Here is a 103,274-nt window from a genome sequence, read left to right as displayed (position 1 = left end):
AATGTGATGAGAAGAGGCCTCATGAAGGACAGGAGATACTTGTGGCGTGGGGAGCTTGATTTCTGACCATCAGAAATCCTGCCTTTTGGGGGGGAAAGACTGAATTTGAGCTGGGGGGGAGAGAAGCAGTTTGCCAAGTTTAAGAGGAGAAAATAACATTACTTTGTGTGGAAATAGCATTTGTCTCTCAGATCTGATGAAGGGAGCTCTGACCCTCAAAAATGACGTCCCAAAAATCTCTAAGATGCTCTAGCTGAGGGGTGTCAAATATAAGCTCCGCGGGCCGGATCCGGCCCCTCGTGAGCTCTTATCCGGCCCGCAAGCCAGCCAGCCCCACATCTCTTTTTTAAAAAACATTTTTCTTTTTCAATAACATTTTTACATATTTTTACACATAAAATTCATACATTACTTACTTTATGACTTCTGTTCTAATATACCTTCTTTAAATTATGATATTTGCATATCTGACAATACGCTTCTTACTTAAATTCTTACATTCTATTATTTTTATTAGTCAATAGCTATATAATTAAGAAATACTTTCCATTTTTCATTAAAAAAATCAGAAGTTGATCTATTCTTCACTAAAGTTGTTAACTTAGCCATAGCTGCATATTCTGCCACTTTATCTGTCCATTCAGTTACATCTGGCCAACCCACCCCCCTTGAGGGTCACCCCTGTTGAACTTTTTGCAAGAGCAGACTTCTGTAGAATGCTCAACAGATGCTCATCCCATATTTTTCTTCTGAAAAGATCAGAAAATATAAGGCAAGAGCATCTTAGGGTGATTGATTCCACCGTTCAGGCATTTCTACAGCTAGGTAGCATTTCCTGGCTTCTGTTCTTAGTTGGTTTTGCTTCAGCTCAGATCTAGCGCTACCGCTTCTGTCTTCTGCAGCAGCAGTAAACAGCCATATTCCCTCTTCGACAGAATAAACATAGATATTTGAAATTGCTAGTGCATCCCGCCCCCAGTTAGATTTGTCTAAGCAAAACGTAGCCATTTCTTTAAGACTTTCCCCGTATGTCTTTTATTTCCAATTTCCCTTTTAATATACTGATATTAGTCATAAAACTCGGTGACCAGTGCTTGCTAAAATTATTCCAGTTGAGGCAAAAGTATTGGGTAAGGTCAGTACTGTTGTCTCTCATAGCCTGCTCACAGCAGATCAACCCGAAATTGCAGTGTAGGTTTTTTTAATTCTGCAACGGCTGACATGCATTTAGGCTACAATCCACTACAACCCTTGGGTTCTTAGCAGCGTAGCTGTTATCTCCCATTCTGTGTACTTATTTAGTTTCCTTTCTCAGAGGGTAATCGCCGAATTGTATTTTATTTCTTAAAGCCAGATAAAGAGTGATTTCCCCCTTAATATTTTTAAATCTGCTGTGCGTGTTCAATGCATCATAGCCTAACCAGGGCCTTTAGATTCAGGCTCACTAGATAATGTTTTACTTAATTGGTGCCTCTATATCTTTAGCTACTTAACAGTCATAGAATCATAGAGATGGAAGGGACCACCAGGGTCATCTAATCCAGCTCCCTGCACAATACAGGAAATTCCAACCTACCACCCACAGTGACCCATACTCCATGCTCAGAAGATGGCCAAGGTGCCCTCCCTCTTATCATCTGCCTAAGGTCATAGAATCAGCATCGCTGACATAGAATCAGTCAACCATCACTAGATAAGTAAAACATTAATTGGCCCCTCTATACCTTTAGCTACTTAACAATCGTTGTCTTTTGAAACGATGCTGTAACGAAGCAATATAATTTTTTTTTAATGACTAGCCATTTTTAAATACGGGATGTTTGTATAAATTGGTGCTTCTTTGCAGCGAAGAGTCATCATGGGAATGCCGCTGGCTCAGCTGGCTTCTGGCCTCAAGGGTGAACTGTGGATTGTGTGTCATATGGCTGCACCTGTTAGCATATGCTTTTAGTACCATTTTTCGCAAATGACCTTGGCAGAAGAGCTGCACCTGTGGATTCACATTTCTCCCTCCCCTCTTTTTTTGATGGCACTGGGGTATCTATTAATAACTTAAGTTGTTATAGAGTGGGTGACTCGTTAAGATTAATTTTCTTCACATATTTCAATTGAGAATTTCTTTTAGCCGTTAGATCTCATAAAAGGTGCATAGCCAGTTATGGTTTTGAAAGAATTTCACAGGCTTCCTGTGTTTCCTGAGGTGTTTTTTTTTTTATGGCTGGAGATTTCTTGATGTATTGTCTAAAACTATAGTGGCTAGCCATTCTGGCAAAGATGGCTTCCTAGAGGCACCTGGTTGGCCACTGTGTGAACAGACTGCTGGACTTGATGGGCCTTGGTCTGATCCAGCAGGGTGACCTTGGGCCAGTCACAGCTCTCTCAGTCCCACCTACCTCACAGGGTGTCTGTTGTGGGGCGGGGAAGGGAAGGTGATTTCTTATGTTCTTATGCCAGCTGACTGAAATATAAGGAACTTTATTACAGTATATATGCAACAATCCTCAGCGTGCACAAACACATTCCCTTTCTTCAAAGGCTTGGAGTAATTTTGACTCTAGGCCAGGGGTTCCCAACATAATGCCCATGGGCGCCATGGCATCCACCAACTACTTTCCTAGTGCCCACCAAGTGCTTTTAGAAAGTGGGTAGTGCTACATGGAGCTTTTGCCCAGTAAGGCTTCTGGTTAGCTGTGTGTCCTGTCAAACAGAAGAAGAGTTGGTTTTTATATGCTGACTTTCTCTACCACTTAAGGGAGACTCAAACCAGCTGAAAATCACCTTCCCTTCCCCGCCCCACAACAGACACCCTGTGAGGTAGGTGGGACTGAGAGAGCTGTGACTGGCCCAAGGTCACCCAGCTGGCTTCGTGTGTAGGAGGTGGGGAAACAAATCCAGTTCACCAGATTAGCCTCCACCGCCCATGTGGAGGAGTGGAAAATCAAACCCGGTTCTCCAGATCAGACTCCACTGCTCCAAACCACTGCTCTTAACCACCACACCACGCTGGCTCTTGAACTGAGCCACAGCCCACCCCCTATACACACACACACTCACTCATTATGACAATACGCTTGGAAGGATGCTAAAATGGGCTAATGTATAGACTGGTATGAATATACCAGTCTGTACATTAGCCCATTTTAGCATCCTCCCAAGCATGTTGTCAGCATGCCAGGTGAATAGCTCACTCCTTTCCTAAATATTCTGGCTCACAGCCCCAGCCAGTGTAGACAAGGTGTACTTATAGGTCAGCCTCGTAATTATCAACTTTTGTAGAACAGTACAGTATCCACAGAAGCATAAAAGAAATAAGGATATAAGACCAAGTGTGACCCTGCCCCATTCACGCCCCAAGACTGGCCCATAATGAGGAACCAAACGAAACTACAGCAGTCTGTTGTTGGCCTCTAAACACTCCCATCTACACATACCATTTGGAAACAATGTTCGGCACCGAGCGCCCAAGATGCTGCCACTGCACCAGCATAATAAAGCACAGATTTTAATTAACAATTGGCACATCTACGAAGTTAAGAAGAGCCAGCTCGCAAGCTCTGGACGCCTTCCACAACTGAACAATCACACGCTACGAGCACAGAAGCATGACGGGGTTTTGACTAACAGCTACTGTACATCTAATTGCTGGCCAAGTCAAGAAGGTAACCAGAGCACAAACCACCCTCCTGGCATCTCAAATAGGTATTTCAGCATGAATGAGAGCTGGCGATGTGTACTGATAGCTCAGGTTGTCATAGAAAGCTCAGTTCCTAGTCCAAAAGCCCCCTCAACCATGAATTCACCGATGGCCACACTTACTCAACCACAGTCCATAATATGCCCATAAGATGGGGAGGGGCTGTGGCTCAGTGGTACAGCATCTGCTTGGCGTGCAGAAGGTCCCAGGTTCAATCCCCGGCATCTCCAGTTAAAGGGACCAGGCAAGTAAGTGATGGGAAAGACCTCTGCCTGAGACCCTGGAAAGCCGCTGCCGGTCTGAGTAGATACTGACTTTGATGGACCAAGAGTCTGATTCAGTATAAGGCAGCTTCATGTGTTCATGTATGCTATCTAGGGATATTAATACCTAACTTATTAGGGGAAGAAGTACTGTGGTAACGCATTTGAAGCAGTTTGAATTTTCATAAAGTCTTGTTTTTTCAAATACTAACAGAGCAATCCAAAAAGGGCGGGTGAAAGTACACAGGAGGCGGTGTGACCCTGGCGCCGGTGTAAATGCCACTTGCGCTGATGTAAGGGAAATTTATGGAGGCACCAAGGGACCTACGCCAGCGACAGAGAGCAGTGCAGCAATACAACACATGGGCGCCAGCACAGCCATTGCAATGGCGTATCTCTGGCACAGGAGCTCGCACCAGCACAAAAGGGGGTGTTCCTGGGGGTGAGGCAGACAGTTCCCTGAGCCCTTTGGGGCCAGGAACGCCCACTTTTTCTGGCATAAAGAGGGGAAAACGACGGGGCCTGGTTGAATGGGGAGGGGGAAGCCGAGGCCAGGAACACATGACCGCCACAACTGGGCCAAACCCAGTTCTCCAGATTAGAGTCCAGCACTCCAAACCACCGCTCTTAACCACTACACCTTGCTGGGACAGGACTGCTGCAGGATGGCCGGGAGCCGGGCAAGCCAGACCCCACGGGGGCTGGGCCAGAGGCAGCAGTGCCGCTGACCCGGCTCTCAAAGCAGCCATGCCAGACCGCAGAATGCACCGTCACCCAACACAGGCGTTCAGCAGGTAGCCCTCAGGCTGCAGCTGACACCTCATGTGCTGTTGCTGCTTTCCCCAACAGATGGCACGCCCACTGCTGTTTGAAAAGCCGAGCAAACGGGCCTGCCACGGACGCCTCCAGCACGCAAGGGAGGTGCCGTGGTCGGTGCCAGATGAGCCTGCAGCCGCTGCTCGACAGGCACCATGCCGAGCATCCGTTGAACGGAGCTAGGCTGGTCACCAGCCAAGATGAGGCAGTGGTTTGGAGACAGGCGCCCGATCGATAAAGTTTCCTTGCCCCCAACTACCATGTCCTTGTGTCTCTGTTAGGGAAAGAGAGAGAGGCTGGAGGGATGGTGGTATTGGAGGGGAGAACAGCAAAGGTCATGGCATGTGGCATGCCGCTCTATGGGGCATGCAGCACCCACTCCACAGTTCACAGAATCATAGAGTTGGAAGGGACCACCAGGGTCATCTAGTCCAACCCCCTGCACAATGCAGAAAATTCACAACTACCTCCCCCCCACACCCCCAGTGACCCCCCTCCTCCTAGTTTCTGCAACTATGAGAATATCATAATATAGGACTGCTTAGAATAGAAAGCAGAAGTAATTCAAATTATTGTTAGGTTGCTGTGAAAAGGCTCATTGTAAATAAAAAACCATGGAGAGTTCCAGAGTTAGTTGGCGGTGATACGAATATATCCACTGGGAGCGTAGTAGACTGTTTTGATTTGTACTTGAATCCAAATGCTGCTTTTGGCTAAAATCCAAATTCCTTACACGAGCTTAAGTCCTTTATGGAATCACTTTAAGCATAGAATCATAGAGTTGGAAGGGACCACCAGGGTCATCTAGTCCAACCCCCTGCACAATGAAGGAAATTAACAACTACTTCCCCCACACACACACCCAGTGACCCCCTACTCCATGCCCAGAAGGTGGCCAAGATGCCCTCCCTCTCATGACCTGCCTAAGGTCATAGAATCAGCATTGCTGACAGATGCCCATCTAGCCTCTGCTTAAAACTTCCAGGGAAGGAGAGCTCACCACCTCCTGAGGAAGCCTGTCCCACTGAGGGACCGCTCTGTTAGAATGTTCTTCCTACTGTCTAGACGGATTCTTCATTAAGCGGTAGAGAAAGTCGGCATATAAAAACTAACTCTTCTTCAGTCTCAAGTGCAGAGTTTCTTAACAAGCCTTTCCCGCCAAAAGATGAACCATGTCTTCCAAACCCTTCAAGAACCATTTTTAGAAGCCACAAGGAAATGTCGATTTAGAGGGCTGCATTGGCTTTTATCAATGGTAGTATGTCTCCAGCAAATTAGCAAGCTAACATAGTAGGGTCAGATGCGGCTTTCATACAGTAGATAGCCAAGCTGAGATGACCATCATCTCTCATGCTGCAGTTTCAGGAGGACACTTTCTGGTAGAGGAATTGGATACAACCCACCCCCTCCCCACTAGGTTTTGCTGTGCAAGGAAAAAGTCAGGGGCATGGACCCCCAACAACTGGAAAGTCCCTTTCTGATAGGGAGGGGAATCTGCAGTCAGAAATCAAGGGCCATGGTCCAACCCATGGGGGTTGGGAAGGTGGCAGCTGGGCAGAGGGGAGCCAGAGAGGGCCAGGGCACCCTCCTGCCAGCAGGGGGTCTCGAAGAGATTACAGTTCCTCACCGGGCTGCCAGCAGGGCAAATAAGATGGCTTCCTCAACCCCTGGGCAGCTGGACAAGATGGGTAGGTAGGCAGGGGCATGTCCCCACATCAGGACTGGCCCATGAGTGAGCCAACTATGCGCCCCCACCCAGGAGGCATCACTGCCCCCATAGTGTCTTACCCTCATGGATGTGTCCCATTCTAGCAGGACGAAACAGTTGTGTGTTTGTAGCCCACCTGGTGAAGAGTACAGAGCCATGAACTGTAAATGGCTACCCAACTTGGAAGGCTTTAAGAGGGGACTGGACATGTTCATGGAGGAGAGGGCTATTCATGGCTACTAGTCAAAATGGATACCAGTCATGATGCATGCCTGTTCTCTCCAGAACCAGAGGAGCAGGCCTATTATATTAGGTGCTTTGGAACACAGGCAGGACAATGCTGCTGCAGTCGGCTTGTTTGTGGGCTTCCTAGAGGCACCTGGTTGGGCCCCTGTGTGAACAGACTGCTGGACTTGATGGGCCTTGGTCTGATCCAGCAGGGCTTTTCTTATGTTCGTATGGAGGATGGGACTATCCATGGCTACTAATCCAAATGGATACTAGTCATGATGCATACCCATTCTCTCCAGTGTCAGAGGAACATGCCTATTATATTATGTGCTGTGGAATACAGACAGGATAATGCTGCTGCAGTCATCTTGTTTGGGCTTCCTAGAGGCACCTGGTTGGCCACTGTGTGAACAGACTGCTGGACTTGGCGGACCTTAGCCTGATCCAGCAGGGACTTTCTTATGTTCTTATGGATACAAGTTTGCCTGTAAATTACATGGAGTTATATGATACATTTGGGACAGGGGATTTTACCCTGAACTGGACGAAGGCACAGAATGCTTATTCATTGTGAATAGACACATAGGCATTAAATAATTCAGCTGAAGTACATTATAGCCCATGGCAGAGACAACATAAGACAAAGCAGGTCCCTTATTTAAGGGTATTTTGGGATCTACCCTTACCACTCTGATTCCCAGTCCTCCATACTTAATTCTCATAGTCCTATTTATAATTCAACTGCTTCGGCCCAGTGGTTCACATCCTCCTTTAACTCCCTAACTCATGAACTTAACATCACCCAAAAATGTAAATGACACACAGAACAAGGACAGTTAGCCTTATTAGGGCCCAAGTATATCAAATGAAAAGGGTAGATGAAGGTCACAGCCTCAAAGAGAAGGGGCTCTAGGGAACCAAAAAGTGCCCAAGTTTAAATTTCAAGGGTTATTCCAATTACCTGATAATCACCACAAAGAGTAAAGCACAATATTTTCTGCCTTGGACTCAAGGAGAAGATCCAAACTTCCTGCCCCCCAAGGGATACCCACCTCTCAAATCAAGAAAGGCATAGAGTCTGTTATGCTAGAATTTATTATTGGGTTCAAGAGACATAATGCTCCCCAAGGATATTAAATCCAAGCTATAGCCTAACAAGTATCATAAAGGTGCATTGGTCCACCTGCTTTAGCTGTCTCAGATTTCTATGTGAGTTCTCATTGGCTGCCTTGGCACAGAAAGAGATCCATAAACAAATTTAAAAGGTGCATAAAACACTAGATTCGATATAATTACTGTTGGCTCTACCAAAAATGTATTGTCTATAATTGCTTTAAGTGACTCCATAAAGGACTTAAGCTCGTTTATGGAATCTGGATTTTAGCCAAAAGCAGCATTTGGGTTCAAGTACAAATCAAAACAGTCTACTACGCTCCCAGTGGATATATTCGTATCACCGTCGACTAACTTTGGAACTCTCTATGGTTTTTTATTTACAATAAGCCTTTTTACAGCAACCTAACAATAATTTGAATTACTTCTGCTTTCTATTCTATTCTATTCTGTTCTATCTATATTATGATATTCTCATAGTTGCAGAAACCAGCGAGGCCCAATGGGACGGTGGTATCCTTCTCATGGCCGGTAACCTTGCAGCATTTTGTAAAAATGTTTTTTTTTATAAAGAATCTGACTTTCTAACACAAATACTGACAACAGTGATGAAGAATCAGATTTTTTCTATTCTATTTGAATTACTCAACTTTAAGGTTGACAATGAGGAAATTGAAATTGTTCAAGACTTTCTATTCCTTGGCTCCATCATCAACCAAAAGGGAGGCTGCAGCCAAGAAATCAGAAGGAGGTTGAGACTGGGAAGGGAAGCCGTGAAGGAGCTAGGAAAGATTCTTAATTGTAAGGATGTGTCACTGGCAACCATGATCAAGTTAATTCACGCCACAGTATTCCCTATTACTATGTATGGGTGTGAAAGCTGGACAATGAAGAAAACTGTTAGGAAGAAAGTAGATTCCTTTGAAATGTGGTGTTTGAAGAGAGTGTTACGGATACCCAAGACTGCCAGAAAAACAAATCAGTGGGTTACAGATCAAATCAGGCCTGAACTGACCCTAGAAACTAAAATGACCAAACTGAGGCTATCGTATTTTGGTCACATTATGAAAAGACAGGAGTCACTGGAAAAGACAATCATGCTAGGAAAAGTGGAAGGCAGCAGGAAAAGAGGAAGACCCAACAAGAGATGGATTGACTCTATAAAGGAAGCCGCGACCCTCAATTTGCAAGACCTGAGCAAGGCTGTTAAAGAGAGGACGTTTTGGAGGACATTGATTCATAGGGTCGCCATGAGTCTGAAGTGACTTGACGGCACTTAACACACATTTGAATACTGTTATAAAGAAGCAAGTTGTTTTTCTTTTCCTTTAAGGGATACCATCCACCCCTCCAATTGTAAAGATGATGAAGTCTGCCAGAGGTCCTTCCACAAAGCTGATGCCACAATACCTTCTAGGAATCTTGTCCTGTTCTGCACCTCTTTGAGGCCACTGGATATCAAGCATCCAAAACCCCAAGTTACAGGGACTCAACTTCCCCATGGCATGACCAAGAAACCAACTTTTCGATTCCCAAGTGCTGACTTCATTAAGGGCAAACAGGAACTAAACTGGTAAGTTTGGAGGTTACAGGATAGATTTAAACACCTTCTCTACCCTACAAATCATAAGACAAAAACTGTAGTATAACCAGAAACCCTGGATGTGTGTAACTGATATCTAGCTATTAAAACAGTTCTTCATAAAAAAAAATGAAAACATACAGAAACCACCAACCAAAATACATGTCCTCGGTAGGATGCGACTTTTAACTTCGAATGCAGCCTAAAGGCATCTAGGCAGAAACAAATTCCAAAATAGAATAACATGAATTACAGAGAGACCCACACTTACAAAGAATGGTTTTAAACAGCTTTAACCAAAAAAAAGTCCTCTAAGAGGAACTACGTTTTGAGGAGAGAGTTCCCCACACAAAAGTGGTAATCAAAAAGCTTAAGATATTTCACCAACAAAGCCAAACAAATGTCAGTCCTTTAAAAGAAATTATCTACAGATACATCACCCCCCCCTCCTTGGGGCAATGGAGGGGGGACAATACTAATGAATCTAGTCTGCTAAATTCCTAGGGGTGGAGGAGCTACACAGTTAGACACAAAAGGTCTTTTAAAAAAAAATCTTGCGGAATGAGGTTAATACCATATAACGGCAGAGTACGTGCAAGCAAACCAGAACAGAAACCACACTGAAAAAGAAAAGAAGTAAAAGAAAACAAAAAAGTGGTGTTTAGGACATTATGGAATATTTCGAGCAAACACACAAATCAGTCCAGAAAAGAAAATGAGGCTGGTTCTTCTTCCTGTATCTAGTCCATTGGAATTCTAGACACACAGATTCTGCCTGTTCCCTCCACAAACGCTAAATAAAAGATCGGTATAAAATACCAGCTCTAGCGCCTCTCCATCTCTCATCATTTGGGATCACAAGCCTCGCCCTACAAAGAAATTCCAGCCCCCCCCCCCGCCACACGCACACCTGTCTTCCCCCACACCAAACACCGCTTGCACATGAATCCCAAAGGGCTGTTTGAGCCCCCTCCCCTCTCCAAACGCACGCACGCCTGCGCGGATACCTCCGAGCTACACCTATTTTCTGGCAACTCAGTCCTGTTGATTTCAAAGAAATTCATTTTTCCAAGTCCTGGTCCTCCGGATCACCACATCCATCCCGATCTCAATCCATCTTCCACTCAGACAGGGTTCAGCGCAACCAGCCAGCCAGGCGTACTGGAGTCACATGCACAAAAAGCCACCGAGACCCCCTCCTCTTCCTCTCTCTCTCACTACCCACCCTTCCTCTGGGGGGGGAATCCTTCTCCCCCCCCACCCTTCTTACCCAGGATTAGAGGGTGTGGGTTAGCGCCAAGGGGGACGCAGCTCTCCATCCCTGTGGACTCTTCTCAATCAGCCCCCACGGCAGCGGCAAAGGGGAGGGGGATGCTCACTGCATCAAGGGAGAAAAGACCCCCCCACACACCGCCTTACAAAGAAGAACTTCCGGGTAATGGTTAACCTCGTCTGCTGAGCAGGTGAAGAGAAACCCTCTTCCTTCTACCTTCTGCCTGGGCTGTGCTAGTATCAGGAACACCCCCCTCCCTCCTCCCCCCCCCCACTGGAGGAGGAGGAGATGGTGATGGCAGAGGTAGCCCTTGTATAGCTCCACGCGCCAACAAAATCTCAATGGAGCGAACTCCATCGGGGTAAACCATCTATCCTGCATGGGGGGGTGGGAGGAGACACACACCACAGACAAACAGATTGAAGGGGCACAAAGGCATCTCACCCGGATGTCAGAGGAACAGATCATTGTTTCGCATCCTCACCAGTAGAGACATCCACTTCTCTGGAGTGAAAAGGAGGGACGTCAAAATCATCGGGTATCCCACTTGTGCAGACACGTGCTGTTTCCTTTAGGCTGCACAAAGATTGGACAGGCTGCTCCGAGCCCACAGAACCAGGGATGCACACAGCCGCACGCACACACGGGTTCCAAGTACCTCTAGATGCAAACAACGTGGAATTCAAAATGCACCAAGCCTAACAAGAAACAAAACATGTTTGCAACATGACTCTCCACTCCACCTCCCTAGCACACAAATCAAAACCCCATTTCCACAAGTATTAAATTTCCAACGTATATATACCTCATTTCAACAACCTCTACCAGAGCCAAGAACATGCAGATCAAATTTGCTTCCAGCAACTCAATGTAAATACTATACTTTATTGTCCAGATTAATAGAGCAGCAATATGCTGGTCTTAAAATGATTATTCAGGATCTTAAGGTAACAGTTCAAGTAACTGAGTAACAGTTGACAAAGTTTAAAGGAACATTAAGATAATGTACACATGCTTTCTTCTTAATTTTTGTATCATTTAAAAAAAATTCAGCATATGTAGTTAATACACATCTTTCCTACTTCTGACAATATACACAATAGTGATTCAAATCAATTTCTCCTTTGTATTTCAGCAAATTGTAATGAGCAAAGCACAAGAATACACCACCAAGCACCCCAAACGTTTTGTATCACTCCTCATCTTTTCCAAACCATCTCATCTATCAACTGGTCTTTTTTTGAAGAGGAAGTTATACAATAATGAAAAAGCTGGTATGGTTTAGTAGTTAGAGTCAGCGTGGTGTAGTAGTTAAGAGCAGTGGACTCTAATCTGGTGAACCGGGTTTGATTCCCCACTCCTCCCCATGAGTGGCAGATGCTAATTTGGTGAACCGGGTTGGTTTCACCACTCCTCCACAAGAAGCCTGCTGGGTGACCTTGGTCTAGTCACAGTTCTCTCCAAACTTTCTCAGCCCCACCTACCTCAACAGATGTGTCAGGCAAGGCAGAAGATGTTCTGCACAAGTACCTGAGCTAGATGAGGGCCTATAACTGAAGCATATTACAGATAAGACCAAAGAGCTGTTGGATGCTAATACAGTCAACTAGCGACTGAGGAGTCAGTCTGGCCTGGATGGAGTTGCATCCCCCCAAGAGTGGCATGTAGCATCTTTAACTAGCTTTCAAAGGTTCACCAGCTACGGCAATTCCTTGAGAAGCTCGATGTGGCCACTGCTATCCTTGCTCCGATCACATTAGATAGATTACTGTGAAGCACTTTTTTGTGGGGCTACCCTGGAAGACCAGTTTGGAAAGTTCAAACTGGAGCAGCAAGGTTGTTTGGGGGCATAAGGTACAGGGGTCACATCTAGCCAGTTATGAAAGCCCAATCCTAACTGCTGATTTGCTTCCAGTCATAATTCCAAGTTCTAGAGGCATTATTCACAAAGCCCCACACAGCCTGGAACCAGAGCATTCAAAGGTTGCCTTGTTCCCACTTGAGTTTGCCCAACAGCTTAGCTTGGCCTCAGAGATCTGCTCTCTGTGTCTTTCATTTCAGAAGTATTTATTTTATTTACGTCATTTATACCCAACGTTTTTTTGCAATGGGGACCCAAGGTGGCTTACATATTTCTCCTCTCACATGAACACATGAAGCTGCCTTTCACTGAATCAGACCCTCGGTCCATCAAAGTCAGTATTGTCTACTCAGACTGGCAGCGGCTCTTGAGGGCCTTTCACATCACCTACTTGCCTGGTCCCTTTAACTGGAGATGCCGGGGATTGAACCTGGGACCTTCTGCCTGCCAAGCAGAGGCTCTACCACTGAGCCACGGCCCCTCCCCATTTTATCCTTACAACAACCACCCCGTGAAGCAGGCTGAGTGTGTGTGACCGACCCAAGGTCACCCAGAAAGCTTCCATGGCTGAGTAGGGGTTTGAACCTGGTTCTTCCAGATCCTACTCTAACACTCTAGCCCTTAAACCACACTGGCTCTCAAGTGAGAGCATCAGAGTCAGAGCTTTTTGTGGCACCGACTATGGAACTCCTTCCCTACAGAAATGTACCTCGCACCAAGCCTGTTGAGTTTTTGATGCCATGTAAAAATGTTTTACTACCAAGCTTTTTTTTTTTGGTTGTTGTTGCTGATTTCTGTTGATTTGTCGCTTTTAAGGGGGAGTAATGCTCCTCCCTTCGTTGCCCTTTATTGTAAACTCCAGATTTATTTTTAGCAGAACATTGCTGGTTTAAGATTCTTGTAAGAAGGAAAAAAAAGAGAAGAGTTGGCCTTTTATATGCCGACTTTCTCTACCACTTAAGGGAGAATCAAACCGGCTTACAATCGCCTTTCCCTTCCCCTCCCCACAGCAGACACCCTGTGAGGTAGGTGAGGCTGAGAGAGCTGTAAGAGAGCTGTGACTGGCCCAAGGTATCCCAACAGGCTTCATGTTCAGGAATGGGGAAACAAATCCAGTTCACCAGATTAGCCTCCGCCACTCAGGTGTAGGAGTGGGGGATCGAACCCAGTTCTCCAGATCAGAATCCACCGCTCCAAACCACCGCTCTTAACCACCACACCACGCTGGCTCTCCAACGTCTTACATTTGTTTTTAATTTAAAAAATATTCCAGGTCACTGATTTTCATGAGACCTTGTAAATTTTTATGCAATTCTGACTGATTTTATGAAAGTTTGCTAATTGGTAGCCTCCCCAAAATCAACATCAGCTCAAAAATCTCTGTGCAATATATCCATGTCTGTGCAATACATCAAAATAAATACTTAGGGCTAATAAGCAATATCAGTGGTCTATCATGACTTATGAAGTGGAACTAATAACCAATACACAGAAATCTGATTAATAGGGCTACCCTAAGAATATTTTTCTAGAAGTAACTTCCATGGAACAGACTGGAGTAGGATTCTGAGTAGACTTGCTTACGATTGCTCCATAAGCCCCCTTTCAGTACTCTGTTGACAGTTAAATTTGGCCCCTACTAAAATGTTTTTAAAAAGACACATGCCTTGTAAAGTTGCCTACCTTTACAGAGAATGAAGTTCCTACATATTCTATAAAGGAGAATTTTACCCTATACAATTTCCCATCACCATAGCTTCCTGATGGGGAAAAAGCTGCATATGATGAAATTACTTCTAAAGAATGACTGTAAACATGGGGTCTTATCTGGACATCGCAATTATAACCTTCACTACAGATGACCCAACTGCATGCTTCTTAGGGGGGTTCAGTAGCATCCACAGTGTGCAAGACATACCCCCGCCCTTGAATCTTACAGCCAGCAATACTGAATCAAGTAAACCAAATGGGCAGTGATACCTTGGCTTTCTGTGTCCATCATTTTTTTTAAATGAAAAGCTGAATGCCATTAAAGCACAGACAATCAGATCTCCAAAGAATATATCATTGATCACAAGTGTCAAACACATTCATAACTTTCATTAAGTTTTTAACAACAAACCTAAAAGAAACAGAGGACCATTTTTAAAAAGTTAGTTGCCTTTAGGCAAGCTCAATGAAGGGTGCATCGTGGTACAAGAAATATATGGCAAATAAAGGTTTCTTTGTAATAGGAAGGTGGGAGAGCAATCATCTGGGACAGGGAGTCCTTTAGCAATGGGTCAGTGGGCATGTCTCAGTTACTCTGTGAAAGGAAAGTGGCACTGGGGTCTTCCTTCCCCAGTTTAGCCCATACCTCCCACCTTCATCCCAACCAAACCAATGGTTTCACCAGAATTACAACAGAAATCTGAGAAATAAGAACATAAGAAAGAACATAAGAAAGGCCCTGCTGGATCAGACTGAGGCCCATCAAGTTCAGCAGTCTGTTCACACAGCAGCCAACCAGGTGCCTCTAGGAATCCCTCAAACAAGAGGACTGAAGCAGCATTGTCCTGCCTGTGTTCCACAGCACCTAATATATTAGGCATCCTCCTCTGATCTTGGAGAGAACAGGTATGCCTCATGACTAGTATCCATTTGGACTAGTAGCCATGAATACCCTTCTCCTCCATGAACATGTCCGCTCCCCTGTTAAAGCCATCCAAGTTGGCAGCCATCACCGCATCCTGGGGCAGGGAGTTCCACAACTGAACTATGCATTGTGTGAAGAAATACTTCCTTTTATCTGTTTTAAATCTCTCACCCTCCAGCTTCGGCAGAAGACCCCCTGGGTTCTGGAAATATTTCCAGTGTGGGGGGAGGGGGGATTCTGCTGGGGGAGACAAACAAACAAGCCAGGCCAGGAGGGAGAAGCTGCTGCTGGGCTTGGGGGTGGGGAAGAGATGCCTTGTGCAACTTTAAAGGAGTCCAAAGGCGCCTACCAAGGACAGCCTCCCTTTGCTATCAGCCCCCAACCCAAAGGATGCCTCAGGCAGCTGAGAATGGCTCAAGACACCCCAGAGGCAGGGATGGGAACAGGGTCTACCTGGCTGAGAAGGTATGGTTGCCAGGTCCCTCTTCCCCACTGGCGGGAGGGGGCGGAGCCTGAGGTGGGCAGGTTTTGGGGAGGGGAGGGACTTCAATGCCATAGCATCCAATTGCCAATCGGCCATTTACTCCAGATGAACTGATTTCTATCGACTGGAGATCAGTTGTAATAGCGGGAGATCTCCAGCTAGTACCTGGAGGTTAAAGCAATTGGGCAGCACCACAGCTCATAGAATACAAATAAGAGAATTCAGTAGAAATCACACATTTCATTAGGCATAAGCAAAATATATTCAAGCAGCCTACTATAAAACACCAATCATTAAGAAACAAAATACAATAGCAAATAAACAGGTTGCTTCACCATATAATCCTAAGTATAATTGTAAATCAACTGGTTACTTCACCATGTAGTCCTGATCAATAATGTGCGGTAAGCAATCAAAATAGTCCCAAAATAATATATATAATCCAAAAATCCTCAAGCGGTTACTCCACCGTTGTTAAAAGTTCATGTACAAGCTTCAAGAAAATTATGTACGGGCTTCAAAAAGAACTTAAGCAAGGAGCTTCAACGAAATGAAACTCTTTGTTTGCAGCCTTCTCTTGGAACGGATCATCCTCCATTTCGTTGAAGCTCCTTGCTTAAGTTCTTTTTGAAGCCCGTACATAATTTTCTTGAAGCTTGTACATGAACTTTTAACAACGGTGGAGTAACCGCTTGAGGATTATCGGCTTATATATATTATTTTGGGACTATTTTGATTGCTTACCGCACATTATTGATCAGGACTACATGGTGAAGTAACCAGTTGGTTTACAATTATACTTAGGATTATACGGTGAAGCAACCTGTTTATTTGCTATTGTATTTTGTTTCTTAATGATTGGTGTTTTATAGTAGGCTGCTTGAATATATTTTGCTTATGCCTAATGAAATGTGTGATTTCTATTGAATTCTCTTATTTGTATTCTATGAGCTGTGGTGCTGCCCAATTGCTTTAACTAACGTTACTCGGCACAAGTACTTGGAGGTTGGCAGCCCTACGTATAATGCCATAGACAGGGTTGTCAGCTCCAGGTTGGAAAATACCTGAAAATGTTTGGGGCGGAGCCTGAGGAGGGCGAGGTTTGGAGAGGGGAGGGACTTCGATGCCACAGAGTCCAATGGCCAGAGCAGCCATTTACTCCAGGTGATCTCTTTCGGCTGGAGATCAGTCGTAATAGCAGGAGATCTCCAGCTAGGACCTGGAGGTTGGCAACCCTACGTATAATGCCATAGACTTAGGGTTGCCAGCTCCAGGTTGGAAAATACCTGGAGATTTTGGGGGGCGGAGCCTGAGGAGGGCGGGGTTTGGGGAGGGACTTCGCTGCCATAGAGTCCAATGGCCAAAGCGGCCCTTTTCTTCAGGGGAAACTGATCTCTGTCACCTGGAGATCAGTCGTAATAGCGGGAGATCTCCAGCTAGGGCCTGGAGGTTGGCAACCCGCCGTTTGAGTAGGGGTGGGGGCCAGGGGGGGCTGCCCCAGAGAGAGAGAGAAAGCTGAAAGGCGGTGCCCGAAGAAGGGGGACCGGCCTGGGGAGGGGTCCCCCCCCCACAATGAAGCCCCCAGCCCAGCAGCAGGCTTTAATGAGTGGGTGAGGGGGCCAGCGAGCCTAGGAAACATTCCCCGGCAGGGAGGAGCTGGATTCTGCAAGGCTACACTGCAGGGAGGCAAGGAGGGGCTCAACCCCCCCCCCCTCATCCGGGTACCTTTTCCCTCAGGGGCGGCCCCGGCCCTGCCCGCGCTCCGCCGCCATCCCTTCAGCCCGGCGCCAGCTGACTGGGGGGCAAAACAGAAGGCGCCACGCGGAGCACGTGCGCCCGGCATTCAATCTCGCCCCGCCGGCCAATGAGGCGCCGGCCTCGGCCGCCGGCCCTCTCCCATTGGGCGCGTTGCGCGCGGGGGCTCTTGGGACTTGTAGTGCCCTCGGCCCTTCCGTCGGCGGGAGCGGAGAGGCGCTTCGGGTCCGCCATTTTGCTGGCCTCCTTTGCACAGCCACACAGTCCATACCAGTCACCTTGGGTGAACTACAACTCACTTCTTCATTTAAGAAGTGAGCTGTGGCTCGCGAAAGCTCACACCCTGCCAGAAATATTGTTAGTCTTCAAGGTGCTACTGGACTCTTGCTCTGTTCTACTAACTTATTCCAGTATATTACTTCTTCTGAAGAAGTGAGCTGTGGCTCCCGAAAGCTCCCACCCTGCCAGAAATATTGCTAGTCTTTAAGGTGCTACTGGACTCTTTCCTCCAACTTATTTCAGTATATCACTGCTTATTTCAGTATATTACTGCTTCTGAAGAAGAGAGCTGTGGCTCACGAAAGCTCACACCCTGCCAGAAATATTGTTAGTCTTCAAGGTGCTACTGGACTCTTGCTCTATTCTACTAACTTATTTCAGTATATTACTGCTTCTGAAGAAGTGAGCTGTGGCTCACGAAAGCTTCTACCCTGCCAAAAATATTGTTAGTCTTTAAGGTGCTACTGGACTCTTTCCTACTAACTTATTTCAGTACATTACTGCTTATTTCAGTATATTACTGCTTCTGAAGAAGTGAGCTGTGGCTCGTGAAAGCTCACACCCTGCCAGAAATATTGTTAGTCTTCAAGGTGCTACTGGACTCTTGCTCTATTCTACCAATTTATTTCAGTATATTACTGCTTATTCCAGTATATTACTGCATCTGAAGAAGTGAGCTGTGGCTCGCGAAAGCTCACACCCTGCCAGAAATATTGTTAGTCTTCAAAATGCTACTGGACTCTTGCTCTATTCTACTAATTTATTTCAGTATATTACTGCTTATTCCAGTATATTACTGCTTATTTCAGTATATTACTGCTTCTGAAGCTGTGGCTTGCGAAAGCTCCTCCCCTGCTATAAATTTTATTAGTCTTTAAGGTGCTTACTGGACTCTTGCTCTTTTCTACTGCTAGTGACAGACTAACACGGCTACCCACTGTAAACAATCAAAGCCAACTACAAGTCATGAACCATAGAGGTGGAAGGGGAACCACCAGGGTCATCTAGTCCAACCCCCTGCACAATGCAGGAAATTCACAACTTTGGGGAGGGGCCGTGGCTCAGTGACAGAGCATCTGCTTGGCATGCAGAAGGTCCCAGGTTCAATCCCCGGCATCTCCAGTCAAAGGGGCTAGGCAAGTAGGTGATGGGAAAGACCTCTGCCTGTGACCCTGGAGAGCCGTTGCCGGTCTGAGTAGATGATACTGACCTTGGTGGACCAAGGGCCTGATTCAGTGTAAGGCAGCTTCACATGTTCATGTGTTCAACTACCTCCCCACACACATCCCCAATGACCACCACACGCCCAGAAGACGGCGAAAACGAAGTCACAACCTCTATCTTGATGGATTTCCATTCTGAACGGCTAGATGTGGTGCCTTCCATGGAGATAGATCGTGATGGGTAGCCGTGTTAGTCTGTCAACTAGCTGTAGAAAAGAGCAAAAGTCCAGTAGCCCCTTAAAGACTAACAAAATTTCTGGCAGGGTGTGAGCTTTTGTGAGCCATGGCTCACTTCTTCGAGTCGTGGCTCATGGAAGCTCACACCCTGCCAGAAATTTTGTTAGTTTTTAAGGGGCTACTGGACTCTTGCTCTTTTCTACCTATATCTTTGTCAGTCTCAAGTGTTCCCCCACCCCTACTCAGACAAATGCATATGCGTTTTTCCCGGCCCCTGTGTGGTCCCCATTTGGGTAGTTGAGGCCAGTAGTCTGAGCTGGCACAGGTCTCGTTTGGGGGTCCGGGGAGGCTCCCCCTTGATAAGATGCCCTCGGAGCCGGGGAACTCAGGGTCAGATAAGTGGCACCAGCCTGCGGACCACCTAGCAGCCCAAAGAATTGGGTTGCCAGGTTCCTCTTCACCACCGGTGGGAGGTTTTTGGGGTGGAGCCTGAGGAGGGCAGGGTTTGGGGAGGGACGTCAATGCCATAGAGTCCAATGGCCAACGCGGCCATTTACTCCAGGGGAACTGATCTCTATTGGCTGGTGATCAGTTGTAATAGCGGGAGATCTCCAGCTATTATCTGGAGGTTAGTATAGGAGCGAAACATACAACGTTGTGCAAACATACAAACTTTATATGCTACAAAAATTACAAGAATGACGACGTGTCTATACAGATAATACACCAACAATAAAGACAAATGTAGTGGCTATGTACAAAATATGAAGTCCAAATGCATACAATGAAGTTACTTTTATGCATTTGGACTTCATATTTTGTACATAGCCACTACGTTTGTCTTTATTGTTGGTGTATTATCTGTATAGACACGTCGTCATTCTTGTAATTTTTGTAGCATATAAAGTTTGTATGTTTGCACAACGTTGTATGTTTCGCTCCGGTACTAAGTTCCTTATCTATTGATATTGGTGCAGTGGTGCCTTTTTCCCCCTCCATTATCTGGAGGTTGGCAACCCTAGATAAGCCATAGACTTAGGGTTGCCAGCTCCAGGTGGGAAAATACCTGGAGATTTTGTGGGCAGAGCCTGAGGAGAGCGGGGTTTGGGAGGGGGACTTCTATGCCATAGAGTCCAGTTGCCACAGTGGCCCTTTCCTCCAGGGGAACTGATCTCTATCGGCTGGAGATCAGTTGTAATAGCAGGAGATCTCCAGCTAGTACCTGGAGGTTGGCCACCCTACCAAAGAAGTTTCATTGTTTTTGCTTTTAAAAAGGACAACAACGACCCCGCGGTGTAGGGAACCCTATTAGCAAGAGTATTCTGCGTAAAAACCACCTTTTAAACTGCCCCCCCTTTTTTTGGAGTAACCGCCTAAGAAATGGAGAGTCTTTGCATATTGGGATAAGCTGGCAAAAATGAATTTTATTGATATAGTGAACAAGTTGTAGATACAATTTGGTAATATAAATTATTGTTAAAATAATCTATTAATAAACTGTTTAGACACTTCTCCGGAAGTTCAACACGGTGGTGGGAGGGATTAAGGGTACACTGGTGGAGGGAGGTGGGAACAAAATGGGTAAGATGATTGTAAGAAGAATGTAATGATTGTATTTTGAATATCTTTTTTAAAAAACTTTTTTATAGATATATCATTCTTATTACGTAGTTCTCTATATTGTTATACTTTTTTCTTTTGTATTTGTTGTTTGTATTGTGTTTTTTTTTCTTTTCGTTTAAAAATTTAATAAAAATTTATATTAAAAAAAATGGAGAGTCTTTGGGTTTAACGAGAGTTCATCGAGTTCAACGGCGTCGGCTCTGCACCACAATGGGACCCTCCTGCCAAAGCGCCGTGGCGGGACTCGAACCCGCGAAAACCTGGAGCCGAACGGCGGCCATCCGTCACTCGGCGCGCGCCTATCCCCTGCGACGGGCGCGCTTCCGATCGACGACTCGGCGATCGACTTCCCGGCTGTCTGCCGCCTGCGATGGCGGCGCCGAGGCAGGAGGAAGCGGCACGTGGCCTGTTCGGCCAGGGGGTGAAGGCTGTGCTGGCCCACTGGCCCGCCTTGCAGGTACGATTTTATGCAGCCCGTGCTCGGCAGGAAGGCCGGTTTGCGATGATCAAGAACCTTTGCAAGCAGCTTTGCAACCTTTGCTTTCTCGGAAGAAAGTCTCGTGTGGACGCGCCGAACGCTCCCATCAGTCCAAAGCAGTATCCGTGTTCGTCTGTGTCGATGCAGTGGGAAAGAGCAAGAGTCCAGTAGCTCCTTAAAGACTAGCAATATTTCTGACAGGGTGGGAGCTTTCGTGAGCCACAGCTCACTTCTTCAGAAGCGGTAATATACTGAAATAAGCAGTGATATACTGAAATAAGTTAGTAGGAAAGAGTCCAGTAGCTCCTTAAAGACTAACAAAATTTCTGGCAGGGTAGGAGCTTTCGTGAGCCACAGCTCACTTCTTCAGAAGCAGTAATATACTGAAATAAGCAGTGATATACTGAAATAAGTAAGTAGGAAAGAGTCCAGTAGCACCTTAAAGACTAGCAATATTTCTGACAGGGTGGGAGCTTTCGTGAGCCACAGCTCACTTCTTCAGAAGCAGTAATATACTGAAATAAGCAGTGATATACTGAAATAAGTTAGTAGGAAAGAGTCCAGTAGCACCTTGAAGACTAACAAGATTTCTGGCAGGGTAGGAGCTTTCGTGAGCCACAGCTCACTTCTTCAGAAGCAGTAATATACTGAAATAAGCAGTAATATACTGAAATAAGTTAGTAGGAAAGAGCAAGAGTCCAGTAGCACCTTAAAGACTAGCAATATTTCTGGCAGGGTAGGAGCTTTCGTGAGCCACAGCTCACTTCTTCAGAAGCAGTAATATACTGAAATAAGTTAGTAGGAAAGAGTCCAGTAGCACCTTAAAGACTAACAATATTTCTGGCAGGGTAGGAGCTTTCGTGAGCCACAGCTCACTTCTTCAGAAGCAGTAATATACTGAAATAAGCAGTAATATACTGAAATAAGTTAGTAGGAAAGAGCAAGAGTCCAGTAGCACCTTAAAGACTAGCAATATTTCTGGCAGGGTAGGAGCTTTCGTGAGCCACAGCTCACTTCTTCAGAAGCAATAATATACTGAAATAAGTTAGTAGGAAAGAGTCCAGTAGCACCTTAAAGACTAACAATATTTCTGGCAGGGTAGGAGCTTTTGTGAGCCACAGCTCTCTTCTTCAGAAGCAGTAATATACTGAAATAAGCAGTAATGTACTGAAATAAGTTAGTAGGAAAGAGTCCAGTAGCACCTTAAAGACTAACAATATTTTGGCAGGGTAGGAGCTTTTGTGAGCCACAGCTCTCTTCTTCAGAAGCAGTAATATACTGAAATAAGCAGTAATATACTGAAACAAGTTAGTAGGAAAGAGCAAGAGTCCAGTAGCACCTTAAAGACTAGCAATATTTCTGGCAGGGTAGGAGCTTTTGTGAGCCACAGCTCACTTCTTCAGAAGCAGTAATATACTGAAATAAGCAGTGATATACTGAAATAAGTTAGTAGGAAAGAGTCCAGTAGCACCTTAAAGACTAGCAATATTTCTGGCAGGGTAGGAGCTTTCGTGAGCCACAGCTCACTTCTTCAGAAGCAGTAATATACTGAAATAAGCAGTGATATACTGAAATAAGTTAGTAGGAAAGAGTCCAGTAGCACCTTGAAGACTAGCAATATTTCTGGCAGGGTAGGAGCTTTCGTGAGCCACAGCTCACTTCTTCAGAAGCAGTAATATACTGAAATAAGCAGTGATATACTGAAATAAGTTAGTAGGAAAGAGTCCAGTAGCACCTTAAAGACTAGCAATATTTCTGGCAGGGTAGGAGCTTTCGTGAGCCACAGCTCACTTCTTCAAAAGCAGTAATATACTGAAATAAGCAGTGATATACTGAAATAAGTTAGTAGGAAAGAGTCCAGTAGCACCTTAAAGACTAACAATATTTCTGGCAGGGTGTGAGCTTTCGCGAGCCACAGCTCACTTCTTCAAAAGCAGTAACATACTGAAATAAGTTAGTAGGAAAGAGTCCAGTAGCACCTTAAAGACTAACAATATTTCTGGCAGGGAAGGAGCTTTCGTGAGCCACAGCTCACTTCTTCAAAAGCAGTAATATACTGAAATAAGCAGTGATATACTGAAATAAGTTAGGAAAGAGTCCAGTAGCACCTTAAAGACTAACAATATTTCTGGCAGGGTGTGAGCTTTCGTGAGCCACAGCTCACTTCTTCAAAAGCAGTAATATACTGAAATAAGCAGTGATATACTGAAATAAGTAGGAAAGAGTCCAATAGCACCTTAAAGACTAACAATATTTCTGGCAGTGTAGGAGCTTTCGTGAGCCACAGCTCACTTCTTCAGATACCCGGTAAAAATCTTTGTAAGCAGCCTGCTTTATCGGAATAAAGTCTTGTGTGGACACACCGATCTCTCCATCAGTCCAGAGAAGTATCCGTGTTTATCTGTATAGATGCAGTGGAAAAGAGCAAAAGTCCAATATCACCTTGAAAACGAACAAAAATTTTGGCAGGGTAGGAGCTTTCAGGAGCCACAGCTCACTTCTTTAGAAGTAGTAATATACTGAAATAAGTTAGTAGAAAAGAGCAAGAGTCCAGTAGCACCTTAAAGACTAACAAAACTTCTGGCAGGGTAGGAGCTTTTGTGAGCCACAGCTCACTTCTTCAGCTACCTGGAAAAAATCTTTGCAGGTAGCCTGCTTTATCAAAATAAAGTCTTGTGTGGACTCGCCGATCTCTCCATCAGTCCAGAGCAGTATCTGTGTTTGTCTGTATAGAGCATGGGTTCTCAACAAGGGGGGAATTCCCCCCCTTGGGGGGGATTTTAGGGTTCCAGGGGGTGAATTGGGACCACTATTCAGCAAAGCGTGATGTCCTGTAGATTATGTACAACCTGTAAAATTGTAGTTTGTTTTTAATTTAATCTGCGACATTCAGTAAAGTTTATGACTATTTTGGGAAGGGGGAATTTTATTCTGAACAATGCTGAAAGGGGGAATGGAGCAAAAAAAAGTTGAGTACCATTGGTATAGATGCAGTGGAAAAGAGCAAGAGTCCAGTAGCACCTTGAAAACTAACAAAACTTTTGGCAGTGTAGGAGCTTTCGGGAGCCACAGCTCACTTCTTTAGAAGTAGTAATATGCAGAAATAAGTTAGTAGGAAAGAGCAAGAGTCCAGTAGCACCTTAATGACTAACAACATTTCTGGTAGGGTAGGAGCTTTCGTGAGCCACAGCTCACTTCTTCAGATAGCCTGCTTTATCGGAATAAAGTCTTGTGTGGACACACCGATCTCTCCATAAGTCCTGAGCAATATGTGTGAATCTGTGAGAACGTTTGTCCCATTTTTCAGGTGAGGAAGACAGACGCACAGCCCAGTATCAGTCTATGCATGTCCAGTTCTTAAGCAGAAACAACAGTTAAGTCATAACAAAGACTGCTAAATATATGCAGAGTGCTTTTCTCTTACTGTACTCGACGCTCCCCCACGCACAATATTTACGGTATTGGCATTTAGAAAGTAAACACTGATCCCACTACTAAACCAAAACTAGAGAACATGCTTTTGTTCCAGCGTGGTGTCATGGTTAAGAGCGGTAGACTAATCTGGAGAACCAGCTTTGTTTCCCCACTCTTTCACATGAACAGTGGACTCTAATCTGGTGAACCAGGTTTGATTCCCCACTCCTCCATATGAACCCTGCTGGGTGATCTTGGGCTAGTCTCAGTTTTCTTCAAGCTCTCTCAGCCTCACCTACCTCACAAGTTGTCTGTTGTGGGGAGGGGAAGGGAAGGAGATTGTAAGCCGGTTTGATTCTTCCTTAAAAGGTAGAGAAAGTCGGCATACAAAAACAAACTCTTCTTCCTTTCTAAGGATAATCGATTCCTCATTTTCGCTCGTGTCTCCACGTCACAAAAGCAGTTTCCTTTTAAAATACTGTCCCTCACATCTACTTGTAAGTTTTCCTTCCCTTAAGTAGGGCCTAGCCCAAGTATCTTATTTCAGCAGGGGAGGGGCCGTGGCTCAGGGGTAGAGCATCTACTTGACATGCAGAAGGTCCCAGGTTCAATCCCCGGCATCTCCAGTTAAAGGGACCAGGCGAGTAGGTGATGTGAAAGACCCCTGCCGGAGACCCTGGAGAGCCGCTGCCGGTCTGAGTAGACAGTACTGACTTTGATGGACCGAGGGTCCGGTTCAGTATAAGGCAGCTTCATGTGTTCATGTGTACTGCTGGATCTAGGAAGAAAAGGTGTGTTTACAAAGTTAAAGAAACCTCTTTCCTTATCGAAGCTCATATTCTCCAATATTTAATGAAAATGCCACTATAGCCCTTATTTGGTTGCCACAATCTGAATCAGTTGGAGAAGAAATTTACCAACCTTAAAGGCTTCTTGTTGGCATTTAACACTACAGCTGTTGAGAGGAAAGTTGAGAGGTGAAAAGAATCAGGAAATACATTTAAAATAATATATTTTCTGCCAGTTTCTTTGTGATACCTTAGTAACAGGTACCATCAGGAGCCAGCATAGTGTAGTGGTTTGGAGAGGTGGAGTCTGATCTGGAGAACCGGGTTTGATTCCCCACTCCTCCACATGAGCAGCGGACGCTAATCTGGTAAACTGGATTTGTATCCCCATTCCTCCACCTGAGGCCAGCTGGGTGACCTTGGGCTAGTCACAGTTCTCTTACAGCTCTCTCATCCCCCCCTACCTCACAGGGGGTCTATTGTGGGGCAGAGAAGGTGATTGTAAGCCAGTTTGATTCTTCCTTAAGTGGAGAGAAAGTCGGCATATAAAAGCCAACTCCTTCTTCTTCATCATCATCATCATCCTTCCTGCTTCAATTGCAGGGGCTTATATAGTACTTGAAGAAGCTGCTGTGTAAAATCTCATGTCACGACCACCTGCATAATGCAAACAGAAATAAAAGGGAACTGTTGCTTTAAAACAGAGATGTTTGGAAGGTGTAGTTTCCCCCAGGAAAGGGAAAGCAGAATTGGGACTGTTGAAGGGTAAAACGCTATCCAGGCTGACTACCAGTTCTCATGAGAATTAACACATCATCAAGTTCCCTTTTCATTCCGTTATTCCCCATGGTGAGACGCTGACGTTATTTCCACATGGTGCGTTACAAGATATAAGAGCTGTTAGAGCAGTTGAAAACAGTGAGCACGGTCCTATTTAGTTTAGAAGTTATTTATTTATTCGCCTAAGCACTTTGCATACCGTGAAGTCTGCCAGATGTTGGCATTTGAGGCAGCTGAGGATTTTACAAAGTAGTTAAAATGGGTAATCGAGATCTTTAAACATAAGTGTTAAAAACTTCTCTAAAAAAAATTCAGCACCGTTTAAAACAGTTAAACGCTAAGCAGATATACTCAGAAGTAAGTCTTATCAAATGGGGAAGAGTAAAAAAGGTTTAAAAGGAGATGACTGAAAAAACTGAAGCTACTGTCAATAGGGACTGGAGAGGCGGGAAGGTGGATCCCAGCAAAGTCAACCAACTAACCATCCAATCAGCAGAATGTCTGGGAAACCAGTTTTAACCTGGTAATGAAAGCTTAGAAAGCTTAGGGCAGGGGTGTCAAACTCAATTGTTACGAGGGCCTGATATGACATAAATGTCACTTGGCCGGGCCATGCCTCGCCAGCCCAGATTGGGACGGGGTGTGTGTGTGGCTGCCTCAGCTGGCTGTGGGCTGGAGAAGAAGAAGGAGAAGAAGAAGAGTTGGCTTTTATATGCCGAATTTATCTACCACTTAAAGAAGAATCAGACCAGCTTACCATCACCTTCCCTTCCCTCAACAGACTCCCTGTGAGGTAGGTGAGGCTAAAAGAGTTCGGAGAGAACAGTGACTAGCTCAAGGTCACCCAGCTGGCTTCATGTGTAGGAGTGGGGAATCAAACCCGGTTCACCAGATTAGGGTCCGCCGCTCATGTGGAGGAGGGGAATCAAACCCGGTTCTCCAGATCAGAGTCCACCACTCCAAACCACCGCTGTTAACCACTACACCATGCTGGCTCCCACCAGGGGCCAGATCCAGCCTACGGACCTTATGTTTGACACCTGGCTTAGTGGATGTGGGGTGGAGTTTCCATAATTAAGCTGCCACAAAAACCCTGCCTTTGGTAGCCACTTCCAACAGATGATGGAGGTACAATCAGTTAGACTTCGAAAGGCAAGCATACAACTGAAAAGTTGCCCAGAAAATTTCACAGTTACATTCTTAAAAATCACTTCAACAGAGAGAGATAAGAAAAGTGGGATCTCTTGACAATGCTTGGAAATTATGTAAAACCCCAGTGGGTGAAGCCCAGAGAGAACGCCTATCACAGGTTAGGAAAACTACCCTCAGTCCCAAGAGAATGCCAGCGTGGCGAACAGCCAACGTGCGGGAAGCCCTACAAGGCAAGTTGGCTTCCCCCTTGGTGAAAATATTGCCCAAATAAGAATAAGGACCACAACTGCTAGAGATACAAATGCAAGTTAACAGTAAGAAAGGAAAAGAATATGTGCAGCAGATTGCCCAAAAAATATTAAGACAACACCCAGAGAGTAAAAAAATAGTTGAAAGATGATGTGTGTGTGTTAAGTGGCGTCAAGTTGCTTCCGACTCACGGTGGCCATATGAATCAATATCCTCCAGAGCATCCTATCCTTAACAGCCTTGCTCAGATCTTGCAAACTGAGCCCGTGGCTTCCTTTATAGGGTCCAACCATCTCTTGTTGGGTCTTCCTCTTTTCTTGCTGCCTTCGACTTTTCCTAGCATGATTGTCTTTTCCAGTGACTCTTGTCTTCTCATAATGTGACCAAAGTACGATAGCCTCAGTTTAAGTCATTTGAGCTTCTAGAGTCAGTTCAGGCTTGATTTGATCTAGAACCCACTGATTTGTTTTTTTGGCAGTCCACGGTGTTCGTAACACTCTCCTCCAACACCACATTTCAAAGGAATCTAATTTCTTCCTATCAGCTTTGTTCATTGTCCTGCTTTCACACCCCATACATAGTAACAGGGAATACGATGGCGTGAATTAACTTGATCTTGATTGCCAGTGACACATCCTTACACTTAAGAATCTTTTCTAGCTCCTTCATGGCTGCCCTTCTCCAGTCTCAATCTTTAGTGTTCTTTAGTGTTATTTAAATGGGATATGCTGGGGATTGAACCCAGGAACTTCCGTATGCCAAGCATATGCTCTACCACTGAGCCACGGCTGCTCCCCAAAATACTAGCAAAGAGCACTGAAGCACATGTGACATTCAACTGGGCTGGCATGTATGATTGAGTAGCATGCTATGCTCTTGAGTACAAATTTATTCTATTGCCATGTGCAAGTGATACATATCATGGGAAAGCAACAGTACTGCCAGAGATCCTGGAGAGCCATGAAGAGGGTCGTGGCTCAGTGGCAGAGCATCCGCTTGGCATGCAGAAGGTCCCAGGTTCAATCCCCGGCATCTCCAGTTAAAGGGACTAGGCAAGCAGGTGATGTGAAAGACCTCTGCCTGAGACCCGGGAGAGCCGCTGCCGGTCTGAGTAGACAAGACTGACTTTGATGGACCAAGGGTCTGGTTCAGTATAAAGCTGCTTCATGTGTTCATGTGACTCTTCATATGTAAGCAGGAGTTTTGGAGTAATCAAAAGTGAAGACAGACGTAGCATCTCTTTGACCCGTTGAAGCCTTGTGTCTTCTTGCGGTGTGAAAACAGCTGTGCATACAGGTGTATATAAAAGCAAGTCAGAGGATGGATTAGCCCGTGAGCTGTGCCATCGATCTCGACTCCACAAACAGGCAGGCTGAGAAGTGTTTTTTAGAAAGGTGCATACATGTTTCAGCATATTTTAATTCTCCCCCCGCCCCCGCACATTCAGGTGGTTACTTTTCAGCATACCTTCTATGTATTTTTGGATGTGTTTGTGACAATATGTATGAATGTATATATGACCACTGAGGAAGGCCGTCCAGGCCGAAACTCGTCTGGTTTTATATTGGTCATTTGCATTTATTACAGATCATCAACACTGTTGGATATTCAGTCATTTTAATTTGAAGCCTATATGTTTTGGGGCCTAATGTTTTTAATGTGTGTACACTCTATAATAAATAATAATAACATTATGTATAATATTTAGCTCAACTTTGAATTCTTTGTTTCCTTTTTTAAATTCTTAACACAGGTTTTGTTATGGGGGGGGGAAGAAACCTTTGAAAGTTGGGTGGTAGCGTTATCACTGATGCAAACCAATGAAAATCGTCCGTCATAGCTTTAAAACAATCAGCAGGGGAGGAGAAATGGGCTCTTCCCAAAAAGCAAAAAAATAAAATAAAAATGAAGAACAGTTTCTTCTTTTCTCCCAGAACTCAAATGCTGAAAAAGCATTTGTGTGTGCCGAAGGGCAGTGGAGGAACGATCAGATTCCCTCTGCCCCTCTTAAAAATATTACATCTGTCTTAACCCTGAGCAATAGGCCACGCATTTGTACTATACCAAGATATCTTTCCCTCGGGAAATTGCTTGTTGCAGACCTGCCCGGCTCTTATAAATGACTGTGGCCTTATCTTCCTGTGATGCAGATTGCAGTGGAAAACGGCTTCGGCGGGGCGTTCAGCCAAGAGAAAGCCGAATGGATGGCGGGGGCCGTGGAGCAGTATTTCCAAAGCAACGGTGAGGGACCCAAATGAGAGAACCTCCTATTGAGGCAGGCTGCAGACTCCTCAGGATTTGGACGGTTTCCCCTTCACGGACCACATTATATCCAGAACGATGCCAGTGGTCAGAGACGGGGAGGGTATACAGCAGGGGTGTCAAGCATACGGCCCCGGGGCGCAGATCCGACCCCTTGAGAGCTCTTATCCAGCCCGGCGAGACAGCCTAGGCAGCCACCACCACCCCCAGCCCCGATCTGGGCTGGCAAGGCATGGCCTGGCTTGACCAAATGCCATTTATGTTATACCCGGCCCTTGTAACAAATTGAGTTTGACAACCCTGGTGTACAGAGCAAAGGGTATGGATCATTCGTCTAAACCACAGTTTCTTAAACTTTTTCCATTTGCGACCCCTTTTCGTCCGAGAATTTTTTACCCGATCCTGGGTATATAAAACAGGTATACAAATCAAACCTTTACTGATCATAAATCATAAAGAAATTTATTTTAAAACAATTCTTTGGTATACGTATAATTTTACCATTTTTACCTTTTACTGTTGCCATATTTTTCGTGACCCCCACATTCAGTTACTAATTTTTTTCTGGACCTTCACATTTCTAGTTTAGACCATAGCTTCTTAAACTGTGGGTCGTGACCCAGAGTTTAAGAAGCTTTGGTCTAAACTAGAAATGTGAAGGTCCAGAAAAAAAATTAGCAGGAAAAAGGCTTCTTTGGGGGACTTAATTTTCCCCCATTTTTGGAATGAACGAAATGCCTTTTTAAGGCAATGTTTTTATTCTTCCAAAATGTCTAGTATGAGGATTTTTTACGTGAGACGTTCTACCACTTTTTTTTGCCATCAAGTCACAGCTGATCTATGGCAACCCTGATGGGGTTTTCAAGGCAAGAGAAAAACAGAGGTGGCTTGCCCGTTGCTGGCCTCTGCGTAGCAACCCTGGACTTCTTTGGGGGTCTCCCATCCAAGTACTAACCAGGGCCGACCCCGCTTAGCTTCCGAGATCTGACGAGACCAGGCTAGCAAATGATATTTTCTATATAAACGATAGACACACACAATATTTTCAAGGTTGTATTAGGGACTCACTGAAATGTCTAAGGAATTTGTGCGGGAGGAGAAATCATCCCCCCTCCCCAGCATTTCCTCTCCACACTGAGATCTCTCAGTGTTTCATTTTCGAGTACGTCACATGCTTCTACAGCTTCAGATGGATTTTAACCTCCTCTATTTTTTATGATTGGTTTTATTTTTTTTCTAATTCCAAATAGCTTCATTGTGTGGATTTTTTAAAATTTGTACACTGCGGACAATTTAGGAATTAGAGATAGGAAGCTGTCAAAGCAGTAAAAATAAGGTCAATGTAGCATATATTTTAATTTTTCCTCCCAAGTGTCAATTTTTTGAGGAGGCAGAAACAGTGTTTTCCCCCCTGAATTCTTCCAACGTTTCTGGAAATTTTCCATTCCTAGTCAGAATCCCAACCTTGGCTGGGAACTGTCCTATGTGGCGTGACATGCGGGGCCTGTATTTTCTTTTTGTGTCCTGGTCCCACTGGATTGATTCAATGCACCAAGATCTCAATTCCTTGGTGAGCTTCCCTAGAAACAGAAACTTCTAACTATCATGAAGCATAACCGAGGCAAACTGGACACAGGAGTGTAATTTATATTACACTTTTGAAAATCTGAAGAATGTAAACGGAGACACTGTCCTTCAGTGTTACTCCTCTGAAGATGCCGGCCACAGCTGCTGGCGAAATGTCAGGAAAGAAAATACCAAGACCACGGTTACACAGCCCGGATAACCTACAAGAACCAATGTAAACGGACCTGTCATCTAGTAATCTGAGCATTAAAGCTATGGATCCTTGCAGAAACATTGGTTTAACCAGGTCAAGGACTCATGTTTTACGTTCCCAGTTCTACCAGGGGAGTAAGGTTCAGTGACTGCAGCAGGGATGTTGGGAGTCAGGATATGGCTTGTGTCTAAGGTTGCCAACCTCCAGTGGTAGTAAGCAATACAAAGAGAATCCGTAGGCTGTATAGTAAAATACTCAACAAAACAGCACACAGGCTCATATTTAAATACAAAAATTATATAAAGTATACATGAGAAAACAGAGTGTAAGCAGCATAAAGAAATAACAATAAGTGAAGCATCACAATGGAACAATACAAAAGAACAATGACGGACATCAGAAGTGCCCTAGGAGACTCCCAAGCTGTCCCACGAATCCAAGAACGCTCCTAAAGTAGTAGCACGGTTCAAAGTGAACCCATGCGATGTGATGCTTCACTTATTGTTGTTTCCTTATGCTGCTTACACTGTATTTTCTCTTCTATACTTTATATAATTTTTGTATTTGAATTTGAGCCTGCATGCTGTTTTGTTATTTGAGAACCTCCAGGTGGGCGGCTGGAGATCTGCTATTACAACTGATCTCCAGGCAAAAGAGATCAATTCATAATGGCCGTTTTGGAAGGTGGACTCTATGGCATTATACCCCCTTGAATTATACCCCTATGGCATTGTACCCCCTCTATGGCATTATACTCCCCAAACCCTTCCCTCCCTCAGGCTCCACACCCAAAATCTCCAGGCATTTCTCAACCTGGAGCTGACAACCAGATTTGTGTCATTAATTCAAGGAGTGTAGTTGGGATTTTAGTCGGCAGGGATAGGCTGTTGACATAATAGAAATCTAGGTTTACAGAATTTGTCCCTTGGTCCAACCTCTCTGCAGCTGACCTGGAGCCAGACGAGGTGGACGATTTCCTCGCAGAGGTGATGAACAATGAATTCGATACGATGATAGAAGATGGCAGCCTGAGCCAGGTATCTTCTACGCAAGACCATACAGAGAGAATTAATTGATACCTTATTTCTTTTGGTTTCTTGGGGATAATTGCTGCTGAGAGGGAGGAATGTGGTGATGTTACCCGTGTAGGTTATTATTATCATGGGATGTTTCCTGGACCAATCTCTTTGACAACAGGCCATGTTTCCCAGAGTTTATTTTTTACAGACGATTCAGGAGGCGGCTATCTTGTCACTCTGCTATATATTGCTTTAGCCTGCAGGTGTGGCTAACGTGACTAAATGGTCATCCGTTTTTGAAAACATTCCCTGCACCTAGAAGACTAAGACATTTAGATATAACTATTCTCCCTGATATCTCACCCCCCCCCCCAATTTTCTCTTGTCTCAGGTGAGAGTTGTCATTATGGGATCTTACTTGTCTAGAATGTATGGTTATGTTATTGTGATGATACTGCTGATACAGTCACTCTTGAGCGACCTAATGTAGGACAAAAGCCTTAGTCTGTTTTTAATATGGCATACGGGCTCTGTCTTTGTCTTTCTTAATGACCTCTGGGAATCTTAAAACTACTGGGCTAGAAGAGAGCAGAAAGTTAGCAACCCACCCATCCTGAAAAGGCAGATACTCCCCAGTGTGGTGCAGTGGTTAAGAGCGGTGGTTTGGAGAGGTGAACTCTGATCTAGAGAACCGGGCTGGATTCCACGCTCCTCCGCATGAGTGGCGGAGGCTAATCTGGTGAACTGGCTTTGTTTCCCCACTCCTACACACGAAGCCAGCTGGGTGACCTTGGGCTAGTCTCAGCTCTCTCAGCCCCACCTACCTCACAGGGTGTCTGTTGTGGGGAGGGGAAGGGAAGGTGATTGTAAGCCAGTTTGTTTCTTCCTTAAGTGGTGGAGAAAGTCAGCATATAAAAACCAACTCTTCTTCTTCTTCTACTGTAAGCAAATCATAAAGAAAGCCCCATTAATCTACTGTATAATATGGACAACCATAGAGGTCTTTGAGGGGGGACATGATTGCTCTCTTTAAGTATTTGAAATGCTGTCACTTAGAGGAGGCTAAGGAGTTCCTGTTGGCAGCAGAGGATAGGACTTGCATTGATGGGTTTAAATTATAGGCGGAAAGGTAACGGCTGGATATTAGGAATTTTTCTTTACAGTGAGAGTGGTTCAGCTGTATAATTGGCTGCCTAGGGATGTGGTCAGAGCATAAATTCATTGGGAACAAGAATTCCTGCCTGTGGACCGAGCTGTAGCCTAATGGGAAGGAAAGGAAGGTTGTCCTTCTAACCAGCTCCAAAGCGGGCATCACTGCAGTTCTTTTTAACCTTGCGCTGGTTGCTGAAGAGCTTTGTCCCTCTTCCCACGCTGTAGGTAAGCCAGCAGCTGTGCCAGTTCTTCCGCCAGTGCCAGCAGGGAAACGGAGCAGCGGTGCAGGAAGCCCTTGCGCGCCTGGCCCAGAAGCAGCAAGCGGCCAAGAGGGTCGCCGCGGAAGCTCAGGCCGCCGAAGAAAGCAGCAGCGAGGAGGAACAGGAAGCAGAGGAAGAGGTATTGTTCTGCGAGGAAGCCCGGCACTGGAAAGCTGATTAGCTTAGAAAGAAGGCGGTTAAGCAGCGCATACCTTGCCCTCCCCAGCCGCCCCCAACTTCGGAAGTGGTGGGGGAGATCGAAGCGCTGGGTTTGAGTCCCCCCGCCGTCCGATCCTGGCGAGTAGTGTGGATTGGAAGACTCCTGCAGCCCAAATTCAGGAGTGGGGGGGGGGGGGCTGCCGCGGCTCACAGGCCAGATGACAGCTCTCAAAGGGCCGGATCCAGCCCCCGGCCCTTATCTTTGACACCCTGATTTAAAATCTGTGGTGAGACCCACACTTGGAATACTGTGTACCGTTCTGGTCACCACGCCTACAAAAGGATATTGCAGAGCTTGAGAAGGCGCAGAAAAGAGCAACCAAAATTATCAGGGGGCTAGAGAAACTGCCCTATGAGGAGTGGTTGAAACGCTTAGGGCTGTTTAGCTTGGAAAGAAGGCGGTTAAGGGGAGACATGATAGAGGTCTATAAAATTACGCATGGTGTAGAGTGGACAGTGAGAAGCGTTTCTCCCTCTCTCAGATGAACGTGGGGTCATCTGCTGAAGCTGGAGGGTGAGAGATTCAAAACAGATAAAAGGAAGTATTTCTTCATACAACGCATAGTTAAATTGTGGAACTCCCTGCCCCAGGATGTGGCGATGGCTGCCAACTTGGAAGGCTTTAAGAAGAGAGTGGACATGTTGATGGAGGAGAGGGGTATTTATGGCTATTAGTCAAAATGGATACTAGTCATGATGCATACCTGTTCTCTCCAGGATCAGAGGAGCAGGCCTATTATATTAGGTGCATTGGAACATAGGCAGGATAATGCTGATGCAGTCGTCTTGTTTGTGGGCTTCCTAGAGGCACCTGGTTGGGCCTCTGTGAACAGACTGCTGGACTTGATGGGACTTGGTCTGCTCCAGCAGGGCTTTTCCTATTTTCTTAAGTTCTTATGTAGAAGGGGTCTGTATTTTGGACCTTTCCATATACAGGTTGAGAATCCCTTATCTGGATATCGGATATCCGGACTGACCCCAAAACCAGTTTTTTTGAGCCAGCATGCAGGCATTATTCACAGGCCCTCAGCAGCACACCAATTTGTTTCTGATGGTTCAATGTACACAAAATTATTAAAAATATTGTTTAAAATTACATTGAAATATGTGTATAAAGCGTATATAAAACATATATACAACATAAATGAATTTCATATGTAGGCTTGGGTCCCATCTCCAAGATGTCTCTTTTATATATATACAAATATTCTAAAATACAGAAAGATCCAAAATATGGACCACTTCTGGTCCCAAGCAGTCCAGATAAGGGATACTCAACCTGTCTTGAATATTTTGGAATTTTTGCATATACATAGTTGTGAATTTCCTGCATTGTGCAGGGGGTTGGACTTGATGGCCCTGGTGGTCCCTTCCAACTCTATTATTCTGTAATGAGATATCTTGGGGATGGGACCCAAATTCATTTATGTTTTATATATACTTTATACACATAGCCCAAATGTAATTTTAAGTGATATTTTCAATAATTTTATATACATTGAACCATCAGAAAGCAAGGTGTTAACTATTTCACCCGAATACCTGTATCAGCTGTTAAACAAGAGCAACAACAAACTAACAATGGCAGGCTTTCAGTCTCCACCTATGTTGCAGCGTACACTGTATTTTATATTTTTAGGGCAGAGGAAACATTGAAAGCATGCAAAATGGATCTGCCTGCATGCCGGCTCGACGGGTCCGGTTTTCGGATCAGTCCGGATATGGGATGTCCAGATAAGGGAATACTCTACCTGTAGCCAGTGTGGTGTGGTTAAGAGCAGTGGTGGACTCTGATCTGGAAAACCGGGTTTGATTCCCCACTCCTCCACATGAGCGGCAGAGGTTAATCTGGTGGACCGGATTTGTTTCCCCACTCCTCCACATGAAGCCAGCTGGGTGACCTTGGGCTAGTCACACTCTCTCAGCCCCACCTGCTTCACAGGGTGTCTGTTATGGGGAGGGGAAGGGAAGGTGATTGTAAGCTAGTTTGATTCTCCCTTAAGTGGTAGAGAAAGTCGGCATATAAAAACCAACTCTTCTATGCTTGTCAGATGGCAGGAGCTTGAAAAGAGCATTGCTAGGTTAGTTGTTTGTTAAAATTGAAGCAGTATTGGGCAGCAGAAGATACATGAACACATGAAGCTGCCTTATACGGAATCAGACCCTTGGTCCATCAAAGTCAGTATTGTCTACTCAGACGGGCAGCGGCTCTCCAGGGTCTCAGGCAGGGGTCTTTCCCATCACCTACCTGCCTAGTCCCTTTAACTGGAGATGCTGGGGATTGAACTGGGGACCTTCTGCACGCCAAGCAGATGCTCTATCACTGAGCCATGGCCCCTCCCCTAAGATAGAAAGGCAAGGGGCAGTAGCAGCTTTTCAGGCTTGCTCAGGAGGTTCCTGCCCAGCCCATCTTTTAGGGTAGATCCTGACTAAGCCAGGACCAGCGAGTTTTAACATTCTCGGCTTCTCCTCAGGCCATGGAGTGCAGCTCAAACGGACTGCAGCCCAGCCCGCCTCCTCCCTCCTCGGGCCCCGATCAAGAAGACGGTTGGACTTTGGTAAGGAAGAAAAAGAAATGAGAGAGAGAGGGACGCAACAACGGCAGGATTCTTGCTCGGACAACGGCGAGCCCGGTCCTATCCCTCGTGTCTGAGTCGTGAACAGAACTGAAATGAACGGTATCGGGGCAGGGTTGAATCGGGCCGTGCTGCATTGCTGCCCCCACGCTCCTTTGCCCTGCAGGGAGTAGCTAGGAAACACACGGAGTCAGGGCCACACGGAGCATGGCTAGGGCGTTGCCTCTCTCCTCGGTTCAACGAGTTTTTCACCGATGCACTTTGCAGACTGCAATGTAAAGAGTGGCCTGTCAAGGGCTAGTAACCACATCCAAGGACTCTTCTGATGCTTATTTCAACTGTTGGCCGTCGTCGACCCTTCAACGCCCAGTGACAATGAGTTTGACGGCCTCGGATCATGAATTCATTTGGCTCGTCTTAAGCCTGCTGCTTACCTGTTTCGCTCACTCACCGTAAGTCCCGTCTGGAAGGAGAGAAATAAAGTCTCCCCCGTTTTCACTCTCCCAACTCGGTTCATTGTTTCAGGCATCTCTACTGTTACTCTGACCATACTGCCTTTCCTGGAGCGCCAGCGTGGTGTACTGGTTAAGAGCGGTGGACTCTGATCTGGAGAACCGGGTTTGATTCCCCTCTCCCCCACACGAGTGGCGGAGGCTAATCTGGTGAACCGGGTTGGTTTCCCCCCTCCTCCACATGATGCCAGCTGGGTGACCTGGGGCTAGTCACAGCTCTCTAAGAGCTCTCTCAGCCCCACCGACCTCACAGGGTGTCTGTTGTGGGGAGGGGAAGGGAATTGTATGCTAGTTTGATTGATTTCTCCTTAAGTGGTGGAGAAAGTTGGCATATAAAAACCAACTCTTCTCCTCTATGTTCAGATGTGGCACAAGAACCATGTGGGGGAGAGAGGCGGGGTTCTGCAGATGTAGAGCACAAGGGGCTCATTTTCAGGAACGACAAACCAGCCCTTGTGCCAGGCCTTCCCTCCTTTCTCCATGTAGCGCAAGAAGCTGCACATCACACAGTGGCTAAATTTGTTGTTGCCTTAAAATGCTGTTTCGGTGGATCTGCCTTCCAAAAATATCTAAAGAAGGGCTTCTTCACCACCCTTCAAGCCAGCGTTCCTCACAATTATAGAATTGAATCATAGAGTTGGTAGGGATCAACCTGGGTCATCTAGTCCAACCCCCTGTACAATGCAGGAAATTCACAACTACCTCCCCTCCCCACACCCCGTGACCCCTACTCCATGCCCAGAAGATGGCCAAGGTGTCCTCCCTCTCATGAACTGCCTCTCATGACCTTCTCTCTCTGCCTCCCCCAACCTCCGTGTTCTCGCCCTTTTTGAAACAAAGAGACAAACATAACCAAAACGAAAAATCAGAATCCTGTATTTAAAAAAAAAAAAAAGGACACTGGAAATAAAAAATACAACAATGGAACTAAAAAGTAAAATGGACAATACACAAATCTCGGTTGCGGGAAAGGGCGCTTCTGTCAATAGAAGCTCCCTCAGCCTCACCTCTGTAGTGGCCAGCCACTAGAACAACAATAAAATATTATTTTGGTAAGAAAGATTTTGTATATCCCTTAATACTGAGTCCTTTTTAATATAAAAGTTACATGCACTAGCTCTACACCATGGTGGGGGGGGGGATGGCTCTCCAGGCACCACCAGGAAGCCTACCTCTCCAAGAAGCCAAAAGATCAGTTTGGAAAAGGGGGGGTGCCCCACCCCAACCTGGACACTGAAGCAGTACAAGCATGGGGGAAATAGTGTCTGAGATGGTGCAGAAAACTCGATGGTCGTCCAGAGAATTTGAAGATGAGCAGCTCTTAAAAACGCATTGTATCGAGGAGGGGAGGCAAATTGCATTCGGGAAAAGAAACGGGCATCAGGTTTTATCTATCTGCCTTTGGAATACCTGTCTCCCCTGCCCAAGCAGTCTAGGGTTGCCAACCGCCAGGTACTAGCTGGAGATCTGCTATTACAACTGATTTCCAGCCGATCGAGATCAGTTCACCTGGAGGAAACGGCCGCTTTGGCAATTGGACTCTATGGCATTGAAGTCCCTCCCCAAACCTTGCCCTACTAGGGCTCCGCCCCAAAAATGTCCCTACCGTTAGCCAAGGTAAGTGAAACAAACTCAATGCTCAGGGGCAGACTCACTTTAGCAGATGCCGCGATCAAAGATCGGGGGCGCCAGTCTTCAGATTTATTTATTTTATCACCTGTGAGATGCCACCAGTATTTGAACGGGGGTTGTCGGAACTAATGTTTGTCCTGACCTAGCAAGATGATTCCTAGGCTCACTCTGAAACGAAGGGGGCTCGCATCGTTCAGGAACTCAGGTAAGGCCCCCCCGACTGTATTCACAATCACGATCCTGGCCTCATGCTGGTAGCCATCTGTGCTCGATTCTTCCCCCGCATCACCAGGAGGTGATCACGGAAAAGTGCTGTGTGTGGATCGGCCCACTCAAGCGGCATCCACACAGAGTCACTTTCTTTTTTATAGCGGGTGTTTTAACTGGAGTTGAACCTTTGCTTCGTTTTTGCATCACGGAAGCATTTCGGAACGTCGCTTGCAGATAAGGTTGCCAACTCCAGGTACTAGCTGGAGATCTCCTGCTATTACAACTGATCTCCAGCCGATAGAGATCCATTCCCCTGGAGAAAAGCCACTTGGGCCATTGGACTCTATGGCATTGAAGTCCCTCCCCAAACCCCGCCCAAAATCTCCAGGTATTTCCCAATCCAGAGGTGGCAACCCTAGCCTAGCAGCTTGAACCTATGAGTAGGGTTGCCAGCTCCGGGTTGGGAAATACCTGGAGATTTCGGAAGTGGAGCCTAGGAAGGGCAGGGTTTGGGGAGGGGAGGGGCTTCCAGTAGTGTTGAACTCCCTCCCCTCCCCAAACCCCGCTCTCCTCAGGCTCTGCCCCAAAAATCTCCAGGAATTTCCTAACCCAGAGCTGACAGCCCTATTTGCAAATCAGAGTATCTCAATCATCAGCTGGCAGAACTGCGCAGTCCCATTCTCTTTAGTGAGGCTTTGCACAAGGCACATTTTGGCTGGGGTGTGCCCTTGGTGCTACAGCCCAGAAACAATGCTATAGAGGTGACCAGTGAACGATGGCAGGTGGCGATTTAGCAAAGTGGCCCCTGTTCAGGGAAAGAAGGGAGAGTCTCTCTACCGGGTCGGCCAGGCTTGGCATAACATAGGGATCCCCAATATGGTGCCGTGGCTCCCTCTGACAACTTTCCTGGCGCCCACCAAGTGTTTTTATAAAGAGGGGGGCTTGTGGGGCTGTTGGCCATCGGTAGGGTTGCCAGCCTCCAGGTACTACAAACAATAGTGCTGTATAACTAAGAGCATACACGCTAAGAAAAACAGCACAGGCTCTGTATAAAGAACTACAATGATGTATTCAAAAGGTATGTAAACACACCGAAAAAATTTTTTTTCTATTAAACTGTACACAGGGCACAATGAGAGTGAAACTAACAGTTCGTAGAACTAAATATAAACATGAAAACGATCTATTAACGGCTGTACACGAAAAGAACGGGAGACCGCAATGAAAAGTCAACTCCAACAATCGGGTAAGTTGGTCCTGCGCAGTAGAGAGATGAAGATGAATCCAACGAATGGAGTAACAGTAGACATGCGCAGTAAAGATGTAGAAGGTAATTCCAAGGTCTGGCAAAAAACGGTCATGCGCAATACAAAAAAGGACGTATAAGCTGGAATCAGGCTATCATGCATCCAAAAAAATAGCTGTATTGATGTTATGATAGTATATGGCCGTAGTACAGGTTGAAGGATCACAAGAACGCGATTTCTAGATAATATCACGTTTCGCTTGACTGCTTCTTCAGCCAATAATCATTCAATATCATACAGACAATGCTGTCTTCTGAGTGACCGACAGGTTCAAGTGATAATCATGAGATCTCATGATTCATCTTCACATCTCTACTGCGCATGACCAACTTACCTGATCGTCGGAGTTGACTTTTCATTGCGGTCTTCCATTCTTTTTGTGTAAAGCCGTTAATAAATCGTTTTCATGTTTATATTTAGTTCTATGAACTGCTTGTTTCACTGTTATTGAGCCATGTGTACAGTTTAATAGAAATTTTTTTTTTCAGTGTGTTTACATACCTTTTGAATGCATTGTATTTCTTTATACAGAGCCTGTGCTGTTTTTCTTAGCTTGCATAACCTCCAGGTACTAGCTGGAGATCTGCTATTACAACTGATCTCCAGCCGATAGAGATCAGTTCCCCTGGAGAAAATGGCCCCTTTGGCCATTGGACTCTATGGCATTGAAGTCCCTCCCCAAACCCCGCCCTCCTCAGGCTCCACCCCAAAAACCTCCCGCCGGTGGCAAAGCGTAACCTGGCGATGCTAGCTGTTGGAGATTTAATTGGCTGTGCTGTGCAGATTTTTTAAAAAAGATTGCTTTGGCTGTAGCACCATCACCACACAAGGACTGATGGTATGACTGACGGTAAGTGGCAGCAGCCTATTTTGGGTCTGTGCCCACTGTGCCATGTCAGAATTTTCAAGGTGCCCCCAGGCTCAGAAAGGTCGAGGACCTCAGGTGTGGCGAGATGAAGACCACCGATCCTTTAACGTCACGCTAGCCCTTATCTCCCAGCCAGCAGGGGCTTCAAGCCGCTTCTGGTTCCAGGAGGGTTTCAAGTCATAACAAAGGAAAGCCCACGGGGTTAAATCTGACGCAGAACGAGATGAGCCTTTAGTGGGGAGAAGGATCGCATCAGGAAAAAAATTCCACGCGCGGTATGGGGCCTCCCACACTCTCCCAAGTCCACGGGAAGAACCGTTGCCACGTAGATCTTTAAAAGCTTCTTTCCCCCTCTCAAAATACTGCGGAGAACAGACGACCAGTAAGTGCTAAATAAGCAGTACTGATTGGAAGAACAGATCTTGGTCCATGCTCTAAAAGGCAGGGAGGGGAGGAAGAACACAGAGAGGAGAAGCGGTAGGGAAGCACAGAAAATGACCCTCTTCTGTCTGTTTTTCCCTGGGGAGGGAGACGCTGCTTCCACACGGAGGTTTTTCTCCACCTTGACTCAAACTGGAGCACTTTTTTTGGGGGGGGGGGAGCTTCCGTATGATGTCATCCTGCAATTGTCCTGATTCCTGGTTTTCCCCATCCTTAGTTCACTCCTTTCTGCTTTAATCCTGTGTGTGTGTGTGGGGGGGTTTCTGCAAAGAATGCAGTTCAAGTGTGTTAGCATGCTGTGTGGAAGAAATGCCGTGCATTTTCCTGTCTGCAAAGGCCCTGCCTGCATCAGCACCATTTCACCAGCATTCCCACCCCCCGGCCATGCCACCAGAGGGCATTAAAAAAAAAAATCTGTAGTTGCTATAGTGCTCACCAGAAGGCCTTTAAAAATCCATTACTTGCTATAGCATTATAAGCACCACCAGAGGGCTTCCTGAGGACTTTTAAAAATCAGCAACTGCTATAGCACCAACAGAGGGCTTTTCCTATAGTGCTATAACGGTCTATTGCAATGGTTCCCAAAGTGGGCAGTGCCACCCCCTGGGGGGGGACTACCTAGGGGGGCACTAAGAGGCAAGGGGGCAGCAGAGGGGCACTAGAGGTCGGCCCCTTCAACTGTGTTGTTCACTAATTTATAACAGATCAAGCTATGGCACCATGCTGGCAAATTTGGTGGAAACTATCAGATTCCCCCCCCCCCCACCCCCAGACCTTGAAGAGCTGGTACCATCAGTTTTGTTGAATAAATTTCAACGAAAAAATTTTAATTTGATTTTGAATAGATGTGCAATTAATTGTTACTGTTTTGAAACGTTATTGGTATTACCTTCTTTAGTGCGTCATGCAAACCCCTATTTTGAATAATGCTTTTTATAGGGTGGGGGGCGCTGGGGTTGAGTTTGTGGAACCGAGGGGGTGGTGGCCTGAAAAGTTTGGGAACCACTGTTCTATTGTCGCCAATCTATTTCCATCTGAAGTTTTATTAGAGTCATTATAGCACTATAGTGCACGCATGGGGAGAGGGAAGAAGAACAAGAAAAGGACCCAATGCAGAGTTGCTGCAGAGCATGCGTGGAAGGGAACAGAAACTGAGAAATGCAGAGAAGACTCCTGTTTACAGAAGCTCTGTCACTAACGCATATGCCTCTGCATTGGTTGTGGCGGCGATAGTAGGGTGGAGCACCCTTCCATGTGGAAGCAGCCAGAGGGTGGTTTTGCTTACCTACCCCCCTGCTGCAGCTGGGAATCAGAAGCACCCTCGACCAACCTCAGTGCAGGTACACGGCTTCTGCAGCTGTTGGCAGCAGGGAAGATCTCGGCTAAGTACAGATCCTTATAGGAAAGAGGCAGGAGGACAGATTGTTAACGCCGACAAAGGAGAGAAAGTGCCGGAGAGAGAAAAGCGTTCAAGTATCCTGGTCAGAGAACAGGGAGCAAGTCCCCGGCCGGTCAGAGTCAGTCCTTCCTCATCCCCCAGCCTCCACTGTTAGGTTGCCTCCGCCTCCGTATCTTCGTCCGCCTCTAGGATGGAAGGCGGCCCCTTGCCTTCTTCTCCGCGGCCCGCTCGGCTCAGCACCTCCATCCACCTCTGTCTTAGCTCCTCGGTCTCGGGGCTGAAATACCAGCACAGGTGGCTCTGGCTGATCCGGAAGGCGTGGCGGCGATCCACCCGCTCCCCGGGTTCGGGGAGGTTCACCTCGAAGCCGATCAGCGGCATCGAACGCTGGGCCTTCACATCCTGGGGGGGCGACAGACAGTCATACTGAGCAGTCAGAAGCAGAGGGAGCGAACAAGACTAAAGATGTCATGATGGCTTAGATCCATTATCAGGGATGCTCTAGGCTGATCCTGCATTAAGCGGGTTGGACGAGATGGCCTGTATGGCCCCTTCCAACTCCATGATTCTATGATTCATTGCCCCATCCAAGTCCGCAGGGATTCGGCAGTCACCTGTTTCATGATATCTTCTTCAAGACTCTCTATTATATAATATATGGCTAGTCACATACTGGATCCCTGTAGACTTGGATTTGCTGGCTATCTAAATCACTGTATGATTATGAGAAGTATATTCCAGCAAGGCTCCTTTTGAGCACGTCTTGCTGACCATAAGGTTGATCTCGTCAGCATCTGGACTTTGGAATTATTTCTTCCCCATACCACGCCAGCATCCATATATCATTCTACAGGATTTATGGACTAAGGGTTTTTTCCTATTTTGCTAGCAGGATTGTCCAATTTTGTATGTCTTTCGTATTGTATGTGAAGCATGCTAGAATATATCGCACTGTTTGCATTTATACTTAGGGTGAAAACGCATGGGAGGTTTTGCCTTGGATTCGCCGCTCTCTAGATGCACATTTCCCCCATCTAAATTCTCAAAACTCTGCATGGGGGTTTATTTTTGAGTTTTGAGAATTTGGCTGGGGAAAATGTGCATTTAGAAAGCGGCAAATCCAGGGCAAAACCTCCCATGCGTTTTCACCCTTAGTTTCTTATACTCTTTTTGAATGGTCATAGTTGCTGTGACTTCTAATTGGTCCTCTTGTACAGCACAAATTTGTTTTTTGTTTTTTTATTGTCCTCTAAGTTAAGCTGTGGGGCAAAAGCCATGTGGGGGGGGGAGGGGCAGGGCATAGCCATACCTGTGGAGCTCCGTAGATGTAGAGCACCAGGGGCTCGTTTTCGGGGATGACAAACCAACCCTTGTGCCAGGCCTTCCCTCCTTTCTCCATGTAGTGCAAGAAGCTGCAGATGACGCTGTTCTCTGCCACCACGGAAGCCTGCTTCTGCAGAAGGAGGGAGAAGAAGAGAGGCTTGGTCAGACCCACAGCAAGTCAGAGGCAGGCAGGCAGCCAGCCTGTCGACACATACATAAAATACCACTAATCAACCGAATGCAATTGGATTATATGATTTCAAAAACGTGGTTTACAACTCCACATACGGATTCAGAATATTCATAATAGGGGAGGGGCTGTGGCTCAGTGGCAGAGCCTCTGCATGGCATGCAGAAGGTCCCAGGTTCAATCCCCGGCATCTCCAGTTAAAGGGACTAGGAAAGCAGGTGATGTGAAAGACCTCTTGAGACCCTGGAGAGCCGCTGCCGGTCTTAAGACAATACTGACTTTGATGGACCAAGGGTCTGAGTCAGTATAAGGCAGCTTCATGTGTTCATGTGTTCAATATTCAAATTATTTATACAATACTTAAACCAAGCAATTTAAGCTATGCATCGAAAGCTATACAAAGTTTTTTAAGCACTTTATTAAATTTATTGTTAACAAAATTACAATAAGCAAAATAAAGGAAAAGGAAAAACAAACACAGAGACAAAAAGATAACTTCCATTTTCGTTTGTATCAAATATAAATCTAATTAAGAAATTACAACCTGTTCTCTAGCTTCATATGGAAAATTATTTTTTTAATTATTCTTACAACTAAGAAAACCAAACATTTCTCTATCATACCTACATTCTTATTCTTCTACTCTTCAAACCCACAAATCATCAATTCATTCTTTTCTGTGTTACGAAAAATGTCCATAAATGGTTTCCAATTTTCTACAAACGTAGATACGTTATTTTCTCTAATTGAAGCAGTCAGTTTGGCCATTTCTGCTAATTCCAACATGTTGACAAGCTATTCTTCTATTGTACGTATATACGGATGTTTCCATTTAGCACATATAATATTCTTGCTGCTGAAATCATATATAATAGCAAACATCCATATTTTTTTTCCAACTGGCTATCCATAAAACCCAAAAAATATACTTCTGGTTTCATAAGAACATAAGAAAAGCCCTGCTGGATCAGACCAAGGCCCATCAAGTCCAGCAGTCTGTTCACACAGGCGCCAACCAGGTGCCTTTAGGAAGCCCACAAGCAAGACGGCGGCGACAGCATTATCCTCCCTGTGGTCCACCGCACCTAATATAATAGGCATGCTCCACTGAGACTGGAGAGAATAGGGATGCATCATGACTAGTGTCCATTTTTACTAGTAGCCATGGATAGCTCTCTCCTCCATAAGAACATAAGAAAAGCCCTGCCAAGGCCCATCGAGCCCAGCCGTCTGTTCACACAGTGGCCAATCAGATGCCTCTAGGAAGCCCACAAACAGGTTCACTGCAGCAGCATTATCCTGCCTGTGCTCCACAGCACCTAATATACGTAATAGGCATGTTCTTCTGAGACTGGAGAGAATAGCTATGCATCATGACTAGTATTCATTTTGACTTGTAGCCATGGATAGCCCCATCCTCCATAAGAACATAAGAAAGGCCCTGCTGGATCAGACCAAGGCCCATCAAGTCCAGCAGTCTGCTCCCACAGTGGTTAACTGGGTGCCCCTTGGAAGCCCACAAACAAGACGACTGCAGCAGCAGCATCCTGCCTGTGTTCCACAGCACCCAATATATCGGGCATCCTCCTCTGATCCTGTATATTAATCGAGAAACCTTGTTAACTTTGTATAGAATATACAAAACAATCTATACAAAGTTAACAAGGTTTCGCAGTTTTATCCATGTTTCGCTAAGTTGCATCAGCTTCATCCGGATTTGTTTAATACTAATAAGAAAGAGTTTAAACAAAGGATTGCATGGGGGATGGATTTTTCTCCAGTCAGTCATGAAATTAAAAAGTGGTCTTGAAATATCGGTCGTTAATTAGTTACATTCCAGGGTGTAAAGAACCGCCTATCGTGGGTTTTAGAAAGACTAAAAGATTGATGGATCACTTAGTATGTTCTGACATCCAGCAGGCACATAGGTAGGCCTCCCCGCCAGCCTCACCTCCAGAATGGATCTCCGGCGCTGAGGCGTATTGGGGTGCGGGGCGGGGCTGGCAGGGGAGCCCTGGAGTGTCGTGTAGCAGTCAGTGCAGACGCGGTTGGGGCGGTTGTTGTCGTAGATCAGGCGAGCCCGGAACTCGGAACATTTTCCGCAGACCACCTGTAAGGAGCGGGTAACAAGAAGATGAGTTGTGGTGACCTGACAATAACTAACAGCCACTTTATACTATGCACAGAGTCAACTGATAAAGCAACGAAAGGAAAGAAGAGGAAGACAAAGAGGAAGACGAAGAAGAGGAGGAGGAGGAGGAAGAGGAATTGGTTTTTATATGCCGACTTTCTCTACCACTTAAGGAAGAATCAAACCAGCTTACAATCACCTTCCCACAACTGACACCCTGTGAGGTGAGTGGGGCTCACCACTCCTCCACCTCTCTTAGAGGTGACTAGCCCAAGGTCCCTCAGCTGGCTTCATGTGTAGAAATGGGGAAACAAATCTAGTTCACCAGATTAGCCTCCGCCGCTCATGTGGAGGAGTGGGGAATCAAACCTGGTTCTCTAGATTAGAGTCCACGGCTCCAAACCACCACTCTTAACCACTACACCAACTGGGTTGGTTTCCCCACTCCTCCACCTGAAGCCTGCTGGGTGACCTTGGGCTAGTCACAATTCTCTCCGAACTGCACACAGAGGTAGCTGAAGTGCAGAGAGGTAATTTAAAAAATACATTGAGAAAGAAGAAGATGAGTTGCGGTGACCTGACAATAACTAACAGCCACTTTATACTATGCACAGAATCAACTGATAAAGCCACGAAAGGAAAGAAGAGGAAGACAAAGAGGAAGAAGAAGAAGAGGAGGAGGAGGAAGAGGAGTTGGTTTTTATATGCCGACTTTCTCTACCACTTAAGGAAGAATCAAACCAGCTTACAATCACCTTCACCTCCCCACAACAGACACCCTGTGAGGTAGGTGGGGCTGAGAGTGTGTGACTAACCCAAGGTCACCCAGCTGGCTTCATGTGGAGGAGTGGGGAACCCCAACCCGGTTCTCCAGATTAGCCTCCGCCACTCATGTGGAGGAGTGGGGAATCAAACCCGATTCTCCAGACCAGAGTCCACCGCTCCAAACCACTGCTCTTAACCACTACGCCACGCTGGCTCTCAGAAAAAGGGATGGGGGGAGAATAAAGCCAACATCGTTGCGGCAGCTGCTGTTAGAACTTTGTTTTGATAGGCCTATGTTGACTTTCTGCCGAGGAGGCCTCTCTGGTGAATACGGAATGGGACGGGAGTCGCAGAGCGGCGTGGTGGACACTAAATCCTCAGCCCAGCCCACTGGGGCCCACACTCACGTGGCCGCACGCCCGGCAATGGTGCCTCCGCTTGGTGAGAGCGTTGAAGGGCTCCTTGCACTGCATGCACATGGTCACCTCCTTCTCCCGGATCGGCGTGGGTGCCCGCCGTCCCAGCTCACACCCCTGCAGGCACGGCAGAGAGCCGAGAAGGTTAATATGCGCACGCCAAAAAAGCACCAGGAGGTTGTCTTTACATTTCTGGGAGCGCAGAACAATTGGCACGGGATTCCAAGCGCTCTGAGAAACCCCCAAGCTCAGCCAAGCCAAATTAAACTTCTTATGCCAGCAAGAGCTCGCTCTCTCCCTAAGGGCACAGATCCACGCGCGTGCACAGCAGTGACTCACGGGCGAATTGGGTGGCGTTTCATCCTCGCTGATCAGCTGCTTGAACGTCTCCAGCGTCTGCTCATGCTTCTGAATCGTCGCCTGGATTGCCTGATGGTTTAAACAATGGTGCATTTATAGAATCATAGAGTTGGAAGGGACCACCAGGGTCATCTAGTCCAACCCCCTGCACAATGCAGGAAATTCACAACTACCTCCCCCACCACACCCCCAGTGACCCCTACTCCATGCCCAGAAGATGGCCAAGATGCCCTCCCTCTCATGATCTTCCTAAGGTCAGAGAATCAGCATTGCTGACAGATGGTCATCTAGCCTCTGCTTCTCCAGGGAAGAAGAGCTCACTGCCTCCTGAGGAAGCCGGTTCCACCGAGGAACCGCTCTGACTGTTAGAATTTTTTTCCTAATGTCTAGACGGAAACTCTTTTGATTTAATTTCCACCCTTTGGTTCTGGTCCGACCTTCTAGGGGAACAGAAAACAACTTGGCGCCATCCTCTATATGACAGCCCTTCAAGTACTTGAAGATGGTTATCATATCACCCGTCCATCTTCTCCTCTCCAGGCTAATCATACCCAGTTCACACATGACACACATACTGAATCAGACCCTGGGTCCAGCAAAGGCAGTATTGTCTACTCAGACCGGCAGCGGCTCTCCAGGGTCTCAGGCAGGGGTCTTTCACATCACCTACTTGCCTAGTCCCTTTAACTGGAGAGGCTAGGGATTGACCCTGGGACCCTCTGCATGCCAAGCAGATGCTCTGAGCCATGGCTTCTCCCCAAATAATGGAGATGCTGGGGATTGAACCCAGGACCTCATATATGCAAAGCATGCACTCTACCACTGAGTTCCTTCATCCTTTCCTCATAGGACTTGGTCTCCACACCTCTTGCCATCATTTGTTGCCACAAGACAAACAAATCTCTGGGAAGTCGAGCCCCGGTCTCCTTCAGCGGGGAGAGGCCAAGGAGGAAAGGGCGAGGATCCTTAGGGAATCTTTGTGCCCACACTTCCCTCCAACCCTGGTTTCTGTTCAGAACACACGGGGGGCAAAAGGCCGGCTCTTATGACCCCTCCCTAAACTCTCACTTATCTTCCCATGACTTTCAGCCTCTTCCTAAGAATGCTTTCCTGGGAATAAACCCCATTGAGTAGACTTTAGTAAGATTCTGAGAAGGATTTCACTGTTCCTGCTTAGGATTTCACTGTTCCTCTTCCTATCATTCAGGAGGTGCTCATGTAAATCCACAGGTGTGGTGAGTCACCTGCTGTATACCTCCTATGGGTAACCGACCTGCACGATCCACCCGATGTCATATAGCTACCGCCTCATAAGATGCATACCTATTGCTCCCACTAGTAAGATATGCTTGGCCAGTGGGTGTGGTAGTTTTGTGAGATCAAAAGCTATACAGTTCAGAGCTGACATGGCACCAGATCATGCCAAACTGCATCATTCCTGATGAAAGACAGACAGCCTGTCCCCGGTACCCTCCATTCTCAATTGGACTGGCAGAAACTATCTATGCGGGCGTAGTCTAGGAATCCCACATAGTGCATTACTAGCTAAAGAATGGGAAAGTTCACAGGAACTGCCAGGGACAAAGGTAGGTCAAAGACTGCATTATGGGGCGAGGCCCATATTCTGACAGACTTTGTCCATGTAATACAAAGAAAACTGATGGAATGCCCCCTCTTTAAACACCACCGAGACAAATGGATCACCTCCATATTGGCGAGAATTCCTGCCCCCATAGCAAGAGACAAAATAGTCCCCTTTTTGCTGATGGATAGAGATCCAAATATATCTCTTGGCCCAAATATATCTCTCGGCCATGGCCAGATATCTCTCCATCATATTTTCTTCTAAGAAATAACTGCTCAGGACCTATGGGTCATAGGAGCAAAGAAGGAAAGTAAAATTATGGGGCGGGTGAGAAAGATTGGCAGTTACCTGGATCCAATCTCGCTTCTCCTCTTCAGTCCTAAAGAATGACAAGTAATTCACCAATGTTTTAGTGCAAGTACCCAGATATTTACAAACAGGCATGAATACAATCTCTACACACAGTTTCAGAGAGTAGCTTTGTTGGTCTACAGTAGGACAGTTAGATTCGAGTCCAGTAGCACCTTAGAGACAAGCAAGGATTTTGGGGTATGAGCCTTCGAGAGTCAAAACTCCTTTTGTCAGGTACTTTACGATAACCAGACAAAGGAAGCTTTGACGCTCAAAAGCTCACACCCTGAAAATCCTGTTGGTCTCTAAGGCGCTACTCGATTCAAATCTAGCTGTAGAAGCCCTATAGATTTCGTGGTGTCGTACATAATAGGAAAAGATTGTCAAGGTTGACACATTCAATACAAAATATGTGCACTGGTATGAAAGTCTGCAAGTTACACTCCTACGTCAATCCTTAAAGGTAAAGGTCCCCTGTGCAAGCACTGGGTCATTCCTGACCCATGGGGTGACATCACATCCCGACGTTTTCTAGGCAGACTTTGTTTATGGGGTGGTTTGCCAGTGCCTTCCCCAGTCATCTCCCCTTTACCCCCAGCAAGCTGGGTACTCATTTCACCGACCTCAGAAGGATGGAAGGCTGAGTCAACCTTGAGCCGGCTACCTGAAACCAATTTCCGTCAGGATCGAACTCAGGTCGTGAGCAGAGCTTGGACTGCAGTACTGCAACTTACCACTCTGCGCCACGGGGCTCTACGTCAGTCCTTACTTGTCCAGAAATAATTGAGAGAGGAGATGACCGCCATTGAAAATTTTCGTTTAAATAAAACTAATCCCCCCTAAAAAGGAGCCATCAACTTCTAATATCGCTTACTAAGATCTCACCACAGGGAAGGAAAAACAAAATGCATGAAAGCTGAGGAACAAGGTTTAAAGGAACAACTGAGAAGATATTTAGGATAAGATACAGCAATTATATGTTACCATATTATGTATTAAAATGCTTTTCTATGGAGAAGGGGGCTACCCCTTAAGGGGCCCATAAAAGTGGACCCCCTGACCCAAACTTTACCAAACTTCAGAGTTCATGCAAAGACAGTCCCTTGCAGCTACCCTGAAAATTTCAAAACTCAACCTCTACAAATGCCCCTAACAAAAATTCCCATAGGGAAAAGCCTTGGGAAAGCCGAAGGCTGAATAGGTATGCAGCGATCGGCTATCCGGCTTAGGCGTTATTCTGTATTTCAATATTCGGCCTTTTTCAGGTTTATATATAAGAGGCCAGATTTTCTTACACCTCAATACATCAGTCATCTAATAGGCTCTCTTAACATGTTATGAAAATCTTTGTAACTCTTTTGCTTTCCCTTGGAAAAAGTGCCTTGACAAAACCACATGATTTATACCATTTCTTCTGTCTCCCGAAACAAATCAGCACATGATAATTTTATCAGGCACGATATCCTTGATGCAATTGTTTCTATGAATGTATTGTTAGGTGTGCTAATTGGGATCTCTAGGCGCAAGCTCAAAATAAAGAAGTTTTAAAAAGAGATTGACCAAAGTTGTTACACTGCATGCTACTACGGCATTCGCAGTAGACTCTGGAAGGAATATGCCAGTTAGCCTGATCTGGGGTCACTACTGAGGTGAGCCAATGGAAGACAAGAAAAGCAGACAAGAATTATTAGGAAAACAAATCCTTGCCGCTGAATCAGGGCCAACAGAGGCATTTTGGATCGCTGATCATTAGGGTTGCCAACCTCCAGGTAGTTAATCAAGAAAGGCTACAAGTGCTTAAACAGGAGGTTGGAATTCAAACAAAACGGCACAAGAACAAAGAGCCAACCTATGGCACATAAATACCAAAACTGGAAATTGCTAATAGAAGTGTATTATCAAAGCAAGGTACACTCCTTATGAAGGTACACTCCTTTGCTTCATAAATGGACTCTCAAGCATACGGAAGACTTGGAAGCTTGAAAAAAACGTTATGAAATGGGAATTTACTGGAAGCCCATTGCATCTTTATCACTCCGTTGCTTTTGAACTTTCAAACGCCTTGCGTTTCATGTACACTGTGATACTTGACCTGTTGATCTTGCCCCTCCCCAAACCCCACCCTCCACAGGCTCTGCCCTAAAAATCTCCAGGTATTTCCCAACCCTGTACCTGGCCTGGAGCTCTAGGGATCGCTGCTTCCCCGATACGAGGAACGTCCGGGGCACATTGAGGCTGCTGGTCTCTTTCAACTGCAGAGGAAGAGAGATGGAGACACAGAGTCAATTCACACATGCATTCAGTCAACTGCAGCTCCAAAAGAACTAGCCCATGTGAATCAATCACTGACGATCATTGGAATTTTCTGTGTCTCTTGAGATAACACACATTTCTGTGGCATGCGTTCACACATCATCAAGCACTGAGTCACCAAATTATGGACATGTGTCAGCCAGCCCACAGACTCACCTTGTGTCACCTACACTCACCATCTGGCCCAAAGGGGAGGGGCTGTGGCTCAGTGGTAGAGCATCTGCTTGGGATGCAGAAGGTCACAGGTTCAAACCCCGGCATCTCCAGTTAAAGGGACCAGGCAAGTAGGTGATGTGAAAGACCTCGGCCTGAGACCCTGGAGAGCCATTGGGAGGGGGTGTGGCTCAGTGGTAGAGCATCTGCTTGGCATGCAGAAGGTCCCAGGTTCAATCCCCGGCATCTCAAGTTAAAGGGACCAGGCAAGTAGGTGATGTGAAAGACCTCCGCCTGAGACCCTGGAGAGCCGCTGCCGGTCTGAGTAGATAAGACTGACTTTGATGGATCAAGGGTCTGATTCAGTATCAGGCAGTTTCATGTGTTCATATGTTCATGTTCCCTCGCCCTTTCCTCACCCAGAAGATGAGACAGGAATCCTTCCCTTCCCTCCAAATTCTAAATAATACGTTCCCTGTTTCACTTTAGGGGTTCTCCCAGGAGGTGATATTCTATAAACCCCCCCTTCACTTACCTCCATCCCCTCCATGTCTATGCGAGCGCGGACCCCAAACTTCTGTCCAATGAGACGCAGTTTTGGCACACAGTACAGCAAACGGTCGTTGAACTGGCCAAAAAAAGGAAAGTTGACATTGAAATTATATATAAAGCAGGAGGATTCCTTCCATGCCCTTCCTGAGTTAGCAAAGGTTTTGAAAGGGGGGGGGACTTACACCCCCGTCTCTCACCAAGATCAGGTAGCGGTCCTGCGTAGTACCGTTCTTAGCAGAAAGCTTCAGGATGTGGCCTTCTTTGATAAGCTCGTTGGTGGGGTTCACGATGTCTTCCTCCCCTCCCAGCAGCTCGTAAACCTTCAGCAACGAGTGCATTCTCTCCTAAAGAGAGATACAGTTAAGAAGAAGAAGAAGAACATAAGAACATAAGAAAGGCCCTGCTGGATCAGACCAAGGCCCATCAAGTCCAGCAGTCAGTTCACACAGTGGCCAACCAGGTGCCTCCAGGAAGACACAAACAAGACGACTGCAGCAGCACCATCCTGCCTGTATTCCACAGCACCTAATATAATAGGCATGCTCCTCTGATACTAATGAGAATAGGTATGCAGCATGACTAGTATCCATTTTAACTAACAGAAGAAGAAGGAGGAGAAGAAGAAGGAAAAGGAGAAGGAGGAGGAGAAGAAGGAGGAGAGTTGGTTTTTATATGGAGACTTTCTCTACCACTTAAGGGAGACTCAAACCAGCTTACAATCACCTTTCCTTCCCCTCCCCTCAACAGACACCCTGTGAGGTAGGTGGAACTGAGTGTGTTCACCAGATCAGAGTCCGCCGCTCATGTGGAGGAGTGAGGAATCGAACCCGGTTCACCAGATCAGAGTCCACTGCTCATGTGGATAAGTTGGGAATTGAACCCGGTTCTCCAGAGTAGAGTCCATTGCTCTTAACCTCTACACCACACTGTGTAGAGAACCTAGGCAACCCCACCGCCAATATCAAGGATTCCTTCAGGTCTTACCATTTTGCAGATGGCGGCGTTTGAGTGCTCGGCTGCCGTTGCGATAAGTTCGAGGGATTCTGAGCATGAGAAGGAGAGGAAGTGAGGTTAATTCAACAGGCTTGGCTCCATTGTGCTCCCTTACCGAACTAGAAGCAGAAACACTAGACACAAACAGCAGCATCATTGACAGAGCCATCCTAAGCAGATTCAAATCCAGCAGCACCTTACAGCAAGATTTTTGAGGCATAAGTTATGACTCTCGAAAGCTTATACCCCAAACATTTGGTTGCTGGCTAAGGTGCTTCTAGACTCAAATCTACCTGTTCTACTGCAACCCAACATGGCTACCCTCTGAAAGTATCCTCAGCAGATTTACACCCTTCTAAGGCCATTGAGCCCCATGGCGCAGAGTGGTAAGCTGCAGTACTGCAGTCAAAACCTCTGCTCATGACCTGAGTTCGATCCTGACGGAAGTTGGTTTCAGGTAACCAGCTCAAGGTTGACTCAGCTTTCCATCCTTCCGAGGTCGGTCAAATGAGGACCCAGCTTGCTGGGGGTAAAGGGAAGATGACTGGGGAAGGCACTGGCAAACCACCCCGCAAACAAAGTCTGCCTAGAAAACATCGGGATGTGATGTCACCCCATGGGTCAGGAATGACCCAGTGCTTGCACAGGGGACCTTTACCTTTAAGGCCATTGAAGTCCATGGGCGTAGAATGGTGTAAATGTGCTCGGAATAGCAAAGAAGAAGAAGAATGAGGAGGAGATGGAGGAGAAGCGGGAGGAGGAGGAGACGCAGAAGAAGCAGAAGCAGAAGAAGAAGAAAAAGAAGAAGAGAAGGAGGAGGAAGAGGTGGAGGTGGAGGAGTTGGTTTTTATATGCCGACTTTCTCTACCACTTAAGGAAGAATCAACCCGGCTCACAATCGCCTTCCCTTCCCCTCCCCCCAGCAGACACCCTGTGAGGTAGGTGGGGCTGAGAGAGCTCCGAGAGAGCGGTGACTAGCCCAAGGTCACCCAACTGGCTTCATTTGTAGGAGTGTGTTAGTCACCTAACCGCTGGTTGGGGTGGGGTGAATCTGGTTAGAGTCCAATTTCCCATTCAGATCAGCAACTAAGACCCCCAACTGCCCAGATGCTGATCCAAAAGCCAAGGGGAAGTGTCTCTGTGGCCAGAGGGCTAGCCGTCCACCTTGCCCTGCACGGGGTTTTTTGGCCTTCCACACCACCCCCCTCCATTCTCCAACTGCTACTAAGCATTTCCAAACTCTGCAGAATTTGGGGAAAACCCAGTGTCCTTAACCAATGCATCATGGAGCTTGCCATCACCATGGGGCTCCTGATGGCAGTTCCCCCTTCCAGCATTTACGGTGGCGAATCATGCCCGCAACACACCGGCCTTCCCTGCCCCACTCCCCATCGCCGCCCCCCCGCCCCCAGGGCTGCACTCACTCTGGGCATCCTTGCAATCGGGCGAGTCCTGGGGCAGTTTGAGGAGGTAATCCTTCAGCAGCAGCTCGTAGCGAGGGATCCGCTGGACCGGCTCCAGCATGTGATGCTGCAGGGTCAGGTTCCCGCAGATCTCTTCTCGCTGCAACACACAGGGACCTGAAGAGAGCTGCCTGTCCTGGCTTCTCTTTGAGCGGCAAAGCATCTGTCCCTGGAGGGACACCCTGACCCCGTGAACTAGAGAGACTCTAGGGCAGAAGTGTCAAATATAAGGCCCGCGGGCCAGACCCGGCCTCTTGAGAGCTCTTATCCAGCCCGCGAGGCAACCGAGGCAGCCCACCCCCACCCCCCATTCTTGATCTGGACTGGCGAGGCATGGCCTGGCCCGATCAAGTGACATTTATGTTATAACCAGCCTTCGTAACAGTTGAGTTCGACACCCTACTCTAGGATGAGCCTTCCTGCAGAGGCACAAGCAAAAACCTCCACTCAGATTTTGTTGAGAGCTTAATTCGGCCACAAATGGGCCATTGTGACCCCTTCAAACCTGTGTTGCTTTTTCTCACCTGTACAACGCCAACTGTAAAGCAAACTGTCCCCTTTTGAATGCACACCTTAATGTGGTGAGGGGGTTTGTGTGAGTCAGGGAAGCTGAGAGCAATACCGTAAAGGGTCTAGACTCTATCAAGAGACTAAACTCCTAGCAGAATCACTCAGGATGGAATGGTCACAGCTGAGACACTAGACGAAGATGCATCCACCCCCTTAAGGAATCAACGGCCACATCCGCAGAAGAGAACAGGCAGTTCCAATGGGGATGGGGGCAGAGGAATCCCTGAAGGTTAGCTACTGGGCAGCAGCAGTAGTGGAAGGTGACACTGGCGGAGGATCTTTCGTAGACAACGGCAGTGCCACTACGGCTAACACTGGTTAGTACTGCGCAGAAGAAGGCACTGGTAAACCACTTCTGACCAACCTTTACCTTGAAAACCCTATGATGAGACAATCCAAAATGAAAAAAGATAGTGCTGGAAGATGGGACCCCCAGGTCAGATGGCACTCAATCTGATACTAAGACCCAACAAGAGATGGATTGACTCAATAAAGGAAGCCACAGCCTTCAGTTTGCAAGATCTGAGCAAGTCTGTCAAAGATAGGACATTTTGGAGGACTTTGATTCATAGGGTTGCCATGAATCGGAAGCGACTTGATGGCACTTAACACAAACACACAAAGCAAACTGTATAAAGCAAACTTCCTGACCTGGATGACCCAGGCTAGCCTGATCTCGTCAGATCTCGGAAGCTAAGCTGGGTTGGCCCTGGTTAGTAACTGGATGGGAGACCACCAAAAAAGTCCAGGATCGCCACGCAGAGGCAGGCAATGGCAAACCACCTCTATTAGTCTCTTGCCTTGACCTGGATGGCCCAGGCTAGTCTAACGTTGTCAGATCTCGAAAGCTGAACAGGGTCGGCTGTGGTTAGTACTTGGATGGAAGACCACCAAGGAAATCCAGGGTCACGACGCAGAGGCAGGCAATGGCAAACCACCTCTGAACGTCTCTCGCGTTGAAAACCCTAAGGTGTTGCCATAAGTCGGCTGCATCATGAAGGCACCTTTCACCACCACAAAGCAAACGTAGTAGGGGATTAAGACATAGGTTAACTGGGGAGGGGAGGTACTCCCCTAGACCCTCTTCTTTAGATTAATGCACACCATTCAATTCAAGGCATTACATTTTCTATGCACTTGACCACGCAGGAAGGAAACCCTCCCACAAAATGATAAGTGTGCTTGTGATATATCCCTAGACCCCAACATCTGTTCCTTTTCCTTTGATCTGTCTAGCCCCTTGCCTGGAAGTTGTGCTAATCACTTGGCCGGGGAGAGCAGGGAAGAAATGCAATAAAATAAATAAACTGGTCCTTTTCCTACAGAGAGACCCAACAGTTTGCTATTGTGTTTTAAGCTGAGGAAAGAGTTTGAGAGGCTTTGAGCTATAACACGGATGAGCCAGCTTACCTGCACCTCGTGGATAATGCCCTTGAACTGTGCTGAGCGCTCCATCCAGGTGTTGACCAGCTCCATGGCGCGGTCAAAGTTCTTGACATATTCGCCGTACATCTTGAGGAAGGGAGCCAGTTTCTGCAGGATATCCCCAATGCGAGGGTGCTGGTCCCTGTGAGACAGAAGCAAAAACGGGTTAGGAAGAGAGCCTGTAAAACAAAAAGCCCCAAGGCACTGGGTTGCAGTCCTGATAAACGATGATATATAAACTGCAGTTTGATCAAACCCCAGTTGGCTGCAGAGCCCAAACTGACGGCCTGACAAACTGGGGTTTGTTGGTTGACACTGAACCAGGATTTCAAAGTCGGGTTTGCCCCTGGTTTGTTAACCACAATTTGTTCTAACTGGGGCTTACTGTGAGATCCAAATTCATAAACCAGAGTTGTTTAAGTAACACCACCTCTCAGTCACCTGGCCACAGGAGTTCACACTACTGGGAAGTGGGGAAAGAGGCAAGAAGCATGCAGACCAAAGTTCACACAACACCTGAGATTGCTTATTTACATCTGCTAGACTAAACAGGGTTTGTCATTTTCTCTGGAGTAAAAGGGAAACTGCAGGGGTGGCCGTGGATAGGGTCCATTCGGATGCTCCCCCATAGGTTATCCACATAGCTTATCCTCGTTATCCTTTCCCTTCATAGAAGAGCATGGAGATTACATCATTTCAATTAGCGAAGTGCTGAGTCATAGAGTTTACATCATCCTATTAACACTATTTAGAGGAGGAGGAGGAGGAGGAGGAAGAAGAAGAGGAGGAGGAGGAAGAGGAAGAGGAGTTGGTTTTTATTTGCCGACTTTCTATACCACTTAAGGGAGAATCAAACCAGCTTACAATCACCTTCCCCTTATTACAACAGACACCCTGTGAGGTAGGTGGGGCTGAGAGAGTGTGACTAGCCCAAGGTTACCCAGCTGGCTTCATGTGTAGCAGGAGTGGGGAAGCCAACCCTGTTCACCAGATTAGCCTCTGCTGCTCATGTGGAGGAGTGGGGAATCGAACCCGGTTCTCCAGATCAGGGTCCACCACTCCAAACCACCGCTCTTAACCACTACAACACTCTGTCCTGGATCATCAGTTAACACTGTCTGACCAGGTTGATACTTGCACACGCATTCTGAATGGGAGTTCAATACAGCCCAGGTATGTAGACCATACAATTGTACATTTGATGTATAAAGAAAAAATGCTCCCCCATAGTCACCAATCGGGGGCAGACCTGAATCCCTCCAACACCATGTTTCCGTGCTGAGCCGCACTATCATCACAACTTGGCTTGGTAAGAAAAGAGGAAGGGAAGGTTCCAATGTGGTGGCCAAAAAGGGGGGACAAACTGACAGAAGGTGGCAGCGGCGAGCAGCTTGGGGAACCGGGGCGTGTGGATGCCTTAATACCCACTCCAACACCACTTTATTTTATTCATTTATTGTACTGTGTTATATCCTGCCCTTCCCAGCAAAGCTGGGCTCAGGGCAGCTCACAAATATAACAAACAATTCATAACATTACAATAAAATCATTAAAACGTTCAAAATAGCCCCACAAACATGATCCAGACGTCCAAGCAAGACGACTGCAGCAGCATCCTGCCTGTGTTCCACAACACCTAATAGGCATGCTCCTCTGAGACTGGAGATAACATTAGGAAAGCCGTGCTGGGTCAGACCAAGGCCCATCAGGTCCAGCAGTCTCTTCACACAGTGGCCAACCAGGTGCCTCCAGGAAGCCCACAAGCAAGACGATTGCAGCAGCATTGTCCTGCCTGTGTTCCTAATATAATAGGCACCTAATATAATAGGCATGCTCCTCTGATCCTGGAGAGAATAGCTATGAATCATGACTAGTATCCTTTTGGACTAGTAGCCATGGATAGCCCCATCCTCCATAAGAATATAAGGAAAGCCCTGCTAGATCAGACCAAGGCCCATGAAGTCCAGCAGTCTGTTTACACAGTGGCCAATTCCATTAGGTGCTGTAGTGGAACCCAGGAAGGACAATGCTGCTGCAGTCGTCTTGTTTGTGGGCTTCCTAGAGGCCCCTGGTTGGCCGCTGTGAGAACAGACTGCTGGACTGGATGGGCCTTGGCCTGACCCAGCAGGGCATTTCTTATGTTCTTATGTTCTAATGCAAACCAACTTTTATTTGCAAATACAGCACATGGCAGCACGCCATTCCGAAAGCATGGCACTTTTCCAGAGCGCGTTTGGGTGCCATGTGTCGATTTAAAAGATTCCTCACTCACACACACACACACACACACAACCAGACTGCTGCCAATCCATTTCCTCACCATTCCTCCATACGTTTCTCCAACTCCGGGAGCAGGAACTGCTGGTGGAAGCAGTAGATGGAGCAGATGTTGGCGAAAATGCCCATCACTACTTCGGCAGGGAAGGAGTTCCGGCTGCGCGCTTCTTCCAGCAGACGGGCACAGAAGACCTGGGAGGCGGGAAGGCACCTTCAGCAATGAGGGAGGCGTCCTTGGGGCGGATTCAAGCATAACCACTTTCAAGTGGAAGTGACTCGCTGCACGTCGCCCGCCCACCCTCTCCACAGCCGACTTTCTCAACCACTTAAGGGAGAATCAAACCGATTTATAATCACCTTCCCTTCCCCTCCCCCACAACAGACACCCTGTGAGGTGAGTGGGGCTGAGAGAGCTGTGACTAGCCCAAGGTCACCCAGCTGGCTTCATGTGTAGGAGTCGGGAAAGAAATGCTGGAGGAGGAGGAGGAGGAGGAGGAGGAGGAGGAGGAGGAAGAAGAAGAGTTGGTTTTTATATGCCGACTTTCTCTCCCACTTAAGTAAGAATCAAACCAGCTTACGACCACGTTCCCTTCCCCTCCCCACAACAGACACCCGGTGAGGTAGGTGGGGCTGAAAGAGCTCTAAGAGAGCTGTGACTAGCCCAAGGTCACCCAGCAGGCTTCATGCGTAGCAGGAGTGGGGAAACCAACCTGGTTCACCAGATTAGCCTCCGCCGCTCATGTGGAGGAGTGGGGAATCAAACCCGGTTCACCAGATCAGAGTGCACTGCTCCAAACCACCACTCCTAACCACTACATCACGCTGGCTCCAGTACAGCACAGCAGCCCTCTTAGCGAATGCCTGGATGATGTTCTGATGTTTTATGATGAAGGTTAGGACATGGTTTGCAGAAGAGGTGCTGACTTTGCCATAAGGCCTCTATGAAGCAGGGCCCACACCAGAGCCATTTCTGGGTTCTCCTGAGCATCCATTTTAGAAGAAGAAGAAGAAGAGTTGGGTTTTTTATGCTGATTTTCTCTACCTTTTAAAAAGGAGAATCGAACCACCTTACAATCACCTCCTTTTTCCTGCCCCACAACAGAAACCTTGTGAGGTAGGTGGGGCTGAGAGTGTTCGGAGAGAGCTGTGACTAGCCCAAGATAACCCAGCAGGCTTCGTGTGTAGGAGTGGGGAAACCAACCCGGTTCACCAGATTAGCCTCCCCTGCTCAAGTAGAGGAGTGGGGAATCAAATCCGGTTCTCTAATCTGGAGTCCACCGCTCTTAACCACTACACCACGCCGGCTCTCTTTTACCTGGTCTAGCAGATACAGACGGGACACGTAGGACTTTTCAGTTTGGAGAAGTTCGTTGGCGATTCGGAAAACCTTCTGTGGCACTGTCATCTATTGTGGGGAGAAAGGAAGTAGACTTTTAAAAAAGAAACCTAGAGGGGAAATGTACTGAAAATCAACATGGGATGGCCCATACGAACATGTGGGATCAGTCCCCTTCTCCAGTGGGTCCATATCCCACATCCCCTGCCTGTCTCAACGGCATGCCCCTCATTATGATACGGGCCTAGAAATGTCTCACAGCCAATGTTTGACATCATCCCTTGATAGAATCAAACCGGCTTACAATCACGTTCCCTTCCCCTCCCCACAACAGACACCCTGTGAGGTAGGTGGGGCTGAGAGAGCTCTAAGAGAGCTGTGACTAGCCCAAGGTCGCCCAGCAGGCTTCATGTCGAGGAGTGGGGGGGAAACCAACCCGATTCACCCGATTAGCCTCCGCCGCTCATGTGGAGGAGTGGGGGAATCAAACCCGGTTCTCCAGATCAGAGTCCGCTGCTCCAAACCACCACTCTCAACCACTACTCCACGCTGGCTCTCCAAGGTCACACCACTACTTTGATGCCCCCACGTCATTCCTCTCACCTCATCAGAGTCCTGCCTTTCAGCCTGTGGGGGCGGGAGTTCAGGCAGAAGCTCCGCCTCGTCCCCGCTGCCATCGTCCATGTCACTGTCCCCCTCGGAATCGCGGGTCGAGCGGCGCTTGATGGCGGCCGGCGGGGCGGGCGCCCCCGCACCCTCCCCCGCGCCCTCGTCGCCCCCGAAGCAGATCTCCTCGCTGTTGGACGGCGAGCTGATGCTGTCGATCCCGCTGTCCCTGTTGGCCAGCTTCCCCCCACCGTGAGAGGGCAGGCAGGCGGCGCCCCCCACGGCCTCCTGCCCCCCTTCTAGCGCCAGGAGGTCCAAGAGTTTGTGGGCCAAATCCGCCGACTCCAGCGAAGCCGGGCGATCCAGGGGGGGCTCCATGGAGCCCGCCTCGGGGGTTGGGGGATCGAGGCTGGGGCACGGCGAGGGGGGCTGCTCCACCGTCAGGATTATGGGTTCCCTGGAAGAAACAAGGGGATCAACACGTAAGAGGGTAACCTTCTGCATATATTTTGGCAACCTGAGCAGTGTTTAGGCGCCATCCGTATTTTTGTATTTTGTAGTTTTAAAATTGGGATTTTAATGATTTAAATTCAGTTTTTTGGCTAATTTTATTGTTGATAAAGAGCCCCGTGGCACAGAGTGGTAAGCTGCAGTACTGCAGTCCAAGCCCTGCTCACGACCTGAGTTCGATCCCAATGGAAGTCGGTTTCAGGTAGCCGGCTCAAGGTCGACTCAGCCTTCCATCCATCCGAGGTCGATAAAATGAGCGCCCAGCTTGCTGGGGGTAAAGCGTAGATGACTGGGGAAGGCACTGGCAAACCACCCCATAAACATAGTCTGCCTAGGAAACGTCGGGATGTGACGTCACCCCATGGGTCAGGAATGACCCCTGCTTGCACAGGGGACCTTTACCTTTACCTTTTAATTGTTGATTATATTATTGTATTTGCATGATGTTACCCGCCCTGAGCCGGCTTCGGCTGGGGAGGGTGGGCTATAAATCACAAAATAAATAAATAAATAAATAAATAAATAAATAAATAAGTGTGCGTATTAGGATACACTCAGGTTCAGGGCCGGTTTCTAGATTTGGAGAGGTCCCGGGCAGGCAGCACCCACAGAGAATAAAACTGCGGCTATCATACTGCCCTTGTACAAATCTATGTGGAGAAAGAGGAATGCAGGTGGAGACAGCATCTGTCCATTAAAGTCCCCCCACAGAGGTAGGCAGCTGGGGAGGAAGCGGCCTGTTGAGAGATGCGGCTGCTGTGAAAAAGGCAGATTCCATGCTGGCCGTAATTAGACGGGGAATAGAGAATAAAACTGACGCTATCATACTGCCCTTGTACAAATCTATGGTGAGACCACACTTGGAATGCTGTGCGCAGTTCCGGTCGCCACACCTAAAAAAGGATATTGCAGAGCTTGAGAAGGTGCAGAGGAAAGCAACTAAAACAATCAGAGGGGCTAGAGCAACCGCCCTATGAGGAGCGGTTAAAACGCTTAGGACTGTTTAGCTTGGAAAGAAGGCAATTAAGGGGAGACATGATAGAGGTCTATGAAATTATGCATGGTACGGAGAGAGTGGACAGGGAGAAGCTTTTCTTCCTCTCCCCTAATACTAGAACGCGGGGTCATCTGCTGAAGCTGGAGGGCGAATGATTCAAAACAGATGAAAGGAAGCATTTCATCACACAACTCATAGTTAAACTGCGGAACTCCCTGCCCCAGGATGTGGAGATGGCTGCCAACTTGGAAGGCTTGAAGAGGGGAGTGGACATGTTCATGGAGGAGAGGGCTATCCATGGCTACTAGTCAAAATGGATGTTAGTCTTGATGCATGCCTATTCTTTCCAGGATCAGCGGTGCATGCCTATTATCTTAGGTGCTGTGGAACGCAGGCAGGACAATGCTGCTGCAGTCGTCTTGTTTGTGGGCTTCCTGGAGGCACCTGGTTGGCCACCGTGTGAACAGACTGAAGGACTTGATGGGTCGTGGTCTGATCCAGCAGGGCCTTTCTCATGTTCTAGGTCCTCTCTGCCCGCCCCAGGCCCCCCACCTTCTCCCACTTGTAAGCCCTCCCTCTGCACATGCTCAGTTGCCTGACCCAGCTTCACACCCTTTCCCCAACACCACTGTCCTGTGTGTGCAGCTGGGGGGGGGGGCTGTTGCCATGGCCACTGGCAGCATCGCCTCTGGGCACTATACGCCTTCCCCCAGTGATGCTGGGCAGGAAGTAGACATTGGATCAGGAAGCAAAGGCAGCCAAGACCCCCTCCGTTCTACCCCACAGCTTGGAAAGGGAAGCGCAGAGTCTAGGAAAACCAGCCGCAACAGAACTAACAGCCGAGTCTAAAAATAGAGTATTAAGAACTGACATGCCAGATCAGACAAACAGACTCAGCTAGCATTCAAGCGTCTGACTCAGAGGCTAGCCAGAAGCCCAAGGATGAAAGAAGAGTTGGTTATTATATGCCGACTTTCTCTACCACTTAAGGGAGATTCAAACCGGCTTACAATCACCTTCCCTTCCCCTCCCCACAACAGACACCCTGCGAGATAGGTGGGGCTGAGATAGTTCAGAGAGAACTGTGACCAACCCAAGGTCACCCAGCTGGCTTCATGTCCAGGAGCGGGGAAACAAATATAGTTCACCAGATTAGCCTCTGCCACTCATGTGGAGGAGTGGGGGAATCAAACCCGGTTCTCCAGATCAGAGTCCACCACTCCAAACCACCGCTCTTAACCACATGACCACATACACACATGAACACATGAAGCTGTCTCATACTGAATCAGAACCTCGGTCCATCAAAGTCAGTATTGTCCACTCAGACCGGCAGCAGCTCTCCAGGGTCTCAGGCAGAGGTCTTTCACATCACCTACTTGCCAAGTCCCTTTAACTGGAGACGCTGGGGATTGAACCTGGGACCTTCTGCATGCCAAGCAGATGCTCTACCACTGAGCCACAGCCCCTCCTCACTACACCCCGCTGGCAGCAGAATCATTTGCTAGTAGACTAGTAGTCTAAACATCAAAGATATGGTGGTCTGATTCATACACAACATTGCAGGCAAAATGCTCCGCTGAAACTATGTGGGATCTTCTCCCGAAGGGCCAGAGGCACCAATTCTGCGCTAGGATCCTTCTAATGTCTCTTTAACTCGCGACATACCAACAAGGTGGCAACAGCCACCTTCCCAGATGGAGGAAAGAGGCGAGATCTCGCGAGGCGGAGCACTCACCTCTCGAACTTCTCGATGAGGGAAGACACGGCAGACAACGGCCCTGCCCCATCCTTGGGCTGGGGGCTGCGGCTCAGGCGGGGGTCAGCCGGGAGGGGTCGCGATGGGGGCGGAGGGATGGATTCAGGGAGCCGTGGCGGTTGAATGCTCTGCAGATGGGCTGGCTTGGGAGGGACTGGAAAGGCAAACAGGAAATGGTTTTGAGGTATATTACGGAATCATAGAGTTGGAAGGGACAACCAGGGTCATCTAGTCCAACCCCTGCACAATGCAGGAAATTCACAACCACCTTCCCCCCAACACCCCCCAGTGACCCCTACTCCATGCCCAGAAGATGGCCAAGATGCCCTCCTTCTCATGATCTGCCTAAGGTCAGATAATCAGCATTGCTGACAGATGGCCATCTAGTCTCTGCTTAAAAACATCCAGAGAAGAAGAGCTCACCACCTCCCGAGGAAGCCTGTTCCACTGAGGAACCGCTCTGACTGTTAGAAAATTCTTCCTAATGTCTAGACGGAAACTCTTGATTTAATTTCAACCTGTTGGTTCTGGTTCGACCTTCTGGGGCAACAGAAAACAACTCGGCACCCTCCTCTATATGGCAGCCCTTCAAGTACTTGAAGATGGTTATCATATCACCCTCCAGACTTCTCCTCTGCAGGCTAAACATACCCAGCTCCTTCAACCATTCCTCACAGGACCTGGTCTCCAGACCCCTCACCATCTTTGTTGCCCTCCTCTGGACAAGTTCCAACTTGTCTACATCCTTCTTAAATTGCGGTGCCCAAGACTGAACACAATACTCTAGGTGAGGGCTAACCAGAGCAGAGCAGCGTAAAGACACACACAAAATAAAGACTGAAGCAATTAGGATCACCCGCCTACTGACCAGTGCCAAATATCCTCTATATTTTTATTTATTTTTTATTTCTACCCCACCCTCTATCTAGGGCTGTCAGCTCTGGGTTGGGAAATACCTGGAGATTTTGGGGGTGGAGTCTGCGGAGGGCAGGGTTTGAAGAGGGGAGGGCACTTCCATGCCATAGAGTCCAATTGCCAAAGCGGCCCTTTTCTCCAGGGGAACTGATCTCTATCTACTGGAGATCAGTTGTAATAGCAAGAGATCTCCAGCCACCACCTGGAGGTTGGCAACCCTATTGAAAACCCTTGTGGGGGCCTCACCTCTCACTTCTTTCAACCCCCTCCTCAAAACTCACTTTTTCCATGGGAAGCTTTTGGCTACCGAGGGGCTCAGCTACCCAAGATGCTGGGAGTTCCGTTGACATACCTCCCAACGTTTTTTACAGTTTAATTTTCACATTATTATTTTTAAAAATTTAGATATATAAATATCGCTCACAGACTATTATTCCTGCCGTTCCATAAAAAGCCCCCAAGAGGCAAGTCCTAACAGACACAGAAACCCCTACCTTGTCAGATACAGCAAGCTCCTACCTTGCGGTTTTGGTCCTGGGAGTCGTTTTAGCGGCCGGAACTTAGTCGCTTCCCCTTCGTTGCTCTCCGGGCCTGGATCCGAGATGAGCCGCTGGGGGACTTCTGGAGGGCGGGGTTCAGGAGTGGGCTCCAACGAGAGGCTTTTGACCAGGAGCCGGGGGGGCTGAGCAGGACCTGGAAGGAAGACAGATGATTAAAGGAGAGATAATTCAGCTACGCAAAGCCTGCCAGTCCAGTTGCAAGTGATCGTTATAGCTCAACAAGAACACAATATCTAACTATGTGGGGATGCAGCCCAGAAGAGGGCCAGTCTAGTCACAAATTATCACTGAAGCTCAATGAGAACACAATACCCAATGATGTGTGGATGCAGCCCAGAAGAGAGCCAGTCCAGTCGCAAATGATCACTATAGCTCAACGAGACCACAACAGCCAACGATGTGTGGATGCAGCCCAGAAGAGGGCCAGTCCAGTGCAAATTATCACTATAGCTCAATGAGAACACAATATCCAATGAAGTATGGATGTAGCCCAAAAGAGAGCCAGTCCAGTTGAAAATGACCGCTATAGCTCAATAACACAATATCCAACTATGTGTGGATGCAGCCCAGAAGAGGGCCAGTCCAGCTGCTAATTATTGCTATAGCTCAATGAGAACAAATACCCAATGATGTGTGGATGCAGCCCAGAAGAGGGCCAGTCGCAAATGATCGCTATAGCTCAACGACTACACAGTATCCAACAATGTGTGGCTGCAGCCCGGAAGAGGGCCAGTCACAAATGATCGCTATAGCTCAACGAGTACACAGTATCCAACAATGTGTGGATGCAGCCCAGAAGAGGGCCAGTCGCAAATGATCGCTATAGCTCAACGAGTACACAGTATCCAACAGTGTGTGGATGCAGCCCAGAAGAGGGCCAGTCCAGTGCAAAGTATCACTGTAGCTCAACGAGAACACAATATCCAATGACGTGCGGATGCAGCCCAGAAGAGAGCCAGTCCGGTTGCAAATGACCACTATAGCTCAATGAGAACCCAATATCCAACAATGTGTGGATGCAGCCCAGAAGAGGGCCAGTCTAGTCGCAAATTACCGCTACAGCTCAATGAGAACACAATATCCAATTATGTTTGGATGCAGCCCAGAAGAGGGCCAGTCCAGTTGCAAATGACCGCTATAGCTCAATGAGAACACAATATCCAATGTTGTGTGGATGCAGCATTGGCCAGAAAACAGAGGCGGCTGGGAATGACCTTGGGGCACAGAGATCCCACGTTTTGGAGGGCTTTACTCTTTAGATTTGCAAGCAATCGTCATGATCATAAAATTATATTCCGCGAAACAGACAACTCAGCCAACTATAAAACCTGACAAGAGTATTTATTTTCGACTGGGACCGGAAACAAACAAAATGCTTTCCCCCAGGATCATAATCAGGTTCCTAGACCAACTGTACCACACAGCCAGCCTATACCAAACAGTTTCCACTTTGCTGAGATTCAGCAAGTTGTACAAACCAGGGGTTATTCAGGAGGGATTTTAACACTGCCACCCAATTATGCTTTCGTTAGTTTTTAAGGCTTTTTAGATACTGCTTTTATTACCATAGCTAGATTTGAGTCCAGTCAAAGCTTGCTGTATCTGACAAAGAGCTTTGACTATAAAGCTTATATCCCTAAAATCTTGTTGGTCTCTAGGGTGGTAATGGATTTTATTCTAGCTCTTTGACTACAGATCAACAGGGTGAGCCTCTGAAACTAACTTTATCACCCTTGTAACCTTTAGTGTTGCCAACCTCCAGGTACGAAGCTAACAAAACAACCTGTGCGGGCAACCTCCTTCGAGGGTAGGAGAACCCGGCGGGTCCTTTTCTACTGTGACAGGGAGGCATTCTTGCCCCAAGGATTATATGTTAACATTGGAAGTGAGCCCTTGTGGTCTTTTCTCATGGCAGTGAGGCTAGTTTGCCCAATTGCCCAATTGCATAAGAAGAAGAACTGAAGAAGCTTCGTTTATGCGAAACGACCACCGAACTAGAGGTGTCGTCTGCTGCTGTTGAAGAATTCGTATTCATCTTTTGGCTTTTGATGTCAGTCTGGTGAAATTAACCTAGTTATTTGTGTTAGCTTGAATTACAGGATCATCGGACAGAAATTGTTCCTTATTTAATTTAATTTTCTTGGACTGTTTCCCTGTTGTACATTGTCCACTTTTGTTCTGAGACATTATTACATTATGAATTCTACTTCAGTAAATTGATTTGTTCTGACGAGAAAATGACAAAAAAAGACTGGATAAATAAAATGCTGGAATTGACGGAGATGGCGAAACTTACAGCTTTGATAAATCAGACTGATAATGTACAATTTTGGGGGGAATGGGAGGCGTGGAGAATTTACTGTGAAAATCAGTTTTTGATGGGACCATTTAAAGGATACTCTTTGACTTAATCTCTCATATATACTTTGTATCATGATTATATTAAGATATTGAATGAGTAATACTAAATAAGATAGGATAAGATAAGATAAGTATATATTCATTAAACAATATGAGGATTAGTTTTGTCTGCATATATATACAATTTATTTTTAAATGGAAGAGAGGTAGGGGGAAGTCACTTTATGTTTTAATTAATACTATTATAGGCTTTTTATTATTCTTAGCAATTTTTAGTATTAAATGTAGATCCCTATATGGATGTATTAAATGAAATAAAACAATAAAAAAATTTTTTTTAAAGTAAATTGATTTGTTTAAGTGAGCCTTCGTGCTGTCCATTATTGTTTAAAAACCTCCAGGTACCAGCTGGAGATCTCCTGCCATTACAACTGATCTCCAGCCGATAGAGATCAGTTCACCTGGAGGAAATGGCTGCTTGGCCATTGGACTCTATGGCCTTGAAGTCCCTCCCCTCCCCAAACCCCACCCTCCTCAGGCTCTGCCCCAAAAACCTCCGGCCAGTGGCGAAGAGGGGCCTGGCAACCCTAGCTACCTTCCTCAAGTCCAGTTTCAGAGACAGGCAGGCTTTAAAATAGAAGGAGCTCTCAATAAATAACCATTTCACTACATAAAAGGCAATCAGCTTATTCAGATTACAAAACCAAACAATAAAGACAGAGGACATTGCGTAAAAATCACATCAGTATCAAACACGTCAATAAAAGCAACGATTAAAAAAAAAATACTGAAAGCCAAAACAAGTTAAGAGATAAAAAAATCAAAATTAAATTAAACAAGGAAGGAGTTTTGCAGACAAGCTTTAGCATTCCATTTTTGCCGGAAGGGGTGAGGAGAGATGAACTCTCTAAGAAAACTGAGTGGTTTGCTTCTACTGAAAATGCCCCACCCATGTATTATTAGAACATATTTCCCCCTAGAGAATGGAGCACTGGGGTAGAATATTATTTTATTTATTTACTAAAATATTTACACCACGCCTTTCCCATAGCTCGAGGTGGCTTACGAATCCATATTAAAAACAAAAAAGCATACCCCCCCAATCCTTTTCTCCCACTAAAAAAATGCCTGCAGGGGTCCCATTAAAAGCCCAGCAGACTAGGGTTGCCAACCTCCAGGTACTAGCTGGCGATCTCCCGCTATTACAACTGAACTCCAGAGATCAGTTCCCCTGGAGAAAATGGCCGTTTTGGCAATTGGACTCTATGGCATTGAAGTCCCTCCCTTCCCCAAACCCTGCCCTTCTCAGGATCTACCCCAAAAACCTCCTGGCGGTGGCAAAGAAGGACCTGGCAACCCTATAGCTGACAGAGGAGCCTACCAAACACCTGTAGAGATGGTACTCTCCTCACCTCCTCAGGGATAGGGTTGTCAGCTCCAGGTTGGGAGATACCTGGAGATTTTGGGGATGGAACCTGAAGAGGGCAGGGTTTGGGACAGGAGGGACTTCAGTGGGGTATGATGCCATACAGCCCACCTTCCAAAGTGGCCACTTTCTATGGGTGAACTGATCTCCGTCACCTGGAGATCAGTTGTAATAGTTGGAGATCTCCAGCCACCACCTGGAGGTTGGCAACCCTACTCAGGGAGCCTGCTGTACAGGCTAAGAAGTATGATGGAATAAGGACGGGCTCCAGTTGATGCCCGGTTTGGGAAAGGGAGGGACTTCAACGGGATATAATCCCATAGAGTCCACCCTCCAAAGCAGCCATTTTCTCCAGGTAGACTGATCTCCATCACTTGGGGATCAGTTGTAATAGCAGGAGATCTCCAGCCACCACTTGGAGGCTGGCAACCCTAGCTTGTAATCCAGAAGATCTCCCGGCCCCAATTGGAGGCTGTCAACCCTACGCCCAAGAAGGAAACATCTAGGCCAGAGTTTCCCAAACTTTTTGAGCCACGGGGCACTTTTCAGGGGGGAAATTCGTCACGGAGCACCAATTTTCACCTAGCACCTATATACTAAGCTGAACGACAGCAGTATTTTTCTTTCCAATCTCTTCATGGAGCACTAGGAGATGCTTCGCGGAGCACCAAGTGCTCCTTGGAGCAGTTAGGGAACCTCTGATCAAGGCAATGATGAGAAAGATATCATTAAATACAGGCTTAAAGCAAGGGTGGAGAGACATTCAGGCCCAAGGGCTCCACGCCTACTCACACTTCCCCCCGAATTCCCTCCCATAACCTTTGCTCAGCCTTGCAAACCCTGTCAGCCAAGAGCAGGGCTTTCCACACATGAGCAAGGAGACCCAAAGGGGGATCTCCCACGAGACAGAACAATGGGACTTCTTAGCCTCCTGAGCTGCCCACCTGGCTCATTTCCACTCCCTCCCTCATGAGCACGCTTAAAAAACTGGATCACAAGAACCATGTAAGAGTTCGGGCAAGAATTTCAATTTTTTGTTGTGTGTTAAGTGCCGTCAAGTCGCTTCCGACTCATGGCGACCCTATGAATGAAAGTCCTCCAAAATGTCCTATCTTTGACAGCCTTGCTCAGATCTTGCAAATTGAAGGCTGTGGCTTCCTTTATTGAGTCAATCCATCTCTTGTTGGGTCTTCCTCTTTTCCTGCTGCCCTCAACTTTTCCTATCATGACGGTCTTTTCCAGTGACTCTTGTCGTCTCATGACGTGACCAAAATACGACAGCCTCAGTTTAGTTAATTTTTAAAATTTCAATTTTAGACCATCTATATGCCGTTTTCCCACTTAGTCTTTTTACGTGCTCAAAGCCGCTCACAAAAAAACCCAACCATCGACATAAAAACACCACTCAAAACGCATTTAAAACAACAAGAGGTATTTTACCCCGTTTAAACCAGGGTGTGGAAGCTGGGAAGGGAAGAAAGATGATAGGAAGAAAGCAGATTCCTTTGAAATGCGGTGTTGGAGGAGAGGGTTACGGGGCCGTGGCTCAGTGGTAGAGCATCTGCTCGGCAGGCAGAAGGTCCCAGGCTCAATCCCCGGCAACCTCAGTTAAAGGGACTAGGCAGGTAGGTGATGTGAAAGACCCCTGCCTGAGACCCTGGAAAGCCGCTGCCGGTCTGAGTAGACAATACTGACTTTGATGGACCAAGGGTCTGATTCAGTAGAAGGCAGCTTCATGTGTTCATACAGTGGACTGCCACAAAAACAAATCAGTGGGTTCTAGATCAAATCAAGCCTGAACTGACTCTAGAAGCTCAAATGACTTAAACTGAGGCTATCGTACTTTGGTCACATTATGAGAAGACAAGAGTCACTGGAAAAGACAATCATGCTTGGAAAAGTGGGAGGCAGCAGGAAAAGAGGAAGACCCAACAAGAGACGGATCGACTCTATAAAGGAAGCCACGGCCCTCAGTTTGCAAGACCTGAGCAAGGCTGTTAAAGAGAGGATGTTTTGGGGGACATTGATTCATAGGGTCACCGTGAGTCGGAAGCAACTTGACGGCCCTTCACACACACACAAACCGGGCAAAAGTTCAATTGAAAAGGATTCCCAGAGATGACGCAGAGGGCTATGACTCCCCACCAAAGAGGCATAAGTGATTGTGGAAGCCTGCATCACAGGCACCTTGGATTATTTCTAAGAATGGTGCATGCGCGCGCACACACGCACACACATATATTATACAAACAGATTAAGGTGATCCTTTAGGTCAGGGTCCCTATGGAGACCATGAGAGAGCATTCTTCAGCTAGGATTGCCTACCTCCAGGTAGGGCACGGAGATTTCCCACTATTAAAACTGACCTCCAGATAACAAAGATCAGTTTGGAGGATGGACTCCATGGCATTGTAACCAGCTGAGGTCCTTCCCCTCCCAAACCCAGCCCCTCCGAAGGCTCCATCCCCAAAATCTCCAGTTATTTCCCAAACCAGAGCTGGCAACCCTATCTTAGGCCTAAGGATACAAGGGACGGGGCATGGAGGTACACTTGGGCCTTGGTCTGATCCAGCAGGGCTCTTCTTCTGTTACCTTTTTTCCGCCAAGGGCCATTGGGATATTTATAACAACATTCGCAGGCCATACAAAATTATCAACTTAAGAATTAGCCGACCAAGCCCCAAGCAGGCAGCTGCCCCAGATGACCCCCACCCCCCGCACGTGGGCAAGCAGGCAGGCATCCAACCAGGGGCGCACTCGCCCACCTGGTGGCACAGGATGGTCTGTTGCACCAGCCGGGCGTAGCCGTCCGTCCACACTCCAGAGTTGCTCCTGCTCCACATGGTCGGGGCCGGATTCTATAGCCGGCTCCTGCTACCTCCGCCTGCAGGGATGAAATGAGGACACACTGGCTATGAACTTGCCCCCCCCCCCGTGCATTCTGGCCTGGCCCCCTATAACCCCTCCATTGTCGCCACTTCCACCCCCAGCCCTCTTGTAGAACAGAGGGAATACGTTTCTCCATGGCCCGGGTGGGAAAGGGTTAACACAGTTTCTTGGGCGGTCCTAGCAGCTCCATAGCTAATGACTCTTCTGCAAGGGGGGAAAGGTTCATTTTCTTGGCAAAACAAACTCACATCTGCCTTGAATAGAGGCTATTCCTGTCCGCGGGAGGGGGCGGATCGCCAGTCTTAGATCCTTCTGAGCTAGAGATCTGCCAGGACCCACAAAGGGCCGGACCAAATGATTTCGGGGGGGCCTTAAACGGCCCCCGGGCCTGACGTCCCCCACCCCTGGGCTAGGAGGAAGTTTTACTTTGTTCCCAGCAGTGTGTCCTTTGTGGGCGCCTTCACACGTGCATGTTCCCCGCTCCTGCCTTACAATTATAGGCCAGGGCACTGGAAGGTGGAAAATGATGTCGTTCTCACCGAGAAATTGGGTACACTACTGCCTACCTGCATGGTTTTCTTTATAGCTCTATGCATAAACCGGCTGGACACTTACAGTAAAACCCTAAGCAGAGTTACCCTCTCCCAAGCCCATTGAGGTCAGTGCGCTTAGAAGGGTGTAACTCCTTAGGATGGCACTGTTCATCTTTGAAATAACACCATTCAGGAAAGGGATTCAAACTATTCCTACGTGGGCCAGGGCTCCCACTGCGCCCTACTTGGAGGTAAAAATAAAGAATACAACCTTTGTTTTTTTTAACATGGAAAGAATGATATCGTGACAAGTTACGGGTCCGCGAAAACAAATTTGGAAAGCGTTCACAAACACGGCGAGGAAATCTTCATGCTTGCTGGTTGCTAGTGCCGAATTGCGACATTGATCTCCTAGTTTTGTGGTTAAGGCCAACAAATATATTTAGCAGAAAAGGGAAGATGCACTCTTGTTTTTCTTTATTTTTAATTCAGAGTGACGTTTGTCGCGGCTCTGCTTAACAGCCTCGTGGATAAGTTAGCAGGAATCGACAGTTTTCTACTAGCCAAGAAACAGCAATCATAAAGAGGTGTGTAGGAATAGCCCTCTTGGATCTAGAATTAAGAACGTAAGAGCAGCCCTAGACATTGTGGACAGGTGGAATATGAATATTTTAAATAAATCAGATCCACGTCTACCTGGTTCTGTATTAGGGTTGCCAACCTCCAGGTACTAGGTGGAGATCTCCTGCTATTACAACTGATCTCCAGCCAATAGAAATCAGTTCACCTGGAGAGAAGGGTCGCTTTGGCCATTGGACTCTATGGCACTGAAGCGCCTCCCCTCCCCAAACCCCGCCCTCTCCAGGCTCCTCTCCAGGGACCTGGCAACCCTATCCTGTATTCTGTTTCACACAGTGGCCAACCAGTGGCCCTGGAGGGCCCAGAAGCCAAGGGCTCCCCTGATGTTGCCTCTTGGCACTAATTTTCAGAGGTTGACTGCCTCTGACTGTGGAGGGTCACTTCAATCACTTTAGCTAGGAGCCACAAATGGTCCCCTCCTCCACAACTACCTAACCCTCCTTTAAATCCATGGTCTTTAATCGCTAGGCTAGGGTAACCAACCTCCAGGTACTGGATGGAGATCTCCCACTATGACAGCTGCTCTCCAGCCAATAAAGGTCAGTTCACCTGGAGAAAATGGCTGCTTTGGCCATTGGATTCTAGGGCATTGAATAGCGTTGCCAGGTCCTTCTTCGACACAAGTGGGAGGTTTTTGGGGCGGAGCCTGAGGAGGGCGGGGTTTGGGGAGGGGAGGGACTTCAATGCCATAGAGTCCAATGGCCATTTTCTCCAGGGGAACTGATCTCTCTGTCGGCTGGAGATCAGTTGTAATGGCAGGAGATCTCCAGCTAGTACCTGGAGGTTGGCAACCCTAGGCATTGAAGTCCCTGATCTCTGTCGCCTGGAGATCAGTTGTTTGACTGGCATACTGAAGGGACAAATGTGAATTTTTGCATTCATGACCTTGCTCCATGAATTAATTGGTAAGCTCTACAACATATAAGCTTGGGCTTTTTTGGCCATTTTTGATACCATATAGTAAGGAATTTCATGCATGTCAATTTCAATTGTCCCTTTAAATTCCTCAGGGTCGGCAAGTTGAAGAAGATTTCGAAACACGTCCTTGTGACGGACTCCGATGTTTGGATAATATATTGTTGTTATTCTTGCTATTCCTTGCTACTCTCCGTGATTGTAATTGCACTAGTTATAATTTATAGCCTTTTGGCTCTTTGCATTTACGTTCAGTTACAGCCTGAAAGGCTTTATATTTTGTTAAGCTGACTGGCTGCATTGAACTTGCCCTTATTGGCGTTGCCTTAAACCCTGCGAGGCTATATTTCAGTTTGGTGGGGTTTTTGCATGTGATGTAACATGTTTTATTTTAGTTTTGAGTGTTGTTGTGAATATATTGATTTTGAAATATTCTTGTGTGTGACGTAACATGCTCTTATTTCAGTCGTGAATATATTGAGCCACGTGCTGTTTCTCTATACAACCTGGAGGTTGGCAATCCTAATTCCAGCAGTTCTGTATTTGTAAATACAGGAACAACAAGCTGGGATAAAGACGGTCAAGCACCGACTCGGAAGAGACACGCAGCATGGCTTGTTTCCTGATGCTGTACATGTGTTCGACAGATAGCTGCTCGTACTGTACTAGGATTAGTCATGGCCATCTATGGTAAATGCTTACCGAAGAAAACGCCTGTTTACACAGCAACCCTCCTTTGCAGAACAAAATGGAGCTGGCACTCACGTACGAGCTTCCCACGAGGGACTTAGGTCTCGGCTGAAGCAATGAGTCACATACGCACGCACAGAGAGCAGGGCACCATACTCTGGCAAGCTTTGCTCGTGCCATTCAAAGAAAAATTGACGCATTATCTCATAAGATGATGGGATGTCCCCTCTTTAAACACCACTGCCATAAATGGATTGCCCTAGAGTTGCCAACCTCCCAGTACCAGCTGGAGATCTCCCGCTATTGCAACTGATCTCAAGCCAATGCAGATCAGTTCACCTGGAGCAAATGGCCGCGTTGGCAATTGGACTCTATGGCACTGAAGTCCCGCCCCTCCCTCCTCAGGCTCCTCCCCAGAAACCTCCCGCCGGTGGCGAAGAGGGGCCTGGCAACCCTAGATTATCCCCATATTGGCGAGAATTCCTGGCCCCATAACAAGAGACCAACTAGTCCCCTTTTTGCTGATGGATAGAGATCCGAAGATAACACGGGCCGTGGCCAAATATATCTCCATCATATTTCCCTCCACGAAATAACTGCTCAGGACCTATGGGGTCACAGGCGCAAAGAAGGAAAGGAAATATTTTAAGGAAGATATTGATAACCCGGAGCAGACGACAGCGGCGGCAGGAAGAGAACGGTTTAGATGCAAGACGTATAAGGGCAGCGAGCGGCATCAAAGATTGCACAGACGGAGGAAGGGCAAGAGATGTACCACGATAGCAGCCCACAAATATGTGAAGGGCCTCTGAAATTGGGGAACAAAAAACCAACACAGGGGAAGTTAATGAATTATACTTTTTGATATGTGAACTGGAATGTATAATGATTTGGAAAAAAATAAAAAAAATTATTAAAAAAAAAAAAAACCCAACACAGAACAGTGTGCAGTTAACACACAGAGAAGGAAGCAGGGCCCCGCGTTGCGTTGCGTTCGGTTTTGCTCTTAAGCCCTAGTTTAGGGTTGCCAGGTCCCTCTTCCCCACCGGCGGGAGATTTTGAAGGCGGATCCTGAGGAGGGCGGGGTATGGGGAGGGGAGGGACTTCAGTGCCGTAGAGTCCAATGGCCAAAGCGGCCATTTCCTCCAGGGGGAACTGATCTCTATCTGCCGGAGATCAGTTGTAATAGCGGAAGATCTCCAGCTAGTTTTAAGAAGAGGCTAGATGGCCATCTGTCAGCAATGCTGATTCTATGACCTTAAGCAGATGATGAGAGGGAGGGCATCTTGGCCATCTTCTGGACATGGAGTAGGGGGTCACTGGGTGTGTGTGGGTGGAGGTAGTTGTGAATTTCCTGTGTTGTGGAGGGGGTTGGACAAGATGACCCTGGTGGTCCCTTCCAACTCTAAGATTCTATGATTCTACCTGGAGGTTGGCAACCCTAAATGCCATGCAGCCCACCTTCCAAAGCAGCCATTTTCTCCAGGAGAAGAGGGAATAAATATTTTTAATAGAAGAAGAAAAGTTGGTTTTTATATGCCGACTTTCTCTGCCATTTAAGGAAGAATCAAACCGACTTACAAGCACCTTCCCCTCCCCACAACAGACACCCTGTGAGGTAGGTGGGGCTGAGAGAACTGTGACTAGCCCAAGGTCACCCAGCTGGCTTTGTGTGTAGGAGTGGGGAAACAAATCCACTTCACCAGATTAGCATCCGCCACTCGTGTGGAGGCGTGGGGAATCAAACCTGGTTCTCCAGATCAGACTCCACCGCTCCAATACATACATACATAATACATACATGCATGCATACATACATAAGTGATTTATGCATTCTGGAGATCGGTTGTAATTCTGGGAGATCTCCAACCTGGAGGCTGGCGAGAGGGGAAGAATAAACAGCATCTGCCTGGACAAACTCTTGCGCAAGATACAAGCTAGAAGAGAGGGGTCAAAAACGGAGGCTGAGATGTATGCAGAAGGTACATCCAGGTGTGGACTGTGTTGCTCGCATCGCTTTATTGGAATGATTATTCCAAGACACGATCCCATTCACAGCTACTCAAAACACTCATGTCCAGACCTGCCAATTTAATATGCATCAGGTCACGCAGATGGATGGTTTTTTCCCCCTCAATGGAAAAAATACAACCGAGAGCCTGTGAGCACAGAAACTGTTCAGAGAATCAAGGATTATCTGAGACACTCTCCGGACTTCCCTCTGACATCCAGGAATGGAAGGAGGGGAAAAGATCATGGAAATAATGGGACAAGGAACATAGAATAGAATCATAGAGTTGGAAGGGACAACCAGGGTCATCTAGTCCAGCCCTCTGAACAATGCAGGAAATTCACAACTACCTCCCCCACACACCCCAGTGACCCCTATTCCATGCCCAGAAGATGGCCAAGATGCCCCCATCTCATCATCTGTCTAAGGTCACAGAATCAGCATTGCTGACAGATGGCCATCTAGCTCTACTTCAAAACCTCCAGGGAAGGAGAGCTCACCACCTCCAGAGGAAGCCTGTTCCACTGAGGAGACGCTCTAGCTGTTAGAAAATTCTTCCTAATGTCTAGATGGAAACTCTTTTGATTTAATTTCAACCCGTTGGTTCTGGTCCAGCCTGCTGGAGCAACAGAAAACAACTCGGCACCCTCCTCTATATGACAGCCCTTGAAGGACTTGAAGATGGTTATCATCTCCCCTCTCAGTCTTCTCCTCTCCAGGCTAAACATACCCAGCTCCTTCAACCTTTCCTCATAGGACTTGGTCTCCAGACCCCTCACCATCTTCGTTGCCCTCCTCTGGACACGTTCCAGCTTCTCTACATCTTTCTTAAATTGCGGTGACCAAAACTGAACAAAAAACTCTAGGTGAGGTTTAATGAGAGCAGAGTAAAGCGATACCGTCACTTCGCGTGATCTGGTCACTATACTTCTGTTGAAACGGCCCAAGATTGCATTTGCCTTTTTAGCTACTGCATCAACATGTCCGCACGCCGCAGGAGGTTGCCCTATTGTTATGCTATAGCAATCAATAACATCTGGATTTTTATATCAAGAAGAAGAAGAGGAAGAGGAGGAGCAGATTTTTATATGCCGACTTTCTCTACCACTTAAGGGAGAATCAAACAGGCTCACAATCACCTTCCCTTCCCCTCCCCACAACAGACACCCTGTAAGATAAGTGGGGCTGAGAGAGCTCTAAGAGAGCTGTGACTAGTCCAAGGTCACCCGGCTGGTTTCATGTGTAGGAGTGGGGAAACAAATCCAGTTCACCAGATTAGCCTCCGCCGCTCTTGGGGAGGAGAGGGGAATCAAACCCAGTTCTCCAGATTAGAGTCCAATGTTCCAAACCACCGCTCTTAACCACTACACCACACTGGCTCTCAAACTATCTGAGAATCCATCGACATATAGGGCTGAATAGAAATAGTTTGGCGATTTGTATAATTTAATCATCTAGCTCATCGCGTATTGTTTAATCTTGTATTTACTACTGAACTGTTTAACTTTTCCTAAGTAATGAGATGTTTCCTACTATATATTATGTTTACTACGTTATCTGCAAAGGAATCCACGGCATGAGTCCTTCTACTTCGTTTGTAGTAGTCTCAGTAGTTTTGTGTGTCTTTCTGCTTGGTTTTTATTAACATGATATAACAAAAGGATCAAGTTCAAAACAATAAGACGCCTTTCGCCTTCTACTGGCCCAACACACTTTTATTTATTATTTGTTGAAGGCTAAGCCGAGGAACCTGTTTCCAGTACCAGGACCCAGTTACGGAATGTGTAAAATAAGCACCTCTCCCTCACCGCGACATATCTGAACTTATGGAGGTGACTTATAGAGAATAAGCCCCGTTGGCCCATTCGGTTACGACTGTTTATGCTGGCAGAAGTTCTGGAGGGACTTATTCTATGGCGTGGTACCCCATGTAAGCCCCTCCACGAACCCCGCCCTCCTCAGGCTCCATCCCCAAAACCTCCAGGTGTTTCCCAGCTTGGAGCTGGCAACCCTAGTAACTGCAATCTTCCCACATATCTGGGCTTTAAAGTGGGGAAAGGCTTTAGGGGGAAGAAGAAGAAGAAGAAGAAGAAGAAGAAGAAGAAGAAGAAGAAGAAGAAGAAGAAGGAGAAGGAGAAGGAGAAGGAGAAGGAGAAGGAGAAGGAGAAGGAGAAGGAGAAGGAGAAGGAGAAGGAGGAGGAGGAGGAGGAGGAGGAGGAGGAGGAGAAGGAGGAGAAGGAGAAGAAGGAGAAGAAGGAGAACTCTACCACTTAAGGAAGAATCAAACCAGCTTACAATCCCCTTCCCCTCCCCATAACAGACACCCTATGAGGAAGGTGGGGCTGAGAGAGTTTGGAGAGAACTGTGACTAGACCAAGGTAGCCCAGCAGGCTTACCTGGAGGAGTGGGGAAACCAACCTGGTTCACCAGGTTAGCCTCCACCACTCATGTGGAAGAGTGGGGAATCAAACCCAGTTCTCCAGATGAGAGTCCACCGCTCCAGACCACCACTCTTAACCACTACACCATGCTGGCTCTCTACAAGCATGCTATGTAGACGGTGGATGGCTCATAAGCCTCTAGGCCCTAATGTAAAAAAAAAAAGTTATTTGTGCCTAAGTCCCATTGAAAGCAAGGAGATTTAGACAGATATACGGAGCAGAACTAGCAGGGGGTTACAGATTGGTGCCAGGATCCAGGCGCTTAAAGATCTGTGTTTAACAAGATTACGAACTATAACTCCCAGGCAATAGGAGACGGTGTAAATTAAAGGACTATTCTATTTCCTTTCTTAGTTGTTCTAGGCAACCATCTGACCGTTTCAGGTGGGTAGCCCTGATGGTCTGCAATAGAAAAGCAAGATTCGAGTGCAGTAGCACCTTCAAGACCAAGAAGACATCCAGGGTATAAGATTTTGAGAGTCAGAGATCCCTTCGGCAGATAGATTTGACATTCATCATTATTAAACTCCAGTCAATAGTGCATGAAAAGCAGCCTTAGGGTAAGGTGGAGAAAGAGACTGAACTGCGGTGGGTCGGACCTTGAGGTTTTTTTCTTTAGCCCTGCAATTTTGGGATCCTGTCACCTAATGCACAGCCAGACACAAAACCAGGAGACAGAACCATGATCCCAGACCTCCATGAAGATAGCCCGAGATGTTGTGACACTTTGGGCCAGGAAAAAATAAACACCTCCCTTTCTTTAAATGAGCATGGGATGCAATCTAAGAACATAAGAAAAGCCCTGCTGGAGCAGACCAAGGCCCATCAAGTCCAGCAGTCTGTTCGCACACAGGGGCCAACTGGGTGCCTCTAGGAAGCCCACAAACAAGACGACTGCAGCAGCATTGCCCTGCCTGCGTTCCACAGCAAATAATATCATAGGCATGCTCCTCTGATCCTGGAGAGAACAGGCATGCATCATGACCAGTATTCATTTTGACTAGCAGCCATGGATAGCCCTCTCCTCCGTGAACATGTCCACTCCCCTCTTCCAGCCTTCCAAGTTGGCAGCCATCACCACATCCTGGGGCAGGGAGTTCCACAGTTTAACTATGCGTTGTGTGAAAAAAGACTTCCTTTTATCTCTTTTGAATCTCTCACCCTCCAGCTTAAGCAGACGGCCCCGCGTTCTGGTATGATGAGAAAGGGAGAAAAGCTTCTCCCTGTCCACTCTCTCCACGCCATGCATAATTTTGTACACCTCTATCATCTCTCCCCTTAACCGCCTTTTTTCCTAAGCTAAAGAGCCCTAAGCGTTTTAACCGCTCCCCATAGGGCAGTTGCTCTAGCCCCCCGATCATTTTGGTTGCTCTTTTCTGCACCTTCTCAAGCTCTGCAACATCCTTTTGTAGGTGTGGTGACCAGAACTGTCCACAGTGTACCAAGTGTGGGTCTCACCATAGACCTACTATGAACGTCTGCTACGCTGCGGAAATGAGCGGGAGTTCTTCCACAGCTTGCATTCATCTCAGAGAAGGGCGCAACCAGGGCCGGTGCCGGTCATTTTTGCGCCCTAGGCAAGGCTAACTCCATTGCTAACCAATTTTAAAAAAACAGACGTCTTGTAGAAAAAAATAAAAGCACAAACTGTCTTATAAGATGTTATAATTCATTCTGTTCCATAGCACTGCTGTGGTACTTCTCTTAAATATATATATATAAATTGTCGATTGCATTTCCCCCCCGAGAAACTAATTTGTTTAGCAACTGTGCCCCTCAGGCCACTTCTGCGCCCCTCTGGGGCCTGCGCCCTAGGCGACCGCCCATTTGGCCTAATGGTAGCGCCGGCCCTGGTTGCGCCCCTCTCTGAGACGAATGCATGGATTCCCACAGGTCCGGTCTTCCTGGCGCCACATTGCCACCCCCACATTGCCAAAATTAGTTTGCTGCAAAGAGCAGAAACCCAGGTGCCACTCACCCCCGGCAAATGCAACCCGCTCTGGCTCTTTTCCGCAGCTCCTGCAGAGGACTTTGTCCAAATGCCTCCGGTGTTGACTCTGTTCCTAGCGATGCCAGGCCGAACCTTTTTCAAACGGCTGCCCAAACAGGAACTTACCTGCCCCTTTAAGGTGGAGGACGCTGAAAATACCGACTGATATGAATGCGTTATGAGGAGAGGAGAGCATGTTCTTCCTCTTGGGAGGCGCCGGCCGATGATTCATTACCAAGTCAGAAACAAAGAATTGCTCACTAAGGAACATCTGCTTCGCTGGACTCTGGACTCCTACAGCGGGGGTCCCCTCGGGTTGCCAGGTCCCTCCTGGCATCCGGCGGGAGGTTTTATGGGCAGAGCCTGAGGAGGGCGGGGTTTGGGGAGGGGAGGGACTTCAATGCCATAGAGTCCAATAGTCAAGGTGAAACTGATCTCTGTCCCCAGGAGAGCCGTTATAATGGTGGGAGATCTCCAGCCACCACCTGGAGATTCAGTACAGGAGCGAAGAATACTTATAAGTGCAAACAAATATTTATATGCTACCGTGTCTAATACAATACGCACTTCATAAATATACAAAAAGAACCATTCATCCAGTTGTAACACATATACACAAAATCATCTCTAGGATGGCGGTGGATGGAAAAAGTTCAATAAAAAGGTGCAGTTTCTCTCAAGATATGCTCAACAGTCTTCTGTATTCATCCCATGCAGGTAAGTAGACTTTTTATTGAACTTTTTCCATTCACCACCATCCTAGAGATGATTTTGTGTATGTGTGTTACAACTGTATGAATGGTTCTTTTTGTATATTTATGAAGTGCGTATTGTATTAGACACGGTGGCATATAAATATTTGTTTGCACTTATAAGTATTCTTCGCTCCTGTACTGAATTTCTTATCCTTTGATACTAGTACAGTGGTGTCTATTTTCTCCTCCACCACCTGGAGATTGGCAACCCTACCTGCCACCCTCCTGGCACCACTGGTAAATGGAGACAACAGCCACAGGGACCTATTGTGAAGGCACAACAAATGCCCCCCCCCCAAAAAAAAACCATTTTACACTCTGAAATTAAAATGCATCAATAATTCCTTTAAAAAACTCACATGAAGACCCCACAAAAGCCATTTTCCATTCTCGGCTGTCCCACTTACGAATGCGAATGTCACGTTCTCCGTAATTCCCTTCAGTACCTTCCCTTCAATAAATAGAAACCCGCTCAGGAGGATGACGACTTATCATTTTATTTATTTACTAAACATTATTATTTATTTCATTTACTTATTTATTACCCATCGTGGGTAAACGCGCTCTCTATCCATTTTCTCCACACTGTGCATAATTTTATAAAATCTTTATCACAGCCCCCCCTTTAAGAAGAAGAAGAAGAAAAGAAGAAGAAGAAGAAGGTTAGTTTTTATATGCAGACTTTCTCTAACACTTAAGGAAGCATCAAAGCGGCTTACAATCCCCTTCCCTTCCCCTCCGCACAACAGACAGCCTGTGAGGTAGGTGGGGCTGAGAGAGCTCTAAGAGAACTGTGACCAGCCCAAGGTCACCCAGCTAGCTTCACGTGGATGAGCAGGGAAACCAACCCGGTTCACCAGATTAGCCTCTGCCGCTCATGTGGAGGAGCGGGGGAATCAAACCCGGTTCTCCAGATTAAGAGTCCACCGCTCCAAACCACCGCTCTTAACCACTACACCACGCTGGCTCTTCGCAAAAAATATTAAAAATATATGCACAAAATTTTTTCAAAGCCTTTCATTTGTTGCTTGCCTTCTCGACAAGGGGGCGTGGTACGCGTAAGGGTCGGCCCTACAGGTAAGTCCATTTGCAAGCATCCAGCAACGCCTCCTCTCTCCTCAGTCCGAGCATTCCCGGGATCCTGGAGGATTTCCCCCCCCCTGCCCATCTTCTGGGCACGGAGCAGGGGTCGCTTGGGGTGTGGGTGGGGAGGGAGTTGTGCATTTCCTGCATTGCACAGGGGGTTGGACTAGATGACCCTGGTGGTCCCTTCCGACTCTTATGATTCTATAATGCCTCATTCCACCTTAACCCAGCTGCACCGCTGGTGAACTCACCTGCGGGGCAGGGCCCTGCCCGCTCTGGCACGCCCGCCTGCTGGCGCTGGCCCCACCCCGTGTCAGGAGTGAGACTCCTGGCTGCTCCATTTACATTCTGGGAGGGGCAGGCTTCAGCTGAACCCAATTCACTGGGGCTCAGCCTCAGGGCCAGCCGGTCACAGCAGGGATTCTTGAACCCGGGAACAAGAACAGGGCCCTCTCCTAGAAATCATGAATACAAAGGAGGTTTTAGATAATGTAGGGAGGGAGGAAGTAGGTGGGGAAGTCAATATTCAACTGTATTTAATATTGAAGATGTACACCTAATAACTTATTAATTTTTTATTTTTTACTTACATATATTGGATGTATTATCAAATGATATGCAGATATTATTGAAAAACAAATATATATACACACACACACATATATACACACATATATATACACATATACACACACACATAGATAGATAGATAGATAGATAGATAGATAGATAGATAGATAGATAGATAGATAGATAGATATAGAACAGGGCCCTCTCCCCTTGACCTGGGGGGTAGGGTTGCCAACCTCCAGGTAGTGGCTGGAGATCTCTTGCTATTACAACTGATCTCCAGTGGATAGAGATCAGTTCCCCTGGAGAAAAGGGCCGTTTTGGCAACTGGATTCTATGGCATTGAAGTCCCTCCCCTCCCCAAACCCCACCCTCCTCAGGCTCTGCCCCAAAAACCTCCCGCCGATGGCGAAGAGGGACCTGGCGACCCTAGGTGGGGGAAAGCTTCCAAGATTTTGAGGCAGGCCTTGGCCCAGAGTCTAGGATTGCCACCTCTGGGCTGGGAAACTCCTGGAGATTTGGGCGGTGGAGCCTGGAGCAGGATTTGGGGAGGGGGAGGGACCTCAGCGGGGTATAGTTTCATATGCTTTGCCCTCCAAAGTAGCCCTTTTCTCCAGGGGAACGGACCTCTACCATCAGCTGTCATTCCAGAAGATCTCCAGCTCCCGCCTGGAGGTTGGCAACCCTAGCTCGGGCCCGTCCCCACCTGAAATGAACCTCAAACACACACACACACACATACACACACACACACATACACACACACACGCAAGGCTGCATTGGCTCATCCCATGTTGCAATAGAGTTCAGAAAGAAGCTTGGGGTAAAAGGTTACAGACTGTAGACCAGGGGTGTCAAACATAAAGCCCGTGGGCCAAACCTGACCCCTTGAGAGCAATGATCCAGCCCACCCACCTACCCCACTCTCAATCTGGGCTGGCATGGCCCAGCCCGACCAAGTGGCATTTATGTCTTATCCGGCCCTTTTAACAACTGAGTTCGACACCTAAGGTTGCCAACCAATCCTAAGGCAAGCACAGGGCGCGCACACGTGCAAAAAAAGTAGATGCACCTCTCGTCCAACACTATATCAATCTACATCATTCTGATACTGACATATTGTTTTCTGTTCTCCGGCAGTTTAAAACGAAACCTTTCCACATTCAAGATGCAAAGAAGATTTTACTCCAACAAGAATCCCGCCTCATCCAAACCCTTACATCTAATGGACTTAACAATGAGTTTGATCTTTCTTGCTTTATATAAAGCTTCAAATCAAATTAGATTACCATAAGGACATGTTCTCTTTAAGAGTCTTGTTTTTCAGTGATACTGCCTTCCGTTTTTCTTGCCACCTTTCCTTGTACCGATTGGCTTACTATTCTATAAAGCCTCGCATTTCCTCAATCCTCCCCTTACCGCTCTTATGAAATTACATGCGCACTTAACTTCCAAATAGACGCATTTATTCTAGGTAAGCATGGATTGACATAGTTTTTTGATGGCAAGCCCGACTTTTACCTTGCATTATTTAATTGGTGTTACCGCAACATGTATATACCGGTAATCTTTTGTTAATTTCACAGCTGACGGTCAATGCACAACGTGCTGATTCCCAATTGGATTTAAAAGAATTATAGTTGCCTTCAAGTTGTTTCTGGAGCTGAAGAAAGCCTTCTGAAACGTGCACCAACGACTAGCCACACGTTCTCCCACCTCACCTTCTTTTTGGACCTTGCTTTGATTTATGGACTATTGAATTTTTATTCTCCCGGGCGGGAGCCTCCCGACCTGGGCGTTTTCATTTTTTGGCTCTTTGTTCTTTTGCTATCTATGGGCATTGTTGCTATGACGCATATGACGTTTATGTTTCTTGGTTACTGGCATGAGGTTAATGCCTTTATACCATTATAATTTATTTGCTACATTCCAGTGTGGTTCGTTTCTTTTGAGCCCCCGTGCCGCCATTTCCTCCAATTACATTTACATTAACTCTGGCACAGGTGTTTTCACTTATTGTAACCTCCAGGTGCTAGCTGGAGATCTCCTGCTATTACAACTGATCTCCAGCCGACAGAGATCAGTGCACCTGGAGAAAATGGCCGCTTTGGCCATTGGACTCTATGGCTTTGAAGTCCCTCCCCTCCCCAAACCCCATCCTCCTCAAGCTCCACTCCAAAAACCTCTCACCAATGGCAAAGAGGGACCTGGCAACCCTATTGACACCCCTGCTGTAGACTATACCACTCTGTATAGATCGTACTGTCTGCTGCTGTAAGTAGGTTCCTACTATGTAATTTTTGCTCTCGTTTAACATGTCATGTTAATATGCTCTGATTCGCCTCTGCTAGGTTTCCAGATTTCTATAACTCAGATCCTATGGCACTGTCTATCGGGTGTCCCGCACAATCGATTGCATCGATTTATTCCGTTCAATCCACCTTGAGTGCCAGAGAAAAAGGCAGGCTATAAATAACGTACATAAAGAAAAATAACTAAATAATGCTAAATCTATAATCTTTGTGAAAAGGGACCTGTCTTTCTTTGTGCCTATATTACTACGTAAAGTGGAATATACTGTGCTTCACCTCTGGTTGGTTTCCTGATTTCTGTAACTCAGATCCTATGGTATTGTCTATCGGATGTCCCGCTCAATCAATTGCATTGATTTATTCCGTTCAATCCACCTTGAGTGCCAGTGAAAAAGGCAGGCTATAAATAACGTACATAAAGAAAAATAAATAATGCCCCCCAGCTATAATCTTTGTGACAAGGGTCTTTCTTTGTGCCTATAATACTACGTAAAGTGGAATATACATTGACTTATGAAAGATAAGAACGGATGGGAGGTGAGAGTTTGATAGAGGAGTCGCTGTACTTTTTTCCAGTGATGGGGGCGGCTGATCCGAGTGGCAAATGGCAGCCCCCCTCCTTCCTCCCCACGGAAATAAGAAACCCGGCTAGCTCCATCCCCCAAGGGCTACCTGCCCCATAAAAGTGCTAATACCATCTGCACAGGGGACTGAAAGGAACAGATGGTCCGGGATCCTTCCTCACTCTACTTGCCGGGCTTTCAAATACCACTCCCCAACCCACATGCCGCCCAACCCCCTTGGGGTAACACAAGCCACGCAGAATCAAACCGATTAATGAGTCTCAAAGCGGGGATTAGACACCGATACAGATAAGCCAAAGGCCAGGATTTGGGGGGGGGGGTATTAAGAGAATACAGAAGTCTGCATGGAGCCAGCGGAGGTCATCGAGGGTCACAATTAAAATCCTGAGACTTGTCTTCAGAGGAAAGCGTTTACAGTGTGATCAAACCCCATTCCCTCTTCACAAAAACTGAAGGGGGACAGATCAGGAGGGGTAGCCATGTTCGTCTGTCAATAGCATTAGAAATAGCATTAGAAAAGAGCAAGAGTCAGTATAGAATCACAGAATCACAGAGTTGGAAGGGACCACCAGGGTCATCTAGTCCAACCCCCTGCACAATGCAGGAAATTCACAACTACCTCCCCCCCACACACACACACACAGTGACCAGAAGATGGCCAAGCTGCCCTCCCTCTCATCATCTGCATAGGGTCACAGAATCAGCATTGCTGACAGATGGCCATCCAACCTCTTCTTGAAAACCTCCAGGGAAGGAGAGCTCCCCACCTCCCGAGGAAGCCTGTTCCACCGCTCTAATTGTCAGAAAATCCTTCCTAATGTATAGATGGAAACTCTTTTGATTTAATTTCAACCCGTTGGTTCTGGTCCGACCATCTGGGGCAACAGAAAACAACTCAGCACCCTCCTCTATATGACAGCCCCTCAAGTATTTGAAGATGGTTATCATCTCCCATCTCAGTCTTCTCCTCTTCAGGCTAAACCTACCCAGCTCCTTCAACCTTTCCTCATAGGACTTGGTCTCCAGACCCCTCACCATCTTGGTTGCCCTTAAAGACTAACAAAATTTCTGGCAGGGTAGGAGCCACGGCTCACTTCTTCAGATCAAAGTTTCTGGCAGGGTAGGAGGTAGGCAGTTTGAACATGCACGCGCGGATGGATGAGAGAGAAGGAATATTTTGGTTCAAGTCCCCATGGAGAGACGGCGGGGTTTGGAAGGGCATCCTGACTCCAGCACCTACAGAATATCGGGACGCGCCGAGGCCTTTGTGCATGGGGCAGGAAAGGAGAAACACATGCCTTTGTGCATGGGGGTGAACAGGAAAGGAGAAACACAGGTCAGCCATTCCCCCACCTGCCAAAGACAGATAAGGCACAGAGGCAGACAGCCTTCCTACCCTCCCGAGGCCATGCGCCGAGCAGGATTTGTGTCAAAACTGTCCAGCAATCACCTACATGCGGCTGACACCTTGCCCGGAGCATCAAGGTCGGGTGGGGGAGAGACAGAGGATCCTGATTGACAACAGCAATGCAAAGCGTGGCCTTTGCCAGTAGATCCAGCCAAAGCAAGATTTCTCATTTGACTTGTTAATTCCACACGCCACAAACTGCCCTGCCCTCACAGCAGGGGACGGAGCAGCTCCCACAACAATGCTGTTTGAAGAACAAGATAGGCAGCCGTGCTAGTTTGTCTCTAGCCGTACAAAAGAGCAAGAGTCCAGTAGCATCTTGAAGACTAACAACATTTCTGGCAGTGTATGAGATTTTGTGAGCCACAGCTCACTTGTTCAGGTATCTCAAGAAGTGAGCTGTGGGTCATGTAGGGTTGCCAGGTCCCTCTTCGCCACCGGCGGGAGGTTTTCGGGGCGGAGCCTGAGGAGGGCGGGGTTTGAGGGGAGGGCACTTCAATGCCATAGAGTCCAATGGCTAAAGCGGCCGTTTTCTCCAGGGGAACTGATCTCTGTCGGCTGGAGATCAGCTGTAATAGCAGGAGATCTCTTCTGTTACCTGGAGGTCCATTTGCTTAATGTGTGAACCCTCAGGGATCTTATACAGGCATGATGTCTGGAGCAGTTTTTGCTCCATTGGAAATGTCATCAAGCTGTTTAGGAGCGTGGCACTTATTTCTTGAAGACTGGCAAGCTGAAGAAGAATACGAAACGTGTGATTATCTAGAATACACGTTCTTGCCTGCTTCATTGTTTCTTCGGTTTACTCTGCTGTTCATTTCATTTCATCGTTGGATCCTGGGAGGACTCTCCTTTCGATGGTATCCTTTACTCCTGGATTTGTCGAAGCTGCACCAAGCGACTGTTGTTTCGCCCTGTAGCATTGTGCGGGACTTACCTGCTGTTGTCTACGGATATTCCTATTTTCCAGGGGCTGTTATGAATGCAGAATTTGAGTATTGTACTCTGCATAGTATTATCCATGTGTAGGATGTGTGTTGTACGTTTATGAATTATGTATTGCTTATTAACTATGTATGTGAATGTTCACAGTTGATTAATTGTTAAGTAGGTGGTTAGTAAACATATTGAATAGTTGTTTCTTCTTTGAGCTTTTTGCGCTGTTCCTTTAATTTAACTTGGTCACCTGGAGGTGGGCAACCCTACGGTGAATAGACTTAGTTTGTTAAATTAGCCAGGGTTGCAATTTCTTTGTAGCATTATTCAACGCGTGGGCAATTGTGTTTTGCAAATCAGGAACAATAAGGTCTGGGGCTTTTCTCCATCCAAAAGGCGAGGCATTTTGGCACTCGGGCATCGAGCCCGCTGCCGTCTCCCTGACTTAAAAATCTCAGCCGGGTCACGGTCTCTCTCCTGACTCCACCCTGCAAGCCTCTCTCTCTCTCTCTCTCTCTCTCTCTAAAGCTGTGTCCAGCTCCCAGCAAATTAAAGGCCCTGCTTGTCAAAATTACAGAGCACACGAAGGCAGCCTGGCCACATTCTGGGATCCAGGGTCCTCAGATCCAGGAAGAAGAAAGTGGATCCGATGGACTTAGAAGCAGGCCAGCCCCATACCAGCATGGGTCCATTAACTCTGTGTAGGAGTGATAAGTAGAAGAGTTGGATTTTATATGCCGACTTTCTCCACCACTTAAGGAAGAATCAAACCAGCTTACAATCACCTTCCCTCCCCCTCCCCATAACAGACACCCTGGGAGGTAGGTGGGGCTGAGAGAGCTCTAAGAGCTGTGACTAGCCCGAGGTCACCCAGCTGGCTTCGTGTATAGGAGTGGGGAAACAAATCCAGTTCACCCGATTAGAGCCTGCCGCTCATGTGGAGGAGTGGGGACTCAAAACCGGTTCTCCGGATCAGAGTCCGCCGCTCCAAACCACCGCTCTTAACCACTACACCATGCTGTTTTGTGTGGCCAAAGGCCATCACAATCTATCATACAGAACATTAAAATAGCCTTAAAAATAACTTTAAACAGCCTGACCCCCAAGAAGCTAATAATTAAATATGTTAAACACCTTGAGAGCCAGCATGGTGTAGTGGTTAAGAGCGGAGGTTTGGAGCGGTGGACTCTGATCTGGAGAACTGTGTTCGATTCCCCACTCCTCCACATGAAACCAGCTGGGTGACCTTGGGCTAGTCACAGCTCTCTCAGCCCCACCTACCTCACAGGGTGTCTGTTGTGGGGAGGGGAAGGGAAGGGTGATTGTAAGCCGCTTCGATTCCTCCTTAAGCGGTAGAGAAAGTCGGCATATAAAAACCAACTCTTCTTCCTCTTGATTAAAAACAGCTTTCGCTCGGATTTTCTTAGCTGCTAAAGCAAAGAGCCACACTTTGTAGGAAACATCTGGATCGGCGTCGGACAGGAGAAAGAGCAGCTTCTCTGGGTCCGAACAAAGATTTAGGTCCTTTAGAAACGCTCCGAGAAATTTAGACCTGGGCTCTGTGTAAAGAGGACAGAATAAGGCGCAATGAATTAGGTCCTCTGGAACGGCTCCACAAATACATAGGCAAGAGGCCCGTGGTGCTCGGGAGTAACGTCCGGCGAACAAAGCCATTGGCATAGTTTGAAACCGGAGGGAGGTAAAAGCTATTCTGAGGTTAAGGAAGGAGATACTGGCCAGCGTAGGACAATTAACTCTGTGTAGGATGCTAGGAGCAGCGTCCTCATGGGAGACTTTCCAAAAAATCCCCCTATCCCCTACTTTCCAAAAATCCCCCTACACCAGTGTGGTGTAGGAGGGAGCCAGCGTGGTGTAGTGGTTAAGAGCAGTGGTTTGGAGCGGTGGAGTCTGATCTGGAGAACCGGGTTTGATTCCCCCACTCCTCCACATGAGCGGCGGAGGCTAATCTGGTGAACTGGATTTGTTTCCCCGCTCGGATTTGTTTCCCCGCTCCTCCACACGAAGCCAGCTGGGTGGCCTTGGGCTAGTCACAGCTCTCTCAGCCCCACCCACCTTGCAGGGTGCCTGTTGCAGGGAGGGGAAGGGAAGGTGATCGTAAGCCGGTTTGAGTCTCCCTTCAGCGGTAGAGAAAGTCGGCATAGCAAAACCAACTCCTCTTCTTCTGCTTCTACCCTTAAAAAACAAAAGAGTACATGCTGACATATGGCGTCCTGTCTCCAGATAAAATACTAACAGGGATCTGAGCGCATAACTAACAATCCTGGAATACACCCAGGATAAGCGCCACTTGGTTGGGGAAAGACGGCGGCTCGTGCATCAGTTTGCACACAAACCCCTCCCGGGAAGCTAAAATCCAGCATAAAAGCAAGAAAGCCCCATATACCCATCGTAAGGGGGTAGCGCCAAGGGGTTGATTCAGGATGCTTTTCTTGTCCATCCCACTAGCATCTACGGCCCCCCGGGCGATCCGGAAGCTTCTGTGCACATCACGGGTCCATATGGAACATATTAAGGGCTCGGCAAAAAAGAAAGGAAAGGCTGGGAGGGAAGAGAAGCCAAATGTGGGTGGTGCGGCTGGACGTATCCTGCCCTCACCCTGCTGTATTGTATGTGATGGGGTGGGGGGAGCGTTAACCCATTGCGTCCCACAGAACAGGAAATAGAAGGTGGCGGAAGGGGGGAGTTGGGGGGGAAATCGCACAAAAGTCTTGGCGTGGATGGAAAAAACGAGCCCGCTAAAATGCTAAGAGTCCGAGCTTTGCATTTTGACTAGATCCCATTTCTGGGTCCCCTCCCCTATGTTGCCTTATACACACACACAGAGAGAGATTGTTTTGGGGTGCAGGTGAGCCTCGGTGCCTGTATGTGCATTTGTCCTGGGGGCACCCCACTTGGGAGCACCTGGCACAAGAACTGGATTTGGGACCAGGACCCAGAAAGCGCCCCCTTGGAGGGCACAGCCCCCTGAATGTGGGGGCCTACGATACGTGGTGCTCCAAACCTCCTTTTGGCGCGCAGAGCTTTCAAATTGTCCTCCGTGTCCTTTAGGAACTAGGAAAAGTGAATAAGGAACTGGGAACAGGGGACGAACCAAGACCCAAATTCAGCCTCCTCGCACGCACCCAAATAATGAGCCCCGCGCGTGTTTCTCGATCGGCTCCTGCAAACGCAGATGCAGCCAAATTGCTACTGACATCTTAACACACCGGTGATCGGCCCAGGCAAGATGAGCATTGTTTAGACAACGGCACGTTGCAGAGCAGCTGGCACAAAAGACAGGCCTCTGCCCTGAGGAAACTACAGCCCGGGTTTCGAAAGAGGCGTAGGGGACAACCCAGAGAGGGAAAGAATGTGAAGCAAAACTGGCAAGGGATTAATGCAACCAAAGTGCAGTAAATGCACCTTGGCACGCTGGCAGCGTTTGGGAATATAGGTAGGGTTGCCAGGTCCCTCTTCGTCACCAGAGGAGGTTTTTGGGACGGAGCCTGAGGAGGGGGGGGTTTGGGGAGGGGGGGGGACTTCAACGCCATAGAGTCCAATTGCCAAAGGGGCCGTTTTCTCCAGGGGAACTGACCTCTAACAGCTGGAGATCAGTTGCAATAGCAGGAGATCGCCAGCTAGTACCTGGAGGTTGGCAATCCTAACTACAGGGTGGGATTTCCCCCCTTCCCATCCAGGCCCATGGCTCTTTCTTCCTGCCCCCAGACTCTACTTCTTCCACTTGTTCCATTCTTTTAGTGCACCTCCCGTAGGAAAAATACTTGACAACCAGGACCTTGGAAACAATTACGTAAAAACAAGAGGTACATTTTCCCCATTAGCACCTTCCTGTTTTTTCCTCATCTCCCCTCTTTGTAGATTGCTAAAACTGTAGTTGGGGCTGGTCTATGATTTTTTACTCCAGTACACCGCCTAGCTATTTATAGGCTCCTAATAATTAATGTTTATTATACACGCAGGGTTTTTCCCCCAGCTAGCACGATTTGAAATTCAATCCTATGCAATGAGGAAAGTTCCCCAGTCCTAAGAAAGTATGCATGGCGTTGTAGTAGGGTTGGCAGCTCCAGGTTGGGAAATACCTGGAGATTTGGGGGTTGTAGCTTGAGGAGGGCAGGGTTTGGGATAGGGGAGGAATTTCAATGGGGTATCATGCTATAACATCCACCTTCCAAAGTGGCCATTTTCTCCAGGTGAGCTGATGTAATCAGTTGTAATAGCAGGAGATCTCCAGCCACCATCTGGAGACTACAAGCAAAATAATACTTGCTGGTGGAAAGTAGCAAAGTAGGAAAACATGCTTCAGCAACGTAGACCACTATACAAAATTAGTGCATTATACAATATTAGTGCAATGATGTTTCTATTAAATAAACATAGACACAGATTGACCATATATATCCCACAACCTGACAATACAACTAGACAACAACCTGACAATACAGCTCAACAGCAACGTAGGTAATAACCAAACCGGCAGAGATCAGCCAATAGAGATCAGCTCCCCTGGAGAAATTGGCCATTGGACTCTACGGCATTGAAGTCCCTCCTCCCCCAAACCCCACCCTCCTCAGGCTCTGCCCCCAAAACCTCCCCCCAGTGGCAAAGCGGGACCTGGCAACCCTAGTAATCTGAAATCTGCAGACTATGGCAAGAGAAAGATGGTCCCGCTGCCGCCATTATATGGGCTGCAGTGCCGGAGCAACGTCACCACGATACATCCTTGGCAAAGCGGGACCTGGCAACCCTAGTAATCTGAAATCTGAAGACTATGGCAAGAGAAAGGTCCCGCTGCCGCCATTATATGGGCTGCAGTGCCGGAGCAAAGTCACCACGATACATCCTTAGCAAAGCGGGACCTGGCAACCCTAGTAATCTGAAATCTGCAGACTATGGCAAGAGAAAGATGGTCCTGCCGCCGCCATTATATGTGCTGCAGTGCCAGAGCAACGTCACCACGATACATCCTTGGCAAAGAGGGACCTGGCAACCCTAGTAATCTGAAATCTGCAGACTATGGCAAGAGACAGAAAGATGGTCCCGCTGCCGCCATTATATGTGCTGCAGTGCCGGAACAACGTCACCACGATACATCCTTGGCAAAGCGGGACCTGGCAAACCTAGCAATCTGAAATCTGCAGACTATGGCAAGGGACAGAAAGATGGTCCCGCCGCCGCCATTATATGTGCTGCAGTGCCGGAGCAACGTCACCACGATACATCCTTGGCAAAGCGGGACCTGGCAACCCTAGTAATCTGAAATCTGAAGACTATGGCAAGAGACAGAAAGATGGTCCCGCCGCTGCCATTATATGTGCTGCAGTGCCGGAGCAACGTCACCACGATACATCCTTGGCAAAGCGGGACCTGGCAACCCTAGTAATCTGAAATCTGCAGACTATGGCAAGAGACAGAAAGATGGTCCCGCCGCCGCCATTATATGTGCTGCAGTGCCGGAGCAACGTCACCACGATACATCCTTGGCACGGCGGTTAAGCACAGCCCCATCCGAAAATGAATTTGCTGGCAGGCGCTGCAAACCTCGGGATCCGGCCGTTGGCACACGAGAGCCGGCCTGCAACGGTCCTCCCGTCTCAGGCCTCGCCTTCCCCTCCCCACTCCGAGCCAGGCAGCTGCTGCTGCTGACACAGTGAACTACCGCGGCCCCCCGAGCTCCCCAGCCCGGCCCCTTTCTAAAGATAGCTCTTCTCGCCCAGATGGATGGAAAGAAAGAGATGGTGGGGCGAGCCTGGAAAGCCTGCGAGCGAGGAGAAGGAGCAGGAATCGCCCAGATGTGCCCTCCGGGTAGGGCGGCTCCCGACACCCCCCTGATATTGTCAGAGCTTGGCCCAGGACAGTTTGGCATCCGAGGCAGGAACGCCGCCTCGTCAACCCCGCCATCCTGCGCCGAGTTACCTAAACCCCTCCGAATCGGCAAGCTGAGAGTCAAATGGCACAGGATTGAAACATAAACCACAAAGGGAAGTTGTCCCCGTGTAAACCTGGACAAAACTGCAGTTCTTGTCCGTTTTAAAACACTTAGGTTTTCAGGCATGCAGGGACCTCAGTGCTTACCCCGACAATGAAAATACTGGTTCCCGGAGGCTGTTTCAGGTTGGGGGTATGGCATGGAGCCAGCGTGGTGTAGTGGTTAAGAGCGCTACCCTAAGAGCGGTGGTTGGGAGCGGTGGAGTCTGATCTGGAGAACCGGGTTCGATTCCCCACTCCTCCACATGAGCGGCGGAGGCTAATCTGGTGAACTGGATTTGTTACCCCACTCCTAGACACGAAGCCAGCTGGGTCACCTTGGGCTAGTCACACTCTCTCAGCCCCACCTACCTCACAGGGTGTCCGTTTTGGGGAGGGGAAGGGGATTGTAAGCCGGTTTGATTCTTCCTTAAGTGGTACCGAAAGTCGGCATATAAAAACCAACTCCTTCTTCTTCATTTATTTATTTAGGTTTTGTAACCCGTACATGTATTTCAATGTGGTTAACAATAACAAATCGGTATAAAAATCAACTGCAAACTGTTTTAAGGAGTAAATGCCGGGTATTTTTTTGGAGCCGCCACCCTTAGCGTCCCTTTCCCCCTCTCCCTTTGATCGGTTTGCCTTAACCAAAGGGCAAAGTCAGCGCTGCCAAAGGAACCGCTCAATTCAGCTCCCGCCAAGTCTTGATTATGGCTCCCTTGATTTAGGGAAGCTGTCTAGGACATTCCTCCATCACGGCTCAAGTCCACTGGCTCCTGAAAGACCAACAAAATGTGTTCCAGCGATCCTTCCTGGTGCCACCAGACTCCTGCTTAATTTGGCTACTAACAGACCAGCACGGCTACCCATCTGGAACGGTCCTCTTGTTCGGACGCCGCTTTCCGGCACTCCTCTTCCAGCCCTTCTCCACTTTGGGTCCCCTTCAATCCGCTGCGACCACGCGCAGCATCTCCCACGGGAAGGGCCAGGAGGAGGAGGAGGTCTTCCCGTTGTCTCCCCAGCCTGGCTCCGGCCCCCAAGCTGTCCCCCCTGCGGCTTTCCCTGGAGCCAGGATGTGGTTTTGCTTTTATGTCAACCCAGCAGCGTTCCTCGAGGCTTTGTAATGAAGGAAGACGGGAGGAGGAGGGGAGATCGGAGCTGGAACCGTCGCTGAAGCTGGAAGCGGAGAAGGGACGGCGCTGGCTGGCTCCTGGTTCAAAAGAACTCGGATTCCCCCTCCAGTGCGCCTGCCACAGGCGGGCGGAAAGAATATCTGAACAGTAGTGTGAAATGTGTCTGATCCTTGCCCCGAACACACCGTAGATTCTACAGCTTCCCTTTCCCATCACTCAACCCTACTTTCCACCGGGTCAGCGCCTGCATCCTTCCGCTTTAATCTATCCGATCCCAGGGAACCCAGGGCGCAGAAGTCCTACTTGGCTCTCCGAAGCAGGTAATGAGACGTCTCTTCTACCTTCTGGAGAAGCCAGGGTTTCCAGCAGGCTTCCTTTCAAGCAACGCAAGTCGGGCAATTCCTACTGGAAGCCGCAACGATTAAAAAGAAAGGAAGGAAGGCTCTCTTTTGTGGATGCAAAAAAAAATCTGTGTTGCAAGATGGAAGCGCAAGCGCACACCCGGGGAGCCACGCTCTTTAGGAACAGACACGTTCCAGCTGGAGCGTTTGGACGCATCTGGGCGTCTTTTGCCGTTCGGCACAGGAGAAGCGTAAAATACACCGTGCTTGGTAGGGCAGGCTTGGGAGTAAGCAAAGCAAAATCTGGAGTCACTCCCACTCCCCAACCTTGGACTTGCCTACATATTCCCAAACCGCTGCCACCCAACAATCCTGGCCTGTATCACCGGGGGTAGTCAACACGGGGCCTTTTCTTTTCCTTCTGCTTCCTCCCCCCCCCTTTTGCTCAAGGAAGCAGTGGGTGGGCCTGTGACATTAAAACTGGGGGTGGTGGGCGGGGGGAGGAAGGCTGGGAGCCAAGATTCCTGGGTTCCTACACAAGAAGGGGAGCACATCCCAGCGGATAAATCACGCTTTGGAGGGGAGAGAAGAGGCAAAAAACGAGAGGAGGTGTAGGCTTTCTCCCGCGACGGAAGCACTACGGCGCTCCAGAAATTGCTGCCAGCGGGACAGCCGAGCAAAAAGGAAGCCAGGAGAGATAGGTGTGCCTCTGCAGTTTTCTGCACGTGGTGACAGCAGTGTCTCACCCCATGGAGCCCCAGTCGCATCAGGTGTGGGCTCTGGCGCATAACAAGACAAAGCTTACCCCAGTCTGAATCAACAAAGGAAAGGGGTGGAGATGGGAAGGGCTTGCCCCCCCCTGTCAAGAAACAAAACAGGGGCCAGGAAAGTATCCATGGTTGGCGTCAGGATACTTTAGGTGGGGCGGATGCCAGGGCCCAGGGGCTTCTGGTGGGTCCCGTTGCCGCTGCCCCCCCCCCAGCCATGCACCAGGCGACAGAAGGACTTGTGAGCAGGAGAGGAATGCGCAGGCAGGTGGGGTGGGAAGGGAAGGGAGACACATGAACACATGAACACGTGAAGCTGCCTTCTACTGAATCGGACCCTTGGTCCATCCAAGTCAGTGTTGTCTACTCAGACCGGCAGCGGCTCTCCAGGGTCTTAGGAAGAGGTCTTTCCCATCACCCACTCGCCTAGTCCCTTTCACTGGAGATGCCAGGGATTCAACCAGGGACCTTCTGCATGCCAAGCAGATGCTCTACCGCTGAGCCACAGCCCCTCCCCTCAAATACAGTTAGAATTGAACACATGAAGCTGCCTTACACTGACTCAGACCCTTGGTCCATCAAAGTCAGTGTTGTCTACTCAGACCGGCAGCGGCTCTCCAGGGTCTCAGGCGGAGGTTTTTCACATCACCTACCTGCCTAGTCCCTTTAACTGGCGATGCCGGGGATGGAACCTGGGACCTTCTGCAGGCCAAGCAGATGCTCTGCCACTGAGCCACATCCCCTCCCTGATGGTGGGCAGATAGGGGCCCCTATCTGTCTACCCGAGGTCTCCTGAAAAATGGAATTGGTCCTGTCCAATGCCTTCCTACAGCTATGGGCAGAACCCAGTTATTCAGCCCCCGCAGAATCCAATTCCAGCCAGTAGAAAGCATCATTTTGCACTGATGCCCAAATCGATGCAGGAACCGGGCATGACCGGTAATGGGAAGTGCCGGCCCCAATGCCTGGAGGTTGATGCAGCCACTCCCTCAGGGCTGGGAAGAGGTACCCAGTTTTCAGATATTTGTAACGGAAGGGGTGGGTTTTTGTTTGGTTTTTTGGTTTGCTTTTCAAATAATTTCTGCCGCCGTTTTTTTTCCACCAAGGTTTCTAAGAATACCAAACTTGCAAGAGTGACTCAAATGTGCCAGTATCTCCAGAAATGTTTTTTTTTTCACAGCAGGCAGGAGCCAACAGGTACATTTACTCCACTCCCCACCCCACTCCCCAGGTACAACTCACACATGCGTGTCGACAGGATGCATTTTGGGGATCAGGCCCAAACCCTGCCCTGAATTTCAGAGAGGGCATCTCTGGAAATGTGCAGCTGAGAGGAACAACCCCTTCCGTTCAGCGCTTAGCACAAGCGGCGGTGAGTTCCGCCAGTACACTTAATGCAGATTCAGAGTAGGGGAAACCTCCTCCGAGGACAGCAGCAGCAATCTCATCTACCAGGATGCATTTTGGGGATCAGGCCCAAACCCTGGCCTTAATTCCAGAGAGGGCATCTCTGGAAATGTGCGGCTGAGAGGAACAATCCCTTCCGCCCAGCGCTCAGCGCAAGCAGCCATGAGTTCCACCGGTACACTTTATGCAGATTCAGAGTAGGGGAAACCTTCTCTGAGGACAACAGCAGCAATCTCAACTACCAGGATGCATTTTGGGGATCAGGCCCAAACCCTGGCCTTAATTCCAGAGAGGGCATCTCTGGAAATGTGCGGCTGAGAGGAACAATCCCTTCCGCCCAGCGCTCAGCGCAAGCAGCCATGAGTTCCACCGGTACACTTTATGCAGATTCAGAGTAGGGGAAACCTTCTCTGAGGACAACAGCAGCAATCTCAACTACCAGGATGCATTTTGGGGATCAGGCCCAAACCCTGGCCTTAATTCCAGAGAGGGCATCTCTGGAAATGTGCAGCTGAGAGGAACAACCCCTTCCATTCAGCGCTTAGCACAAGCGGCGGTGAGTTCCGCCAGTACACTTAATGCAGATTCAGAGTAGGGGAAACCTCCTCCGAGGACAACAGCAGCAATCTCATCTACCAGGATGCATTTTGGGGATCAGGCCCAAACCCTGGCCTTAATTCCAGAGAGGGCATCTCTGGAAATGTGCGGCTGAGAGGAACAATCCCTTCCGCCCAGCGCTCAGCGCAAGCAGCCATGAGTTCCACCGGTACACTTGATGCAGATTCAGAGTAGGGGAAACCTCCTCCAACAGAAGCAATCCGAACGACCGCGGCCAAGAAAGCGAAGAACAGCTGTGGACGCTGGGGACACGCAAGTATGGAGATCAAGACAAGGGGAAGCAGAATGCCTTACATCCACAAGGCGAAAAGATGCCAAGTTTCCTTCTGGGGGTACCCACAAGCGTTAGACAAGATGCTGGGGGAGGCGGGCGGAGCACAGGCCTAGAAGGGGATGTTCTCTCAACCCCCACCGAGATTTCATTGCATCCCTCTTTGTCCAAATCTGCCTTTGCTCATCCTGTTGCAGGTTTGGGGGAAACTGCAAAGCCGGGAAGCAAAACGGCAGGGTTGCAAGGCCCGAGAAAGCGGCGGGAACTGTAAGTGCATCGGGGCAGGAGACTGCCGGCCCAGAGTCTGTTGCTCTCTGGCCGTTTTTAAAGCAGAACGTTTGCAAAGATGGGGCAGAGAAAAGGAACCTCTCCTCTGAATCCTCCTTACCGAATGAAGCTGCTCCAAAGCAATTGGGGGGGGGGAATATCCACAGCTGGCTGTGCCTTCGGACCCCCCAAAAAAATGTCACCAGACACCTTCCTCTCCCCCAGCGACCCTGGCTTCCATCACAGCACGCTGCTCTAACCACTGGACCGCACTGCCCAAGTGGAGAAGTCCAGTCTAGGACAGCATCTGGATTTGTGGGGTACAAGCTCCCCTGACTCGAACCATTGCACTGAGCTCCCCTTGCTCCTTCGGACACCACCCCCAACGCCACCAGACACCATCTCTTTCTTTCCCCCAACGACCCCGGCCATCCATCACAACACGCTGCTCTAACCACTGCACCGCACCACCCAAATGGAGAAGTCCAGTCTAGGACAGCATCTGGACTTGTGGGGTACAAGCTCCCCTGATTCGAACCATTGCACTGAGCTCCCCTTGCTCCTTCGGACACCACCCCCAAAACGCCACCAGACACCATCTCTTTCTTTCCCCCAACGACCCCGGCCATCCATCACAACACGCTGCTCTAACCACTGCACCGCACCCCCCAAGTGGAGAAGTCCAGTCTAGGATGGCATCTGGATTCGCGGGGGTAGAAGGTCCCCCCTTTGCTCTAACCACTGCGCTCCGCTTCCCTTGCCCAAGCCCCCCAAAAAAAGCATCCTCCCCCACTCCGGTTCAGTTCCAGAAAATGCACGACCCCCTCCCTTCCCCAAGCAAGCACGCATCCCCCATCCCCTCCCCCATCCCCTCCCCCCCAATTACACTTACCGGCTCGGATCTGGGGCGAAGCCGCCCCCCCTTCGATGTGATAAGAGAATCTCATGGCTTTGAACTGCTGGGAATAAGATCCACCGGGATCCGGGCCGGGCATGCCCAGCACGCTGGCCCTCTGCATGGCTGAGCCCCCCCTTTTTTTTTCAGTCCCCTCCAAAATCCCTTCGCCCCCCGACACCCCAGCTGCTTCGAGTCCCCATCAAACTGCCGGGGACCCCCTTCCTTCTCCGAGAAGAGTGGGTCTGAACGCAGCTAAGCCCACCAGAGAGAGAGCCCTGCTCCAGCAGAGGTGGGGAGGGGGGGCTGGCTGGCTGGCGAAGGGGGGAGCGCCTGAACACACAGTCTGTGGATTGATTTTTTTGTCTTCTCTCTCTCCCTTTCCCCCCCCCCCCTCTTTAAGACAGATCCTTGTAACAAGTCAGCACAGCTCTTCCCATGGGCAGCGCCTTCCTCGGCCGGGCATGGATCAGAAAAGCGGGCTCGGAAGCGAATCCACGTTGGAGAATCTGCTGGATGCCCCCCCTTTTCCCTCCTCCTCCGCCACCACCACCCCCTCTCCACCCAGTGGGTTGGTTTTTTTCGTACTGCTGCGGAAGAAGCAGCTTGCTTGCAAGGAGGTTTTGCAAAAAAAAAAACCCTCCCCTTCATTCTTTTTGTAAAAAAATATTGGATAGAAATGGGATTTCATTCGCCACACACAGCCGGGAATGTCGATTGGCTCTTGGCTGCTCGGGGAGAAGAGGAGGAAGAAAAATTCCCTTTCCCCTCCGCCCACCCCAGCTCCAGGATATTGACAAAAAGGGCTGGAAAAGGGGAGCGTTGGCGATTTAGATCCTCACGCTGTTTGAACCACCCCCCTGTAAAATTTTACGCTTCCTTCACCCCCATACACAATTTTCCCTCCGTCGGGTTAAGTCCAGAAACTAGAGGCAGGGTTTGGTACCTCCTTAAAATGAAGGGCAAATGGGGGGCCGCCAAATGTTCCAAAAAAAAACGCTTGGATTTCCCTCCCCGTCTGTTCCTGGACCACCCATCTCCCGGCCCCGGATTTAATCTCTTCGGATAACAGTTCGAATCCACGATTTCTGCTCTTTGCATTTTGCAGGCTTCTAGTGCCTCATCCAAAAAAGCACACAGGTTGGGTGGGTTTCTCCCCACCCCCAACTTTCTAGGAAGTTTCACTCAACCAGTAAACATGGGAGCTGTGTTTCCCCCCCACCCCACCCCATATATTTTAGCGGCTTTCTCAACAAGAATTTGACCCTCTCGGAAG

The 103,274-nt window shown here is 47.8% G+C and overlaps 2 protein-coding genes and 1 non-coding gene across 3 annotated transcripts; 2 read left to right on the top strand and 1 right to left on the bottom strand.

The window, feature by feature from the left end:
- The first annotated feature begins 21,087 nt into the window (after positions 1-21,087).
- Positions 21,088-36,849, top strand: TSR2 (TSR2 ribosome maturation factor). The gene is made up of 5 exons (XM_056867386.1): positions 21,088-21,174; positions 29,729-29,819; positions 32,566-32,657; positions 34,017-34,190; positions 36,745-36,849. The coding sequence occupies exons 1-5, from the start codon at positions 21,088-21,090 to the stop codon at positions 36,847-36,849; spliced, it is 549 nt and encodes a 182-aa protein (XP_056723364.1).
- A 6,516-nt stretch (positions 36,850-43,365) lies between these two features.
- On the bottom strand, positions 43,366-102,125 carry FGD1 (FYVE, RhoGEF and PH domain containing 1). The gene is made up of 18 exons (XM_056867385.1): positions 101,996-102,125; positions 66,725-66,898; positions 65,270-65,444; positions 62,022-62,481; positions 61,398-61,487; positions 60,126-60,274; positions 57,791-57,947; positions 55,772-55,910; positions 54,339-54,397; positions 53,552-53,698; positions 53,338-53,430; positions 52,509-52,588; positions 50,334-50,364; positions 48,380-48,469; positions 48,032-48,157; positions 46,680-46,838; positions 44,525-44,668; positions 43,366-43,617 (listed from the first exon to the last, which is right to left on the bottom strand). Exons 1-18 carry the CDS (start codon positions 102,120-102,122, stop codon positions 43,366-43,368), a joined length of 2,652 nt encoding a protein of 883 aa, XP_056723363.1. The 5' UTR covers positions 102,123-102,125.
- On the top strand, positions 52,844-52,915 carry TRNAP-GGG (transfer RNA proline (anticodon GGG)). Its single transcript has one exon. It is a non-coding gene; the product is annotated as a tRNA-Pro (tRNA).
- Positions 102,126-103,274: the final 1,149 nt, after the last annotated feature.

Source organism: Euleptes europaea, chromosome 1, assembly GCF_029931775.1.
Source record: "Euleptes europaea isolate rEulEur1 chromosome 1, rEulEur1.hap1, whole genome shotgun sequence".
Lineage (NCBI taxonomy): Eukaryota > Metazoa > Chordata > Lepidosauria > Squamata > Sphaerodactylidae > Euleptes > Euleptes europaea.
Note: the sequence above shows the minus strand (reverse complement) of the source record. Positions and strands in the feature narration are given on the sequence as shown.

Coding starts and splice junctions, on each gene's coding strand:
- TSR2 (XM_056867386.1), top strand. CDS start 21,088: ATGGCGGCGCCGAGGCAGGAGGAAGCGGCACGTGGCCTGTTCGGCCAG. Junction 32,658..34,016: donor AAGATGGCAGCCTGAGCCAG/GTATCTTCTACG, acceptor CCCACGCTGTAG/GTAAGCCAGCAGCTGTGCCA. Junction 34,191..36,744: donor AACAGGAAGCAGAGGAAGAG/GTATTGTTCTGC, acceptor GCTTCTCCTCAG/GCCATGGAGTGCAGCTCAAA.
- FGD1 (XM_056867385.1), bottom strand. CDS start 102,122: ATGCAGAGGGCCAGCGTGCTGGGCATGCCCGGCCCGGATCCCGGTGGA. Junction 65,445..66,724: donor CCCAGGACCAAAACCGCAAG/GTAGGAGCTTGC, acceptor TTGCCTTTCCAG/TCCCTCCCAAGCCAGCCCAT. Junction 60,275..61,397: donor GTCTGTATCTGCTAGACCAG/GTAAAAGAGAGC, acceptor CCCGCCTCCCAG/GTCTTCTGTGCCCGTCTGCT.